The sequence below is a fragment of the Calonectris borealis genome, chromosome 3 (assembly GCF_964195595.1).
Source record: "Calonectris borealis chromosome 3, bCalBor7.hap1.2, whole genome shotgun sequence".
NCBI classification, from domain to species: domain Eukaryota; kingdom Metazoa; phylum Chordata; class Aves; order Procellariiformes; family Procellariidae; genus Calonectris; species Calonectris borealis.
The window spans coordinates 97,350,611-97,453,095 of record NC_134314.1 but is presented as its reverse complement, the minus strand read 5'-3'; the positions used below and the strand labels follow the sequence as shown (position 1 = coordinate 97,453,095).

Genomic DNA, 102,485 nt, shown 5'->3' with positions numbered 1-102,485 from the left:
ACATTTTGGCAACCCTTGATCTAAACAGCTTGAATATTGGGGGAGAACCATAACACTGCAAACATCTCAATTGCATCAGGTCTTCTGCCATCATCAGATTGGTATTATGGTACCCAGTACTTCTGCCGCTACCAGCTCCGAGCAAAATGGTATCAGTTTATCAGGAATATTTGCCACCAATAGGGCTAACTAGAGGATAAGACCTCTCTTGTGTGAATGGTGAGTTTGAAATGTGTCTTCTTTTCACACTGGAATAAAATCTGAATGTTGCAAAACCCCAAAAAATAATTGTTTAGGATTGATCATAATGCAGAAGGAATTTTTTTTAATCTGCCTGTGGAGTTTTTGTGTTGTTATGAAAACACGTGTGTTATTTCACATTGAAAAAGGAAATGCTTTATTCCAAAAAGTCCCCAAAAGTGAAAGCAGGACACTTCAGCACCATCCAAAATTTGCAAAACATGAATTTCTGTGGAACTGTATTTTTTTTTTACTGGCCTGCAGTAGTTGTAATCGGTTATTGTTTTTCTGTCCCATTCTAATCAGTATAGCAATATCCAATAAGGGTGTGCTGAAAAAATATGTCACCTTATATCACCAAAAATGTGCTTATAATGTATTTGTAATGACAAAAGAATGAGGTCACTAAATGTAGATTATTTCACCCCGGGAGCTAATACGGGAGAGTGGCAGAAGGCTGGTGGGCACCAGTTGAGCCTGTGCTAGAAGAACTGCAGGAAGAGCTATACCATCAAACCTCTTCTAGTGAGCAGTGGACCATAGCAGAATACTAGATCGGGGGCAGAGTGGTCATTTTGAACAACTTTGTGTTTTAAAATGGCTGGGCAAGCGGCATGTTGAGAGAGACCAGGAAAACAAAACCAGGGTTCCAGTATTAGCAAGTCAAATTGTGAACTGACGTCAGGAATGCTGTGATGATTGTATCATGAATTTCACAATATTTGGTGCTGTTTTCTACAGCCCTTGCTCCTGCAACTCTGTAATTACATGAAAATTGCTATTCTCATTTAAAAGGAAAAAATGTTTCCAGCCTTGAAAGTTTAAAAAACATTAACCAAGCACTCCAAATGAAAAAAAAAATAAAAAAGCACATCAAACTAATTATTAAAACCCCCCAAACTCTCAGGGTTTTCCAGCAGACAGCTCATCATGTGTGGTGGTCTGAGTTGAGCTGATAGCTGCTGGCTGCTCAACTGGAGAAAATTTGGTTTTCTTGAGGGAGAGGCGACTAAGAGGGAGTATCTGTTTTTAAAAGATAAGAGAGTAAAATACAGTGGCTGTGGGGTTGGTAGGAAGGAGTAGCTGTCGTTTTCATGTGGGTTTTTGTGTCTGAGAGATGGAGCTAGGAGAAAGACTGAAAGTGGATCCTGGCTAAATCTTTACTGACAATCTTTGCACTTGCTCCCTCTCTCTTTGTCTGTGTTTCTTACACACCACTACGGAAGTTTTCAGATACCTGGGAAATGCATCACTCACGGGGATATATATACACATACACATGTGTGTATATATACACATATATATATGTGTGTCTTAAAGGCCTGCAAGCCTTTAGCCACCTAAGGCCTTGTAAGAAGCAACAGCCACAACACGCAAGAGTTACGAAGTAAGAACGTAGCTGCCGCAAATCCACCTCTAATCCTCCTTTAATTACACAGGCGAGCGGGGCCGTAACGCTGAGGCAGCTCCAGGCTGCAGTGTGCTCCCGCAAGCATCAGGGAAGCAGCAGCACCTGATGACGCAGGACTGTACAGTACGGAGAGTGAAGTGAAGCCTATACTTAGGAAACCACTTTATTGTGAAGCAGGCAGTCTAATGAAAGCAGCTGAGGGACCAGCTGACTGCACCTACATTGACAATAGCTTGCTAGCATTAGTATCTGTCATCTTTTTTTCTCCCCTCTCTGGCACATCTCTGAATGTTTAGAGCGAGGTAATTGCCCCACACCATAGACTGAAATTTTTCTTTAAATTGCTCCACTGAGATCTACCCGAACTTGTACGTTATGATGGCCGCTGTGCCGGGGGGAGAATTTCACCTCTGGGCACACCTATGGCAAACAGCCAAGAAAGGGTGGCTGGGTGGATGCATCCTACTCTTGCTTCACACATGCTCCCCTGTGCATGAAGGACACAAAGGAAATACAGAAAATACAACTAGGCAATAGCAGATGCAGAGGAGTAGACTAGGTTAAATCCCAGCAGAAAGATAGATAACAACAAATGCAAGGCATTACCCAGAGCTCTTCTTCACGGAGCTCAAAATGCTCTTACACCCTTTAATGAATTCATCACTCCTGGCTCTTGTGAGAAGGGGTCAAAGTCCAATTACCTGTTGTCCAGCCAGGAAGACTGGGGCAGAGGAAGAGGGCAAGCGGCTTGTTTGAGGCCTGACACATGAACAGAAAATGAGTCTGCTAATTTTCAGTGCTTAATTCTGAAAAAATTTGCTTACGTGCCTCAAAAAGGCCTTTGGAGGTCCCTAATCCATCTGTCCCTCATGTCTGGTACCCAGTACTTTTTTCCCCAGAGTATTTTGCACAGTTTGGCTTGGAGAAGCTAATAACTTCTCTGTGTATGCTGACTGGGCTAGCCCCTTGCTTTTCAGCCTAGCTGTAATGCAAGTGGAAATACATATAGGAAGAAACTCGCCCTTTTGCTGCCCTTGACGCACCTAGTCTCAGCCTCCAGGATTTCAGATCTCCAGGGCGCTCTGTCTAGCAGCTTGTAAAAGCATTCCGAATTTACTACTCTTTTAACCAGCAAAGAAAATAAATCTTCCTTGCCATAAATGCTAATGTTGGTGCTCGGAGAAATTCAAAGGGAGGCTGCAGAGAGAGAGAGAAACATTCCCCATGCGATGATTAAAGTGCCAGTTCACGAAAGCTGACGTCAGCGCGTGCTTTCAGGGTGGCAGAGCACTTTGCATTTATCCTCTCCTTGTTTGTGCTCCATCTGGATGGGCTCCAGTGGAAAAAAGAGAAAAAAGGAGAAGCTAATGCCTTTCTAATACATTTCTGAATTCCTTTGGTTTCACACAGGGAGCAGGCTCTGAAGCACCTCACTTTTGCTTGTCCAGTTCAATGAGATACAAGAAACCGAAGGCAGCTGGTGCTCACGGCCAAACTAAGTTATAATTAGATTGTCACAGCAAACAGTCAGTTGGGGCAGCTCCAAGGAGGACCAAAGGAGAGCACCCTGGTAAATAACATAATCTCGAGATTCGGTAATTTGCAGAGGCAACCCTGTTTCCCATCAAGCGGATTCAATCCAGCTCACGACTGCTTTCATACACAGTCACGATGGTTCAAAAACCAAAAAAGCTGCGTGAGTAAGCTACAGGTTTCTGCTAAAAATGGCCCGATGGGAAGATGGGAGGAAGCCAAGAGCAGTTCCCTGACTCCGTGGCTTTGTTTGCAGGTTAGAGGATAAGCAGGGCTGGTACTGGGCTTCCTACTGAAGCAGATCTCCCTTCCCTGGAATGGAGCAGCACAGGGAGTGCCGCACGCTCCCCCTTTCCATAACCCCTTGTCCCCTGCCCGCGGTGGCACTGCTAATTAGGTCAAGCAGAGCAGTTTGTTGAAGGTGTGAGCCGTGAGCATTCCTGAGGAGATGCTGGCTGCTGGGAGGCAGCCTTCTGTGGAAAAATACCTTTTTTTTCCCCTTCTTTTTTTCCCCCCTCTCTTTTTTAATTCTGGGCTGCTGTTGGAGTCAGTGGGAAAGGCTCACCCAATCGGTATGGTCACACACATGCTGCAACTGCTACAATAATTACCTTGCAGGGTTTCTTACTGGAGATGGCTACTGATAATTTGGTTTCAGAGCTGCACACCAGTACTGTCAAGCAGCGTGGATGACGACTGTGCACAATGGCGGTTTTAGTCTGTTGTCGTTCTCACAGCTGGCATGGTTACTTTGTACAAACAGCTCCCATATTGATCAATACAGGAGTTAGCTCTGCAGTGAAGCTGCCTCTCAAGCACTGAAATGGTGAGGTGGATATCAGCCTCTTCTCCCAGATACCAAGCCATAGGACAAGAGGAAACCTCAAGTTGCGCCAAGGGAGGTTTAGATTGGATATTAAGAAAAATTTCTTCACTGGAAGGGTTGTCAAGCATTGGAACAGGCTGCCCAGGGAAGTGGTTGAGTCACCATCCCTGGAGGTATTTAAAAGACGTGTAGATGTGGCACTTAGGGACATGGTTTAGTGGTGGACGTGGCAGTGTGTCCTGGTGTTAGGTTTACGGTTGGACTTGATCTTAGAGGTCTTTTCCAACCTAAATGATTCTACGATTCTATGATTCCATGAAATAACAACTTTGAATTTACTGGAACTATTCAGAAGAAACAACTTTTCTTTCTCCCCGGACATGCTGATGGTTTAGACTTAGTTCCCATTTCAAAAAATCAGGATGGCAACATAAAAAAATTAAAAGGTTCCAAATCAGCAATATTTTTCAACGATATGCTTTCAGCTGGAAAATAAGTCAAAAGGCAGACATCCTGCACTTCTGAATATTCTGAAACTAAATAGTCTTTGAAATAGCTAAATAGTCTTTGAAATAACATTCTGAAATGAAAAATTTTACTTAGGTCCACTTTTCCCCATTTCTCTTCCACCAAGTAAAGAATGAAAGACAAACAGATCAACGACGGAAGAAAAAAATTTCCATTTCAGCAACATAATTTCCTCTCAATAGGACTTTTTTTTTCTCTTCTAAAGGACATACCTTCACCTTGTAAACAGATCCGAGATCAAATCCCCGAAAATCCCAACCTTTCCTACTCTAAGCAATGCGCAAGGATCCCTTCAGAGGCAAGGAGAGGGTGCAACCTGCATCTCGCAGGCTGGAGGTGGAACCTGGCGAGCTAATTACTGGGTGTGGATAATGCAAGTGGGAGCACGATGGGAGAGCAGTGAATTTCTCTCTCCTCTCCATTCCCCACCCTGTGATAATCACAGCCTGGGTCTCTGCCGAAGCGCTGCCGAGCGCTCAGTGCCCCTGTATGGATACGGAGCGTCAGGGCAGACCTGATCTTCAGTGACCTGCACACCCAGAGCCTGCTGCTCCCCACCGCTCTCTCGCCACTCGCACAGACTGCCAATGTTTTGCCGTATTTGCATTCAAGCTAAGGGGAAAAACAGGCATAAAATTGGCACAGCTACCAGTCTGGTGATGTTAGCGATTGAGTGATAAGTTGTATAGTGGTTACACAACTGGGCTGCGTCTGTGGAGCCAGGACTTCTGGGTTTAATTCCCTGCGCAGTCACTGACTCATCACGTGGCCTGGGGCACATCACTTCACCTCTCCGCACATAAGTTTCATCATCCTTAGTTGGGGGGTAATAAGACTATCTCACAGGAACGTTAGGACACACAAACTACCCTCGTAAATATTTGTAAAATGCTTTAGATGATGCTTCAACAAAGGCATTGAGTATTTCGTTGTTGAATAAGTAACAGCCAGGGGAATGTCCTAATTGCCAGGCTGGCTCATTTACTTACCTTGCACCAGAGGTTTCTGGCAGCAGTAGCAAAAGGATGTCTCGGGTAGGGGAAAGGGTGAAGAGGTTGTTCGACTAGTGCAGCAGGAGCAGCAGCAGAAGAAGGTCAGCTCATGCCACAAGACAAGTACGTGATAGATAAATGTTATGCCAAAGGCTGAGAGGCATTTGCGTCATTTTCAGCCCAGATGCACAAGAAGCTTGTGTAGATGACACTTACAGTGATGGAATACAGATGTCTAATCCTGTTAAGTACGGTCCACAAAGTCCCATGTCATTTCTTCAGAATACATGGTCAACTCTGTTTTCGGCCTTAAAAAGCATTTAGATACCTGAAGTTCTGCTTTTGCACCTTCCCAGAGGTGTTATCTTCTTGCCCACACTGAGCATCTCGCTGTCTGTCCTCCACCTGAGGCTGTCTGGGAGTCACAGCCTAGGTGTGTCAGCGCCTCAGATCCCCAGAGGGTCTGGGAGGAATACTCAGGGATATTATATGATTCATATAATCACTCAGTTTTGCTGTGGGATGTTAAAGAGCTGCTGCACTCCAGGCCCTAGAGGCTGTATTTGCAGAGAGGTGAGCTTTCTGAGGGTCCCAACGTGTTACTGAAGTAACACAGGGTGGTTGCTGAGAGAGCTAAGCAAGAGCTAGTCTTAGAAACTTCCAGAAGATGCACTCCTGATTGCTGTTGTCTAATCTATCCCAGCTGTGTCCTCCCCATTTATTCCTAACTCCTGTGGTTTCCTGTGATCTGAAAGCTGATTCAGAGGATACCTGTGGGCAACCTGGCAAGTGCAGGTAAATCCCTGGTGGGTGGAGAGCTGCTGCACTGACCAATTCCTGTGACTTTAACAGGAGGTACTGACTGCAAAACTGCTTGGTGCAAGAGCACGGAAAGTACTTTCTGCCTCATCCACCCACTGTGAAGCCGTTACACGTATTTTTCTGAAATGCCCAAGGCCCAGCTCCCCTGCTGTTGTTAAATTGAACAGCAGCCCTGGCCGCTGTTTTACTTTGGGGATTACCTCCTATCACAACCTAAGCCCATTGGGGCCCTCAGGTGGTGCTTCCAGTCACCTAAGCAACACAAATAGTAGCTAAAGGGTTTTTCTTCATGGCTAGTTTTTAACACTAAAAGGAATTTTAAAAAATCTTTGATGGTTATGATACAGATGCTTTAAAGGTATCAGGTCACTTTCCTTCTTCACAGCCATAATCATTTTACGCTGATGAGAAAGCACTCTCAGATGTTTGGAAGCAGCTGGTTTCTCCAGCTGAAATAACTCACTCCAGGGTCAGCCTATGGATCAATTCCCAACTGCCTCTTACTGAACCATGTTCCTGCAGCACCACTACTCCAAAAGGACTATTAAATCCTTCTTGTAAGGAAGCAGAAGGCCTGGAGAGTACAAGCACCCTACCACTGAAACACGTTCATGGATCCCATACTCCGTCCGACAGAGGACATGAGCACGTTTCCATACCTGACTTCTAAAAATCCTGCTGAAGGCCTGCAATTAGGGAAAACCCACACAGTCCAGTGAATGAAGTTTTCTCAGTAAAATCCACATAACTTAATCTAGTTAGGACTGCGTTATGAGTGACAGTTACATAGGTCACACAAATGGAAAGACGTACGGGAACTTCTTCCAGCCGCTAGCCAGTGAGTAGTTGCAACCACTCTGAAATAAGCTCTCCTGTGTTTTGTTGGATTTCTTTCTAAAATTGCTCAAGCCAAGGGCTCACTGTTTTTTACCTTGGGCGACTGTTCTCTCTGATGAGCAAAACAGAACAATTTTTGCTTTGCGCTAGGAGGTTCATCAAAAGCAGCTAAAGTTAATAAGCTTCCCCCCAGTCAGGTGTGTGTTGATAGTGTTGGGATTCAAAATGCCTAAGAGAAATCTACTGAACTCAGAAAGGAATTCAATAGGCGAAAGATGGTGTAACATCTGGTGTTCACAAAAGCTAAGTGGTGGCAAGGACACTTGCTGACAGTTAAATGGAAGATACTTAGCATGTGCTAAGTTAAAATGTGCCAGCCTCTTTCCCCTCTTCCACCACCCCCTTTTTTGGATACAGACTCCTGGGGCTAGAAATACTTCTCAGGTCCCTGGATAGGCAAACAGTGAACTCAGGACCGAAATAGTTTTAACATGATAGTTCTCAGGAACACCCCTCCCTGTCATGCTCAGAGATCTACGATACCCAGAGAACTTGTTTCATTTAAGTAATTTGTGAACTACTTTATGGATAGGCTTTTTTGTCTTGCTTTTCCCAAAATCCCAAATACCTTCCTTCGAAAAAAAGGGTAAAAAAGAGCAAGCATTGCAAACCTGTGGCCCTCCAATAGCAAATTCTTTAAATACCTGAGGGAACATGAATCATGCAAACGCAGAGTTGTAAAAATCCAGGGCTTTTCCATACTCCTCTCTTTGGGCTGGTGTTGTTTCACCTCAACATTTTAGCTAAATACCCCTGAAAGTAATGAAATTCTTGCCCAGATGTCCCAATCTATAACATACTGACCAGCTGTTAAAATGATATCATTTGTAATCAGTACATCTGTATCTCACCATCCAGAAGCTGGTGGGTGGAAACATTTAGCAATCCCCAAAGCCACACAAAATTCTTCTGTGCAGATGTTTTTCTGAATTTTCCCTCTCTTTCCTAAGTTCACTGAGCGCCTAAACTTTGGGGCAAACTGGCCCTAGATGAAACTCTTTTGTGCCATTTGACCTTACAAAGCAAAACACAGACACTGTATTATGACAAGAGGGAGGTCCATCAGCAGCAACAGAGGAGGCCAGAACTTTAACTCGACTGCTGCCTAAGCTGTAGACAAACGATTTGCCAACATTTGTCAGGGTCCATCACTTCCGAGTTTGAAGAACAGATTACTTCTCAAGACCAGGCAACAGCGTAACACTTACCCCCAACGCCCTTCACAACCACCTCAGCCAGGCAGCAAGGCCAGTACCCACAAAGGTCCTTTGGACAGTACTGCTCACGCGGGCGGAGCTGTAGCCCTTCTCCAGAGGAAGAATCCACAAAGCCTTATCCCTTTACACAGAATAAGTAAGAAATCACTTCACACGGAAGAGGTAGTTTTCAGTGGTGGGTGAGACCACCACTGGCCAAAGCAAAATCCTGGGCTAAGATAGCATCCATTTCATGCATTTTTCCATACGAACTTGAAGCTCCTCCTAAGCCTCTCTTCTTTTGTGCATCAGTAGGCAATCTGGCCTACTCAGCAGTCCAGTGAGGAAAAATGCCATGAGGGCATTTGAAACCAAGGGCACGTTATTAAATAAAAGAGAGGGAATGGACAACTGACAGATAGTATGTACAGATTACTTTCTGATTTAATGTGATGCTGAATGCAGTCAGACTAAAATCCAGACCTAATCATTTGTCATTCACTCCAGCTTAATGCTACCTCCGCTTAATGAGCACAGAGGGAATGCACAGCAGTAATATCTTCACGGAAATAATTTTGCTTGTGGAGCAGCTGCAAACTGCATGATTCTTGATGGTTTTTTAGATGTCAGTGCAGTTCATCACAGACTTCAGTCTACACAAGAAAGACGCCAGAAGATATTTCCATAGACTAAATAAGAAGCCCGCCAGTTCATGCTCCAGCTCCTATGTGCTCCTGCCGTAGTAGTGCAGTAGAGCTACACCACAGCTACGAAAACTAGGGGAAAAGTCTCCTGCTGCAGAAGCAGCACAGAGCCAATATAATATAAGCTCAATGGCTTCTCAGTTCCCAAAAGCGTCAGTAAAGGCAGCATCTCCTACCGAGCTGAATGCTGCAGGGAACTGGGAATCTGCCGTCCAAATTGTAGTCACCCTGGCTCCTGCGCAAGAATTATTTACACTCTAGCATCCTTCAGCATGCTGGAGGAGCTAAGAGCCATCTTTCCCCTCACTTCCCAACTGGCTGCACCTCTTATGTTTTGGCTTTCAGAAGCTCAGAATGAAATTTAGCTTTCTAAAGGAAAGGGAATGTCTAGTTATTCTAGCAGGGGGCACCAGCATGAAACTCAAGATGCACTTGTGCCCATCTCTAGGCAGGACAAACCTGATGTGAGAAACTGCGGTATTTTGTACCTCCAGCTCATGCTCTAGGACCCCCACCCCACTCCCTGCATGCACACATGATTTAGAAAGGTAAATCAGCACTGAACTACTGTTTTGAGTTTCCTTTGAAATACCTAGTACTGATGAAAGGTTCTGCAGAGAACTATATCTTTTTATTCCTTCCCAAGCCAAGGCCTGTATGAGCAGTGGCTATCCAAGCTCCCAGGAGGGAAGAGGACTCGCAAGAACAACATTTAGGGATGAGAGGGGATTGTAGCCTTCATGATCCACTGGGATATTTGCTCAGGTTCCTCACTTGTGGGGCTTATATTTTCCAATGATGTGTCTGAGGTGAAGGTGCTGTGGAATGGACTGGAATACAGTAAATCTTGTCTCCTGCATTGCAGGTTTGAGGCTGTGTTTGCTTCCATTTACTGAGGTAAATAAATACCAGCAGCTGGGATATCAGGTAGATAGTTGATGACCCACAGTGAAGCCAGGGTCAGGAAGAGCAGCAGAGATGCCTGTGCTGCACTGAAACAGGATGCAGGTGCCTCTGTTTTGCATTCCAAATATAACCCCAGCTGGGGCTGCATGTAGAGCTCCCAGACACTCATCTGTGGGTAAGATTTAGGCAAATAAAAGTCCTACTAGTAATAGCCCAACCTTTGAGTGCAGATCAAAGGAAAGGTGAGTGGAGCTACAGCCCCTGAAACCTGACTAGACAACTTGTATTTTACCCACCTCTTTTTACCTTAGCAAGGACAATGACAGGAGTGAAATGGAAAAAAGAGGAGTCTGAATATCTTCTGTGTGCATAATAAGTAGATTTAGGAACCCCAGAACCTTTTCTTCTCTGAAATATTTTAATTTTCTGCTCATTTGTGTTTCTGGAGTGGAAATGTAGTACACCTCACAAAAAAATTACACCAGCGAAACCACACTTTGGCTTCAATAAAATCAAAATGTAAAGTATTTGACGTAGGAAATAAGAAAGATACTGGAAAACAAGATCAGAGGGAACCTGTGAAGTATTTTCTGTACTAGTAGATCATATGAATTGACCTGCAAGTATAAAACAAGGAATGTCTAATTTCCAGGAAAGATCTCCTCTGAACCCCTGATCAGAATTTAAAAAAAAACTTTGCAAATTTTTCCTTGGGGAACAGCCATGGAGACTCCAGCCTGAGAGACCTGAACACACCACAGGTCCTATGAGAATGGTTAAGCCAGGCTAGTTTGCCAATCAGGTACCTCATTTTTGTTTAGACCCCCTACTGCATGCTAGTGAAGAAATTCCTTCTTCACAGGAAAAGTCATTCTGGAACCCGCTGCCGTACAGTGGCGGGCAGAAGGCTACCTGCCACTGGGCTATTTAGCCCTAGAGGAGAAGTGATACGCATGGCCCACCTCCACGTCCAGTCCCAGACGGATGGAGCCTGGAGTCCAAGGCAGTGGAGAGGGTGCAGTTATTCTAGCTGTGCTGCCCAGCACTGCACCAGGGATGCCACATGGATGGTCCAGGTTGCTCAGAAGTTGGCTTAAAGATGTTTCCATGGCATTCTACTTGCCTGTGTAGAATGACCTTAGCACATTCAACGCAATGGTCTTGCTAGAATCTACCATGAAATTGCAGCTTTTCTTTTTTATCTCACTTACCTTGCTGTTGGGGAATACCAGGTCATAATCATGGACTTGTAGCTAACATTTTATATACAGTTTTATAAGAAAAAAGGGCAGATGCACAAATTAAGGTGCCAAGGTGCATGAACAAATTTTCTCACTTCATGCAAGTGATTGACATCCTGAGTAATATTCTTGAAATGGAGAATTGCATCCCAGAATGAAAAAGCTTTAACACGTTGAACTTCATCCTCCACTTGACTGATCTGCAGAAGCTAATTCTACAGTACATTTCTGATCAAGATTATTTGGCCCCAAAATCCCTGGCTAACCGAGAAGCTTCATGTATATCCAACAGGTTTTTTATTCTCCTGCTCTCTGTGTCACACCAGAGAGCAGCCTCAGCAGAGACAGATGTTTGTTCCACTTGCTTTACAGAGATGTCGTTTTAATGTCCTTTTCTGTGTCAGTCTTATGTTGGTGCCTCTTGGCTCTTCTTCCTGACACAAGCCAGACGAGTAAAGAACCCACCAGGACTCCAGCTACTGCAGCCACAATGACAGCCCAGTAGGGGACTGACAGTTCGGTTTTCTCCAAGTTGAGATCTGAATTTCTGAATCCACTATTTCTCAGTGTGGAAAAAAAGGGTTTCTCCTACAAAGGGAGAACAAAGGTTTTACTGACCACACACCACTCAACAGGCAGCATTCAGACAATATGCCATCACTCCTTCCCAGAGAGGAACTGTCAATCTTTAGAGAGACTATCAGCTGTTGCTGCCTTCTGTCTATCTTAGCTCAAAATCTTTCCTGCTCTATTGCCTGAAAGTTCCTAGAACAAAAAAAGGAGCCATCTCAGAGAGTGATGGCACCATTTCCAAATCTGTTTGCTGCAGACAACCAAATGGAAATACTCATTAAAACTGGCTTAAATGAGAGGCTTTCCACTGCAGTAAGGATAATTTTTTGGCATTAAATTTTAAGTAGGTTTTCCTGTATGTAACAAATCAGGAGTATATTTTAGCTATTTAAAGCCTTCACAAAGATACTCTTTTAAAGAATTTTACCAATAAGAAGAAAGGAGAAAAATAAAAGTGGTTAATGGGAAATATGGACATCTTGGCCTTTACTTACTGGGTTTGGACACTTGAGTTTTGATCTGTCATGGGTAAAGTTGTTGTAAGTCTGCTTTTCACCAACTGGCTCCAGCTGAAGAAGAGAAAAGCAATAGTAAACATAATGATTTTTTTCTTCCTCAGACTCTCCTGACTTGGGTGGTTACAACTTTTTATCCAATCTTTTGGTGCTTGCAGCAATGAAGAAATGTGGTAGAAGGTGCATCACAGGAAAGTTTTCAAACATTTTAACACTCATGAACTGAAGAGATTGAGAATCTGATGTACTGTCTGCAGAAAAACTCCCTTAGGAAGCAAGGAACAGGAGAAGCCTTTCCTCCCTTTGCACTGAGTGGAGGAGAAAATAACTCTGAATACCACATACTTTAAATACTCTGCTAAAACAAAGTGGTTCGCTATACACCCAGTTCTCCCACGTACACATCTCAAATGACAGTATAAACCACAAATAAAAAAAAACACACAACACGTGACAGATGTTAGTCACATTACTTGGCACAGTACTGAAAGAAAGATGCTTAGGTGTCATGGTGACGGAATTGACTTCAGAAATGATGTAGAGTTACAGAGTCAGGACGAGACGGTGCCAACCTTTGCAGTCTTCACTCAGGCAAGAAATTCCCTGGGAGTTTTAGCTGAGGCTAAGTTCACAAGATTGCAAGGAGTGAGTTAAATAGAGCTTTCTATACTATCAGTTGTCAGCTAAGTTGCAATAGCTGACCATAGGCTCACCCCAAGTCCATTTCAAACTCAAAATATGTCCAGGCTGATGGCATAGCATTTGTGGTTGGCTAGGAGTGCACATACCATCGGTTACCATAGTTAAGCTAACAAGTAGAGGCTTGCTCAGTCATGTTAACTGAAGTGTTTACAACTGTGTATGGACATGCCTGAAGTAATGACTTCAGAATTGGCCCATAGAGAACCGCAGAGTTGTCATCCAGCACTTCTGGGAATACAGCACAGAGGAGTGCTGGTGCTTCTGCTATTGTCTATACGTGCATTTACTGTCCTCAAGTGATTGAAGTGTCAGCTGTATGTTGGAGAGAAACAACACCACAACAAGCCCAACACGGAGAAAACAAATACTATTCATAAGATTCCCGTACGGAAACACTGGGAACACTTTCTCTCTCTAGCTCAGTTTGGAAAAAAAAAAAAAAAAGAAGAAAAAAAGGAAGTAGAGACTAAAAAATTAAGAGAGAGGTGAACCATGGCAAAATGTGACTAGGGAAGGGAAGAAAGCTAACAAGTGGGGAGAAGATGAGAAGCAAAACAGAATGCCAAGTTTTGCTGATTGTTGTGGGGTCCTATTGGACTCATGTAAGAGTCCTAATCACTTGGCCTTCCCGCCAGCTAATGATGTGAAGACTGAATTTGGTAGTTTTGTTGCATCTTAAAGGCAACAACTCAGATTCTGATGTGGTTATTTGTAAGATGTGTGGCTCATATCCTGTAGTGTTCTGTCTGCAGTACGGCTGGTTATTTGTAGATAATTGTAATACTCCCAGTGCCAGGGCACTTGGTAAGGAGTCTGGCGCAGAGCCCAGACAAAGGATGATAAGGTGCAAAATTCTGTAGCCAGCCGTGCTTGCTTCATCCCTATGCGATCTGTTCCTCAGCAGCATTAACTTCTGAGCTTTGAAGATGACAGTATCCCCAGGTCCATGAGTGTACAGGGCAACTTCTGGAAGAAACACACAGCTCCTCTAGAGCGTGTGGCAAACATGGAGGCAGAACACAAGCTAAACACACTGTCCGTGTGCTCTTCTCCTGGGCCAGGGGACCGATAAGGTGGATTTGGGACCAGTGGGGGCCCCTTAAGACTACAGAGTCCTCTGACTTCAGACAGCAGGAGCATGCTTTGCTTTGCATGAAGCAAAAAGGGCAAAGAACATCATGGTGAGGGAGAGGCTCCTTAAGCCATGCCAATCCCTGCATAGCCACGCAGTAGCCAGGCACAGTCTGGCCCTTTTATGTGTACTGACAAGAATCGATGTCATTTGGCCATAAGCCTACAGCCTGCTGAGCTTTTCAGGGAACAGGGAAACAATACGGCCTTACAGTAAGCTTGCACAGCCATGCCGTACATGGACTGCGAATGAAAAGCAGGGATGTGTTACAAGAACTAGATTTAAATAGTAAACAGTAAAATCTTCAGTTGGCATAGACTGACAGATCTCTACGGAAGGGAATAGTTACGCTTTGCATCAGTAAGAACCTGATCCTCGCCATCCCAGTAAGAAAGCTTTGTGTCAATATCCTTACATGCGTAGGAAATGAGTGACAGTCTGGACAGAATAAAACTCCAGTGGCATAGAAAAAGGACTGATGGTGATTCAGGAATGAGTAATGGCCAACAGAAACACCATGTGGCAACAGAAACCCAATTTAAGGTTACCATATGTCCAGGTACTGACTCTTTTTCTTCTTGAAACCTGCAGCCATGCTCACTTTGCATGTTTTCTACATTTGCCTGGTGTTTCTGGGCCACCATCAGCTCTGTTCAAGCTACCCCATAATGAAGCCTACCTGCTGTCATCTGGAGTCCCAGACAGGGAAGCCTGACGGAAAACAGGGAGATTTGCTGTGCATGCACAAATCAATTACTCAGAGCATGTGCATGCAGTGTACGTCTACTGCTTTCTATAACACTGAACCTACACCTCATATGCTATTCTGGGCAACTGCACAGATTTCTGCCCTGCATTTCCCAGTCTTTGTGCTCAAGTTCATTCTGGAGTATTGTGTAAGTTTCTTATCTTGCTCAAACTTTTACTTACACTGAAAAGAAATTCCCCTCCATTTATGCTTTCTTGTATAAACCAGGATAGGATCTGCTACCACAATGTGTTTGGGTACTGGTGTTTATGAGACAAGAGGAGGAAGTGTTGCTGTTCCTTTCACCATGGGATACATCATGGTTCTGAAAGCAACTGTGACCTTGGAGTTATCAAGTCCAGCATGTGCCTCTTACACACTCTTCCAGCACTATTCAAAAGCTATCATTTCCCCCAAAATGACAGAAGGAATGTGACTGCAAGCAGAGGCATCATAGGTGTGATTTCAGCCCCCCATTAGTTTCAGTGATTCTACTAGAATTGCTTCAGATACTAGAGTGGGTGGTACAACATGTCCACACTATTAATGGCAGCAAAAACTCAATCACATGTATGTTTTCCTAATAAATCTAACTGCATTCACAGAAGAAGGGCAAGCTCATTCAACAGACATTTTCAGGAAACATACAGGACTGAATGTTTAACTAGGCTGATTCTTTGCTTTAATGCAAGTTATTTACCGAATGAGAAGGGAATTTTTCATTACATTAAGACTCTCAGGATTTCTCATTTTGAATGAGCAAAGACTTACACTGTTTTATGCCACATGATCGCTTTGGATTGTGTTCTTAAGCAATGCAGACTGAGAAGAGTCTCAGAGTTGAGCAGCCCCCCTCTTGTCAGGATATCAATTTTATTTCTTGCTTACTGTTTTGTTTCAGACAACTTTCTCATGATCTTTTGTAGGGACTGCTACCACAAACACATAGGGATCTAGGTCGTAACCTCTTACCATATTATTCCAGAGAGCCATGGCCATCTCAGCGTAGCCTCTTACACTGAAATGAAAGCAGTCTGCAGCAAAGAAACTCAGATCTGGCTTGCCGTTCTGCGATAAAAGCAAAAATGTATTTCTCAGCACATTTCAACCTTTGAGATCTGACATATTATATCTAATAGTGCACTGTACTTGGCATACCTACTTCACAATTTTGGTGTGTTCCTAAAGGCAATATGCTAATATTATATTGCCAATATTTTGACACTGCAAATAAACTTAAGTATTCCTAACTGTGGGCTGATTACTGCATCTTGAGACCTTCTGTGTAATGCAGCCTGCTCAACTTCACACAACAATTTTCATTACAAACCTAAACTTACCATTAAACCAAGGCACAGCTCTTACATGGACACTGCCATTGACCTACAATCCACCTTGTACAGAACTGATAGAAAACTGCTTATTTGTGCTTGTTAAATTTCCATTACTCAAACTTACAACCTTTCAGGTGGTGACATTTGTGCTGAATTTCAGGCAACATTAAAAATTGTCGGCTTATCCAGCTGTGGCAAATGTCTGTCTGAGAGAGAATTTGCCTCATCACTACCTGTATGGTGACCATTCTTTGGATTTGAAGGCTGCCAGAACAAAATGGGGACGATATGACAAAAGGATCAGTATTATGCAAAACTGTGTGGTTTTGACTAGGATTCATGCTAAATATTTGTAGCAAGTGCTGATCTCCGTGTGAAGGAAACCTGAACATATTCCATAATCTAGATCTGAAGAAAATTATGGTGAATGCCAACAAAGACCCCAACAGGGGAAGCAACATGCAGTTTGGAGGAAGCCAGAGGGTGCTTAGGTTCAATGTGTGCACACTACGAACGTTTCCTAAAGAAATTTTGATTCACAGGCAGCACAGTCTTTCCTGTCTTCTCCTCTCCTGTCACTCTTATCACAGGTTCCACCCTGTGCCGCTAGACTGTGCAATGAGAAGAAAGCACAGTCCTTGTGGCATGGATCTTACTCACTTAGGGAAATCAAGATACTGGTCCTTGTGTAATGGGAAAGAAAAACAGGACTCACGCTATCCAGGGGCAACAAGGTGTTTCGGAAAAATGGCTGCATGACAACTGCAAAGTCCTCACGCTCCTCGTACCGACCGCTGTTGATCAGCTGTAAGGCTTCAGCCTGTATGGAGTTGCATGGTTGGAAACAGAAAAGTCACTTACAAGGTTCATCTAACATTTGTCAGCTATCAAAAACATGCATATTACACTTTTTTCAATGTAGGAAGCCATAAATGATTAGTATAAATTCAGCTGAATAGTTTAAAGCAGTCCAGAGAATGGCTAAGAAAATAATTTGGTTCATTAAGAGATTTTCATGAGGAAAATGCACAGAAGCTAGGATAATTGGAAATGTGAAGTTGCTTAATTTAAAAAAAAAAAAAGTAGTTTGTAACTTACTTATAGAAATCAGTGCTGCACAATCACGAGATTAAAATTTACAGAGAATTAAAGAAAAGGCATAAAGCCAAAATTTTTAGAAGTGACAAATGAGTCCAGAAGGCCAACTTGAGACTGAAGTGCATTTGATTTTTCAGAAAGGTGTCCTTGCAGTAAAATAAAACTTAAGCATTGAAGAAATCACCTGCCACTTTTGAAAAGTATGGCAATAGACATTCATACAGATAATAAAAACATCTCATTATTACTTGCCAGCTTATCAGTATAAATTCTAATGCTCCTGGTCGTATCTCAAAACATTCCTAACCCCACTTCCTTAGTTAAGGAAAACACCCCCTGTATACAAGTATTTTCCAAGATGGATTTTTTGAGCATTGACAGATTCATCAGACAACATCTACTGCCAGAGCCAGAATGGAGGACTGGAGAACGTAATGTGAACTGATACAGCGATTCCTGTATTCATAGGAATAATGATGGAAAAACCTTCTGCTTCAATAGCTATTTATAGCCTTTGTTAAATTTAAGTCAATCTTATGCCTGAGGCTATGAAAAGTTACTCTCAGATAGCAAGCTCACCCATGGTAAGCTATCTGTGTGCATGCTCTCAGTCCATAGCAAAAGAAAGGGATATCAGGTTGGTTTAGTTCATTTTCTCTGCTAAGAGTTACCACAAAACAGCTGATGCAAGATAATTTGTCACCCTTGCAGTGACATGTTAATTCATGTGAGCGATTCATTGGATTCATAATGGATAAACACATATCAACAAAACAGCCATCACCAGTAACTCCTTTTCAGCTGTTGAAACAGCAACTGGAAACAGAACCAGTCTCAATCTGCCTCCAGCTCAGAACCGAGGTCAAATTATGAGGCAGTGTGGAAAGACTGGCACTGCTGCTAACTGGTTAGCTGAGTAGGGGTTTAGTTAGACTGTAGCCAAGCTGTTTCTCAGTCATCTGTCTCTGTCCTGCTGAGGACATGCATGAGAGGAAGAGAAGCAATATAAAAAGAGACACAAGTGAAGATGACCAGTTACAGAATCAAGGTATTACCTGAAAATCTCTGTTAACTCTCTTAATTTCTTGTAGTTCAGAAGACTTTTCCTCAGGATTTAAGAAACATGGGCAAACATTCCTTCAACAAAAGAAATACTAGAATTAAAAGCCAACCTGGAAGAGCCTATGCAATTCTTCAGCAATGTGTGTCTGCTTGAAGAAGCTCAGGATAGGTGCTCAAAGCTCACAGGCAGAAGGAGAGCCACCTCGTTGGCTTAGAGATGGACAGATACTTCAGAAAAAAATCTCTATTGACTTAGTTTTCAAAGTGAACACCTGTCACAGCCAGTAAGAGCTGCAGGATCCACAACTCTGAGTCAGACACAAAAGTGTTTAGTATGCCACACATTAGCAGGAAATCACATGTATTAGAATTAAAAAAAAACCCTACGTATAGGCTTACAGCAGAGTTTCAGAAATCTGGGGGTTTAAAGATAGAAAAGACAAATTGTTCATGTAGTCTGACTCTTCAGACCACTATGTTTCATTCTATTACCCCCATATCAAGAGGTAATAACTTGTGCTTCACTGAAATGCATCCTCTAAGAATGTGCCTGGAATGAATATGAAGACATCAAGCAATACAGTCAATTCACTATTTTCCCTTCCAGTGTGTTCCAGTAGTTAATTGCTTCTATTATTAAAAATCTGTGCCTAACTTCATTTGAATTCATTAGGCATCAGCTTCCAACCTCTGGTCTTTGTTATACCTTTCTGCATCAAACTAAAGAGCCTTTTCACGTCCACGCTGACTTCTGTAAAGGCACTGCTGCTTTCTGAAACAAGTCCCTCAATCTTCTTTGAGTTAGGACTTTGGTCTCCTCCATTAGGTGTGAAAAGCAGTTCTTGGTTGTGCACTCTGCTGTACGCAGCCCAGCCTGCACCATAGGTAATGCAGCACTGAATACAAGGAGAGGCATCAGGGATGTCAGCCTGTGCTGCTGAGCAGGGAATGGCTGGGCAAAAAAGGCTCTGAAGTTCAGTAGTACAGCAATTATATGGTGACTTGTGCTGTGGCATGCTGCCTTGGAGCGGAGAAGAAAAGTGACGACTCTGCTGCCTACAGCTGCATGCCTTTTAGCTGAAGTATTGGAAGAAGTAGTAGAAAGTTGATGGGAATAGTGCATCAAGTAAAGCAGCAATGAAAGTAGCTTGGAAAGCTCAGTGTAGATGTCCTCCTGTAGAAGCAATTTAGATTGAGCCAAAAAAGTAGCCCTTTAAAGGCAAGGACCTGTTTTGCTCACTTACTTTGCTGTCAAAGTGCACCCCGAAGAGCTTGCTGCGATCTGACGCAGTCCAGAAATCTCTAGTATCTCCACCATGTTGACAAAGACTCTTGGGAGCTGCGGGGATTATAATAACCAGACATACCAAATCATAGAACATGATACCACTACAAAGTGAGAAAGAAGTGCCATCCGTAGGTCAGGGAGTCAGTGCAAACTGCACCGACTGCAACCAATGGCATGTGCAAGGATTATGTATAAAGGGAGGGGGAGGGAGACATACAGTGGATGTCAGCCAAAAAATTCCCGGCAGCTAGTACGAGCTAGCCGAACTGCTGCTTCACTCCCTGGGGCATTTCCATTTTCTCTAGGGTAAATGAAGCTTTGTACAGTTGGTTTAGCCATCAAAACTGGCAGTAGGGTCATGCTATGCTTGGTCCACAGCAAAAATACTGTGAAACACACAGTTTTCCTCAAACTACAGCCTACTTTCTCAGGGCATTATCCAATACAGTTGTTGAAATGCAGCGCTGAGGAGCAGTCTGACTCCAGCTATTTGGAAGATGACCTTGAATGAAACATAATCACTGACAGTCTATCAGAGGTGAGAAAAACATCAGTGTGCTTGCCAGGAACATAGCTTGCTAGGGTATCTTAAAAGCTTACCTCCTCATAGAAAATATCCAGAGTGTCCTGAAGGTGCTTTACATACTTTTGCGCTGAATAGGTTTCCTGTGTAATTTAAAAATAAAATAATAAAAAAAAAAATTTGGATCAGTCTTCTTTCAGGAACCAAGAAGTTTAACTGTTTTGTCTGAGCAAAGGAGTCCACAGACTCTCTAATTGCAAGGCAGTCCATGAGAAGATATACCGACTTGATGCTCCTTTTTGCCTTTGTTGGCAGATATATTTTCAGATCAAGAGGTTTATTGCCACATGCACACAGGTTATACAGTGCTTGTGTTTCTATGTCACTAATATATTTTCTTAATCTCTGTAGAAAATCCTGAGGTATATAATAGTTCTTGGCAGAGGCTTTGCCTGATGAATGACTACATAAATCACATCTTTGGATTTCATGTTGTCTTTTATGGGACCCAGACCAGACTAGTTTGCCTTATGAACAGGGCAATACTTTTTTTTTTGAACTGCCAATCTGGGCAAAGTGATATGGAGGCAGTCAGGCCCCACAAAACCCATAGGCAAAACAACTTTGTGACTGTAGTTTTAGAGGTGTAGCTGTGGGGGCAAAGGCTCCAGGCAGCAGCAAAACTGAGAGAACAGTCCCCAGTCATTTCAATGAGCTGGAGTCCAGACCCCTAGTCTGTGCCACAGGAACCGTTTCAGAGGGGATGACCACTGACAGCTAGATAAAAGACATCTTTTTCACTATAAACTGATATTATTTCTTTTGGTGTCATTCTGAAGCAAGAATCAGGCATTCTCAGTAATTATTGCGTGGAGACGCTTTCCAGAATAAAACTTCACTTGTGTCCCCATAACAACATGCCTAAGACACCACGCTGTCTTGATTGCTTTGTCCAGTTAAGCTGGGAGAGCTCTTCAGTTTACCCTTGGTGTTTTGTTCAATATGGGGCAGGTTGCTGGTTCTTAAATAATGCATTACTCCAGAGCTACAGTGCCCCAATATTAAAAGCTGTGTGCTTTTTTCTGATACAATACAGACGAAGGGAACAGGACTTCTAAGTGCTTTTTAAACAAAGAGGAGCTTTGGCTCACTGAGAGAGAGAAAGGTTAAATTTCCAGGGCTGGTCCCTTGCCAAGTGCCTGCATGAGCATGCCTAATTCAGAGATACAAACCTTGTTCAAGCAGTACTGGCATAGGTCGTTGCCTCCAATGAGGACAGTGATCAGCTTCCAATCTTCCTTGAAATTAATTTTCTAGTGGCACATAAAATAAACAGATTGCAGCATCCATTGCTTAGGCATGCAGAGGTAACATTCACAAAAGGGGCTAAACAGGTTACAGACGGCATGGCAGAACAGAGAAAGTAGGCATGCTGAGTTAAGATGGCAGAAGAAAAGCATCTTCTGGGGAAATGTGAACTGTTTGCTAGTCTAGCTGCAATTCACCTTGGCTTTCGTAAGGAAATCCCCTTCAGCAGACAAGATCTTTCAGGGCAGCCGAGCACAGAAATGTGTCTGTGGCAGCAAGCGTGCCTAAATGAATGTTAGCTTCAGGACAGGGATGGACAGGAGAGATTTGCCAGCCATGGCTGAACACTGCAGGCAGCGTGGGGACAAAGAGATGTGGGAATGGATGCTGGAGTGACTCATGGAGCTGTGGAACTGGAGCTGCTGGGGATCCCTGCCAGCTGGGCAAGTATTACCCCACGGCCAGGAGGGGCGAGGGGTGCCCCAGGGAACAGACAGCTGGATTAAAATAGAAGAGTCCAGGAGGCTGGTGACTTCACTGAGCTCATACAAGGGCAGCTGCAGCATCCACGTCACTGCAAGCTAACAATAGGCACTGCTGAGAGCTGGATCTCATCAAAACATTTTGTAACGTTCAGTACAAAGAAAGGAATCAAAGGCAACTATTTTTAGTGTGGTGCATTTACATAACAAACATCTGTGAAAGGATCCCACAAATAGAGGAAGGTCCTGGGAATCACCCACAGGTCTGAATTCTCCTCCTTAACCAGCGCTTTGTTCCGAAAGCCTTTCATAAGAGGCAAAGTGTGGCAGAGACTCCCCCCCTCCCCTTTTTTAAAGATGCCTAAAAATCAGTGAATAAAACAATGCTCTAGAGCCAAGTACTATTTTATTGAAGAGCCATGCCAGCTCCCTTCACTCTGCCAAACAAACGGTAATGCAGAGTAACTGACAGTGGGACTAGCATGCAGCATCCATCAAGAGTGCTGGCACAGAGGGACACATGCTTTGACAAATCCTGCTTATTCAGTACCTTCCTTTCCCATTCAGCCTGAGCCAAGGAGCACCAGGCACTCCCATTCCCTTACAGGGTGCTCTCCCTGAACCAACAGCTCACACCCAGGCATCTGCTCAAATTCAGCCAACATGTGGAGCAGGGCAGCCTTCATTTTTGCCCAGATTTCCTCCCCCCACCCCAAACTGCAGCAGCAGCCACTGAATTAAAAGCGAGTCACCTTTTTGATGCCTTTTGTAGCCCTCATCGGAGCTGGCACAGCAGGCTGGTCCACAATGCTAGATCCCCTACTAATTCCCTAAAAGCTTGTGGCATGACAGGGATTCACCCAACCCTGAGGTTTCTGGCCACTGATTAATCACTTGCCTGTTCAGAACCAGAGTTTCAGAGGGCCTAATCTCCTGGGAAGACTTCAGTTGTCCCCCTTCCCAGTATTGCCATTTCCCGGACCCAAGAGTGAATAGTGTGATTCATGTTGGTCACCAGGTGCCTGCTCCAGCAATTTTACACTCAGCCTTTATGACCTCCACTTTCAATGCTACTGTTCAGCTAAGCAGTCCTGTGATCTCCCCAGAGCCTTCAGATCTCTCCTCTTCCTCACTACCATCGTTCCAACTCCTGGACGCACTGCACCCTATATTAGTCTCTGCCTTGTGTGTTTGCATCTTACCTGCATGGATTTGTATAGGTAAATTATCATCTCCTAAAGGCTAATCGCCAGCACATTCATCTTGGGAAGCATACTAGAGACAAGGACACTGACTCTTCTTCCATCAGTAAAGCACTCTTCACTACTCAAGCATCCCATCAATTAAAGTCATCTCCCAGAGACCACAGGAGCACTGAGGGGTGGCCCAAGTTCCACTTACCGAGCTGCTTCTCATTAGCTCCACCAAGTCACGCGCTTGGGCTGACATATTGCTAGAGAGAGAGGACAGAAGCATTTTAGATGCATGCTCTGAAAGCACATCATCTTCTTGATCTCCAACTCCTCATTTCAGGGAATCTTAGAATCAGCAGAAATCAGTACAAGGAAAGTGATGCCTCAAAAGGATGAGCAAACATAGAAGGACCAAGATCAGCAGCAGTTGCACAAGTGAATAATCTGATCTGAAAGGGCTTCAGCTAGGATGGCTGCCAAGTGGCAGGCAACTGGGATGAATTCTTCCCATCTCAGAGTTGGCTTAAGTGTATTTTGTTTGGAGAAAACCACTAATGCCCAGATGCATAGAGACATTTAGTTGCATAACTCCCTTCAAAATATAGTGGGGGAGTTTGGTGCTTACTCAGAAGCTGGGCACCTAACCAGCCTTCCTGATCTGGCCTTAAATTCCTACGGCTTGTCTTATGGCTGGAAGATATTGCTTACACAGTGGAACTGCCAGGCTGCAGGGTCCCAGTCCAGCTCTGGGCAGGATGCAACATCCATGGAGTGAAGCACAAACCATGCTGAGACACCAGCTGGAAACTTGAGCTCCTGATACACTAGCATGAGACTGTGCTTGAGCTAATAAGCCCTGCCTCTCTCCAGCAACTACACAAATGCGGTTACATTATTTGCACTCCCACAACCACACTGGTCGCCCTGAGTCTTTGCTCAGGGCACCCATGAAGTATTTAGTAGCTGCACAGGCTTTGCTAGCTATCCTGAAACTCTCTTGCAGTAAATTTAATGACTGTTAAAGGTGTATAGAAAGTCTTGGAAGCAAATTCCATGAGTATCCATAGAGCAGGCACAGCACATGCAATACAAACTCTTACACATTTTGGTTCTTAACGGACTAATAGAGTTTTTCTTCAGGAGGAGAAAGGAATTAATTCCCAGCTGCTCATTCTGTTCTTTTTCTTCACACTGCACACACGGATAGTTTTTAATGCCATTAGGATAGCAGTGGGCTTCTATTTGTTAGTTTGAGGCCCATTTCCCAGAAATCACCGAATAAATGAGAGATGCTCATGAATTTTTTCTCATTACAGATATGGTCTGACAGTGAATCAGGGAACCGCATACTGGAGGCTGGGCAGAAAAAGGTACTGGTAGAATAAGAAGCATAACTAAGGCATTGGCTCAGAAATTCTGGGCAGGGGTCAAATGAAGAAAGGAAGTTTCTCTCTGTCCCTAATTTAGAAAAAGATACAAATAAACCCCCCAAATACTGAATTTAAAAAAAAATTAAAAAAAAAAAAAACAATTAAAAACATCAGATCACAGCAACATGCTCAGTATAAGTAGGTCATCAGTATTAACTCAACCCTGACATGCGGTTCAAAGATAATCTGCCAGTCCATCAGTTCTCACCCCTTTGCCCTTCCTTGGTTGCGATTGTGCTTACCGTGCTGTGGCGCCTCTCTCTGCAACGTTGAATCCAGCTGTTTCCTTAGAGCTGCCAGTGGAGAAGCCAAAGAGGTTCGGATTGAATTTTTTCAAGATATCTTAAAAAGAGAAAACACAATGTTTAACCATCCACAGTACAACTGGCAGCATTGCCTCCCGCAGAAGCGCAAGCCACTCGAGTGGTGAGAATATGGAGCTGGGTTTTCCCCTCATTCACTGTGACCTTACAGAAGCTATAGACACACCTGCCTTGGAGACCCTAGTTACTATCCAAACTTCAGCACTGCAACTATTTCTCCCCGTGGCCTTGAGGAGCCAGGGTCTGGCAGCCCAGGAGATGCACAGGTCTTAGGCAACTCACTAGTCTTGAATTTGAGTGCCAGAGTAATCACGGTCACTTTCCTTCATGTACCAGGAGCAGGTGCTCCGAATATGGCCCTTTACCTCCCACTCGTCCAGCTACCCATCAAGATAAGAATATTTATTGCAGAGAAGCGAATTTTATTCACATTTCTAGATTTCACTGAAACCCTCAGTGGGGAAGCGTGATGTCTGAAAACTGTTATTGTTACTGCGTCTGTAGTGCTGTCTGAAACCTCTTTACAGAGTCTCATTTATAATGCATAAATGAAATGCACTTTCTATTTTTCTTTAAACACAGCAATGTGTGTGGTACAAGACAAAGCATATCAGATTTTAATACCAAGTGCCAGGTATTGTCAAACTGCTCTACAGCGTGGATCACATACAAATAGATGAACCATTATGAACCAAGTCCCCTCCAATTTATGGTCACACTGACCACTTAATGGTTTCTATGGCAACTACAGGGACCGATTACACAGAACACTAGGACAAGAAATTTATAGTATTTTTAGATTCTTTTTCAGTGCAGTGTAGCAACTTGAAATCACCAGGAGGAACCATAACCTTGTCAACAACCCTCTCTAGATGGACTGCTAATTGTTTCATAACCCTTCATTTATCCACAGCCATTACAGTCAGTCACTGGAAAGCACAAAATGAAGTAAGGGAGGAGCAGGTCTGCCATGAAATTCTGTCAGCTTCAGCACATCTACTCCTAATCATTTCTGTCAAAAGGACAATACAATCATATGCAGGTCCTGTGATGTGGAGGGGCTGAATCAACTTTACAGCTAGTCAGGTCAGTCTGGGTTTCAGCCTTGACTCACATGAACTGCTCATATCCACAATAGATGGGCATCCCCCACTGTTCGCAAGGAAAGCATGACCGTTTCCAGATGTTTCCTAGCATCCACTTAGACTACTTTCAGAGTAATAGTCGCCTTTTGCTTTTCTCAATTGATTTTCTAGGATACTCACTGGGTAAAGTAGTCTGGGTCTCCAGGGTCCCATCACCTCCAATACTACAAAGGGAAAGAACAAAATCACCAGTTAATCCTACAACCATCTGTCTTATTGTCACCATATGTTGCTGTAGCAGCCCAGGAAGAAAAAAAAAAAAAAGACTAACCTCAAACAGGACTAAAGAGATAAACCACAAGAATTCAGGGAAAGTACTGAAAGGAGACTTCACATTAAATCAAGCAGGGCACCAGCTAAGATAGAAGCTATGCCTCCAGACTGGGAATAGAGCATACTGGCAGAACTGATTTTTCGTATAGACATGCTGGGATGCCCAGCATAGAAAGGCATATTTCCTCACCAAAGTTGCTCCACGTGACCTTGCTGAAACTACATTTGCATACAGTTATGCATAGAAGAGAGACTGCATTAAATGCTCATTAACCACCTATCTGGGATTCTGCAATGTTGATTATGAAAAGAGCCTCTGTCTCTACCATTGAAAACTTGTCTGTGTGCATAGCCAATACATGCTTATACCATTTCTGTCAGCCCCTCCTGAAGACATCTGTGCCTGCAGATACATACAAGGGGGGAAGAAAGGATGAAGAAAAGAATGTATACATGCACACACGCTTATCAACCATACTTCTGCCCATATGAAGCACGCAGTTTCCTTGCACTCTAGCAAGGATATTGAGACTCACACCCACTCTGACATGTATTGTCTTTGTCCACTTTGCAATAGCAAAGACATTTGGGACATTGAATATGCATGCAGTGCTCTTGCCGTGTTCATGCCAATCCACACTCACTCAGACCCTCTAACATTAGAGACTGCATTCGATAATCACAGCAATACCAATATTTTGAATAAACTCCAGAGATACTAGCAGGAGGCTGAAAGAATTCACTCATATTAATAATCCAGTACTGTCAGACGCACAAGACTATGCTGGTAGCAATCAGGTCTGGTTAAAAAAAAAAAGCATCAAAAATCCCACAAAAACTAACACAAAAATCCCCCACAAGAATCACTCCCTTTCTTTTCCAGTCCTGACTCCTCCAATCTTTACCCAGCAATACTTGCTCTCAGCATCCTACCCCTGCATTTACATACTTAAGTACGTAACGACACAACTAGGTGACCCACACTTTTAAATGTGTCTCTGGACAAAAATAGAGAAAGAGAAATTTGAGCATTTTCACCTCCAGGAAAGTCCCCTCCAGTCTGTTTGTTTGTCAGTTGTTTTGGCTCCTACTGCAGTCTGGAAAGGATGGAAAGAATCATTTATAAAATACTAGAAGGAAAAAGTGCTACAAATTTAAGACAGACAGACATCGTGATTTGAAAGTGCTAAAGCATTTTGGTAACTGTACTCTGCATCCAGCCAAGCTTTTGCAATATCCTAGTTTTAGCATAAATGGTCCATGTCCTTATTCACCACCACACACTGGCCTCTGGGCAGCCCTGCATCTCCCGTGCTTCAAATTCATGAGCTTCCCCTCATATACAAAAGCAGCTCATCTAGGTAGTAGACCATGGAACATCAGAAGAGATATAGTCCAGCCAGAGAGCATCAGACTGTAAGATCAAGGACATAAGGCTTTAAAACTACTTTAAAACTACTACTACTACTACTAATATTGTTTTAGCAAGCAACGCAATGAGACCCAGATTAACATCAACAGCTTTGTATTTGTTTCGATTTTTCCAATGGAAAATGCTTCATCCTGGCATTTCCTGAAGAAAGCTGATTTTGAGAGACTTAATAATCCAGGATAAAAAAAAAAAAAACCAAACCAAAAAACCACTGATGAAAAATTCCCAGCCAGTTTTAGCTGTAAATAAATCAGTAGAGGAGCTGCTTTTTTAAATCTGCCAAGAAAACAAATCTTTGGTATAAAATCCACGTTTCCTCTGCTGGACCCGGTCTGCTAGTCTAACACACAGACTTGATGAGGTGTAGGCAGGATTTTTTTTTGCTAATACAGATAAGGATGTTGGCGTATCTATTGCTTTCACTGTGCATTGATGCTAAGAAGTCAAACAGATGCATTCTAGCCAGTGACATGACTAAATTGCTCAATGTTTCATTAATCTCCAGCTGCATCTAGACTGAGAACAGCCTTCCTGCAGTATGAACTTCAATATCTTTGAAAAATAAATAAATAAATAAAGCCATCAAAACAAAGAAGTTTGTGTGAATTCGAGTAGCTCACAGGACTGGGACAGATGTCTAGCAAGGTCAGCACCCTGACTCGCTTTCAGGACAGCAGTCACGAAAACAATAATCAAGATTGGGTTCTTCCATAGCTTTATAATTTCTTAGTGGTTGCACTTAATCTTGTATTCTTCAAAAAGCCATGGTATCAATTCAGCCATAAACACTGACTGCATTCAGGGCTCTTGTGGGAAATACCAGGAGGAAAATCAAAGCCTTAGTGGACCAAGGCAGATCTTTTCTGCTGCAGTGCCTCTGTGCCGGGGATGGTTAGGCGGTACAAAGTGTGCACTGCTGCTGGCTGTTCTGCACTTTGTGTGCGTGTGTGTGCTTGTGAGGGTGTGTGCGTACGCACGCAAGAGAAACACTGTCAGCAATAAATCCCTTAATAAAACCCCCAGTCATATCTTGCTGTGGCAATGGCAACTAATAGGAACTGCATGAATAATGGCAGTATGAAAACTGTCTTGCTCAGCTCTTGAGACAGGGACGTCAAGCATCAGAGTCTGGCCCTTATGGCTAGGGCTCTCTGAGACATTTTATATACTAAAAGAATTAAAATTTTAAAAAGAAGACATGTGTGCTAGTGCATATGTCTAGGACTAGGTGTGGGGGAGGAAATCAAGCAATTAATTTTAAGAGTCATGGCAATGGATAGGAGGGAGACTTGCAGGGTCATTACTGAGGTCTTCTAAGAAAAGCTCAAAGCTCAGCGTGGGGGAAAAAGCCAGGATTACATCAGGTCAAGCAAAATCAGTTTCAGAGCTAATGAGGAGGTGAGGACATGAACACCTGCCTATAGATAAGCCTGATCATTTAAGGGCTTCAGTCCCTTCAACTCCCTCTGAATTCTATGGGAGCTGAAGCTGCTAGAATGAGCACCGATTTAGCTCAGGAGTTAAAATTCATGGGAACTGTTGACACGAATGTTTGCTTTCATCCCATGCCAGAACAATTCTGTAGTGCTGTGTAATTCTGGAACTTTTTCTCAGAAAACTCCAGTGCAGATCTGCAGTATTCCCTGCTATTTTTTTCTGGGGCCTTTCTTTTCTGTGCCCACTCTTTTCTTTTCAGTTCGCATTTCTTGGTACATGAAATACATCAGAGTTTTAACTAGAAGATGCTAAACCAGGAAGCAACATCTGAAAGCAAAATTCTGAAATACAGAAGTATCAGAATTATCTCAAGTGAGAAGCACTTCACTCTGCAATCAATTATTTCCATAGGAATTTTCATCAAGATTTCTCATTGCATGAAAAATGTCAATTTCTTGCTCTTGTTTTTATGTCAGAAAAAGTCTATTCTTATAAGGCAGACATTTCCCTTTTCAAAAACACTTGAATAAACTGTGTACAATAGAGAATGTGATCCCATTTCTGTTCTGGCCTGAATTATTCATTACTGGATTACACAATTGCCAGTGTCACTCATATCCCTTCAGGCTATTTCTTTGCAAAGGGACACAGGTAGATGAGTTTTTCTTTGCCAAGCCAAAGCAATTTGCTTTCTATCTGATGATGCCTGACACGACCACATCTAGGAAGAAATCGACAATTGCTCTTCTCATTCTATACATGGGAACACAGCAGTACTCACAGTCAGGGAATCTCCCAGCGCTCCTATGACTTTGATGTCAGCAGGTTGTAGCTCATGTACTAAAAAACAGTAGAAGAAGAAAAGCAGGCTTATTGACAAATGACACAAAATACTGTTTAACAAAATAAAGATCCAAGTCTTTGGTTCCAACCTGATGGTATTTTTACGGACTTCTAGGAGGAAGTCTATGAGGAGAACGAGCCTCAAGTTCTGTGTGTCAGCTAGGCAAAAGGCCTAGCTTGCAACAGTGTACTCAACTAACAAGGAAATAAATGGACCTTAAAACAGCTTAGGACAAAAAAATGAAAACAGATTAGATCTGTTTAGGGGTGCATACATTCAATCTCTTTGGATTGGTTTTCAGGTTCAGGTCATAGATCAATACTTCCCATTAGCAATCTCCCCGCGAAGCCTTCCAACTACATGCAGTGCTCCTACTTGCAGCGCTGCTTATCAGAGTAGGCTCAGCGGGTAGGTCAAACTTGCTGAGCCACTAACCTACCTGGGCAATTTTAATGTGCCATGTTGCTGTATATGATATACATGATAAATGATAAATGTGATCATATTTATCCACAGAGAGCACACCTGCTGCGTTGCAGAACTTGCTGTGTATGGCAAGACAGACTTTCTTCCTTTGCTGCTAAATATATCAGCTTCTGTTTCCTTTCCCTCTAGGATTTGCAACTTCAAGATCTTATTGTTTTTAAAAACAAAAGGTGAAATCTTTCCTATTTGTGATTTTGGCTTACGAGTTCTTTCTCACCTGATGTTGGGACATGACTGGATGGAGTCTGTTCAGAACATGACAGGTCACTGCCCCAATTCTGAAATGGCAAGTTACAAAATTGCATCACCTTATGGTTAGAAGATAATATGGAATTCACATATGGTTTAATTGTACAGTGAAAGGCAAAACCAAATTAAGACATAGATCCTAGGTTGGTGCCTATATAGCTCAACAGTCCTTTCCTCTTCTTTGTGGAATGCTGTCCAAGCATTAATTAGTTTTGGTGACATTTTCTAGCTAAAACATAACATTTTTGCAAAGGCAAAACATTTCATCTAGAACTATTGCTTATGACAAAGTTCCATAAGGAGGATAATTTTTTCCCCTCCTCTCCAGCCTGGAGATTTTGTCCATGACCTAGAAGGTGGGGTCTTCAGGTTTGAAGTCCTGCTCTGTCTCAAGAGACATCAGATGTGAAAACAAACAAAACAAAAATCAACAATAAAACCCTCTGCAAAGTTCTAATATTATATTAATGTATCATATTATATTATTTCCCATGTACCTCACTAGAAACCTATTCTTTTCCTAGAAACTTTCAAAAAAGGCTTGCTTTCACTCACTTTCAATTTTAAAAATTTTTGAAGCTTCAGAAGTTTCAGTAAAGAGAGCTGTCAGCCTCTAAATAGTTAGACTACCATACATTTGTAGATTATATCATAGCTATTACGCTTATTCCACCAGTTGAGGAAATTGAGTCAACCACACATCACAGAACAGCTTGGTTCACCAACAGAAGCAGCTGATGAATGTGCCACCCACACTCTTCGGTAGTGAGCAACAATATTAGCTGAGAACGTAGCGAGGGAAAATTTGCAATTGTCGTAATGGGCAGTCCCCGTGAGAGCAAAGGCATCTGCTTACGCTGATCTAAGAGCCAGCGCTTCTTGGAGTGGGATGTTGGACTAGCGATGTCCTGAGGTCCCTTCCAACCCGAGTTATTCTACAATTGCACAATTCTACCATTCAGAGAAAAACTACATGGACCAGTGGTCTTCAGAAAACATGGTTAGTGCTAAAAAACCTCAAGACAAATTCATCTCTTCTTGTAAAAAATGGTGTAATAGGCTCTACTATCAGCCATCTAGTTAAAGACTGGTTGCAGAGACTAGAAAGGACAGCTGGGCTTATTTTTAGATCAAAGAGGAAACTATTCCTTTACTCACTCTACTGTTTCTTTCCTTTAGCCTATCATTTCAAAAGCTATTGCTGTGGAGATTCAGTGGAAGTGCAAGTATTACCCATTAAAAGTATAACTCTAACTCTACAGATAGATAGAAATTCCATTTCAATATTGCAAACTATGGCTTGCTGAAAAAATATCAGCTGTTGCTCTTTGTAAGCCCTCAAGGCACACAGAGATTTTCATAATTTGGCTAGGCATGAGGACCCCCCCGTATGTCAAACTAGCCCAGCCCATTTTGACTGCCATCTCCAGCCGCACTTGTATCACTGAAACACAGCATCCCTTGCAGGAAGTCTGCATGCCTGCAGCCATTTGTCAAGAGCAAGTTACTGCCCCATTTCTTCAAGTCCTACACCAAGCTTGTTTCTGCACTTTGTTTAATCTACCTTGTAGTAGTTGTTCTGTCATGGTGGAAGGTGAATCCCTTTGAAAATGGATTCCTATCACCTCCTTTGTATCTGGCCGCATATCCAACACGTAAAGGTGACTGCCCTCTACAGGTTAAGCTTACTTGAGTGCATGGAAGTACAGCGGCTCAAGAAAAGAATATGTAAATCTTCCTCAGATCATTTCGGGGCTCAGGGTTCTAAGTTATCTTCTCCCTGTTGTGAGGAACTTGCTATCTGAATTAATGATGCATCCCAGGTGACTTACTGTTGAGCACAGTTTTGATACAATTGCACCAATTAATACAATTCATTTTGTTTGGCTTTTAGGAAAAGATGAGTTTAACATTTGTTTACACAAGAAAAAATGCAATGCAAGATAGACTTCCCTTTCTGAAAACTGGTAATAATTTATCTCATCTATAAATTCAGGATGATGTGCGAACAGTCACCAGATACAGCTTTGCATAATTTGCCTAAAATGCAGCAAAAAGTGCAACAATTACCTCTATTGGCTCATTAGTGGGCTCCACAGGTGGATATGTGTAGTTGCTATTTTTGTATGTTCGCAGGAATGGTTTGTTCTGGAGAAAGAGGAATACAAAAGTAGGAAGAATTAGGCAATAAACACATGGCACAGACCAAGTGATATCAAGACATCATATCACCAAGAAAGTAATTGCCTAATCTGCAAAATGGGGATCTGGATTTTGAAACCATATTCCTTCCTTAAATTTCAGAAGTAAGATTTCTGTTTAGCACCTTATGGCAAAAATGACATATACTAGATCCCGATTGCCGTTTAACATTTTCCTCTCCTAACCTTCCACAAATTACTTAGACTTTATTAGATGTCTAGTCCTTTCAAAAGACACTGATGTAAAGTCTAAAGAAATCTGGGCAGATCTTCCTGTGTCAGCAGAGAGGAGATGAAAGGTTGATTACTGAAAGGATCACTCTTCCCTCGCAAGAGAGGCTGTATAAATTGCATGGTTATTTTTGTCCCCTACTAATGCAACATGCATTCAGAAGACATGCATATTGTATAGGCTAAAAAATTTCACCAGGATGCCCACTTATCTCAGTTAAGAGCAATTCTAGTATCTGCATGAGGAGGTCTTACAAAGCACTAAAATCAGAAGGCATATTTAATTGATTAGAAGACCCACTGTTCTTTTATTTGCAGGGTTTTATCCTACTTTAAGTTGCCTCAATACAAATAATTTTCCTTGGCTTGTTGGGCCCTTACAATCTGGCACACCTGATATTTTCACGGACATGACTACCTGAAGTAGGATTTTAAAACTGTAGTGAGAAACTGTGGGAACAATAAATGGAATTTGTGGGTGTCAGAATCTGAAATAATTTACTACTCCCGTTAGTAACACAGAAGGTGAAAACCCCTGGAAACAGTCTATTTATTCCTTTGTAGCACTGTTTCATAGAATTTATCTCAGAGCTTTCTGAGCAGGGAAGGCTACTGGCACTTCTATCAATGACTTTTCCAAAGCACTGTGGGCTTACCATTTCTGAAAACAATGGGCATATATTCTTTGCAAGGGATATAAAACTTTTCTATGCCTGCTTCTGAAAAGCAACATCTCTGAATAGGAGTGGACAAAGGGAAAGAAGTATAAAATCCGTATTATTTGGCACTGAAGAAGTTGCTAAGTTAATTTAAGCTGCGTGGAAAGAATACTGGGTAAATGAAGTAGGATCAATTTAAGTGAATATGAGGACTTTTGAAACATGCTGATTAATAACTCAGCACATCTTCCTTTTCTGACAGGATGGACACGATATGGACAAAATCCTCCTGTATGACTTGAATGACTGTCTCCAGACCCAACAACTCAGCTCTCTGATCTGTTCAGTTCTTTGGCTTCCTCGTTGAAACTGCTGAAGAAAGGGAGCCAATTATTGCTGACTGCAGCGGCCATTTCCACGTGCTGATACCTAGCAACTGTACTGCAAGTTCAGCAGCTTGTTTTATAACTGTAGAAGCAGCTTCCAAAGAGTCTGAAGTGTCCCTGTTATCGATCAGGCCAGGAAAACCAACCTGCCACTAATTCAAGAGATAGCAGATACTGGGGTTTTCAGAGCCACTGATTCTGATGGGAAGGTTAATCCAGCATATTCTGTTGTTTGCTGCTTGAGCTGCCTCTGTACTTCACAAACATATCAAAACACAACCTCTGCTATCACTGAAAACACACGAATCAGCATGTTCTCAATCAGTATTCATGGCACAGTAAAAGGCCAAGGACACCAGAGCAGGTACATGAGAGCACCTGCTCATTCAGAGCTAAGCAGAGAACAAAAGTTTTCAGTAAACTTGTTCCAGACATACCAAACCCCTGCTGTCTGCAGCAAGCACAAGCACGTGCAGCCTCCTGATACCCAGCTTCCACAATGTGGGTATATTTACCTGAGTTGGACAGTCGAGGACGATGTCAGCCATGAAATCAAATGAGTCAGCTTTCTGGCCTACAGGCTGCAACTAGAAAGGAAGACAAAACCCCCTGTTTTGTAACCATGTCAGCTCATCGTACATTTGTATAACAATTCTAATCCAAAAGATTCTAAATATACTTTCAAATTTATATAAAGCTGCCTGTATTTACAGACCTTGATTTACCCGAGGCTGAAATGCATCTACTTCTCAGAAAGAACATGGCAACTGCGTAACAAAACAGCAACTCTAGAAAGAAGCTTAAAATGGGAAGTGGAAAGCTACACTGGATCAGTTTAAACTCCTGGAGGATTTTGGCAGGCACATGAAGTACCTTGAAATTTCGCCAGAAGGCAAGGTCGTAAACTCTTTTCTCTTGCAAAAAAGACAAGACACTAGGAGTCCCTCAATTTTTATAGCTAAGCTGCATGATGGCATCTCCAACAAAAGGCTGCTTATGCGTAGAAGACTAAACCAATTTAATTAGAGGTACTGCTTGCTGATTGCAAGCAATCATGTCAGCTATTAAGACATTACCCCGAAGTATATAGAAGTTACCATCCAGGATCTGAGATACCGCCTCTGACTGCATGCGTACTCCCACTGCACTGCAATGCTAAGTAAAATGAGTTTGCTTAAGCAATCTTTAACAACACATTTTTATTGAGCTTTACTCATTTCCAAAGGTAATAAAACTAAACTGAATTAAAGCCACTTTCATTCCTAATGTGAATGTCTCACACATGGATTTAAAACAAACTTCTAAGTAATCCATTTTAAATTGACATATGCAGTTACAATTCTTTATTTGGTGGTTTCCCACATCAGCTCATAGAAACACCATCCTTACTGAATGCTGTCCTGCCTTTCATGACAATGGGTGAAGAAGACTTGAAGTTGCTCAGCTCAAATCACGAGTGACTGTGATCGTGCACTTACAGCACCCCTCTCCTCCCCACACACTTTAAGAAGCAAGAGATTCTAGGCTGAGAGCAGTGCCAGAAATTTGAGGGTATCTGACTAGTAAAGAAGAAACAAACACAAGCATTATCCAGGCCTTCACTGTTACAGAGATTATTTTAACGGTAGTAAGGTCTAGGTAAAGACCACATTATATGCAGAGCCTGTCACCTTACCACAGCATTCCAGAGAGCCTTGGCAAGCTGAGAATGGCCTTTCTGGCTTGGATGGAAGCAGTCAGGTGAAAAGTAGGAGACATCTGGATGCCCATCCTGCAAATGAAAGCATAAGGGACATCTGAGTGCAGAAGAATCCACACAGCTCCAACTTGGGGTTGCTGAGGCCAAATCAGAGCTAGTAATGAGAGGTTCATGCTACTTGTTCTTGCTGCTCCGATGTGGAAAGTCTCATGATTACTGGGTGATGCAAAGTGTACTTCAGCAGGTCCAGCTACCAGAAACACTTAACTAGAGATGCTTATGTGCATCCAAGGGCAGATCCACCCAGAAGTAGCAAAACCACCATTTTCAATTACGTGTCTAGTCTCTCGTCGGGTTCTGCAATAAAGATGGGTTCCTCTCCTCGGCACATCATCAGAACTGGCACCACAGGCACCTCTCTGCAATACCTTTACATGGTAACAAGCATGTTACATATGCTTTACCAGAAGGAAGACAGCCCATCTGCTTTTTCACAGCTGTGTCAGTTCTGCAAGTTTGAAAGGAGCAAGAAGCAAGTAAGTGTTCGAGCGAAGACAGCTAGGCTGACCGAGTACACCAGTAGTGTTTCCTTTCTGAGTAAAGCTGTACTTTAATACAGATACTACAGCATCTGAAGGAAACGGAGTTTGGGAATTTAAATATCTTGACTTTCATGTGAGTATTGAGATGAGAAAGAGTTTAGGTCACAGATGACTGAAACAACATTTTTTTGGTCAGTGCAGTCCTTCCTCAAAACTTGAGCAGGTTTTGATTCAGTGTGTTTGGGCTAGCTTATTAGAGGACTACTACCGAAATTTGCATCTATATCTGATCTTTTGGCAAGTTTAGAGACAGACTTTTCAGTTCAGGAACATCTGAATGTTGTGTGAGATAAGAAGAAAAAACAGCATCCTGAGCTTTCTTAAAATCTGAACTAATCCTTGTGACATTATAAAAAAGTTCAGAAATATTTTGCTGCTTCTGTTTTTATTTGTGTTCCCTACCTCAGTACCAAAACCCCTAGGGATAACTTTTCACAGGAACCAGCTTCACAAACAAACAAAAAAACCCTCCAAAACATAAACAAAAAAACAACAACAACAAAAAACCAAAAATCAAAGCCTGTTTTTCCTGGGAAGCTTTCAGCCAGTCTTCCAAATTTGTCTGTAGCAGCATCTGAACTTTTCAAACTTATCACTATTGCCAGCATTTTCAGGATCACTCCAGTTCAATTATACTAGAGTAATCCTTGCTCAATATTTTGCCCCATCTGCTCTTAGTTCCAGGTGGGATGAGGAAGTGCAGATGCGTGTGAAAACTAGCAAATGGATTTTCAGTTTCAGAGAGGGTTTGGGTCATTTCCTAGTTTACTAAAACTTCCCATTCAAGGTACTGAAATATAATTGCCAGTAACAGGAAAAAGGGCTCACATAAAACTACTACTTCCATCAGATCATATGTAAACTTCGTCTTCTGTCAGACATAGGACATGAAGAGGAGGTAACGCTGTAATCTCCAGAGAGCAATGCAGCTATGTTGCTTTAAGAACTGTAACTTAATATCTCTGTCTTTTATTAATCATGTTATATTTTCAGAAAGAAAAATATTTATGTACCCTTGAGAACATACACAAACAAACCTCTTAATTCAGATTTTGATTCATTTTCCAAAACAGTAATTCATATTGACAGCACAATATGTAAACAAAGAACTGCTAACTATATGAAGAAATCTGATATACTATACAAAAAAGCAACAAGTTCTAATACGAAAAAGCACAGAACAAGCTGAAATTATTTTGCATATAGTCTCTAACGGTTAGATACCCACACTTAGTCCTTTCCATGCAGAAGTCTCTTTAGACCATACCTGACCAAGAGGAATCTTGGGATTTTGAAGGAAAGGCTGGATGACCACTGTGAAATTTTCATGAGTATCATATCTGCCAGACTCCACGAGTCTCCAAACGCCAAGCTGCAAGAAACAAAAAAACGACCACCAATAATCCATCAACATCTCTGCATCATAACTAGTTGGTTTTTTTTTTTGAGAGCCCGAGAATCAGAAGGAAGCTTTTACTTCTTAACTGAAGTAGCCACAGATGTTGGCAAAAGGTGAGCCTTGCAAAGTGGCTGAGAAGACTGGAACACAATACTACAACTGTCTGCGGGGGACAGGATTTTGGTGACTAAACTCCCACCTATCCACCTGTACTAGAAAACAAAATTTTTCTGGAGAGTTTTGCTGCTGGTTTTGGTCATATGGTATTTTAGATAGCATCAAATTACCTCCTGCTTAGTTCATAGGGCCCATTTGGGTAAAATATTGCCACGATATGTTGCTTGGTAATCAAGAGCTCACCTCAACTGGAAGTAAAGTAATTGTGCCACTCCTGATAAACATACCTGGTAAGCTCTGGTGGCTTCCCTCACCATAGTTAAATTTGGTGAGTTTTCTTCTCCTGTGAGAACACAACTACACAGATAACTGTGGGAGAGGTTAGAGGAGAAAACAGGAATAGAGAGAGTTAGAGATCTGAGAATGCAGAAGTCACCCTTTGCCACCCAACGCCCTCCTGACATGCGAGGAACAAGGAAACCTGTACAGTCATGTTTCTGGGAAAACGTATTATTGTCCTTACCACCGTTTGTCATTTGAACCCTTAATCTTATTTTCTGCCTCACAGAATGATACTACTCTAAATAAGTTTGCTTTCACCCCCAGGTATATCAAAGTGATGTACACTGCACTATGATAGTTTGTCCCATTCATTACACCCTGGCATCCAAAGGCCCTGCAGCCTGACAGAGGTGCATACCAGTCCCTCTGGAACTAGAAAACAGATCTTTGAAATGTACTGGCTGCATTACCTCTGAGCTGATACCTTTCCAATCAACAATTCCTTTTGCATTCCCAAGACACAGAATTTGTCCCTGTCTGGAGGGTCAACAAAGAATGGAAATTACCCATTGCAATAAAGCCTCTGAAACAGGAGAAACCTGTCTACTCTGCAAATACTTCACATTCCCTTAAAAGGCCTGAAAATCCAAATGCTTGTGGACTTCAACCGCACCTTGAGGAACTCTGTATCAATAACTTTAACCCAAGCTCGTTGAGGTGTACATTACGTATCACAGGAAACCTTACTGTTCTAGACATGGACAAAACACACAGGTCCTCTTACAACACTTAGGTCAAAGCCAAGAGAAGGCAATGCCATCAGGCAGGGTGATGTCAGCACTGCATGGGATGTACGTAGGACTGTAGGCCTTTGAACATCAGTTCAAATGATGAGAGAAGCATGGAATAAGAACATGCTTTATCATCATGGACAGTAAGCTCAGGTACAAAAGGAAGTCAAACAAGCCTTACTCTGCCATGTAAGTGGGGCACTGAACTTGAGTATCCATAAACAACTGTCTCAGAGGGAGGAGGTCCATCACTTCAACCAGACTCACTAGAGCTTTTGGAACCTGAAAGGTAAGTCAGACTTTAGCTTAGAAGAAACTGGTTACGCAGCCCACAGCGCATTTATTTAACCCCAAGGTCCAGCTATTTGACACCCCTTCCCTTTCTCCATTGTTGGAAGAAAGAAAAAACCACAACAACAAAAAACCCCACCAAACTCCCCCGACTCAGCTTTTGATTCTTTTCCAACATCATGGTCCACTGTTAATATCTGTCATTTGAGACTGCATCTCACTACTCTCAGATAGACAAGACAAAAGAAAATGCTTTTGTAGAAGTCAATGGAATATGTTTGGAACCAGAATGGAAAAAAAAAACCAAAATCAAGCAAACGGAAGAACTAGCACCAGTCAGTCATGTACCAGTACGAGCTAGAATGCCAGGACAATTTCTCAGCACTTGCCTGCTTGTGCAGAATATCAAGAGTTTCTTGAATCCTTCTGACGAAATTCACAGCTGAGTAGTGATCCTGATAGGAACAGAAGAGAAGAGATTACTGCTAAATGGAGACACAGGGCATTTTGGTTGGGAGGCGGGAGGATCACATTAATTCACTTCCTTTTCTGCCATACAACATTCAGTAGAATGTTCTTGCTTCTTTCTAGAGACCAGGGATTTTAAGCATATTGATTAATCTAAAATGTAGAAAGACTCGGTGAAATTTTACATTTAAAATAAACTTGTTGAGTAGCAATATATTTAACCTAAATCCACTGGGTCCTTCATGTAAAGACGCAGGAAGGAACCCAATCTGAATGCATGCTGAACAGATTACTTTGTTAAATCTGTTGATTGAACAACCAAGCAGCCATAGGCGTGCTCACAGCCAGCTGATAAGTTCTCATAAAATCAGGTGAAATCATTGCTAGTCAAGGTCATAGCTATAAATAAAGCTATAAAACTTGGCAGCAGCAGCAAAGATGCCTAGCGAGGCTCCTGCAGAAGCAGCAAATTTCTCAAGCACAAGGGGTTGCAGGAGAATTGAAAATGCTCGCAAGAAGTTAGCATATTAAAGGCAAGAGAGAAAGAGCTGGCAGAGAAAGGTGGCCTCTCGCTGCCACCTGCCCACTCAACTCCCATGATCTCCTTATGGCAGCCCTAAAGGCTTCTCCACAATCCAGAGAAGCATAAAATTCAAATGATATTGAGCACTGCAGCAACTTACATACCTCACCTGTTCCTAGCACCTCCCTGTACTGTGCATTATGGGGTGATGACAATTGTAGGATTGGACTAGTGGTAGTTCAAAGCAGTATAATTCTTTCTTGGATATCTAAAGAGGCCATGCTAGCAGTAGAGCAGTTACCACATCAGAGGAGTGAAGCTTTTCTTCCCTTCTACTTTTTGCTCATGGTCAAAAGACAGTGGTTCTTACCCTGGAGTAAGCCAGAGAGAACACAACCATCCTGCTCTGTTGCTGGTAACTGTTTTTATATCAGGGCACTGTCAGCAGCAACCACCATCAAAACATAGCAGCACATACAACTCATGCTATCTCTGTGAAAGCTCTAAGGATCCATGGATTTCCCTTGACGTGTTTCTACACTGACATCACAGTCCCACTACAGTTTCAGTTAACCAGTTCTACTACTCACAGGGTCTTTGCAATAGTTGCACAGATCGTTGCCTCCAATATGCACCGTTATGAGCTTCCAGTCAGCACTGAAGTCAATTCTCTGTGCAATAAAGAAGAAAATAATGAGCCTGAATTTCTTTGGCTTTGTGATATGCACATGGTATTGTTGCAGGTGGATCTATCATGTGATGCAACACCTGTTTCTTTTCACGCTGTAAGATTAAAGGAGTCCCAGACAACTTACAGGATCAGTTTTCATTAGTCTCAGGAGATTTCTTGCTTGGGCTGGCAAGTGCCTGTGAAGAAAGACAACTAGTGAGTGAAAGAAACACCCTTATGGAGAGATCAACATTAACGTTCTTCAGAAACCTTAAATGAAGTTGTCATTTCAGAAGGGTTGAGTGAGGAGACAGTACAATCCTCACGTTGCTGTGATCAAATTACACGTTCACATCTTTGCGGAAAGTCAACATCAAATTGAACTTGCATACTGATTTTACTCAAGTTCAGTAATTAATCTGGAACCATAAATTTAGCTTCTATTACAGTGCTCAGCACCTAAAACAGCTGAAAAGGCACAGAAACATGTTTGTAAGCAGATGGCCTGCTTAGAGCTAGTCTGCTATCAGTCTATTCCTTGTGGACTAAAACAACAAGGGAATCCCAAGTCCCAATATTTAACTGATCCCTTGAGCAACGTTTGTGCATAAACCACAGCTTATCCCCCTGCAAAGCTGAAGTGTTTCAGAGTTCACTGTACACACCTCCCTCATTTCTATAGCCTTCACCCAGAGTCAATACTTAATTTTCAATTACGTAAAACAGCTCTGTGCACACTACCTTTCCGGGGTAATTAAAAACCCAAGAAACTTTCAAGATTACTCAGACAAGTTAAGATGACAGCCTCGCTGTTTTCCAATAGCCAGGTGAGCACTCTCTCTTTTTTGTATATATACACATACATATATATATATATTTAAACTGCCATGAATTTTGAGTTACCTAGGCTGAACACTTCAGCCTTGTTTGACTGCCCTGACATGTTGATCCCCAAATATGCATAGAAAAGAGAATGTGGTCGGAAAGCTTTGGCCTTCCAGGCAGCTCTGTAATATGGAATGAGCTGCATCTCCCTCCAGGCTCTTGCTAGAAACACTTCACTGACTGTCTATCATTTCTGGAAGCATATCAGCTGATATTAATAAGCATGACACTTGTTTTGTATGGCAACCAGAGCTTAGCTCTCCTTTGAAACGCTGTGTTTACTGTAGGAACAGGAGATATCTCTCACCACCCTCCTCCAACTGAATACTGATCTAACACTAACATAAGAGTGTTTACTGGGGAATGAGACCTGTCATACATCTACTTGTGACACAGACACTGTATGCATGTAATAGTTCTGCTCACCATTACCCTTGTCCAATGTCATAACCTATTTATTTATCCCAAAGCTATCACAAGCCACAAGTGTTCACAATTTCCTTCTGTTCTTACTGTGGAAACCCTTAAGCTAGGGCATCGACTTCAATATTGATCCACAGGAAAACACCACTTACTGAGCTGACAGTCTGCAACACCTTCGATTTCTCACGCAGTCACTGAAGTGCTGATGCATCCTGAGCCAACACAGTCAGTAAGATCTAACAACATCTTGAATGAAGCAGAGCCAGCAATCACCCATCCTTGAGCTGCAGTTTCCACCAAATTTAGATCTTGATCAACAGAAACAGTTTGCTAATGGGAAATCCAAATATTCACAGTTCCTGTCACCTGTTCCCTCCTCTCAGTCTTAAATTCTTAACCTCCTTTTTTTCATGTGAAATCAGAGATCTCAGCCAGGCTCTGCTTCAGCAACATGCTTCAGATCCATCCTTAACTCCAGCATGTACGTAAGCACTTTGGCAATGAATGCAGATAGGCTTAGGAACGTTTTGCTGAATGAGACCTGCATTGCTAAATTGCCATCAAGTTCACTTAAGAGCTCTTCAAAGCAGCCACTGATTTTATTTTAAGAAACCCTTACATTTGGTTTCCAAAAGCTGGTAAGGGTGCAGAACTACCTGATTTCATAAAGGTCCCAGCACTTCTAGAAAGCAGTTTCCAGATTAGCACCCAAAAGTGAGACAGGGCAGGTAACGATTCTGAAATACCAGCATTAGCTGGTGGACTCTTTTTGCCCTCTGAATCATAGGAAAATGGGTATTTTTGGCTGATGAAGAATAAATGCTGGATTGCATCATCATTCCAGGGCCAAATACCTAAAGCAGGAGAAACATTTCCGTATGTTGCAATACATTTCAACACTCAACTAGGATGCATTCATCTTCTCAGATGCATCAAGAGCCACAATGTGACAGAACAGAACCCCAGAAATAGTATCTCAAAGTTCAGGGATATTAGTGTAGTAGTTTACAGGACTTTACTTTTGCACACCTTTCTACAGAGAGTTACGAGACAGAGAAACAACAGAAGACTAGCAGAAACCTGCAACAATTGTTGCCTGCATCTCCTTGCTGAATGTTTACAAAACACGGTTGCAGAACATAGATAGCTCCACTTCATCATGTTTATCCAGTCCAGCTGCTTGCACGACAAGAGAGAAGACTAATTGGTATAGATGAAGCAGACAATTTTTCATTAGATGAACATCCATCAACTCATTTCATACAGCTAACAAATAACTATTTAATAGTAATGCCTTGGTTGCTACTGATACAAACTGCTTTAAGTCATGTTGGTGACTTAAGCAGTTGTGTATCCTGTTTTAAGTCCTCCCACCACTCCAAAAAGCCTGTTTGGGATTTAACTGATACAAAATACAAGACAGGCACCTATCTCATTCTTTCCTATAATAAGCAAAAGCTGAAGCTAATCTGGATATATGCTGCATATAGAAGTATGTTAATAAATTCTCATTAATGGCTGAATCAGAGCTATAATCCTTGCACATGTTTTACTGACATACACAGATACATTCAATCACTAGGAAACAAAATCCCTTCTCTCAGATATGGGGGGCTGTACGATATATCAGGGCACCTAGCAGACTATTTCTGTCAGGAAATCCAAGCATTTACTGAGATTGCTAGTATGAGTCGGAAGTTACTCAAGGCCCCCAGGAAAGCAATAATAATACCTGATAAATCCTAACAATCTTTGCTTAGATACAGCAAACTCAAACACCTTACTTGACTTCTGAACTTCACTTCCAAGACCTCTTTGGGAAGTAAGAGGAATTTTTCTTCAAACAAACAAACAAACTGAGGTCTGGGTAATATCCACTAACAATGTCAAATCCAGGCATGGTCTGCCAGAACCTGTGCCCAAACTGTGACTGAATTCCAGCAGCCATCTGTTTGTTAATTAAACAGCACTGACTCTTTCAATATGAAGCCAGGGATTTCTAGAATAAGCAGTATAGCAAAGCTCAACTCGTGCAGCCTCCCAGGTGTGACTAAAAGCAAAGAGCCAAATTCAGATGACTGCAAGACATTACAATCCCTAGGTCTGCAATGCACCAAAACCCATATATGACCATCAGCAATTCTCCTTTCTTCTGATTCCAGACTGTGGCTGGTTTTTTTCCTCTCTCTTGACCACTCTTGCTTGCTTATCCAGAAGCCTGAGGCCAGAATTATGGAAGATTTCATGTAGTTTTTCTCCTAGTATCTCTTTACCAATTCACTACATGCTCATTTTCTGAAAACATCCATGCTCTCAGAGATTTATTGACAGATAATTAGATAAATGAATTAGGTGTTGAAGGGGAAGAGTAGAACCATCACCACCAAACAGTTTCTGCCAGTTTCTTGTTTGTGGATTTCATAACCAGGAGTGTTGGCTTCATTTGAAAGTTCAGCTATGAAATAAGCCCAGACATTTAACAGGTTTTGAGCCAATTTTTAATTCTAACTAGACTGGTTTTGCTGGCTGTTCAGAGCAAGTTGTGACAGCACATGAGACTGTTGAAAGGGAATTAGGTGAAGCATGCATCACCTGCAAATGTAAACCAAAAAGCTACATACTCAGCCTGTGCTCCAGGAACTGCCTGGTTAAGGAATGCATTCGAATCATTCTCACTCCCGGTGCCAGTCGAATAGCCCATGATCGTAACATTGAACTCACGAAAGATGTCTGAAAAAGAAAGATGGCAATGAAGGGAAAATGCCTACATTTGCTCCCTGCCTACAGGGACTACCACACACCAGCACTGCCACATTTTTTCTTTCTGACAGCACAGGACAGCTGCTGCAGCTTCCACTCAACTAGTTGCATCTACCAAGCAGTGGCGAAACGGACCACCGCTGGCAGCAACTCAGACAGCAGCATGCTTGCTGTCCCCTGCACTGCCACCGGCGGATAAGACGAGCAGAACTGAGGACTACTGTATGCAGTTATCTCTCGTGTTGTAGTGGTTAAAGCCTAAAATAAAATCCTCAGTCATATGATGGTGACTTTGTGAAGCGAGCCTGAAGGGGGGCTTCAGCCCAGCAGGAGCTCGTTTTCAGCTAGAGGATCTGGGTCTACTTCACAGCTGTGCAAAATTTCATACTACTGACAAATATGAAAAAGAAAGCCTCAGATGCATGGTTCATGATGAAATCCCACTACGTTCTCCATTACCTCCATAGTAGTTTCCAAAAGGAAGTTGACAAAGTAATTCACAGCTGATAGTGAAAATGGTCACATTATAAACTATAAAAGCTACCTTAATCTCGAAGACTGAATTTAACCACATTTTAATGTCAAATGTAATAGCATCCAGTGAATCAATTAATTGCTTATTCTAATTATATTCTTGTTACATTCTACTTCTAATAAATGGGCAACACACAGAAGGACAGTTTACTGGCCCTTTTCAAATGGAAGTTTATTATTACAGCTGATCCAAACTGAAACTCCAGTGGCTTTACATTAACAACAGACTGATCTACAAGAAATTGCATGTTTCAGTGAAGAGAAAGTTGAAATTATTCCCTTCAGGTTACATGTATGAGTAGTCAGCTTTATTTACCAAAGAGGTCTACTCTATGCAAACATCTCTTTTTGGAAAAAGCTGTGGTGGAATAGTTATTAAAAGCAAATCTTAATTGCATCACAAGCATGGACATAGCTAACTTATTTAGAAATTCAAATAACACTCACCAAGCAGTTGAGAAGGGAGAGGGAAAAGAAAGGAAGGGAATTTCTAGCTGCTTCTCAGCTTCCCTGAGAAGCCAACTTCTTATTCATCAGTCCTAGGTATTGTTTCTTTGAAAGGTAGTTCTTGTTAATTACTCTAACACAGCTTTGAGATACTTAAGAGCTCTCTGTAAACATATCAGAAATCAGCCCATTCCCTCTCTTCAATCTTGCCAATTAGATCTAGCAAAGCATTTACTTACTAGGTAGAGTTGTCACGTTCTCTAATGACGCATCTCCTCCAATACTAAAACAAGAAAGAGAAATCCCAATCACTCATCTCTTAGCTGGACACAGACAATAAGCAAAGTGAAAACCTGCCACACATCATGAGAAAAAGTGAAGGGTGATTAATTTGGTAACTATCAATCTATCAGATTACGTGGAGAGGACAGAAGTGGAAGTGCTATTGGGGAGAATGGCTGAGGTTTCAGTGGTAAAGATGCTTGTCAGAAGGATTTAATGATCTTGCAGCTGTATGGGGGTATAGTCAATCATCATGAAATGGCAGAAAAATGCCTGAGACAGCTACATACTCAAATGATCGAGCCGTAAAGTACTGCAGATTAGAAGGTCAACTTTGAGGCCAGTTCCAGCGTCATGAAGCCACTCTAAGGCAGCACCAAACAGCCAGATGCTGGGTGACAGGAGAGCTGCAGCAGCGGCTCCTCAGTCTCTTCTCCTGCTTCCTGCACAGGGGTATGCTGCCTCCAGCTTTTCAATTGGTGGGACACACTGAGGCCACATTCTGGCTTATGGAGAGGGGTTAGGACAGCACAGAACTGCTTCAGTCAATGTCAACTGAGCTACATCGTCTACGACTGTGTGCTGCATGTGGTAAAAGTTCTCCAGTTAAACAAACTGTTTTCCATGGTGCTACAAAAAGTTCAGAAACAACAAACTTCGAGAAGTCGTCCCAAAAGCAACCAGTTCTGACTTGTTTGTTCCAGTGATTTTTCTCCAATTTTGTAGATTTCCAACTTGCCATCCCACCAAAATATACAAACTGTCACAAGCAGCCATAGATGAAAGCATGAGAGAAGTCAAAAGGCTAGCTTAAAATCCATTGCTGAAAACATTTTCTGTGAAGCCACCTTTATGACAAATCCTGGATCTTGATACATCTTCACAAGAAATGCTAGCCTGAGAAGCAACTTTTTTTTCAACTTTCTGAACGTTGAAAAGCCCCAAAACACGTGGAAGAGAATAATATTCTTTACAGGAGAGAATACACATCTCCTCATCACCTTGGCTGAAGACTTACCTCCAAGACAGTCCCCGGTATTCAGTGTCCAAATCCAGGAGATTATCTGAGGCAATTCCTGTACCAGCCTGGACATTATTTTTCATTAACCAAATGAAATTAAAGCGCAATTACTAATACAATAGTCATTCATACATAGTCATTTTATTTACTGCATCTCTTCAACAGCTTTAGAAGGCATCTGGCTTTTCCCCAACCTTCCTCCTGAAGAATGCATTAATACCTTTGTAATTACTTATGAGCATCATATTTTATATGATGCACAAAATATATGATGGACCATGGAACAAAGACTTTCTTCTCATGGGTCTAGATAAGCTGAATAACTCATTTACGGTTGCATTACTCAAGAATGATGAAAACATCCACAACAAACACATAAAACTTTTTGGCTAATGATAAGAAACACTATATGAACTCAACAGAGAAAACAAAAATACCTCAGCAAGAAGCACCATAATACCTCTACACTGATTTGAAAAGTATTGTGCTAAATGGAGAGACTTATAGTAGTACTACAGCAAGGAGGAAAGCACTCTCTACACTTACCCTGAAGAAAGAGGCAAGTTAGCAACTACATCCCTCCTAAAACAACACCAGAATTCAGAAGCAGAGTGCCTGCCAGCTGTTGCACTACAATTTCATGCTAAATTTGGGTACGAGGTAGTACTTCAGTACAGCACAAGACCAGGCAGACTATTTGCTGCTACTTCAGATTAAACCACAATACTACATTTTCTCCTATGTATTAGCTTTATTGAATTAATGGAAGACTGGCGTTCAGAATAACTATACATGAGCCAAGTACAGCTCTGAGACAGCAATGCACTGCTGCACTTTCTACGAAAGCAGATTTTATTCTCAGTTCCTACAGACTATACTTAGAAGCAGAAACACCTGCAGGGTCGTGGATATTATAATATGGCAACCACAGCTATATTCAGGATATCTTCCATTTGTCAATATTGCAGGTTTGCATTCAAATGCCTCTATTTATTTCAGTAGCCTCCTGTGTGTAGGAGTTTTAGCAACATGCCTGCCAGAGAGTTGTAAAGGCTTCATGGTTTGTACTCACAATGTCTTTGTTGTTAAGGCTCAGATTCAGAGAAACCTATGTTCCAATTATGTCTTTCTACCCAGTGTTTCCTTTGAGCTGGCTGTAGGGTTTCAGTCTTTGACCAGTATGAAAATGTTAGGCAGAAAGATATAATTGGAATATAGGATGTCTGGATCTTGAGACATATTCCTTCTAGGCTACCAAAGATAATCATCCTCAGCAAGAACTACATCTTGATAAAGAAATTAGCTATGAGTTAAAACAGGCACAATAAAAAGACTGAGTATCTTCTGAAACGGATAAAGTCAGAGGGCTCTCACCCCTGTACATCCTTATCTCATTAATGCTAAAATGAATAAAATGCTATTATCCAACATCCCTTAGTCACACTCTGTTCCTGAAAGAACTGAGACGAAAGAACTGAGGCAAAAGAACAGGTTCACCAGTCCGTTCGTATTCAGAAAAAAATTTGAAAAACACAGTAACCTAAGGCTTGTGCTATGTCCCATTAATTTCAACAGCATCTGATCTCTTCTGTCTCAAATTCAGCAAACTATTTAAGCACCTCTTTAAAGGATTTGCCTGTGTTTTTGCCTGAGTTCAAAAGCATGTGAATATGTGCGTGGGGGGAACAGAGTGCTGGAGAACTGACACTTTCTTTCTTGTTCTAGCTGCTAGATCTATTATCATCCACGAATGAATGGATCTTTGCTTCTAGGTACAACAGCTATTTCCCCTCTACCAGAGCAGGCACATGTTTGTAGTTTTACCAAGAGAACAGTAAAAATACTATCTTCTTACCGTCAAAGAATCCCCAAGGGCTGCTATAATTTTCACATCAGCTGGCTTTAGGGAATGCACTGCAAAGGAAAGAGATGCAGCTGAACCTGGATAGCAAATAGCTATTCTTTTTCACCACTGTATATGTGAAACATGCCATTGTGCATTCTGATGCTCAGACATGTTGTTTTTGCAATACCCAGGTGATAAAACAGGATCTCTCTCCAGCTCATCTCATGTGGTTGTAGCAGCAGCATATGCATATTATTCAGCATTTCAATGGTTAACATTGCTACCGAAAAGACAGAAGAGCAAGGAGCAAATAACAATAAGCTGCAAACAATATCCATACCAAGATGAAGGTAAAAAAATGCAGTATTAGACAAAGCAGGGACAGCATATTAAAGCTGTAAGAAGGCACAGAAGGACTAAGGAGAAGAGAATATGAAGTTATTTGGAAAACTGAATAACTGCTATGTCCTAGACTAACATGCATGAAGCTGGATTTCCAGTTTCCTTCACCAAGATTTAGGTGGTATCACTTATACACTATCTCAGCACACAAATTTGGATTTTATCATGAGATATTTTGAAGTTGTCCACTGGCAGTGAATTAAGTGGAGCTACTTAGTCAGAATGTTACCTTGAGTGACAGTATGGCATTGAATCTATTAAGCAGCTGCTGAAAAACATGACATCTTTTCTTAGCAGTATTTTTCACAGTCCAGCAGTCATTTCAGCAAAAATAAAACCTCATCTTGAAGGACAGTTGAAAGCAATTCAGCCTCTTAACACAAAACAGGCAAGACTACCTGAAGTTTCAGGAGGGGAGGATGGAGACCTGTCCTCACATAGCAGTTCGCTTCCATAATTCTAAAGAGAAGAAGAAAACTGAATACCATTGGGCTAGGAAATACAGCCAGTAGTAACTAGGATCTTCCTCGTAGAGACCAGGTGGATAAACCAAAGACTGTTTAGCATGTAATTGAGCAGACAGATCTTGGTCATACTCAGCATTGCTCAGATTAGAGTAGCATCCTGTACTGATAACCATGCTGTCTGAGCATGTGTTCTTACAGGTGTTTCTGGATGCATTTTGCCTAACTCAGGGAATGCTTTCCTGTTCCCTGCCATGCACTCAGCCTCCCGAACTCCTTTGGCCAAAGATTGATTTCACCTGTGGTGCAGAGTGTGACTCATCTGGTTACCATACAGGAGCACATGCAGCAGAGTAACAGTGGGATGGTGATGTTGACACTTACTGGAGTTTGTTTAGGGTACGTGTAATTACTGTTCTTGTATGTCCTCAGGAATGGTTCAGCCTACAAAACAAGGCAGTCTGAGTCAATGCAAAGCATCAGAAGAATACATAGAGATTTCCATTCCCCAACCTTCAGTTCTCAGATGTCTGTAGATGATTAGCAACTTGATGCAGATGAATCCCAGGGATTAAAAAAAAAGAAAGAAATGGCAGTTTTAAAATCCATACCGTAACAGTGTAAACCTGGGGCACTATTTTTACATACCCAGAACTTACAGAATACGCTTGGGACCCTGCTGTGTGTGATTAACAAGAAGCTTGTGGTCCCACTGCCAGGTAGCCCCAGTGACCTTTGCAGAGCTGTGCTGACTGGTGCCATTGTTGCTCTGTTTCCCCCTCTGAAGCTCTGTCATTCAGTGTGGACATTTGACGGTCTTGATTAGGTAGGCCAAACACCCTTCCCTTGTGTTTTGGCCAACCGTGAGGAGTGGCTGTGAGGAAGCTTACTTCTAGGACGAGCTTGCCTTCCATCTCATGGGGGAGCGCTCATACTGCTACCAGTGGCAGTGGCACAAATTACGCAGGGAAGAGTGAGACCCCCCTTACGGAAACAGCGCTCCAGGCTCACGCAGACACCCAGCCACCCCTAGCACCTCTACACAAACACAGATACCCTTGTAACTTACCTCACTTGGACATTTGAGAACAATCTCATCTTCCATTTTCTGATTATCTGTCTTTTCCCCTAAAGGTTGCAGCTGTGGGGAAAAAGGGGGCAGCACAGAAGAAAAGTGAGTAAGTATCAGAGAGCAACGGGTAATGCTGTGCCACCAGCCACTGGAAACGACCTCTGCAGCACAGCAAGACAACTGCAGCGCACTGCACCCGTGCTGGCGGCTGCCTCCATGCACTGCTGCTTTGTGTGCTGAAGAGGCCAATTCCCATACACCATGAACATGACCTGATGATCAACGTGCCAGGCAGGCATCATCTCCCTGAGAGAAGTCCGACACCCCCAGCCTTAACATACCCTGAGATTTACTGGTTTGATATGACTGGTTTAACAGTTCAGGTGACCTTTGTTCACATGATCGCTCTTTTCCCTTGTAAACACATTTAATGGCCCAGAAGAGATAGGGCTAGCTACATAGTATCTGCCTGGGGTTTTTTTGGCTGCCAAGGGCAGGATGGAGCAGACAAGGAGCGACCAATACAACCTTTAAAAATCTTACCATATTGTTCCACAAAGCACGTGCAGCCTGGGAATGAGACTTCTGGCTGAAGTGGAAACAGTCTGGGGCAAAATACGAACTGTCCGGCAACCCTTCCTAGAGAACGAGAAGGATGCTGTCACAAAGGCAGTAAATGTGCAACAAGCTGTGCCTTATCCCCTCTCTCTTCCAGTGAGATATCCCGGCTGACTTCGAAGCAAAGTAGCTGCAAAGGCCTCTGAGGCCAAGAGAATTAGACCAGGCCAGAGAACGCTAGTAACTCAGAACTAAGAAGCCTTTTAAAGCTTTTTAGTATAGGATTTCCAAAATAATAAGGAATAGAGACCACTATGACTCTGGGTACAGAATACCTGGGCACAGATATTGATTGTATTCTTTATTTCCCGTGAGATTCACACATTATAGTCTTTTGAAGCACGTGGGTTTTCGTACTAAAAGTCATTTACCAAAGTACTGGAAGGGACTTTGTGATGCGTGGGGGATATAGGGCAAGTGCTCCCTGGTGAAGACTTTGAACTAAATATCTACTGCATTGTTTCTGATTGCAGTGGAGTGGACTCAATGCCCAAAATTGTGTCTTCAAGGTCTGTATTCCTGTTGCCCATTATCTCCAAGTTATTCCATAAGCATTTTCTGCAATTTTGGATGTTAACTCAACTGAATATAATAATTATTAGGCCAGAAAACCGCTGGTCACATTTACAGCCAAGACAATTTTGAAAAGTCAGTGGAATTGCACCAGGACTTAATGTAGGGGTGGGTTTTTTGGTTGTTTTTACCTGTGTTTTTGGCATGTTCACATTCATCAGAAATGGCTGCATAACCACTGTGAAATCATCCGTAGCGTCATACCTTCCGCTCTCCGCTAACTGGCGGGTCCTCTCCTAAAGAGTCAAAGAAAAGTTGTCACCATTCCTTCTTTTGCATTCAGCTCATCGAGTTGCTCTGTCCATTTACATCTCACCCAGGGGTTCCCCCTCGCTAGTGCAGAAACCCAGGTGTGGCCGTGGTTTCCAGCTTGCGCCAGGCAGCCAACACAGCCGTCTTTTTGAGACATGTGTCCTGGACTTCTTTGCAGAGAGGCAGCCTGGGCATGGCTGCCTGACTGACACAGGCAGGCAACCTGCTCAGTAATTAGATTTTCTGTCAAAAAGATGTTCTTCCAGAACCACCGAAGTGGTTTTGGTTTGGCCGACAGCCTGTGCCTGAAGTTTGTTCCTGAGTTATCATGTTCTTTGACTTAATCTGATCTCCAACAAGATAAGTGATCAAAAAACTGCTGGCTCTCTGACATACTCTATTTTCTATGGCTCTTTAACAATTTTTTTCCTCATCTGTTTTGTTGTTTTAGTGAATCAGAGTTGCAAAGATCTTCAGCCTACTCTCATCTCGCCCTCACCTTTTTTTTTTAAAAATCGCAACTACAAATATGTCATTAAAATAAGTGGAAACTGTTCCCCACCTCCAAATACTAGCCCCTCTGTGGTCCCTTGATCAATAAGAGAATGACATTAAACCTGTAACAAATGCCACATGCCTTACCTGATACCTTCTGTTAAAGTAGACCAACTTCTTGAACTCATTGGAATTGTCCTCAGGGTTTATGACACAAGGGCACAGGTACCTGTGGGATGAGAGCATGGCTCTGAGATCCGCTCCTCTTTTTTTCCCTGTTACCGAGCTGACAAGCTGCAGGGTTAAAAGCTTCTCCGAGAGGGATTTCTCTGAAAGGCTGCTCAATGGGAACATTAGCTCTCACCTCTGAGTTTCTGCACAGCCCTGATTCTTGAGCAGAAACATATTTATTATGGATAAATTTATGAACACAAAGTGAGGAAAAGGCTCCATGCAAGCAAAAAACTGTACTGGGTGCCCATGGCAAGGCTTTGGCAGCAGGAGTGACCTCTGTGAGGGTAGACCAGGGCTGCCTGTGCCCAACACAGCTGGTTCCAGACTGCTTCAACGGACCCACCACAGGGCACAGCTGAGCCTGTCAGCCAATATGGTGGTGCCTCTCTTTAAGAAAGGGCAAAAAACTCCAGAGAGGGAGAGGAGGAGAGAACAACAGTGGGAATCAGGAGGAAGTGCTCCATGGTAGAGCAGGCACTCCCCTGAAGGGACTGCAGCCTGTGGATGAGCCCACGCTGGAGCAGGCACATGTCTGAAGGACTCATGCCAGAGCACAGGACAAGAGGGAGAAGGAAGGAGCGGCAGAGAGATACCACTACGTCCGGACCCCGACCCCTTGCATCACTCATGCCTCACTGAAGGGACTGAGGGTACCCTGTGGCAGTAACAAGGCGGGAGGGAGAGGTGCTTGGAGTGAAGTTGAGCCTGGGAATGAGGGAGGATAAGTGCTTTAAGTGTTTAACTTTTCTGTTTGTTTGTTTTCTAATACCTGAATCAGTAATTAAATATTCATGCTAATGCTCAATAAATTCAGTTAAGTTCCCCAAATCAAGTCTGTTTTGCCTGCGATGGTACTTGGTAAGTGATTTCCCTGTCTTTATTTTGACCCACGAGCTTTCTTGTTCATGTTCCTCTTGTTTTCTCCCCCTGCTGCTGGGGTGGGGTGAATGAATGGCTGCGTGGGTGCTTGGCTGCCACCTGGGGCCAACCCACCACAAACACTGTTCATAAGTACACCTGCGCAACATGTTGCTTCAGCAGAACTATGCAAGCATCCTTCAAGACAGAGTAACCGCAAATTCGTTCTAATCAACTGAGATGGTCACAAGTTGCAGGACATTTCACATGGAGGATGGTAAAGCACCAAAACAGGCTCCAAGATTGATGCTGGAATATCCATCCTTAGAGAGCCATTCCAACATGAGCTATTTTAAGTTTCTGTGAATTCATGTTGGCCACCTTTATATCCCTCCCTGAAATTTTGATCCTTCAGGCACGTCAATTTTTTCTTCTGATGCTCCCCCTTCCTGGGCACACCTCATTATCACTTGAGAAACCCAAATGAGAAAAAGGACTCCTTTTAAAAATCTGGCCATGTGATCATAGTAAGGCATCCCTGAGAGAGCTCTTAGAGAAATACCTCCTATAGAGTTGCAGTTGATGTGTATAAAGAATACACAGACCTCTACCTCCAAACTTGGCTTAATGCAGAGCAACTAACAAAACAAGATTTTACTTCTCCAGTACATCTATATGAAATGTATGAAATATTGAATACAAACCTAAATTGTATTTTCAGAAGTGTAACAAGGCAAAATTAGTGGAGACATAATCTCTTCTTAGGTTATTTGCTACTCTCAGGAAAAAAAAAAAAGAGACAAGCTTTCAAGATCAAAAGTCTCCTTCAGGTCCTTCTTCGAATCAGTAGCATGGCATGTATTATCCCACATAGGGTCTGCTTAGTACCCTGTAAGTCTGGCTTGCTGCCAGACAGGCAAATATTAAATTCAGCATGGTACCTGAAGTGATGGGAAAAGGTTACAGGTATCTTGAGATAATCTAATCTTAAAGGCTCCACTAATTATCCTTGTCCAACGATTAGGGTCTTGAGTTCCATGTGCGCTCTAGCCAGTAACTTTGTTAAAAAGAAAAACTACAACTCATTATCGGAAGCACCAGCAGTCTGAGTTTAAAAGCTAATTTTCTGTTGATAGCCAGCAGACAGCCCTTAAATCAGAGCAAAAGGGCTGCATCTATGTTCCTCCTGTAAAACCAGCTTCTTTCATGGGGCCCTTCAGGTGTCCGCACTTCCCCTGTCAGCAGCTGCAGAGTCCCTCGTGGCTGAAGGGATCCAGCAGGATGGATTCAAAGCAGGTGTTTTAGCGAGGCAGCTGGGTACAGCAGACCCTGTAGTTCTCCTATGATTCTGGCCTCCAAGCTAATTCTTACATTCCGTGCTGATGGTATATGGTACCAGCTCCTTGGCCCAAGCAGCAGGAGGAGCAATGGCTGCCTACATTCACAGGACAAGGTTATTCTGCCTGTCTGTCCAGAAAAGGAGTGATTTGCTTTTCTGCAACCAAGCAAGTTCTGCCGGGAGCAAGTCTGGGGGGACACGCTGGACCCTACCTGAGTCACCAGAAGCTCACTGAAGCGCAGACCTGCCACCTCAGTGGTGGATTCACGCTGACCTGGGAGGATTGTTGAGCCACGAGGCAACAGGTAGCGTGATTAAGCATCCCAGACATCTACTTGAGAGTAGATAAACAATAAAACTAATAATAAGCAATGAGATTACAGGGATCAGAAACTACTCTGCAAGAGGCAGAGTTTTAAGAGTTTAAGAGTTTTAAGACTGCAGAAAGGTAAATCTGTAAATTAAAGTGATCAGCTAAGAAAACCTTGTGTCTTAATCTCTTCTCTGTCTTTGCCCAAAGAGTGCACAGCTGAGCTCTTTCTGCTCTGGCTTGAGCTCCCTCACAGCATAAGTGATGAGTCATTAAAATGGCACCTCCACAAAAAGTGGTAACAGCAGGGCTCAGATACAGAGACAGTGACAGACAGACAGGTATTTCTAAATGCTGTGTTGAAATCAACATGTAGGTACATGTGCATACACAGAGGAAGGTATTTGGTGGTCTGAAATACTAGAACCTTTTCCCTTTAAGAAAAAAAGTTTCCCGAGAAGACCTTGCAGCTTCCTGTAAGCAACAGTGAGAGCTCTAACATAAATCATCTTCAAACCTCATAAGCAGCTTTGGGCAAGTATTGCTTTCTGATGCATACAGCTCCCGGAGGCTTGCTATAGAAAACATTGTCACCAGGTTCACAAATGCCCGTGGAACCTGCCAAGAGAATAAACAAACCCACAGCCAATGCCCGGAGTACAGAGTGCCATCTTTGCCCCTACACAGCCACAGCAGACCTCAGGTAGCAGCCTGCTGATTCAGGCAGCTTGCATTATTTATAACAGAGGTGTTCAAAGTACTTTCTCAATAATTAGTCCCCCACACATATAATACTAAATTACAGCCCCTGCCTGCGCTGCCTACTTCTATTTTAAATGCTGATGGCTGGTCACTTGAAAATGACGACTTCAAAAAGGTGCAAACAAGTTGTTATAGGTCTCAGCATGGCTCAGATACCTGCTAACTTTTTGAGTACTCTCATCATCCTCACCCTCATATGGAATATCAGAATCTCTCTTAATGACCACAAAAAATATACTTATTTGCAGTATAATGAACGAGCAAAGCATTTTCTAACCATTGAATACCATATGTTTGTTCAAATTTATGACAATACTTTTTACGTTATTTGTCTCGTCTAGCAGCACGTCAGCTAGAACCGAGCACATCCTTATTCCTTTGGTAAAATACTTCTCCAGCTCTTTCTGCCTCTCACAAAGATTTTCTTGCAAGCAAGCATCTCTGCATACAGCAGTGCTCCACAGATGAAAGCAGGGAACTAAATTCTCAATCAATAATCAGTGACTGCTTTACAAACAGAACACAATCCCCACTCCCAATATTAGAAAAGTTCATTTTACCTCTCTGTGAAGTATGTCCAAAGCTGTTTGTAGATTGTAGGTGTAGTTTTCAGGAGAATAGTGTACCTGTTAAAGCAAGAGGGTTGAATTCTATTGTCAATCAGTTTACTCAAGCAGGCACAACAGTGACGAGCTAGAGTCTCTCACAGCAGCATTCGTGTTTCTAACTCTTAGGTCAAGAGTAACAGAGTCTTAGGCAAAACTGTCCTGTCTCTGCTTTTCTTCTTTCTCATCACAGCTGTCTCACTCACAAGATCTAGCGGCCACTAGATACCAGTGAGGGAGCAAGTTCAGGGGGCATTATCAGACATCACAACATCCTGCACCCCTAGGCTTGCTCAGGCCAGTCTTAAAAGCATGGCTTACACCTCACTAACAGGGACCATCTTTGGGAGAGATCAGTTTGTGTAGAAGTAAGTTTGCTTCTGCTGTATGGAATATTAGCAACATGCCTCCCATGTGCTCCTTACCTGCCACAAATAATAATTGGCAAAGCTTAGGCGTTTATCTGAGAATGAAATCACTTTACATACTTGCCTCTCAGCAGCGAAATTTCCCTGTTCCGTTTAAGTGGTTTAAACCCTCTAATTTAATTGTCTTAAGTAATCCAATTTTTATTTCTTCACTTGTGGAACCACTCAACAGTCAAATAAACTTCCCTATGAGAAACGTCTGTCTTATTTTCAGCCTTAATTCTCTTTGATTTAATTTCAAGCAGAAGTTCATCGAGCGCCCCACTGGCCTAGTCTACAAAACTGGACAGCTCCATTCCCTTATTCATTTCCTAAATCACAGCTCACCAAGAGCATTGTGGTTGGCACTATTTGTAGCTGTGCAACATAAAGGAAGTATCACTGCGATCTTTGGATGCAGACGTGCTATCTCCTTGCCACCCACACTCAGGAGCAACTGCCATTTTGTGTCTGGGTCAGGAGCAGAAGGGTAGGAATGGTTAATTTGCTCCTTCCTTGTTTTATAACCATCTTATTGTGCTGCTTTGCCGTTTTTCCTGATCTGAAATTAATCATGCAGAATTAAAAGCATGTGCTTTGCTGGTTGTAAGTAGGTAAGACTCATCACTATGTGAGGAGTCTGCCACAGCCTTTCACCTCCTCTATACTCACACATACCAAAGGCTATATACAGTATGTATATACATTTTATACATATATACAATATATACTATGTTATATATAATTGCATCAGCATGAGCTGTGGGTAGAACCATTCCCATAGCACTGAAACTGGTAAGAGTGCACCGAGTGAGACTTAGGAGTGTGACTGTGCACAAGGCAAAGAAGAGCAAAAACCCTTGACCTATTATCGACAGGTGGTAAAGTGTCTAGATAACAGAAAGTTATCGTGGTTAACAGCAAAACAAAGTAGCTACAATTATGCAATTTACAGGTGTTCTAAAGATATAACTTCATTTATCATAACATCAGGTTGAACAACCTGAAGGTCTCCGTAAGTTACATTACAGAGATGCTGTTGTGGTTTAATCCAGCCAAAACCAGGACAGCTGCACAAATAAGAACTACCTTATTTTGGTCTCACCCCCTGAGTTCTGCCCTCTCACACACTGCAATGCATAGAGACCCTATGCCCAACCTATTCATGCTGCAGGCAGCAGGGGACTTACTGGATTTTTGCAGAATTTGCATAGGTCATTTCCTCCTATGAAAAGTGTTATGAGCTTCCAGTCAGTCTGCAAATTTATTCTCTGCACACAGAAGGAGATGGAATTAAAGTTATTAATTAAAAAAGAAAAAAAAAGAAAAAAAATGGAGGAGAGGGAAGGGGAGGGAAGGGGAGGGAAGGGGAGGGAAGGGGAGGAAAGGGGAGGAAAGGGGAGGAAAGGGGAGGAAAGGGGAGGAAAGGGGAGGAAAGGGGAGGAAAGGGGAGGGGGGCAGGCAACATACTAAACACAAATTTAACATTTCTCAGGGTACCTGGCTATAGTTCTCTAAGCATCAACAACAAAAATGAATTCGTAGTCATGACTGAAGATGTAGAAACTACTAAGATCTAAATAAGATTTACAATATCAGTAGTACCATGCAAAATTCTTTGCTTCGGAAAACTATTGCTCAAAATCCATCTGTATGCTTTTCTTAGTAATATCTTGTGTGTACACTGAGTGACTCCTCCTGCAGTTCTAGGAATATATCTTCATTGCAAAAATGATGGTATATGTTTTACTGTGTCATAAGTAATGCAGCTATCCTGCTGGAAAACCCTAGAGGGCAATATATTTTGGTCTTGCTGTGAGACAAACTGCAAAGAGCAGAGGGCCAATATTAACTCTATCTAACAATACTGGTAAAAAAATATAGCACTTTTTCCTCTGGAAGGATTTTGCAAAGGGCTAGCTAATGCAAGGTAATTATGCTTCAGTAAACACACACCTTCTTAGCTTTGAGGAAAGCTTCAGATACGCTTAGTACCATGTAGCTGATGTTGTACTCAATATCTTAATGCTTCAATTTCCATGCAAAACACTACTAAGAAAAGCAGCAATAGTATATCAGCCTCAGGTGCTTTATAACCATCTATCTTTAAAGGCAGAAGGCAACATATCCCAGCTGGTAAACACACTGTTCAGTAGTCTGGTCTCAAAATGTATTTATCCAAATTAAAAGAGGGGAAAATTTTCCTCCTGCACTAAAAAGGTGTTTTAAAAAGAGAAAAAAAGGAGCTCTTAAATCAAAGATATATGACCTATATGATATATGAACATTCTTTCTAGTTAGAAAGAATTTTATTAGTTAAATAAAAAAAGAAGTTTGTCAGTTAAATAAAAGGTATTTGCATTCATTTCTGTGGTGTGATGTTTCCAAGCTGATAAATATGACAGAGTAGTACTTAGAAGCTTTGAATGGTTTGAATGAAAACCATCCAACTGCTTCATTGTTAGTTGCTATCCCTTTTAATCTCATTTCAGATACAGCCATCAGAGTGAAACCTTGTTTACGAGAAAGTGAACCAAAAAGGAAAGTGTTGCAAATATTTTTGCCAATATGTATTCACCAGAGTATTTATACTATAACACACAGTTATCCCGAAGGCTTTTTGGCTGCTTTCCAAATGCACAATTAGAAAGCCAAAATAATATCATGTAACTTAGGTCACTGATTGCATAGCACATTTGTCAAATTAAAATAGCAAGCATTCAAAGCAGTAGTTGAGGTGAAAAATATGCAAGCAATCCTCAGCCTAATATGTGTTTTACAGACCATTCCTAACAACAAACATGTAAGTCAAAAATCAGCTGATAACTAAGTGAAAGAAGGGACTAAATTGTTTTTAAAGAAAACAAGTCCTTTCCCCACTTCACGTGTTTACTCCACATGATTTGCCACTTGAAAATCTTGCCCTCAACATCCTAGCACGTATCATTACTGCTGGCAAAACCATGTGCTTACAAGACAATTACTAGTACCACAGCAAAATCCTAGCAGAGAAAAAGTTCTGTCATCTTACAGGGTGACGTAGGTTGGGAGGGGAAGCAACAGCACTGAATTTACCTGCCACATGTCATAAAAATTATGAGAAGATTACAATTATCTGGGTTTGATAGTAACTATCACATGCTGGTACAAATTCATTTAAGACAAAGCTATAGATTATTTGTACTGACTCACACTCTGCACTGGGGAATATTACACGGTACACTGCTGTAACCATAGCTTTAATGTTTGGCATCTGCTGTTGGTCTGTTAGAAATTAATGAAGCCACATAACTTCATCTTTCTAAAGATATTAATGACATATCAAACTCACAGTATCATTCTTCATTCGGTCCACCAGTCTTCTAACCTGTGCAGGAACATCCCTAAAAATAAAAGAAAAATAAAATCATAAAACTAAAATAATAAAAGTTAAAAAGGAATCCTGCATAGACAGCAAGGTAAAGAGGAAAGCTGATGAATGAACATCCCTCACATTGTGGCTAAAAAAACCTGGGAAAGTCCAATTTTCATTGAATGAGAGGTATGATACCTAAAAAAAGGCTATATTTTGAAACAGTGATGGGAAAAAAAATGAGAAAACAATTAGCATCCAACAGGCACTTGACCGCTTTGCAAATGCTGCAAAGTTACACTTTTACAGACTATATAGAAAATATACTCTGCTACCACAAAATAAATGCACTTTGCTCCATCCCAACATCAGACAGATGCTATTGATACACGTATCACTGAAGCATCCATGCATGTATCAATGTTATTACATGGCCTCAAGCCACTGATGTATGTCTCATAAGAAGTGTTCCCAAGAGAAAAAGATATGATATGAATTTCACTGAAGACTGAGCATAGTGGTCTCTAGCTAATTCCCAGCTCTGCCACAGACTAACCATAAGCAATTCACAGTTTTCTCTGTCTCAGTTTCTCTACACGAACTCTTGGTCCTACTGACAAGAGAGTTTGCTGCTAATTTATTTGACATAGATTAGAAACATTCCAAAGTTCCCATCACATTTCTTGGCCTTCACGCTAGAGATGAGCTAAAGAAAAAAATTTGGGCTTGCCTATCAGCCTTATTGCACTCCTGCCCAAGTCCAGGGTTTGGGCCTTTTTTAGCTAGAACTGAGTTGTAAAGAAAAATCAACTTTCTATTAAAATCAAAAGAGTTTTCCTCTTACTCTGCACGATCCCCTGCCACAGCTTGGTTGAGTGCAGCATTATCTGTAGTCTCCTTTCCAGTGCCAGTGGAATACCCCATCAGGGATGGGTTGAACTCACGAAGAATGTCTGCAGAAAAAGACAGCACCCTGAAATGTTGCTTACTTCAGCAGGTAACAAATGAGGTTATAAAGATTAGACCTTTGTAAAAGACCATTAAAAAGCTTTAAGAGATACCTATAAAAAAATTAACGTTTAAGTATAATAAACGTGGAGATTTGTCACCATACAACTATTTCCTTGCCTTCAAGATTTCTGAATTTCATTAATTCAGATATCTCATGACCTAATGTGATCATCTTGGTTAGCAATGCCATCTTGCCTGGTAAGTGAGGCTCAGGCAGGAGACTCTCATGCCATCATACTCTAACTGCAGATGGATTGGAATCAAATCGTTTAGCCTGATTTTCCCAGATGTATTAACCCCAAAGATCTAAGATTCCCTTCTAGATCCTAGGTTACAAACTAGCCTTACAAACACCCCAGATCTAAAATGCCCTGACCTCTAAAAAGCATGTAAAATCTGATCTTGTAACACGATTCTGCTTCTGCCTAAAACGACTTTCCCGTATAGTCAAAATAGTTTCTTTAGGCTATGACTTAAGATCTTTGATTCATCTTTCCCTAACACATTTTGGACAGAACTATAACCAGAATACTGAAACAACCAAACCCCTAGGAATTACAAAATACACAGTTAAGAAGTCATGCACAGCAAATTACAGTGTGGTTGTTATGCAACTTGTACTCAGCACTGGACATTGAATACAAAGGGATTGGTTCTGTCATGCTACAAATTGTAAATCTTTCTTCATGTTTTCTTTTATAACAACAGCTGTTTTAATAAACAGCTCCAGATATTTATCAAGTTTATGGAAAAAGGCACTTACTTGCTAGTGTCGTGACTGTGCTTATGTTTTCATTTCCTCCAACACTGTTAAAAAGAAAGAAGAAGAAAAAAGTGTTCCAAGATATGATGGACTTGGTAAGGCAGCTCCCCCTGATGGGGTTTCTACACATGTACACAGCACGTTCTCCGGTGGTTGTACTAAGTCAAAGCAAGCTCTTTGTGTGCATACCAATGGGGTCACAAAATCAGAGGCTCAGTCATAATCATAATAATTATATTAAAAGCCCTGTACACTAGCTGCCCTTTTAATTCTCTCATGTGTTTTAACATAAGTTCAAACCTAGCTGAAAGAAATGAGAATTTTTAAAAGCTTCCATCTTTGCTATTGTTGTTCCTATTAAAATATTTACTACTTCCGTTCTTAGTTAACAAATCCTTTGTATCCATAACAACAAGTTCTAAAAGCATATATTTCACAGTGATAAGTATACTCAATACCTTCCACCCCCATTTCACTCAGCTGGAAGACTACTACTAGACTGGTAAAACTCACCATATGTCTATGTGCTCTTTACCCTCCTTCATGCTGTAGAGAATGCTAGCATACTTTTCCCTCCAAATGTCAGGAGAATATGATTAAAGATCAAAATATAAAAAGTTGGACTTACAACATCTCTATAGCATCCCTTTAATTTGGAATAGAGTATTTTGAAGTGCTCTAGTATCTGTTTAAACCTCTTACAGAGCTGCAGTATTTCAGATGGATAAGAAATGATGAACAGAAAATCAGCCTGACAGGTTTGGTGTTAAATAATACAGTTGCAGAATAATAAGTGAACGTGATTGCCTTTCTTCAGAGTGGCTTTTTGACCTGTCTAATAAAATGCTGCACACATAAAAGTCTGCACTGACTCGTAATTGATAAACTGTTCTGCATGATGTAAGCAATACTGGGAAAGGGTCAAGGAAATAGATATTGTGTATGAAACAGCAGCATCTGACTTTTCATAGACCGCTGATTTTAAACGAGACAAATGGGTGACGTGGGCCACAGTGGGGAAGAGCAGACAGGATATAGAAAGAGCAGGGACAGAAATGCAGAATGCGCAAGTGATGCAATGCCACTGGGATCTAGAAGTCCCCTTTGCAATAGCTACAACCGTGAGAGGAGAAAGGACAGTCTTAACAAGGACCTCGTTTCATCCGTGTATCCAGGCCTATTCCAGCCATGCTACATTGTACTCTAGATAGCCACTAGTTTGAATATTTTATTTATCATGAGAAAAAGTACAACCGCGTGCCTCCATGCAAAACGTAAAGTCAAATTCACTCTCCACAAGCCTCCATTTGTTACCAAAAACAACTATACATATCAAAACCCAAGAAAATGGGTTCCCTCCCATTGGGGGCGAATTACTGGGACTCACCTCCAAGAAACACCTCGGTATTGAGTCAGGACATCCAGAACGTGATGGGGTTTGGATGCTGCCCCATTACCTGCCTGGAAGCACAAAAGAAGAGTTCACCTTCAGAAAATAAGAATTGCTACAGTAACTAGTTCTGTGACTGATCCTAGTGAAAATAATTAAAGAGGATATTAATGAAGCAAGCTACATCATCTTCCCAAAATATAACAGATTCTTGGTCTCAAGAGGATCAAGGACTGAGGGTATTTTAACTCTGTTCCAGTGAATTACCCTCTTCTATCAACCTCTTGATTAGATCAAGTGGGGAAAAAATCAGTTGAGAATGTTAAAAATATTCATATAATTCTAAATTTACATAAGGAATAAATAAGATAGCAATGGTCCTGATGAATAATTTATTATAATGTTCCTCACATTAAAAAGTGGTACGGTGATTTTATGTCTTCCCTCTCCCAGTTTCCCCAAAACAGGAGACTACAAGGATTTAATGTGGTAATTAACACAGAGCACATAAGAAACATGAATTATGATGTGAGCAGTGAAGCAGCCATCACTGATTGGAGAATCATAGCCAGTCTAGGGGTAACGAGTTTACGTAGCTCCAGAAGAGTGTTAAAAAAAATCCCAAGATAAGTTACACTTGACACACCTGATGATCTATTGCAATTTTACTCAAATACTTAGTATAAATGGATGTGGCTTTATAGGCTTTGGTATTATCATATATATATATATCATATCATATGTACACACACATACACACAATTAGCTGCAGAATTTGTTCTTTCTGTTTACGCTGCTTACTAATAGTTTTGAAGGCAAATACCTTGGGAGCTGCCTAGAATCAAGAAAGACAAGCAATTGTTGCAAGTCCACTCTAGCAGGCTGGTTTTGCTGCTGCACAATCTAATCTTGAAGCTCTTCCTTGTATGGCACTCTTGTGGACTTTAAGTGGGAACTGTGCACCGAGATTAGACTCATGATCTGATTACCAGTCAGTCAAGGTGGAGTATGGAAAAGAATATGTGAAAAATGCATTTGGCTCAATAGGGCATAATTCTATTTCTCAGGTAAAAATTCAGAAATGCTTTTTCATTACTTGCTTTAACAATGGTTATCCAGTGATCTTTACTTACTGTGAGTGAATCTCCCAGGGCAGCAATCACCCGAATATCTGCCGGTTTCAAATTATGAACTAATAAATAAAAAATAAAGGTAGTGTAAGGGAAAGTGGAAAGAAAGAAAAATTCAAATTGTGATTGTTATCAGAAATTTTCCTTAGAATAAGCATAAAGCATTGCAAAGACAGTATTTTAATATTCTTGACAGCATCGGCTCAGAATGACAGACACTGACACGCATCAAACAGAAATGATTCTTGGTACTATAAGTGGGCATTAGCTACAGCAACAAGGGAGGCTGTAAGATTTCAGTCTTGCATCTGTGCTTACTCAGATTCCTTTTAACCAGTGGAAATGACTCAAAAGCAGGCACAGCTCCGGTGCCAGCACAGTGTGGAAATTTTGGGACCATCGCAGGGAAGACAAAACCCATCCGGTGACAGGATTCCACGTGGCTTTTTGCACCCCAGGCTGCACTGACAAGAGTCCCTACTCCATACATACCCAGTTTTACCACAGCCGCAACTGAAATACCCGACTACCTCCTGTCTTTTCCACTGTCACTTTGTACATGGAAGGTGCAGTAGCATAAGCTTTCACCATCCTTGAGGGAGAGCTTGCATCTTGCTATACAACTACTTACGTTGTTCTAAAAAGGATCTTAAAAGTCACAGTCAATAGAGTGCACTGCTTCAAAGAAAAGTGTACCTTTCCTAACTAACCCCAGTTCCTGTTCCCCTTCTATCATCAAATGAAATAGCTCTACAATAAAATTGCATAGGACTGCACCTGAAACTGGAACTGTATCAGAGGGACTCCGGTCAAAACAGGGAATATTTGTTCCATAAATCCTCTCCTGCAAAGACAGACAGGGCAAGACTTCACATCAGACTCACTATACTCCAGCCATGATAAACCATTTATGCCTCAGAGCATTAGATTAATGAATTTCCTACATACTTTGTATACATCTACCCAGCTCAGCCTGTCCTCAGGCCATGCCTACAACTGCCCTTTGAAGGCAGACACCTCAGTCTGCTCAGAAGTCACACAGCCCTATTTGGGCAGCACAGCTCTTGTCTACCAGTGGGGCCAGTTATTTCAGACTTTGTGCCATGCTGTGTTCAGCTATGCAACATTTTGTGCGCCCATACTCCGAGCAAGGTGAGCTCACATCTTTTTGCGAGAAACTGTTCGAACACGCCTGAAATATCCCAGCATGAAACCGTATCTTTGTCAGCAGGTCATGAGTCTGCCTTCTCCGTGTGCAGCCCTCTACGTGCAGCCAGGGATTTGCCCTCCTGGCTCTTTTGGGTTGCAGCCTACTGACGGAAGCACCCCCAAGGTCTACTGTTAGTGAAGGCTGGCTGTCAGTATACTGGAGCAGACCATCACACAAGACCCAAGGACATGTGTTTGCTCCAAATCTCTCTACAGAACTCCTTAAGTAGGCTAACTTGCCTAAGGAAAAGATACTTGTGTGTCTTGTCCCATTGCTCCATTTTGGTTTTTTAATTTAAAAAAAACCAACCCACAAACATAACACCATGTTGCTTCTTGTCTCCTACACCATAACTACTACCAAAAATCAGAGCAGTAGGTACCATTGCCCCACGCAGAGGTCTATACACCCTGAATAACTAACAAAACAGATGTCATTGTATTAAATGAGAGGAGAAATGTGTATTACTTTCCAATGATGTATAGGCCATTTTGAGTGCAGATGTGGTCTAGACACTGTGTTCTGGGGCATGAAAATGAGCATTATCACCTCCCTCTGTAGCTGCTTAGGAGCAAGTTCTGCTCAGAATCAGAGTGCCACGACTAAAAAAAAAAGCATGGCTGTTTATCTCTGCACATCTAATCTGCAAATATCTCACAAAAAAGACAAATGAAAAATGCATTGTTCTTCAGTTTTAATATGGCATAAACGAGATGAAATCAGACCCACACACTGGTGTCATGCTGATCTGATCTAGTTTCCTCCACGGTCGGACTAAATAGCCCCATTTTCACCAGCTTCTTATCCCAGGAAAATTAATATTGTTATCCAGATGTTTAAAAGAGGTTCTTAACAGTGAAGGCAAGACTTAGTTTAGGCTGGCTGAACACATCTACCTTAAATCGCACTCTACAAAATCCACCAAGGAGAAAATGTGATATCTGACTATTTAGTCAAGCATGGAAATAAAGAGCTGGAGCTTTGTATTTAGTTTTCCCAGGTAGCATTGTTTAATCAGGCTACAACACACTCACCCACCTCCCTCCCCACTCCCTGGAATACACTCAGTCCATATGATGCAAACAGTCCTACTATACCTGAGATATTTCTTTGGTGTTTGATGTATCCAGGGAAGATGAGTAGTTACTATTTCTATATGTGAACAAATACGGATTTTCCTGCAGAGTGAAGAGAGTATGTTTACCAATGCTAGTGGAAACAGAGTCAGCTGATGTTAAAGTCTTCCAGATAGATTTTCCAAGAGAAGAAAAGCTTTACAGTACTAATTTTTGAATGAACATTGCACTAGTGAAGTAAACCAGGTTAGACCTGAAAATTAAGCCCTGGTGTGCTCTAGGCACAGCACCACCTCTTGCCTTAAACCTAACATCAAACAAAACACGTAACTCAATTTCTTTGATGCTTTAATTGCTGTTCAGTGAAGCTTTTGGATGCCAGTAATATTTTATCACTATCAAATTATTGAAGTCAGAGCTTAAATGCAAAAACATTCAAGAATCTGTTCTTTGAACAAGAGATGCTCAGACCTTGAAGATACTATCGGGCTATTGACAGCTCCAGGCACTAAAATAGTGAAACCTGACAGCAGACAGAGTCAAATCACAGAAAAGCTAAATTATATAAAACACACGGATTCAATTTTATTGCTGAGACAGATTTTAATACCGATAATAGACTCCTGATATCCACAATTAATAAATTCAGATTAGCTAGTTATATTTTGAATATATCTGACACAGTAGGATGATTTAACTAAATATTGTCAAAAGTTCTTGTTTTCAGAGTTTCATCTTTATAAAATAAAGAGTCCGTGTCAATGAACTTTAAAAACACTGAATTTTTAACAGTGCAATATCTGGGGTAAGTGCACATTCCCAAGAACTTCAGAAGATGACAACAGTATTTGAAAACTTGGAAATTCTACAAAGAGTAAATAAAATCTCACAGTACTAAAGAAACCCTTTTACCTGAGATGGACACCGGACCTGAAGCATTTTTGTGAAATCGTAAGGCTGCTTCCGTCCAAGTGGCTCCATCTAGAAAGGGAGAGAACAGAGGAATTGTACACATGCTGTGTTGGGGAGGGACGGGAGAGCAGCAGCAACACAAAGGCTCTAGTGCCTGGAGTTTTCCATCAGGTCCTTTTATATATTTAAAAATTTGTTTTGCTTATGATAAATATTTATCTATGTATAACATACCACATGTATACCTACAAAAGCAAGGAACTGAAAACAAGACCTCTCACATGATCAGACTGTCATCCCATCATCGTTAAAACAAGCATCCACACATTAACTCTGCTCTTGGGAATGCCGACCCTGTAAGTGTTTTTCCCACAAGGCACTGATCTCATACCACAGTATTCAACTGCTTGCAATCAAGTCGCTATTTATCAGCTCAACCACAGTAACTGTGGAGATGCTCTAGAAGAGCATAGCTCAAACCACCTTCATGATTAGTTTTCCCCCCTTATGGTATGCAGTTTAAACTTTGCTGACATTTGCAAGCCAGTTTTACTTCCCAGCTGGGCTGAGTATGAGAAAGCGAAAGGTGGTTTGCCGCAGCTCCGCTGCCAGGTAACAACTCTTTGCAGCAGTCTGTCCGTTCCTCCCGGGCCTCATCTGCCACACGGTTTTTATCTTCTCCCAGGCTGTGAAACCATGCTCACGAACATTTGAGAAAGGCTTGGGAGACCTTTCTTCAGGTTTCTACAGTTTATTGTTTCCATGTAAAAGTATGAAGAAACTAAAGACTTTTGTATGGGAGGAAAAGCAACTCTGAGTAGATTGAAACTTTGAAGTAAAAATGGTATTACCAAAACTCCTTGTAAAATGCAGCTTTGACTTAGATTATACACTGAAGGCTTGGGTAAGTCCACATCGCTTTACCTCAGAAGCAGAAAGTACAAAATCCCTAATACAAATGGAAAACTAAAAATCTTCCATTTGGTGATACATTCATGTTGCATTATCTTTTTTCCTTCTGTCTTATGACAGAAGGACTATCTTATGACTATCTTTATGTACTCCCTCTGCTGCAAATTCATTTTGCAGCAAAGTCAGAAACATGGAGTATAACACATTAAGGTCACACACAAATCCTCTAGTGGCTGTAGCCCATGCAACTAAAAGCTCGCTAATTTATCCCACCTTCCAGAACTGTTTCCTTATCTACATTTTCATACATGTTAGACAACATGAAAAGGTGCACTCCAACTCTGCACAGAGACTTGATAATATTTATATTTGTTAGGCTTCTTCTCACAAGATGGAGAGGGGATTGTTGTTAATGAAAAATCATGGAATAATTCAAAACTCAATACTGACAGCACAAAGTGGTAAATACCACGAAGAATCACTTCACCTGTTCAGGGACCTTGCTTGGTGCTAATTAAATTGCAATCACACCCAAAGGAGTTGGCCACCGTTTAAGATTCCTCAGTGAATGTCTACTCAGTTTGCACCAGCAGCGGCAGCTGCCAGAAGCAGCAGACTACAGAAGAAACAGGATTGAAGGCACTGAAAAATACAGCAATAACAGGCTTGATGTCACCGATACATTCTGGGCAGGAATGTTATATTCTGTTTTGGTTTTTCCATCAATGAAAATAATGGGAAAATTCAGAGAAATAGAGAAAAGGTTTACAGAGCTAGATATGCTTTGAAAGAAGCATTTGAAGAAACAGTCTGTGCTTTTTTGAGAGAGAGATAGGAATAAAAGGCAGGTCCCTGAAACATGCAAAATAATGAAGCTCAGAGAAAAGATACATTGGGAGCTGGTACTTTCCCATCCTCCCAGGACAAAAGAAAGTAGCTATTTAATGACATTCTTAAAAGAAAATATTCTTCTTCCAGCACAGAATGATCCCACAGAACATGGGACAAGGGTGATACTTCTTGGCTAGGAATGAATTTCAAACAAGTAGGAGACACTTTTATGTTGTTGGGAGCTGGGTGATGAGAATGAATTTCTTCAGGAAGCAATTCATTCCAGACGGCTTAAAGACACTGTTCTCCCAGCAAAGCTCCTATGCAGCAGAGCCGCAAGGTCCTGGTCAGGAAATCGGGCACCAAGTCTGCATTGTGGTCAGCCAAAACCTCTCCTGAGTTCTAGCACATCTGTCTGCAGGCTGGTTGGTGTGCAGGTCTGCTCTGGTACTGCAGCAGTTTCTAAGTCAGTGTAAACCCCTGAACGCAGAAGAGGCACGGGCAGCCTCCTGCAGTGCTGTTCCCGTTCGGGTTCTTGCCTGATTTCAGTTTCTCTGTTGGTTGCAGGATAGGTTTTTTGTGGTCTTTTCTGTTACTCAAAAGAATGCCAAACACAAGAGCAAAGGCTTCTTTTCTAAGTTCTTTACACACACGAAAGGAGCTGTGCCCCTGAATATACTTCCAGAGGTAAAATTGTAGGCATTTGCCAAAATTAATCAATCAGGCTCTCTGTGATAAACATCAAGGCTGTCCAAGTAAACAACCAACCTCTCTCAGCTTTTCCTAGCTACCCAATGTCATTTTGCTGACTGTTCTCTGATGTGCTTAGTGTATGAATCACGTTGCTCCTAGACAGCCAGAAACGTTTTGGTAAAATAAGCAGCCGTGCCTAGGACAAGTCCTTAGCACCTGCTAGCTCAGCTTCTTCTCAGCCAGACTGAAGTGCAGTCCAACTGCCAATTGCCACTAGATTTTCAAGGTTTTGCCCTTTGGCCAATAAGCAGGTAATAATTCCAAGAAAGAGGCTGGTACCAAGCCCCAGCACAAGGTAAGGGCAACCTGGCAGGTAGCAGGAGGAGGAAAACTCTCCGAATGCAGTTCTCGGGCACCTCCATATTCTGCTGTGTTTGCTGCTTGACAAGTCATGATGTTGATTTCATATCAGTTCCCAACTGATGTTTTTAAAGCAGTCAGCATAAACCATTAGCTGGACTTCCCTGTAGAACTAGAGTAACCTTTACTGGGTGAGGACACCTGCCAGTGCTTTTTATGCTGAAAGCTTTTTTACGATGATAGCTTTTCATATCATCTGCTTTCATATCATGGCAGAATACCATAACAGGCAGACAAGGAACCTACCCAGAGAGGTGCCTTTCTGATGATTGCCAGCTGTACTAAAAAAATTGCATTAAATCAAAGAGGAGGCAGGAAAACAGAGGGGAAAAGGAGTTGTGAAGGGAATACTACCATTCCTGTAGTCTCCCTTCAAACCAGCAGCAAGATGTAGTTTTGCCACATTTTGCTCTTCCTCCAGATCATGTAAGCTGTCCCCTCTCTAGAGGAACCACCTCACACTGAGGGAAAACTCTGAAATAAAGCAAAGTTGGTATTTGTCTCCTTTATGACAATTCTCTGGTTCTGGTGGCTTCCCTGCACGCTCACTGCCTGAGACTGGGTAACTGGCCCTAACACAGCCATCCTTAAAAGTACCACTTTGTTTTGCTTATAGTTTTTCACCTCTGCTGTTTCCACAAAATGCTCCTAGCAGTTAAAATGACAGGAATAGAATAACACACCAAAGAACAGGGATGCTCAAGGACAGAGACCAGGAGGCAAAAGAAAGTATGTGCAGAAAAGGGGGAAACATGGACAGAAAAATGAAGCAGAGGGAAAGAGGAAGACTCTTCTGCTGGCAGAAGCTGTAAAGAAAAAAAAATATCCTCTGAAGGGACAGAAGGAATTTGTTGCAAGCTAAGTGGAAGAATTTGAGAGGGCAGGAAAGAGAAATCAGTGCTGGGTTAACTGAGTATGTTTGCATGAGTTACTAAACTTCAGAAGATAAACCCCCTTCTACAGAGCCTGGATTTGAAGGAGGCAATGTAGCTGTTTCAGAATGGGGATGTTACTATCACATCTCCTTGTAAAAATTATTCAAGATGCCTAGTATTGGCATTCTGCATAAATTGAAATCTAAAAAGCTGGACAGTAAGAAGCCATAGGAAAAAAAAAAAGAGCTATAGTCTAGACTGGGAAAAAAATGAAAGTGAAGCCCATTAGAAGCACATGAACTCTGCTAATTGCAGAATCTGATAAAAAAGAAGGACATTACTCAAAGCTGGAGGTCAGTTTCCAACTGATAAGCCCTAGAAAACATATTAGTTCAGGCTGATCTATCGCCACAGTTAGATCGATCTCAGATTCTGACAAGTTTGTTTCAGTTGGACCCAAACAATTCCTCCTGGAGAGGCACAAAATGGGCTGGCAAGCTGGTGGCACTGTGGTCCCTCTCCAGTCCAAAGCATTCATTTTCTGCACTTAGCTGAAGGAATATTCAGCATTGCATTTCAAAAATTTGCTGATTGAAAAACTGTGCTAAGCAGATGTAAAGGGCCACTTTTAACAGCAAATTGGATGTTCATACTTTGTGTGGCTTGCTCCTGACTATCTTCAGTATTTATAATGATTAGTATCTGAGGAGGATATGCCACCGCTTTCTAGTGTCTTACAGATCATGTTTAAGTGATGGTAATTGCGTGATCTAGGTAAGTATCTCCAACACTGATGGGGACACCGAGACATGGGCAGTTAAAGAAACTCACTCAGTTTCTTAACAGAGAACTGCCAGAAACAGAGAGAATGTTTAATTCACACTTCAGGAATCTGACTTTTGCTGTCTGGTTTGCTCATTCAGCTAGTGAAACTAGTTGCCTACTGAGGCCGAGGTAATACAACAATCAAAAAGCCAACGTACATCTTATCATGGCATCTATTTTACGATAGAAGAATTGAGGTAGGAACTTTGACATCTTCATGAGGAATGTCACAGATAACAGCAGAGGAGATAACTGGATGCAGAACATCAGTTCCAAGGTTAGAGCTTCAACAGCTGATCAATTTTTAACTCTGGCTCCTACTAACTAACTGAAGTCCTACTAACTTTAACTAAAAGATAACATCTCTTATTAGAGTGACTGTAGAATTTTTCTAGCGATATCATCTCATTGAATAAAAGCCTCTTCCTGCAAATCCTGCTTCTTTAAATGATCAGGGCTACAACAGCATTACTACTGCCAGAATTAGCATAAAAGGAAACAAGAACGTGCCAATCTGCATGGATTTATTTTTAAATGTGGTTTACTAAAAGGCAGTTACAGTATAGACTTTTTTTCATTCATGCTTAGGACAATTTGGACAGACACAGGAATAGTAGGTGCTCTCAAATGAAAATCTTATTAACATGTGGACTGCAAAACAAGCAAAAAAAGTAAGCCTTTTATCTTTAACTTAATAGGCCATTGCAGATTCTTTTTAATTAAAAAAAGATTATATGTGTTATAAGAAGGTTATAAGAAAAAAAAAAGCAGAACATTTTGGAAGTTTCTAAGTCAGAAGGAACAGTAAAATCAGCATCTTATCCAAAACCACTGATATCAGGACATATCCAAATATAATATGCACTAAGCTTTAACATCCTACTTTGCTCTGGTGAGTCCAAAACGATGTGCCTGCTTTTTTGTCTCATTCATATTGAAAAGCAACTCCCATTTCTTCACTTGCCCCCATCATCAATTTTAAAATGCAAACGCTTCCAGCTGTATGTGCATCCACTCAGTCACACGCACAAATGCTCTGTGCAGGCAGCTCAAGCCTGCAGAAGGAAACAGCCTCCTACAGAACTGGTCATCACGTTCAAGCTCGAGTGGGTCAGAAAGTCTATGTTTCTCTCAGACACCCTCTCCCTCCTAGAAGGCACCATTTGTTGGCTTTCCTCAGCTGGGTAGGACATCCAGCTCTTGAGGAAGTAATAGGAGCTCCTCAAGGCTGTCTATCACCTTTTTAATATGAGCAACAGCAGCAGAAGGATGATGGTTAAGGAGGAGACAACCTTAGGAGACTCATTAGTAAAAAGGGAGATGGATACAGGACAGAGGAGACAGAAGAGTATAATTGCTATAATCTCAGGTTAGGATGAGCCTCAGTTGTCACTGTGCCACTCTGTCACAGAGGTGAGACTAGCAAAAGAAGGGTCTGTCACCCTCGTTTACTCCCTGAGGCTTCCCAAAGGGCTACTTTGGAAACCTTTCTAAAAAGCTCTTGATAATAAGTAGCAGCTACAGAACAGCAAGAAATTTGTCTTGGGACTGTAGGGCATTTAGCATTATTCGAGAGCAGTCTCTCTGCACAGCCGAGGATAGCAGTCATAGGATGTTTCCTTCCTATAATCTTCCTTCCCCTTCCTCATTGCTACTCAAAGTCTGGCTAGTGTGGAGTTGCTACCAGGCATCCGTCCAAAGTCCGGTAAGCAACAGTGGTCCATGATACTGCTCACCATGTTGTTCCAGAGGCCCACAGCCATGATAGTATAATCTTCTTCCAGAGTTTCCACTTGTGTCTTTGATGTGGTAATGAAACCATCCCTGCCCTGAAAGAGAAAGTATTTTGAGCATGAGAAAACACTTAAGAGTATGAAAAGATGAGACATTCAGCCACAAAAGGTCTCATTCTACAAAATAATATTCATATTCACAGGAATATTAATCTCTGGTACTCTCATTAAGCCACTTGTTGCTGATCTCAGTTACTGCTGGTGTGTCAAGACAGAACAGATGCTGTTCTTTTAAGTGATTGCTGTACCTTACCACTGTAAGGTAGCAGTGAAGGAACCGCACATCATCACGACAAGAAGACCAGAGCAACAGCAAAGCACGATCACAATAGTGACATATAGGGAGATCAGGGAAACATGCAGATGTGATCACATGAATGATTTGGAATAAACAACACTTCTTATAGCTAACACTTACATGCATTTAAAAAGTGGAAGAGTGCAGAATTTGTCTTAAGAGATCATACTTATTTTTAAATGAAAGTGATTGTTAGAAGAGTTTGGAAGACTGCACATGGTGGTCTGCAGGTGTACCACAAATCAGAAGAAATAAAGAATCCACCTATGACATAAGACGGTATTTAAGGCGATAACAGAGCAATTTACTAAGAGAAAAAGTAATGCCATGAAAGTTAAAAGTCTGTCATTTGCATATAGACCAACCATCAACAAAGCAAGCCTGGCATAAGAAGACCCAGCAGCAAAGAAAGATTTTGCAACACAGCAGACCCAACCTTCCTGGAAGGCAAATTTCTTCTCCCAGTCCATTTTATTCTGATACTGAGCTGAGGGGAGCAATGGAATTAGCACAAATTCAAGGAGCTGTTATGATGCCCAGGAACCAGACCACAACTTACCACCAAACTATTTTACAAATAACCACCTAACGTTATGTGTTGGATTTTAACACCTTGCTCTGAGTGAACCATTATCTAGTAAGTAACATTTTCCCTCTTCATTGCCAGGTCTCAGACAACCCTGACCTTTGAACTTCCCTTTAGAGATCACCTGTGGCAAAAACATGTCTGACATCCCAGACGACCCTATCTATATTCATTCCCCACTGGCTATACCAAATACAAAATCTGGACAAAATTCATTCCTAGGTTCCCAGACTGCATTAATCTCATTGCAGGGAGGTAACTCTACTTTCCACCAGAGTTTACAAAACCTTTATCTTTTCCCCCCTACCCATTTTTATATACTTCTTGTTACCCTCTTTTGCCTTTGTCTCCAAACACACATGAGTGTAATCAGGGATGAATGAGCTGATGACTGCAAAGATATCGAAAAATTAGAAGCACTGACAGTTTCCAGACAATCGCAACCTTATCTACAGAGGTGCCATGACTTGATTTCTCCAAGGAACAGAGCATTCAAAAAACACAGGACCTCTGACTGACACCGTTTGAAGCAAGCTCTCAGGACTTCTGTGTCTGATCCTGAGGTGTGTTCTGCATGTGCCTGACTACCCTTGTCTTCTGGCATTACACACAGCCTAGACAGGAAAGAGCCAGCTGAATATTGCTCTCAATCTCAGCAGATACAGTCCAGAAAGAATGGAGCAACTCGAGCTTACTCACCGGTCTCAGCAGCAGATTTCTTTCTTGGAAAGAAGGCTGAAGAACAACAGCGAAGTCATCCTTTTGATTATACTTCTCAGACTCCAGCAGTTTTTCCCAAGCATCCTGAATAGACAACCATTTAATCAGATGAGTATTATCAGGTAGAGAGTGTAATATATATGCAATTTGTCAGGGCTTGAAGTGAACTAAGATTATCCCCATCCCTAATAAATCCAGAACAAAGACAGTAATTTAATGAAATCTTCTTACACAATAATTGGAAACTCCTTGTAGCTACAAGAATTTACCACGATTTTCTTTGAAAGAGCGGCAAGCTTAGCAAGGCAGTGAAATGTCATGCTTATTGCCTCCCTATCGTTTTTAAAAGGAATTCCAGCACAACTCTCTTTTTCTTAACAGAAAGTTTCTCTCTTCTAAATCACATGTCATGTTACTGGACAAGATGGATCATTTCTTTGATGGGATATGACAAATCCTAGGTTGCCAAAAGCTTTATAGTTATTAGAAACTTCAAGAGATACTAAGATCACTCAGGTATAGACAGAATTTATCTCCGCTGTTACTCAACTTCCCCACTGCTATTCGTCCCTTAACTCCTCATTGCAGTCCAATCTGGAAAATGAACAGACATGTCTAGCAATATGAAAGCCAAGCAACACAGAAGATGCCATACCTGATAAGACCACCTCAATATGTTATCATCTAATGTGGAGCATTCATCAACATAATTGCACTGATTCCTGCCTGAATTGCTGCAGAAAAGAATGAAAAACGTGAAAGACATTATGAACTTTCAATAAACAAGACATACAGCATGAACTCTTTTAAGCCACTGACAAGCATATATTGAAGACTAAATTGGTGCATATATTGAGAAAGCTACATGGAACATCCCAATTTTTGATATAAACATAGAGTGATATATATTTCCATGTCCAGAGCTTTGGATTGCTTCTTGATTTGAAAACCTATTCAGATGGCAAATATGCCAGACTTGGATTAGCAAGTCTTACAAGCTAGCAGCATGCTCAGGCTTAAAATAGCAGTTCAAACATTTTCCTCTCTATAGTCACATAGGAAAATTGAACACACTCAGAATATTTCCACAGGAACTTCTGCCTTAGTATTTGGCAACAAGACCTCCATCTAGAAATGTGGATGGAAGCTCAATGCTGCAAAAGCTTATATATGCTAAAGGATGGCCAGGCACTGTCAAGCAGCTAACCAATCTCAGCCAAATTTCTGACCTGCAAGGTGAGATGTGCCTACTGCATATTTCTACAGCTAGTTGGAGAACTCAGACCTTCTCCCAAGGCTGTAGACAGGAACAATATAAGATACATTTAAGATTAGTTTGCTTCCAGCAACAATATACTCAGTTGAAAATGCCTGGATGGACTGGAATCTGAGAAACTTTTTTGTGGGGTTTGCAGATATAAGCAATAAGTACCTATCAGGATCAGACTCTCCTTTTCACAGAACTCTAGCTAAACCTATAAAATGGGAGTTTTCTGTTAAAGTGCTTTTATCACTGCTAGTGAGTGAAAGAAATAGGAACTTAGGACCAGAATCTTACCCAAGTCTAACAGAAGAACCTCAAAAAATACATGAAGACAGTTATATGCCTAAAATGTGATTCATAGACTACTTTTAGTGCAGACAACACTTCTAGTTAGTAAGAAACTAATAAAGGAAGGAACTTTAAATCCCTATTATGTCCCAAACTTCAATGCCTAAAGTTAGATACTGATATGGGACTGGGAGTGTCAGCCACTATTCTCCTCTTAGACACTTGAAATTTCATCTTTTGTTTTGGGCTTATGTTTTTCTCTCAAAGCACAGTTCAAAATGAGGACTTGGTAGCCAAATGTGGAGGCCCTTTTCTGGGAGACAATCTGGGCCTGAGGCTGAGATGAACCCAGGAGTTTAGCAAACATTGAAATACCAGACTTGCAAACTGGTGGAACTGTTCAACCAGATAAACACAGCTACAAGAGCATGCTGACAACAAGAAAGTTGAAAAGGAAATATAAAAATTCCAGAGAGGAAAAAAAATTAAATCTATTTAATTTTATTTTGTAAGGCCTTCAATATATGGCAAGGCCCGTATTCCTAAATCCATCTTTTCCACCTCTCATCTACCTGTCTCACATTTTTCCCCTCAGTGCCAGTGCAGGAGAAATAAGCTAGAATGCTTCATGCAATTGCTTTTGAGACGGAAAGCTTCTCCTCTACTTATGCTTGTTGTTAAGCATGTGGTTATGCAGGAGCCAGACCCCTTCCTTGACTGACGGAATGTTTCCCGGGTTGTATACATGCAAAGCTTGTGAAACACTTCAGGACGAGTATATTAGTACATATGGTGTCTTATGCCACGGGCACAGGAAAAAAATTACTGTGGAGTAGGATGGAGTGTCGTCTCATCATCTGTAAACTACTTCATTTTAACTGTCCATGCATGCACTCCTACTCCATACTAAATTGGGACATAGCTGCTCACGCTTTTGTTACAAGGTACTGAGAAAGGGAGATGGATGAAAGCATCTAGGCACACAGTTACCATAAGTTACCAACTGACAAGTTGGATGTTCTCCATCCTACCATACCCTAAGCCAGAGTAGTAGCTTTCACATAGCCTAACAATGTGCTTTTAAGACATGTTATTCCTTCTGTGAACATTGATACCTAGAAACTTAAACTTTTAAAGAGCCTACAGAGTTTTTGACTTGAGAGTTGCAGGGCAAAAGTAGCACTGACTAAAGAGCTGGGGGTAGGTAGACTGTGCAGGCTTGTGACCATAATCACGGTACTGGATCTGGCTGGGATGGAGTTAACTTTCTTCATAGCAGCCCAAGGGTGCTGTGTTTTGGATTTGTGCTAAAACTGTTACTAACACACCAATGCTTTGGCTGTTGCTGAACAGTGCTTGTACAGCGTTGTGGCTTTCTCTTTTTCCCCGCTCTGACACACCCAGCGAGTAGGCTGGGGGTGGGCAAGAGATTGTGAGCTGGGACAGCTGACCTGAACTGGCCGAGGGGATATTCCATACCATGTAACGTCATGCTGAGCAATAAAAACTGAGGTAGAGGAAGAAGGAGAGGGGTGTTTTGGTTTCCAAGGTTGCTGTTGCTTGCAGGCTGGCTGGACATCGCTCCACTTGTGGGAGGTGGTGAGTGATTACCTTTGTGTAACTTATTTTCCCCAATCTTTCTTTCATCTATTAAACTGCCTTTATCTCAACCCATGAGTTTTCTTGCTTTCTTTCTTCTTAGTCTCTCCCCTGTCCTGCTGGAGGGTGGTAAAGGGGGAAGTGAGTGAGAGTCTCTCCCCTGTGGCTGCTGGCCAGGGTCAATCCACCACAACAACAGTGTGCAATATTTAAACATATGCTATCCAAGCTGGCAGGATTAAAAGCACCTACTCTTCCAGGTAAAAATATGACTTGCAGAGAAAGTTTATCAGAAACAAAGTGGAGACGTAAAATCTTTGACATACTTTTCTATTAAGGGCAGAAAAACTGTTCAGAAGACTCTACCTCAGTTATAAAGTCAATACGTATACATATCTATGTGTCTGAACAACAGTGGGAGACAGTGTCAAGAATTTAAAGGAACCTCTGTTACCTGGCACTATTGTAATCTTGGCATGCAAGAGAGGAAGTCGTGAGCTCAGTGGAATCCACCAGATTTACGAAAGCCTTGGGAACCTGCAGTGATAAAGTAAAAATTCATCGTGTTATATTTGCAATTAAAGATGAGCAGGTAGTGATAATGGTAAATACATCTAAGCTTCACATGTGTTACCTCTGGCCTGGGATTCTGCCTGCATAAAATCAATGATCTAAGTCTTTGCCAATTCTGTCCTAAACCCTACTCCTATGCCTACCGTCTAGAATAACGTTGATCATCATTCACGAAGTACTTGTGACCATAACTTCTTGACTGAGACCCAGCAATTCATTTTACATGACCAAAGTGGCCACCAGCCAACTAAATTGAACTCAAATGAACTGGGAACTACCATTTTTGTGGCAACATACCAATGCAAAGCTGGGGATGAAACGTCCTGTATAATAGCATAAGCACTCGTGCATCCTGCCTCACCTCTCCCCCAAGCAGAAAGCAGCATTCCATTTACATAATGATATTTCACTTTTACAAGTGCACATAAACAGATTCTGGAAATAATAGTGGAGAGAATCTGAAGAGAATGCACAGGTGGAACTTCACCTGTCCACAACATTCGTTGAAGTCAGTCTGAAAAAAACGAGTGGTTGTGGCCTGATGCAATCGAACTGTAGCAGGTTTAGAATACCCTTTAGGCCTTCAATCCAGCAAAACAAAATTCTTGGAAGATGCTATTGAAATACTTCAGATAAACGGTTAATAGTCTGTTTAGTAGTGATATATGCGCATCTAGTCTACTATTCATTAGTAGACTAAGACTCAGTGCAGAGCATTTCCCAGAAACCATCCTAGATAAGCAGATAATTCTTAGCTCAGCCAGCTAGAAAACGTTTAGAAATGCTGAGATCTTAAAATGAACACATAATAGGAAAAAAGATCCATTATACATATTTTTAATGGGTGTTTTCCCTGGTCTGTAAAAGTCATTACCGGGTAGTTGGCAGCCTGTACACTGCCTAGGTAGCTCCACACATCCAGTAATTAGACATCAGTTATTTTCACAAACAGCTCTGCTAAACATGAATGACTTTCAGACCTAGACAGACGTACTCCATTTTTAATAGAAATCACTTAAAAAAACCCCAAAGACTGAGTGGTACATTAACTTGTGTTGCAAAACAAAGCAGTTACCCGTCCATCCTTTCCACTTGCATGCATCAGCTTTTTTAAAGCATGAATAAAACACTTATTGAAAATGAATGAAGCCCGTGGATTGAAGTCAATGAGGTTGGTGTTCTCAGTCACCTGAACAGTGGTACAAGCCCTAGTCCAGTAAGGGAGACTGGAAAAATCAGCAAAGAATTCAGGTATTCAAGGTTGATGAATAAATCTTACCTTTTTATACAAAAAATCCAAGACAGCTTTAAGTTTTTCCAGGTTGTCCAATATGCAGTTCTTCTGTAAATGAGATGAGAAATGCCATCAAAACTAGTAGAAAAAACAAAGTTATCAACTTGCCAAAAGTCACAAACCCCGTATGTTGAGCCATGTACTGAAGTGTTACCAACGACCACTATATTCTGTATTCAGACTTAGCCAGCACCAAGAAAAAAAACATGGAACTAGTCTTCTAATTTAACTGCCTATAATGAGACAACTTAACATATTAAAAAAAGACAGGGATGGGGAAGAAAAGTATCTTTAGACTTGAAGGTGGAAAAGAGCTATTCTACTAAGGCATCTCAGACTTGGGATCACAAATTAAGTACATGTGTTTATAAATTAAAAAAAAAAGTGTGCCAGGTGCTTACATCACTGGATAGAGTCATTCCAACATCTCGGAACCAGCTACTTCTTTGGTTCACTATGGCAGAGAGCAGAGCTTGGGAAAGCATCTTAACCACCTGCTTTGACTGCTAAACCACCCCATGAAAAGCTTACCAGTTGTGTGGAGGCACAAGAAGAGCATGGCTTTTCAGCATTAAAAAAAACTGTGATCAGTTTCCAGTCATTTTGGAAGTCCATCATCTGGGAGAAAAAAAAAAAAAAAAGAAAGGAATAGGATGATAAGAAACCTATTTGCTATTTTCCTTTCTCACACAAGATTTGCTATGGCTTTAAATCAGCAAGACCAAGCAGTAGTCCATGACCCAACCCCGGCCACCCTGATCACTTCCATTTGACAAACCATCCAGCTTTTCCCAACAGGAGACAGCAAATGGATGGTTAGGCAGCAAATGCTGCAATTAAAGCTCAATGTACACCTATAAAAAGCTCAGGTTAGAGCCAGAAATTGCTGCTGCCATTGGAGGAGATGGGCATGCACAGCTTAGCACAGAGCTTGATGCTTCTTTCCATCACTGTTGCAGCTTGCTGACAGGGTTAATGTTCCTGAACTGCTGAGATTGGCTCACACTAGTGAGATGAAGACTGCAGCAAGAATCTGAGAGCTAGAGCCCTGTTCAGCTGTGCTATGTTTATTAGGCAGTTCTCGCCAAACTGAAGAGCATTGGTTAGAACCACGCAGCTCCACAAAAATGTGTGCTAAATCCATGTACAAACAGTCCGATGGGCTCCCTGTAGAGCAAAGAGGCAACAGCAGAATCATCTTGGCAATTACATTTTCCCGATATGTCAAGACCATTTTACAAATAACATGCCTCGGGGTTAAGAATAGAAGAAAAATGAATGTGTAAAACTCCAGGATGGGATTGACAAAGCACTCAGCCATAAGTGATAATTCAAGCTCTCGCCAGCGTTAACCACTGACATCAGCCAAAGCAAATCTAGGTCTTAGTCCTTTTTGAAAATATGATCCTAAAAGACCAAGAGGAAACTGAAGAGACAAATACCGAGAATTATTATTTTGGGTTGGCTTCTCAGAAACACTGGCACAGTTACAAAATGTAGCTAGCAGAGGTCTCACATCCTTAACCAATAGAAAACAAACATATTGGCTTCCCTACCAAGCTCTTCAGACACTCTGACAAACGTAAACCAGGTGGGATACTTTCAAGAACAAAACTCTGTCCTTGAAATGTAGAGAATTGATTCTTATTTACTACAGAAAGACCAAAGTCCGTTAACCTCAAGAAACAGCATTTTCTATTTTGAAGAGATTTTTGAGTGCTGTTTAAAGTATTTAATCACATTTCTCCCTTTCTCTGCTTCAACACCAAGCTCTCTGAATTGTCCTGTGCTTTAAACAAACCTGATTCCCTTTCATGAGCTTCACTATTTCTTCAGCTTGATGCAGGAGGTCTCTGAAAAGCAGAAAGGAAAAGAGAAACTATGGAGGCATCAGTTAGGGTAAAGCTTTGGCTGATTTTCACCATTAAATCAAACAACATTTGAGACTTCAGGTGGGATTAATCTTTTCTCTCCTAAGTGTGTTAAGATTAGACACTTGTCTGTGCTACACAGAGAGCCTGGGGTGATTAGCTCATATTCAGGCATCTCACTTTCAGACATGTGCACTTAGATGAAAACAGCAGACGCAGCTTGGTAGGCACACCTCTAATTCTATTTGAGCCAAAAATGTTTGTTTTGCAGCTATGAAGAGGGAGACCTGATGTTAAGTCAGGTGAACCAGACCCCAAAGCGCACAGTGGGCTTTGTTCCTCCTGCTTCTGAGAGGTGACAATTGAGTCACAGTGGCAGGGTCTGTCCCTGGAATATCTGTGCAGTCTCTGCCAGTACTGAACATATTCTGTGTCCAGTGAAGTGCTCCAACATTAAAGGCTTCCATCCCCCACCTTGCCAGCTGTAAATGAACTGCCCAGCCAAAAACCCCTCAGACTTACATGGCTTGACTGTCTGATGTTGCTCCCTTTGGGCCAGGCAGAGGAGACTGATGCAGGACTGAGGGATTAAAACTGCTAATGAGAGCTGAATGACATACACAGGTTAGGCGATTTCTGCATACCAGGGATTGCTACTCTGCCATTTCATTACAAACACAACAGAACTAAAACAGCCAGAAAATGTAAAGTCTGAGGATCTCTTGGCATGCATGAGAGGTACGCCTGAGCCCCTCTGCAGCTGTTCTTACTGGGTTTGCTCCTCTGAAGAGGAGGTTTGACATCTGAGTTTGCCTCCAGAGTCAGGTCAGAAACCTCCATCCCCATCTCTTATGTCAGCCACAAGTAGTGTAGTCGGATTTAAATACTGGCAGCTGTAGAAATGAAGCTACTGGGAAGGGTTACACAGAGACAGCCTCCTGAAGCGCTGAGAGTTGCCAGGTTTTAAACCCCTTTCACAGGGAAATGGAGGTGACATTAAGACACTAGGAAGAAGATTTGGAGGGGAGGACCCTGGAGATGTCCACTACTCAACTCAGCATTTCAGTGGACCTGAAGGTTTTACTTGCAACACCCTTCAAGCAAGTCAAAGCTGCCTTCAGAGCCAGCTGGAACCAACTGGTAGATGATGATTTCACATATGTGGTGCATCTATGGCAGCCCCAGTGTAAATCCTGAATACATGGCAGCGGAAAGAGTACTGGACAGGCAAACCCACACAAGATTTCACTGGGCTAGCATGGGCAGCAAGCACACACAAACAGGGATTGTGGCGCGAGTAGTAGTAGCAGCCCAAAAAACCCTGTTGGGCATGTAAGACTCTTGCAGCAGTCTGCGGCTCCCCTTCTTCACCACTACTTGTCTACCCGGACAGTGTCTTTAAAGCCAGCACAGATAACCCAGCCTGGCTGTACTCATGTCCCCCGAGTACACCATCCCTCAGGCTTCCCTTACCCCCCTGCAGTGTGCTTGTGCTGCACCTGCTCTGCAGCCCAGCAAAGCCCTGGAGCTCCTGCTAGCGTGCCGTTCAATCAGTTTGCTTGAGTTTCACTGTGACAGCAAGACGCACCTGCTAAAGTTTCCACGCTCACTTCAAGGATGCTCTTTCCTGTGCTATAGAAAGGGAAGAGAAAACAGGAAGTTGCTGTTATTTCATTTCTCAAAGAAAAATTATATTACAGCACAGCCTCAATTTCTTATTAGCTATGCTACAGCTCGGAGTGCATATTCATGGCAGCTGCTGAAATTAAGAACGGGGCCTTTCTTTCCCCAAAACCGTCATGTCATCAGCTACTGCTGAGTAAGAACACAGTTTTAGATCTCAATTTTTTGTGTCTCTGTACACTCTGCATGTTGCAATAATTGTGCTTGTGCATACATACAGTAATGCAGGGACCTCTCTGTGTGCACCCACATAGAAGTGGACACGGATGTTTGTGCAACCATTTAAAAAAATTAGTCTTTTAAAGTTTGTCTGTGCAGGGCCAAATCCTCATCTGGAATGCCATGACTCAAAAAAGCTACACAGACTTGCATCTACAAGGTTTAGGATCACTCACTCACAAAGTTCACTCACTGATTTAGATCTGCTAAGGGGGCATGAAAGAAGAAAATGGGGTAAGGCTTGTCCATGAAGCACTGGGAATCATTCAAGCAGAGGACAGGGGTATCAGGACTCCTGGGTTCTTTCTTTGCTCTGATAAATCCCTGCTTTCTGGTCTCTAACTAGTAGATGATGATATTTACTACCTGGGATTCATCATGTAGCAATGATTCTTAATCAAGATTATTGCAACCGTAAGGTAGTTCTGTATCTTGAAAAAGTACAAAGAATTTCTGTTAACTAAGGATTCGGAAGGATCCAGTGTCTCAAAACCCTTTATATTTTACACAGGCTTTCTCCTCCTCTCTAGAAAACAATAATAAGAATTGTTTGGGCCTAATTTCTGCACTGTGATACTGTATAAATTAGTATCATTAGTAAATTAGCACTTATAAATGCTAACAATTCGTTGTTACCTTTGGAGAAAATCCTCATGATGTACACCAGATCTTGGTGTCTGTGAACAAGCAAACAATAAGAATAGCATTAAGCAAAGGGTAAACTAGCTCTACCTACGCTGTTCCCCTACCATATTCCACTCCTGTTATAAATAGCATTGTCTTCCACATACTCTTCTCCATTGTGTTGTAGTTACTCACAGATTTAAATTATTTTCCAGAGCTTCCTTATTATAGCATATTTTCATAGTCTAGTAATCCTTTCTTAGTTACTGCTTTCATTAATGAATTTATAACGTATGGCTTCTTAAAATAAAATTTGACTAGTTGAACTCAAATTCAGTCAAATGAAATGCTGTTCTAAACCAAATTTCTCTGGATCCACTCCTTTTCAACAAGGGACATGACCTGAAGTCATTTAGATAATTTACATGGATGGCACTCAGCCAGTATGGTGTCTGTTAAAAAACCCCTTAACATAAACAGAGGAACTTCATTAATTTCAGAGAGTCTGAGGAGCAGACGGTGACCGACATGTTTGCTCTAGGAAAGTAGACATTCCTTAAAAGAAGATCATTTATATGTTTTTCTATGGCACCATCCACAAGCAACAAAGGCATTAGCACAAAAAAGACTTGCTCTAAAGGGCCATGCATCTGCTATGGGTGAAGTACCTTTCCATTTAGGACAATTATTTTCTTCCAAAGAGGAAGGTACTCACAAGGAGTCCAGGAGTGCTGATTTTCTAATGGAAAGCTTTCATCCCAAGGCATCCCATGTCTTGATGAATACCACCTCAAATTTGAAAGTTGTTTTGTGATAAAGGAGAATCTCCCCCATTTCTTTGCAGTTGTAGCCCCTGCAATGGCTACCAATTTTTGCCCAACATGCATTTCTACACTTCCTCAAAGCTTGAGAATTGTGATTAAAAGCTTTTAATTGGGCCTCAAATCTATTTCAGATATTCACTTCCAACTATTAATAAGTAAAGATCATCCAAATCTGACTGTATTAGAACAGACAGGAGAACTTTACCCAGTGATTTATACATCAGAAATATATCTTTGTGATTCTTCTAGAGCTTCTGCCTTCTATATAGGAAACCAGACTCTACGGAAAACACTTCAACAGGATGGAAAATCTACTGCATTTCTCGATAATTTGTTCTAATGGTGATCACCAAAATTGTACTTTTTTCCAGTTTGAATTTTCTCAGCTTCTTCTTCCAGTTATTCGATCTGTTATGCTCATTGTTAGGAAAATCCAAGCACTCAAATCAAATAACATGGTTCTCTGCAAGAGCACTGTGATCACATTTCCTCCTGCACGAAGTCAGCTGGCTATTTTTAGACTCAGGGTATACTGGAACACTGAACAGCAGGTATTTCCAGTCATTTTTTACCAGAAGCCTTTGATGCTTGCGGAAAGATTCAAGTCCTGAACGCCCTAACTGGGACCCCAAACCAAACTACATCATCAGCTCACTTCATCATCACAACGGAGGAAATGGGTCACGTTCAGCACAATTCCGGCTTGTACTTACTCTTTGCAAACTTCCTATTGCCGTGACTGTTTTAATGTCAGCTGGCCTCAGAGCATGAACTGCAGAAAAGTGAAAGATTCCAGGTTAAAAAAGAGCAGTAACCTTGAAAGAAAATTACATTCACCAGTATACTAAAACATAACAAAATTGATTAAAACATAAGAAGTCTATACTGATCATTTCGAAGGGCAGTTTTAAATCAGTCAGAGAGGATGAGAAGCTTTTCTCAGGTGTTCAGTAAATACTTTGAGTGCTTCAAAGCACTGAAATGTTCAACCATCAAGCAAGAACAGATCACAAAACACTGCTATGAATGATTCAAGTAATAGCAGCATCCTCGATTAGCAGCTGAAGAAACTATGGTAGAAAACTAATTATGAATAGAACAAAAAACTAAGGAGTTTGTAGAGCCTACCTCCATTTCAGTCACATCACACACATATGCATCCCCTCAAACAGCTGATATCTCCCCCAGCCTGCTCTCAAATAATTTTGGGGAGGAAAGCCTCCATAAGGATAATATCAAACACAAACCTGAAGATGAAGGGGTGTCAGGTAACATCGCCTGCTCACACGAAAACTGGAAGCTTCTTAGAGCCTTTGACGTAAACAAATAAATACGGTTGATTGCTTAGATCTAACAAGGAAATTTGTGGAAGGAGGGGTCCTATGGGCTCCATTCTCACACAGTACCAAGCTCTTACTCATGTAACAGCAATTTTAAAGAACAATTACACCTCTGCTAGAAATACATGGGAACACAGATCTGGACAGCTGCATTTTCAAATCCACTTTTCCAAAAATTGACACTTTTTGCTCAGTTTTCTTACTGATTGCCACAGAACTGGGCCTAAGCAAACAAAGAAATGTGCTGAACACAACCTATTACATCCATTGCTGCAAATAGTGAGCGCTTAATCTGGAAGAGGTCATAAGGACAGCTACTGCACACATCTTCACACGCCAAGAGGCACCCGATGGACACAACAAAAAGCTACATCTCCAATATGCAACAGGAAAGGCAGAATGAACCAATTGTGGGACCTTGGCAACTGGGAAAATTCCCAGGTGATCATAGAAAGCACTAAAGAGGGGATAAAAAGAGTTGCATTTGGGGCAAGGATGTGAGTGATGTTATTCACTCAGCATGACAGACAGCTCAGTACCACTAGGAACATTATTTAATGCCCTCCTAAATCCTGACTGTAGGTATGGCCCAACATCTAGTACTTCAAAGAGAGATGAAAGACAGCCCCCCAGGGTGATTTGGCTAGGGCTTCCCTCATATCTATGACCATGTTTGGCTAGCTGATCATCGCTACTACGTAAAGATGAAATCTATATTGCAACAAGGGCCACCACAGTCCCCACGCACCCCCTGGTCCCCAGTTGGAGGACTTTAATGGTGCACACACTTTGCACAAGGAAGTGCAAGGAAGAGTTTAATCTTGCGTTTCTAAAAGAGCAACAGAGCATCTAGGAACAAGTGCTAACCACAATCGATCTACGTACAGGATATGCAACCTAATAACAAACGTTGCTCGGAGAAATCTTTATTTCCTGATTAGGTACTGTAATCTTGCAGCTGCAACATCACATTGCCGAGTCATTTGCTTTGCATTTATTCTTTGCAGAATCAAACAGTTTAGAGCACCAAGCTGTATTTTTTCTTCTTTTGCCTGCCTCAGAGGAAGCAACAGCCAGAGAGGTGATGATAGGTATTGAAAAAAGGAAAAAAAGATAAAGCTATACTGATACTTTACCTTTAGTTTCCCCTGTTCTTCCAGATGATCTGCATTACCTTAAAAACATGTAAAGAATGAATTGTGCTATTTTTTTTACCTTAGAAAAACACTTCAGAAGACGTAATATACCTAAAAACGCAGAATCCTGAGAGGAGCAACCTTTCTCTTCTGCCCTGCTTTCCAAAGGTGAGGCTCATCCCAACAACCAAATGTATTTTCTTAGTTTTTGCTATACTAGAACAAGCTTTTACTTATTATAAGCAGGTAAGATCTGTTGAAATTAGTGGAATACAATGAAGTCATACACACAGGTGATGGACTGCTTGTGGATCTCCTCAACCAACCTCATCCTCCACAGGCCTTTTCTATCTGTTTTCCTCTTCAGCACATTTCATATATTGCTGCAGTCTTATTCTGTCCAAATTTAGGGTAATTTGAACATGTACAAGGTGGAACTCCTTAGAAAGGAGCAATTCACATTAATCTACATCTTCCACAGTCAGAAAGCAACATCACACTGTTATGAGTTTGCAATAGTGATACAGAAACAGCTACAATTTCTTCTCTTAGTAGAGAGTGTTGACAGACGAAATAGCCTGTGCAGCCAGAAGTCAGGCCTGTAGCTACTTCAGTAAACATTATTCTCTTTCCTTGAGTATACATGGATTTATACACATAGATTTTGGGTTATCCTAAAATCTCCACAAAGGTAGCCACGAAGTCTGGGTCTGGATCCTCAGCTGAACTTCAAAGCATGTTCACAGCTGTCCCTGCTTGCCACACTGAAGCCATCAGCATCCAGCAAGTCTCATAACGACTCTTGCTGTGCTTAGAATAATCGTCCTTTAACATCCAGGAGCTACTTCTGCAATATTTAGTCCTGCTGCGTACTTCTGCTTGTACACCTTTCTTTCCATATCAAAGACAGAGTAAATGCAGAGCCAGCTCAGCCCGGCAGGTGAGATACGCTTGGGCGTAGGGCAGCTGGCAGTGCTTACACTGCAAGGAGGTGACGTGCCCGACATGAGCAGGGGGCTCTGGGCAGCCCCAGTGGCCACGGGCACCAATGTACAGAGGTCAGAATGGTGGCAGAAAGCCACTACTGCTCCCCATGACCACCTCACCTTGTCTCATGAGCTACACTAACCATCTTCAATAACTATCAGTGACTTCCATATGTTTGGGGTTTTTTTTCCCCACTTGGGTTTCAGCCATGAGATATTTACAAATTTATATTATTTTTACTGTACTTAGTAGAAAGTTGAGACAGTTGCTGCCTGGCTGTTGTGTGACATTTTACTCAAAATTTATGCTTTTTCAATTCACGTTTTTAGATGATGCTTTACTCAGGACAATAACCAGAACCCCAGCTCTGTTGTTTGAGATACTGGAGGCACACGCAATGAGGGACTTGTCTGCATCACACAAATCTGTTGCAGAAACTCAGTATCTTTGAGAATTTTAACACTAATTTAAACTATATTTGAGAATAGATCTATAGGTTACATTGAGGGAGAAAGAGGGTCCAATCCCAGTTTCCAGGATTTTGGGAGTTGGGGGGGCGGGGAACGATCTCTCGATATTTCAAAGATTTAAGAACAGCTGTACTCTGTCAGACTGAAGGTCCATCTGGGATTCTGCCTCTGATAACATCCAAATGCAGCTGCTTAGGGAAAGAATAAGGAAAACACAGTTATACTTCCATGCTCTATCCTCCCAACTCTCTGTGCTATTGGTCTCCCCGAGCAAGCAATTACTTAATGTTGAAGAACTCCCTGAGACCTTTCTTCCATTAATTTGCCTTCCAAGAGTTTTGCTAACTCTTTCACACTTTTGGCTTTCCCCCAAGTCCTGTGGCAAAGGTGCTTCCTCATTTAATTACGTATTGAAAAAAAAGTACTTTCTCATTCGTTAATAACTTGATCTGTTTCCTTGTTGTTCTTGTGAAGAGTAGTCATTCCCCTGTTTCCAAAAAATTACCATTTTGCACATGTCTGTATGTTTTTATCATGTACCTATCCATCCTTCTTCCAGGCTGAAGAGTCAGTCTATTTGATCTCATATGGAAGTTGTTTCGTAAGTCTGAGCACTCTTCCCCTTTATCTTCCTCCTAGGTTTTTCCACATCTTTTCTGAGATGAAAAGTCTAGACAACCGTCAAGATGTGGGTGAACTATGGACCTATACACAGCAGCAGAAATGTGTTTTCTATGCTGTTCTCTCCCTGACTCCTGAAATTGTTTGTCTCTCTGCCTGTTGCTAACACTGAGCTGATGTCTTCGGACAGCTATGTTCTGTGACCAATATCTAATTTAGAGTTCACTATAGCATACGCATAGCTAGAGTGAGTTTTCCCCATGTATATTACTTTTAAGTTTTCATTCTGAGCATCCTGAATAGTTTTGCATCAGCAAGCTAGTGTGCCCCCTTATCCAGATCACTTCCGCATACGGGGAGAGCCCACGTCCCAACACAGATCAATGCGAGCCTCTGTAGGTTCACTCTCCCCTCTTCTCACAGTTTGAAAATTTGCAGTCTGATTCTTCAGTCCCCAGCTTTTAACCAGGGGCCCACGCCATTACACTGTGAAAGTTAGCTTCCTTAGGAGCTCTTCCTCAAAAGGTTTGTGGAAATCCAAATGCACCCCAGCTGGATAATCAATCCGCGAGCATGTGCCCATTGTCATGGATTTTCTTCATCAATTCCGCAGGGAAGCTCCCCTGTTATATCATATTTACCCCAAGTCAGTTCACTCTGTTCTTTACACTGCTATCACCGATTTGACTAGTGCAGAAGACAACCTTACTGCTTTTGTACAACTACCACCGCAGTTCCCCAGATCCTGCTAAAATGGAGGCCACCATAAAAACTGGTTTCACATTTGCCAGCTTCCATTCCTGACACCAATACTGATTCAAGAAATAGTTTGCACCACAGTTAATACAATGGACATGTTCATATTTCTGCTTGGCTCACTCCCTTGGGTGGATATAATCTAATCCTGGCAGTTCTTTTATTATTTGTTATCAATTTGTCCAAGGATTTGACCATTCCCCCGCTTGTCCCGTGCTGAAAGGCTCTGAGTGCAAGGTCTTTTTTAAGCTCTTGTGCAGAGGACACCAAAGAAAAAAGAAATTAATTTAGTTTTTCTGTTGGGTTTCAGCTTTCTTTTATACATCAGTCAGCCCTACAGACTCCCTGTTTCAGATATACTTGAAAAAGGATTTATTAGTTTTTGTTCCTTCAACAATGATTCATTGTTTCCCTTCGGATTCATTTTTGGCTTGGCTGATTAAATTTTAACCTCTTTAGTTTTTTTTAGTTTGCTTTGGATTTATGCTTTCCATAGGATGATTTTTTTTTAACTCCTGCTGCTCACAATATTATAGTTACTCCTTACTCCACCATTTAATAATTGTAGTTTGTATTTTCAATTTTCTCAACATCACAAAGTAAAGTATTTTTCTGACAATTTTCCAAAAATATGGGAGAAAGATTCTACTCCTTCCTCCCTTGCACTTATAGTTAACCTGTTTCAGCTAATAATTCTTATAGGCTGCTATCAATCAACATTTTTTCCTGAATCAAATTTTCACAGGAACTGCAGTCACCATGCATCTTTTCCCCTAAATTAAAAAGCTCAGATGTGATCATTTCTTCTGTTTATTTTAGGAAGCAAAACCTCGTAACAGTTGGTTAGTTATCAGAGCACCTTATAATCCTCTGAAGATACTTATCCTCACAGCCTACTGCTAAGGTAAAGCACTATTACTATTTATCATTACTTTCTTACAGGCAGACAGCTGAGGCACAGAGCCAATAAGGCCAAAACATACACAGCATTTTTAGTCCTAGAGCATCTACAAAACTGGCATCTGGCATCAAACGTGGACTTCACAGACCCAGTATAGAGAACAAAGGCTCCCCTCCACCCTGAAATTTGCAGAAGTCTGAACAACGATGCCCTGAGTGCCAGGATGCTGCCTAACCCATTCACACAATCTTCTATCACTGAAAAGAAGACGATCATAGATATGAATTCAGAGAAAACCTCTGTCCCTTGCTTGAATTTCTGCACCATTTGGGGACAGATCTCACTGTTAGTCTAATTATTTTGATGATGTTTTTCTCATCAGAAAGCCTTAGTGCCTGCCTAAAATGCAGTCCGTCCCCAGAACAGTGCAAACCAATGCATGTATCTTTATCGAAAATGATCAAACATACCCAAAATTTCATGCAAGATCACAGTTTTACTCACAGATTTGCTTCATCCTGCTTCTAAGATTCCTGCTATACACCCACCTTGCAACAACTAAAAATATAGATTCCTAAATACTGCATAACTTGAATTTTCAAAGGGCCTTTCAAAACTTACCTTCTGAGGAGAGCAACCAAAGGAACAACAGGCCTAACAATATCTTCATGGTAAGTGCCTCTATGAATTGATAATCCTGGAGTGCTGCCTGTTAGATGTTAAGGCTGTGAAGAAAGAAATTCTCTTCTTTTTCCTCCTTTATGTTTTAAGAAGTTGATAACTCAGCAGCCATAAAATTTATTAGCCTCTTTACCTTGGAAAGCAAAGCAACAATGGTATCTTATTTCAAAGACACGTGCAATCCCAGTTTATAAATTGACTCATCCAAGGGTCAAAGGAGTGCAGAAGTGGCACAGCTTCTCTCACTTGTCCAGAGACAGCTGTGCGCTTCTCAGGGGGACTCTCGGCAAATATGAGGACCTTGATCACATGAGTCAGCTTCCAGCAGGGTCAAGGCTCTTCCAGGCAATACATAACACATTAATTTGGCATTAGCCTGTCTCTACCAGGAAGGGAAGAAGCCTCTGTTCCTGAGGCAACAAGGGCAACCGAGCCCTATGTAACAGCCCACATCCATCCAAAGAGGAAGGTGGTGCTCTTCCTCCTGTCTCCTTCCCTGCCTTCAACCAGCCTCATGTTGTGCCTGTCTCTCTTCCACTAGCTCCAGAACCACCAGCTCCTTCCCCAAGCTGATTTGACTCACTGAAACTCCAAAAACCTACATTTAACTGGCTGCCAGAGGGGTGTGAAGAACATCAGACACAGCACAGAAGAACATGGAAGGGTCGTGATCTGAGCAAGGCGAGCGAGCCTCCACCCAGAGCAGCAGTGAGACGAGGTGTAGGGCAGCACAGCTCTGCCTTGTGCTGTGAAACCCTGTCCTAAAGTGAGACAATGTAAGGGATGTCACCTATCCTGTGTCACCTGAGACCATAAAGTTCCTTGATAGTGAGAAAAGAAGCAGAGGGGCGCTGAGGGAAGTAATGCAAACCTTTGAGTACCACCAGTCCTGGCAGCAGGCATGTTAAAGATCATCTCTACAGCTTCTGCCCATGGGATGTGAGCAGTTCTCCTCCTGTTTCAACAGAAAGCTCTAATTATCAACAAGTCTGAGAAACAGACTTCTTAATGAGTTGGAAGTGTTTAAAATCCCAAAAAGTCTCTTCCTCATTGTACACCAAGCAAAACACAAAAAGGAAGATAGCATTAATTCATACATTTGCCATAAACCACAGCTCCAAGAGTAAGAATTTAGTCTTTAGACACTGTGACATGCTCCAGAAGGGAAACAGCGTTAACTGCAAGGCTTGTAAATCTTCTGTAAACATTCCTTCCCACCACCCAAGCATCAAAATAGCTCCTAGATTGAACAGCAAATAGCTAGTGGCAGCAAAAATCAAAGTTGTTTGCAAAAGGGAGAAGAGAGAATTTTCTCTTAGATGTAGAAGGTGTCAGAGACAAATTAAAGCTTTTGCATTACTGCAAAGGCAAAGCTAGATGCAGCTACAGAAGGCATGGAGAGCTCCAGACCATGAGCCAACCCTCAGCTGATAGTATTTAGGAATACCCTAGGGAACTGCAGCCATGTAGCTAATTACCTAATGATCAGCACAGAACATTTTGTATCTTCCCTAAAGTGCCTGCTTCTGCTTAGGTGGGGCAAGGAGCTAGCTGGACCTGGTGGCTAACTCTGCCTGAATCGTGCGAGTCTTCTTGTCACCTGCCCTGGATGGAGAAAACTCTTAACACAACCGGCACAGAAGAGCTTCACATGGGAGTTGGTGGTGAAGAGCAGAAGTTTTGTGCCTTGGTACATTCTCAAGCAAAGGACCTGTTTCACACATCCAGGCCCAACAGTGCAAAATACCACAAAAATGAAAGTCAGGTCCCAGTTACAGCTTTAAAGTAAGCAACACCCAAACAGATACTCAAACATATGCACTAAAACATATAAGACAAACTCTTGGCCCATTGCTACATTTTTAGGTGTCTTATAATACACTTAGAGCTTCACCTCTTATACCTGATATGGGAGCTATAGCTGGGAAAGCCAAGGGATTTTTCTACCTTGTCTATAAGTTTTTCCTTATCTGCTCACTTAAACAGAGCTCTTTCCTGCATGCCTTTTACTTATTCAGAATACTGAAAACAGAAACTCTGACAACCTATCTAGGTCCTCACCTATAGGACCAGTGTTTTAAAATACAAATAATGACTCTATAGCTGCACATTAAAAGAAAAAAGAACCCCAAACCAGACACAAAAACCCATAGCACTCAACCGCTCATAATTAAGCCCAAGATGTTTGTCACCAAATGCACAACCTTTTACTGAGTAAGTTAAGGAAGTAGCTCAGTCAGCTGCTAACAAGCAGAGGCCATATATCAGAGGATAATGTAATTGCATCCACAAAACTATCATATTACGCCAGCATAGCAGAGGACTTATTGTGGAAATACAAAGCAGACTGATTCTCCATTTCATTTGAAGATACAGCCTGTCTGTGACTTGTCAGTGCTTCAGCTAATCCTACTGCCTAGACAAGGCCTTAGATCTTGAATTTTATATTTAGGAAGCATATCCCTGAATTCTTCCATCTACATGATAGTGCTGTGAGATAGGTAGAACATGATAGTGCTGTGAAACCGTTAGGAGAAAATCATATACAACAGTAAGACATTTCACGTTTCCTCATGATGTTGTGCCAACGCCTCCTGTTGCTGTGCTTCAAGTTGCTGGTAAATTTAGTGCACGCTCTGGACCTAAACAGCAGATCTTCCTCCATAGGAGAGTTCAGGTATGCAGTGGAGGGTGAGGAGATGAAGTGAGGCCAAGGGCAGCCAGGGACATGAATCACAGGGCAGCAATTCTGCAGCAGCAGGCAGGAGAGCTGCACAGCTTGAAGGAGGCTGCTACCACCTGCTGGAGAGAAAGCAAATACTCGAAGAAAAAGGAGAAACCAAACGTTAATGTAGCCGTTTGGGGCAGGAGTTGGAAAGTACCGTTCTGCGTATGTTCAGGTTACTGAAAGTGGGCAAAAGGCCTTGTAGTACTTGGTGCCCTCCTTAAAAAAAATCCAACCTTTTGGAGTTGCAGACGAGGAGGATCTAAATTGTTTCTAAAATAGCTTTCAAAAAGAAACACCTGTAAAAATAAATGCAAACACAAAGCCTCAAATATACTTCTTTAAAGTAAATTTTTCTAAGCTCACCACATTGACTGGAGCACTGGACTCTTCGCTTGGATATTTGGGATTGGCAGGGCTGCTATAGAGACCTGAGCTGTGGCGATAAATAACTAAATAAGCAAGGCCACCGCTGAAGTTATACCCATGTCTTGGATGAACTATGAAGCAGCAGTCAAAGGCAGCAATATTACAATGAAATCTCAGATCCAACATTAATAAGCGAAGGAAACTCAAAATTCTTCCTTGTGCCTGCAGGAAGGCACAACCTCCCACACAGATTGCCTGGCAAGGGCACAAGCCACTGACCTGAGGCTGGCACCAAAGCAAAGCACAAAGTCCGTCTCCACAGGCTGTGCTCGGCGCTGCCGGGAGGCCGGTGGTACCCCACCCTGCCTTTGCAGCTTGTACTGCTGGCACAGGTCCCTCATGCTCCAACGCCTGTCACAAAAAGGTGGTGTACCCTCACAGCAAAAGCCAGAACTGCTCCTCAGTGCCTTTTCTACCAGCTTCTGGGCCTTTGATACAGACGAGCTGCAGATCATGCCATAGGCTGAAATCCCCCTGCTCCACAGGGGCAGGAGCCCCGGGACTGTGGGAAGGAAGGGGGGGTCCTCCTGCTAGTCATTGCCTTTCTGTAGGCCAGCTGAAGCCTGACAACAGCTGCAAGCTAGCTGAGGGCTCTGAACACCCGGAGAACAGCAGAACTCAAGATTTAAAGATCCTCTGCTAAGGACCCTTTACTGACTTTTCTGTAGTGTGAGGATTTGTTTGAGTCTGTAAACAGCAAGAAGCTGGGGACCAGATACTTCCCATGGCCTCATCTTCAGCTGGCCCCTCGGTTATCAGATCAGGAGATAATGCTCATTTCTGGAGAGCCCTGTTTACAGCCACAGTCTTAGGAGAGTCCGCCAGCGCTACCACAGGCTTGAGAGAGCGGCGCTGGCAGGAAGGCAGATAGCAAAGGGAAGCAGTCTGTCTGCCTCTGATAGACAGTGATGGCTTTTTAGGGTAGGGATCAGAAAATGTGTGCTCTCTTCCTGTGGGTCTCTGGGTGAGTTCATTGATGCTGACATCCAAAGTATCTAATTCTCAAAGATTTGCATGGAAATCAGGCATCTAAATAAATACCTCTGTGAATTGAAGCCCAAGTCTCAAAGCGCTGTGGGTCTCTGTAAAATGGAAATGCTAGTATTCCCTTTCCCACCTCCTTTTCCATTAAGTTGTAAAATTCCCAAAGCAGTGCCAGCTTTTTGCTGTTTGTATTCACGCCACAAAGGGGCTCTGTTTTCAGCCAGCGTTTTAATTGCAGCAACCATGTGGGAAGCTCCTGACTCTCCTGTGCTCTCTGAAGCTCTTCCCACATGAAGGTACAACACACGGACTCCATGGGGTCAGCCTGTCTAGGTGCCACGATGTCCCAGACTTGCTAGTCCATCTACCCACACCCTAAAACCCTCTGTTTACCTGACTCCCCCGCAGAAGTTTGTTTCTCAGCCTGCCTCTACATGTCAAAAAACGTATCCCTTTGACCTCAATGAGCCGGCCCCAGCTGTGCTATATACCTTTTGCATCATTAATTCTTGTGCTGCCCTTGAAAAAGAGAAGACTACCAAGCGGTAGCATAGTGGACGAGATGGGGAGAGGGGGTAAGGTTGCTTTTTCTCATGAGGGATGGGGTCATTTGACTCTTCTGGCTATAGTTGTGCCAAACACTTACAGACCTTTACACTCCAAGGTCCTCAAGGTTGATCAGTTTTCGTCCATGTCCAGCAGAAGCACCTGGAGCCAGGAGCTTATAGCTCAGCATACTGCTTTTACATACTTTACACACCGCAAATTGTGGCAAACACGTCCTCCCACCGTAGTGTTCACCATCTATGCAATGCTCTGAGCTGCTCTCACCTGTTTTGTGGCTAAAAGAGCCAAACATGGGCCGTCCAGGTGCTCTGTGTCTTCTTGCTCACCAGTTCTTTCACCCGGTGAGTGGAACCGCACTGGGGCAAGCCTGAGGGTAGTAGATCCAGTGCTTAGAGAAGTGGGTTAAAAGGCCTTTGGACACAGGCACGCTTACTTTACTACGGGACCATGCAAAGGCAAGCAGCTAAAGCCTTCACTAACTGTGAAGAGGTGCTTACAGAAGCTAAATTTCCTTTTGTGGGGCAAAGAAATCACAGGGGAACAACAAGCAAACACCATCAAGTCAATCTTAAACCCAAAGTCACACACACCTCAGCACTCCAGAAAGGGCAGCAGCTAACCAGGCATAAAATAAATAGGAGGGGTGAGCATACAGAAACTGTAGAAGCCAGACTGGACTAGAAATATTTACAGTGCGGGGCGGAAAGTAATATCACTGCTCCGCCTGGAGCACATGGCCAGTTGGCCCGAATGACAATTTGCGTTTGGAGGGTCACGCTTGCTTTTGCCAACTGTAACTCTCACAGTTGCCACCAGAGGACACCAAATTCCTACATTTTCACTCTTGAACACCACCTGTATCCGGAGCCTTCGGCTGGGAGTGGGGAAAAAAGGTAATGGCAGTGGAGCTGTAACTCCAGTCCTTAGGAGGGGAAGCCCAGGCCAGGGGATTCTTGATGAGACCTGTGGTTGTCCAGGTGTTCAACCACACAACAGTAGCTCTGTCTCCTCCCTTACAGTCAGAAGCCGATTTCAAGCTTGCATATTTTCAGCAACTGCACGCTTTGAAGACCAGTAATAATACAGAAAATATCAGTGATTCAAACCAACGCTAGATGATCGGAGACCAAAAGCCATGCCAGCTGAACAGATGCTCTTATTCCATATTTCCATTGAAAGAGCTTTCCAAAATTCACAGCTTTGCCAGGCTTCATCCTGACATTTCAGCTGAATATTGCAAGAATGCCATCAAGTGCTAGAGGCCTTTGTTTTTAAGACGGAAAGGCTGGGCTCTGGAACCAGCTATGGGTGCAGGCATGGGCCTGTGCATAGGATTTTCTGAACAATTAATCTGCACATTATTATTTCAAGTGATCTCAATAAATTGCAAAAGCTGCTCAGAATCAACTGGATAAAATTCAATAAAAACACAGCAAAGTACTATGATTGGGAAGGAGAAATTAAGTGCACAAATGAACGACCTGGAATAATTGGTTAAGCAGCAGTACTACACAAAAGGATCTGGGGAGGAATTAGAGTGGATCATACAATGAGTCAACGGTATGCTGACATTTCTTTTGGGATATGTTAATGGAGTGTCATAAGTATGTCACAGAAGGTCATTATTATGCTTTATCCCAAAAAAGTGCTCACTGATGCTAAACGTTGTGCCAAATTTGGGGCACCAGCACTTTCAGAAAGATGGAGTTCAGAGCAGACCAGCCAGCCCAACAGGAAGCTTAAGAAACCCTGAGGAAAGCTGGATGGACTGGGGGAGCTTTTCCCAGGAGAGAGGAGGAGAATGAGGACGGCTGCCCCGAATGCAGGGGGCTGTTCTAGCCAGCAGCAGTTATCATGCATCTGTTTTCCTGGCAGCTCAGAAGAAAGATAGGCAGAGGAGTCCCAGATCAGTGTGGAACAAAAACAGACACCAAACCCAGGGCTAGTTTGGGTTTCATCTCAACCGGCATCTCTGTTTTTCTTACGTAAGAGGGAAGGCATGCAGGTGGGGGATGGGAGGGGTCACGAGTTTTGATGTGACTGTCAGTGACAACCTGGAAACTTGCTTTCAGGTGAGGAATGGTCCTTTTAACACAACAAAGTGGCACACCCAGGAGTGCATACACAGACCACACCTACTGGAGCCAGCTTCCACAGGGTTGTTTGTACAGCAAGCAAAGGAAGAAAATAAAGATTGGAGATGGAGCTTCCTTTTTGCCCATTCCTCCCCCAGGTCAGCCTGACCTTATGAATAGTATGGCAAGGCTGTTCACATATTACTGCTTTCTGTGGCTCCTGGGCACCTTCGTGGCCCGGCTAGTCTCACAGCTGCTGTTAGATTCCCACCCCTTAGACCTGGTTTCCACCAAGTACCTAAACAAATTTGAGCACGTCCCCATTCAGTGAAGGCCTTAAGCACATGCTTAAATTTAAGCATGAGCTTCAAACAAAGTGTGTGTTCAACGACTTCTGCAAGCAAGGCCTTAACCTTAAAAAACACAGATAAAACAACTTTTCACTCTAGCTAGGTTAAACACTTTCCTCAGACTCCTTCAAGTGAAGTCTACCACCTCTCTGACACCGAAATAGATGCCTTGCATAAGAAGACTCTCTTGCTTCCTCTCTGCTGTAACTCATCAGCTCTTCCCTGCTCCAGGGCACGTACCTCTAGGGACAGATGAGATCTATTCCTGTTTGTTACTATGCAGAGCTAGATCTCAGCAGCAGCGATAAAGGCCCTTGCACATCCTAGCTTGCTTTCTGATACTTCCCTTTTCTCTGGAATTCGTACTCCTCACCTGCCCTCGCTCCCTTCCCCCTTCCCCGTTTGCTCATACTTCTGGAAGATGACTGAAGGCTAACTAATGAGTAAGACGCTGCTGCACGTCATCGCCTGTCTGCTGCAAGAAGGGGTGAACAAGTTCGTTTGTCCACAGGTTAAAGTGAGGTTGCCATCCAAACAAGGAGCATGTAATTGGGAGACCAAGCAGTGGGAAATCTGCCCTCTCTTCTCTCTCGTCTGGAGCATTTAATTTCTCTTGTTTTCTTCATTGCGTACACCACTTTATGCCTGCACAGCATCTTTCAAGCAAGGATCTCAAAGGGCTTCACAGACCTTAATTAAACCTCATAAATCCCTAATTGATAGATGAAAATTCTGAGTCACAAAAAGGTGAAGTGATGTGCTCATGGTGAAAGAGTGAGTCAGTTGCAGAGCTTGGAGCAGGGCTGTGGTGATCCCAGTCCGGTACACAGCATCTTCCCCACTCGCCAGACTTTACAGAAGACATAGATCTGCTTGGAGAGCGAGTTCAACAGCTGCCTGACGCAGCTCCCAATGGCTGTTCAATCACCGGCGGGCAACAAGCATCCATGGTGTTTGGTACTGGGGTACCCAGAACTGGCTAAGAGTGGAGGCCAGGTTGCAGGAGTACTCTACATCCCGGGAAGAGCCCCAACTACTCGGCTCCCCACTGGCTGCGACCCCAAAGCCTGCCTGGGGCCCCGGGCCCCATTAGTGGCCATTTCCAAATCCCCAGGCGGCAGCCACGGGACAAGGCCAGTCGACAAGGCCAACCCCTTCACCCTCCCAAAATGGCAGCTTGGCAGGGGGAGGGTCTTTATGCCCTGATAAATGCCTGTAGGAGCAATGTCAGCTTCAGGCTGGCACGGGGGCCCACCATGAACCTGCGGGGACACAGCGCGGCCTGTGCCCAGGGGACCCAGCCTGCACGTCCGAGCCAGCTCCTGGCTGTCGGGTGGCCCTGGAGAAGTCCCTTTTCTCCTCCGTTTCCCCCCCCAGCCTTTGTTTCCATGTCCGTAGCGTGTAGGCTCGGCAGGGCAGGGACCCTCCCGGCTGGGCGTTGCGCAGTGCGGCCCCGGTCAGGCCCGGCGGGGCTGGCGGGACGGCACGGCCCTGCCTGCCCGGCCCTGCTGCCCGGCCCGCCGCGGTGCCGGGGAGCCGGTCCCTCTCGGTGGACATCGTCACAGGCCGCTTTCCAATTATAGCATTTCAGGGCTGCGACCGTGTTTAATTGTCTGAGTTTTATAAACACTAAACGGCCTTGGCTG

General features: G+C 42.2%; 1 protein-coding gene across 1 annotated transcript; it reads right to left on the bottom strand.

Moving 5' to 3' along the window:
* Positions 1–11,309: 11,309 nt before the first annotated feature.
* Positions 11,310–93,698, bottom strand: PLB1 (phospholipase B1). Its single transcript, XM_075146844.1, has 58 exons — positions 93,650–93,698; positions 89,294–89,331; positions 88,065–88,128; positions 87,531–87,589; positions 86,006–86,046; positions 85,056–85,099; positions 83,990–84,074; positions 83,398–83,449; positions 82,128–82,214; positions 81,582–81,644; positions 80,184–80,266; positions 77,234–77,312; positions 76,558–76,662; positions 74,918–75,010; positions 68,626–68,694; positions 67,735–67,815; positions 66,205–66,271; positions 65,431–65,489; positions 64,295–64,368; positions 62,908–62,951; positions 61,978–62,086; positions 61,113–61,164; positions 58,972–59,052; positions 57,330–57,395; positions 56,525–56,625; positions 53,414–53,495; positions 52,651–52,755; positions 51,872–51,967; positions 51,326–51,397; positions 50,641–50,700; positions 50,191–50,251; positions 49,400–49,458; positions 47,542–47,609; positions 46,481–46,524; positions 45,122–45,230; positions 41,338–41,389; positions 41,113–41,193; positions 39,921–39,986; positions 39,422–39,522; positions 38,455–38,536; positions 37,919–38,023; positions 36,026–36,121; positions 34,866–34,937; positions 32,944–33,021; positions 30,842–30,902; positions 30,076–30,134; positions 27,464–27,522; positions 26,273–26,316; positions 24,927–25,026; positions 23,463–23,514; positions 21,504–21,584; positions 20,349–20,414; positions 19,705–19,799; positions 18,454–18,535; positions 17,016–17,120; positions 15,939–16,034; positions 12,364–12,438; positions 11,310–11,884 (listed from the first exon to the last, which is right to left on the bottom strand). Exons 1-58 carry the CDS (start codon positions 93,696–93,698, stop codon positions 11,663–11,665), a joined length of 4,431 nt encoding a protein of 1,476 aa, XP_075002945.1. The 3' UTR covers positions 11,310–11,662.
* Between the last annotated feature and the right edge of the window lie 8,787 nt (positions 93,699–102,485).

Excerpts from the sequence above, each read along its gene's own strand:
- PLB1 (XM_075146844.1), bottom strand. The coding sequence starts at position 93,698 with ATGAAGATATTGTTAGGCCTGTTGTTCCTTTGGTTGCTCTCCTCAGAA. Across the intron at positions 62,952-64,294 it reads TACCGAGGTGTTTCTTGGAG|TGTTGGAGGAAATGAAAACA; the intron begins GTGAGTCCCAGT and ends TCTTTTTAACAG. Across the intron at positions 49,459-50,190 it reads CTCCCCTCCTGAAACTTCAG|TGCATTCCCTAAAGCCAGCT; the intron begins GTAGTCTTGCCT and ends TTTCCTTTGCAG.